Source organism: Narcine bancroftii, chromosome 2 (genome assembly GCF_036971445.1).
Source record: "Narcine bancroftii isolate sNarBan1 chromosome 2, sNarBan1.hap1, whole genome shotgun sequence".
Taxonomy (NCBI): Eukaryota; Metazoa; Chordata; class Chondrichthyes; order Torpediniformes; family Narcinidae; genus Narcine; species Narcine bancroftii.
The window spans coordinates 276890487-277034665 of NC_091470.1; the positions used below are offsets into that span (position 1 = coordinate 276890487).

General features: G+C 42.6%; 2 protein-coding genes and 1 long non-coding RNA gene across 8 annotated transcripts; 1 reads left to right on the forward strand and 2 right to left on the reverse strand.

Moving 5' to 3' along the window:
• Positions 1 to 5999: 5999 nt before the first annotated feature.
• LOC138755290 (uncharacterized) lies at positions 6000 to 14711 on the reverse strand. Its single transcript, XR_011352166.1, has 3 exons — positions 14506 to 14711; positions 11297 to 11880; positions 6000 to 7146 (listed from the first exon to the last, which is right to left on the reverse strand). It is a non-coding gene; the product is annotated as an uncharacterized lncRNA (long non-coding RNA).
• A 20-nt stretch (positions 14712 to 14731) lies between these two features.
• herpud2 (HERPUD family member 2) lies at positions 14732 to 93130 on the forward strand. Of its 6 annotated transcripts, none has more exons than XR_011352164.1 (10): positions 14732 to 15133; positions 55938 to 56015; positions 56344 to 56454; positions 58004 to 58179; positions 59230 to 59355; positions 62055 to 62378; positions 80268 to 80385; positions 80804 to 80992; positions 87350 to 87557; positions 92898 to 93130. XR_011352164.1 is itself a non-coding variant. In XM_069921007.1 (9 exons), exons 1-8 carry the CDS (start codon positions 14987 to 14989, stop codon positions 80990 to 80992), a joined length of 1269 nt encoding a protein of 422 aa, XP_069777108.1. In that variant the 5' UTR covers positions 14732 to 14986; the 3' UTR covers positions 92898 to 93130. The 6 variants fall into 6 exon arrangements, 4 of the variants coding, with proteins under 4 accessions (XP_069777108.1, XP_069777109.1, XP_069777107.1 ...); XR_011352165.1 differs by having other exon boundaries at positions 87353 to 87557; XM_069921007.1 differs by lacking the exon at positions 87350 to 87557.
• Positions 93131 to 104920: 11790 nt separating this feature from the next.
• Positions 104921 to 121286, reverse strand: tbx20 (T-box transcription factor 20). The gene is made up of 8 exons (XM_069915408.1): positions 120974 to 121286; positions 120371 to 120602; positions 118810 to 118974; positions 117607 to 117715; positions 116019 to 116177; positions 114515 to 114596; positions 109398 to 109574; positions 104921 to 105278 (listed from the first exon to the last, which is right to left on the reverse strand). Exons 1-8 carry the CDS (start codon positions 121095 to 121097, stop codon positions 104944 to 104946), a joined length of 1383 nt encoding a protein of 460 aa, XP_069771509.1. The 5' UTR covers positions 121098 to 121286; the 3' UTR covers positions 104921 to 104943.
• Between the last annotated feature and the right edge of the window lie 22893 nt (positions 121287 to 144179).

The window sequence follows — 144179 nt, forward strand, 5'->3', positions numbered from 1 at the left end:
GGTGCAGTAGTTGGAAATAGCTGCTATGACCTGGTCCTGTAGGGATGTGTTTCCCTCAGTAGCCTCAGACAGCATCCGCAGGGCACTGATGGTTGACTGGATTATCTATCCATGATGCCTGCTTCCCAATGGGATAGGCTCATGCTGGTACCACCCTCATCTCAGATCTGGATCAGCCACATGGCCAGGGTCTCGTCCAGCATTTGCTGGTATTGCGATTTCCCCCAAACAGTTTGGATCCTTGGCAGAGGGGTACCCCTCTGCTATAAGTGAAGATTCATGTGGATCCCAGAGATTAAGAACCAGACCGAGATCGAGGTACAAAGCACAAGTTTATTCTCAAGAGATGCAGAGGAAACAATGGAATCTAAACATTATATTAACTTAAACACACAGTTCACAAAGAGATGAATATGCACTGTGGGTAACAAGGGAAAACCAACAGAACTTTGGAATGACACAAACACACATACAGTAAACAATCAGATCAAGGTAATGCTATGTGGCCCCTTCCCTTGACCAGTATGGATACCACAGCTCTAACTAACTGGCCTTGGGACTCACCCCAACCTAATATAGAAGGTGATACTCATGGGCCACAAGGAGTCAAGAGAGAAGAGAGAGAGCAAAGGAAAGCATAGTCCTTTATAATTCTGCAGCAGGTATTGGGAGCCAATCACTCGGGGGCAGGCTGGGCTCCATTGACTACTGTAACCAATGGCTCAAAGCCAAGTGCAAGGGCTCAGCAGGGGTCAGCCCAGGTGATTCACCTCGGTCAATTAAGTAAAGGCTGCCCGGAGCCCAATACCTGGTAATTTGAATGGGCCAATCACAAGGTCATCTTGATGGCTTGGGGTGAGTCTGGCCTTGATTGACATGCGATGTGTCCTCCAAATAGGAGGCCAGCAGCGCCACCATGTGGTGGCCACGGTCTCTCCATTACACCTTCCTTGTGGAGTAAGATTTACAGACCCAGACACAGGAGGGTAAATTAGACGATAGGACAAAGGCCCTCTCGTCACGGGACAGCTCTCATGGCAGTTATTCCCTTGAGGACATCAGGGTCTTTAATTCTGATGGAGGTGGAACTGCTTTTAATTGGCTCAGCAGCTGGGAAGACAGAAACGGAGACCACCTCTTTGCTGGAAGGGCTGGAGTATGTGGAGAGGGGAGCACATGCTCAGGTCAGGAAGGTAGAAAAGAAGGCAGAGAATAGGGGATTCAATATGACCTGCAAGGACCTACAGTATTCCTAACACTGTTGCAGGCAGGGGTAGGGAGGACCTAATTAACAGAAGACCCACCTCCGCCCTGTGGGCAATCTGGAAGGAGCGCTGTACAGGGAAGGCAAGTGAGGGACAGGATTTTTCCCCTAAGGTCACGGGCTGGCCCAACCCTATGTCAGGGCCCTCTTCAGACCCCATTGCCACCCTGCAGGAAGCAGGGATCGACCAATGGATGGCAACCCTCCATTCCATTGCCGTGGGATTGGGGCCAGGTCTCCCAGTAAATTTAGCAGCCTTTTCCCATCTGGGAGATCTGAGGTCCTATATCCCTGTGTCTTTACACTGGGAAAAGGTGGACACTGATGCCCAGCACACCACCATTCCAGGTAGGCCTGATGTGGCGGGGACCCCGGGTTGTCATCAAGAGTTTGGGTGGGGAAAACTGACATGGGACTATGATCTGGGAGGACTTAGACTCTCAGATTTCACAGGCTAGATTGCTTGGAATCTTTTTTTTCACTGAAGACATCCCCCCGTCTTCAGTTCAAATGGGAAAGTACTCAATGGAGGAGGGGGAAGCAAAGGAGTTTACATATGATTAGAACATGGCAAGAAATTAATTAATGTGTAAGATAAAAAGTAGGGATATCAATAAAAGCATCATTGTGTAAAAATGTGTTATTGCCTATGAACATGGGCAATGGAATGTTAAATTCATGGTATGACAAAGTTATAAGATATATTAAGGACCATTGCACGGAAGGAACTCTTATGTCCTGAGAACAATTAAAACACAAATACAGAATGGCCTTTGGTACCTTCTGTTTTCTCCAGCTTAGATTGTTCTTTAGAGAAAGATGGGGACAAACTTTGACCCCACCTGAAATTAGTGAAACTGAACGCAGGGTCTGGATGGGGAATACACCCAAATTTATAACAAAAACGTACTATGCTCTCCAGAGCGAAAGTGCAAAACCAGGGTTGCAGAGGTCAAGGGAAAGATGGGAGTTGGACTTGGGTGTGGTGATTTCAGAAAGAAGCTGGTCAGATTGGTGTAAGGACAGCATGACATCAATTATAAATGCAAGATATGGATTTGTTCAGTATAATTTTTTACACCAATTATATCTTACCCCACAGAAGTTATGCAGATCAAAAGCCAAAATTTATGTGTTTCAGATGTGGGACTGAGACAGGAACTTTTCTACATGCCTCGTGGTCGGGCATGAAGGTGAGGCCATTTTGGCAAGAAATAGCAGAAAAATTAACCAGGATAACAGGAGTGGCCTTCACAGGCAACCCAGAGCTATATCTATTAGGTAATTTCATGGAAAATAGCAACAAATTGACCCAATATAAAATCTAATTTATAAAAATTGCACTGGTGGTAGCAAAAGTATATATCACGATCACTCCCCTCTACTCATAGCACGATGGGCTGCAGAAATGAACAGCTGTATATCTATGGGGAAAAAAATCACATATAACTTAAAGAATAAATATGATACTTATGTAAAGGTCTAGCAGCCATACCTGGGGGCCAGCTACAGTAATAAAAAGGAACAAAAAAGGGTATAAAAGTAACTATTATACAAAAATATAGTTTCCCCAACTGTACTCTATATACTTAAAATATATGCAAACTCTGACGGTGAATGGATCTATGTGGATGGTGGGGGGTGGGGGGGGTGAGGTATTGATTTGTTGGTTGTGTTTGTAAGAAAAAGTTTAATATATTGTATATTTAAAATGTTACTATGTATATTTTTGACAAAAATAAAAAATAATTTTCTTTTTAAAAGGATTTGGGTGGGGGGGGGGTGTCCACCATCTCCTCCTAGGAACTTGCTCTCTGAGTAGCCATTAGCACTGTGCAGCCGAGGCCCCTGTCTGTCCTGCTAGCAGTGCTGTGTGTTTGTGCCAACCAGGAGACAATGATCAGGGGCTACAATACCTGTCCTCCATGTATGGGATACTGTGGGAAGATCCAGTCCGACCAGGGCTCCGACTTCACAGGGACTGAGGACCAGAGCTGAGCTGCAGAGATCGGCATCTCATGACTGTTCCACATCCTACACTAATTACCTGCTGGTGGCAAAGTTGATCGAAAAGATGAATGGGATGTTGAAAGACCAGGTCCAATCACTGACACCTACCCGTACCTTACAGGGGTGGCTGAGTGTGCTGCAGCAGGCAGTGGACCACCTGTATTTCCAATTGACCACGAACCAGGGAACACACAGTGGGTTGCATATCACAGAACCAGGAATAACCTGCCATAATGCACAATGACTAACCTAGAGAAAATGAGTTTGCCTTCCTTCACAGGATGACATATCTGTGGGCATTTGCATTGATTTGTGGTGGGAAATCCTACAAATCTCAGAGCAGCTTACGAGTATGTCAGCAGAGCCAACACATCAGACTGCTGGATTTGTATGAGGACTCCTGCCCACGTATCGCTGAAGGACTGTCACTGACACCGATACCCTTTGATGCTCAAGAAAGAGAGAGTTGAGGATATTGTCCAGCTCTGTGAAGCTCTGATAGCTCCATAGCACAAAACACCTCACATCTAGTGACTCTCTGTGGGGTGGGAATTTCATCCGATTTGCCCAACCCCAATGAACTGACTCTCCGAATGATTCCCTAACCAGTGATCAAGGCCAAGGAATAGTTGTGCAGATGGGATAATCAGCACTGGGCCATCCATTTGGTGGGATAGAGTGTGTGAGTGTGACTCTGAGAAAAACAAATCTAATTTTTCCAGCCTTTCACAATAACTCAACTTCCCTAATTTTGGCAACAACTTTGTAAACTTCTTATATACCCTTTCCAACTTTAAAAAATCTATCTTAGCTCTCGTTGGCTAAAATTGCACACAATATTTCAAGTGTGGCCTCATTGACATCTTGTATGATATCAACATGTCATCCCAACACTTATATTTAATGTCCCAACTGATGAAGACAAATGTCCCAAACACTCTCTTCACTACTCCATCTGCCTGTGCTGCCATATTTAAAGAGTTATGTACTTGCACTCCTCAGTCCCTCTGCTTCATAACTTTCAGTAGGGCCTGATGTTAACAGAGTAATTGCAGAAGCACAAAGCTGGAGAAACTCAGCAGGTCAAACAGTGTACTTTATTGAGCAGAGATAAAGATACCTAACCAACGTTTCAGGCTTGAGCCCTTCATCAAGGTATGAAAAAATGGTGACAGACACCCAAACATAATGGGGGGGAGGGGCAGGGGAGGAGCACAGTCTCAAAGGCAGGAAGTAATAGGTGGATAAGGGAGGGAAGGCACATCAGCAAACATGAGGGAGAATGACTCTGTGAATGGAGAGGGAAGAGGTTGGAGAGTGATGGAGAAGGCAAGGAGAATGGGATGTAGGTTAGCAGAAACCAGAGAAGTTAATGTTAATGCCAACCATTGGAAAGTGCCCAGAGGGTGGCATGGTTAGTGTAGTGATTAGCGCAATGCTGTTACAGTGCCAGTGATTTGGACAGGGGTTTGAATCCCGTGCTGTCTGTAAGGAGTTTATATGTTCTCCCTGGGTCTGGTGGGTTTCCTCCAGGAGCTCTGGTTTCCACCCACCATTCGAAATGTACCGGGGGGTGTTGGTCAATTAGGTGTAATTGGCTTGTGGGCCAAATTAAGTGTTGATCCTCCAATTTACAGGTGGTCTTTGTAGGACAGTACATGAGGCCATGGATAGACATGTCAGCATGGAAATGGGGCACAGAATTGAAGTGGTTGACTATTCCTTACGCAGTTCCCCATCAGATCTAGATCATATTGTAAACACGGGTAATCATCTTCACTGTCCACCTTGCAGTTTAAATGTCTGTCATCCTTGCCTTGAATATTTTTAGTGACTTGGCTCTGTAACTTACTGGTGTGAAGCATTCTTATCATTCATGAGCCTTGAAGAAAGAAATTTCTCCACCGCTCTCTGAAATTACTGATTCCTTATTCTGAAACAGTGACCAGAGTTCTAAACACCCCCTCTGGGGGAAACATGCACTCTGTCGGGGCATGTCCTCACTGGGCAGGGCAGGCTGGCCCACCTCCTGTACCTATAGCTCCTCCCCATAAGATCCCCTAATAAAGGCTGAGAGCCCTAGTCTCCTCCCTCATACCTACCTTGGAAGTGAGCCAGCAGCATGTAGAGGCATGTCAGGGTCATCTGATCAATAAAGCCTTTGACTCTTGCTTCATGTCTGTGAGTGGTCATTGATCGCACCACAAACTCAGCATCCACCCTGTCAATAGCCCTCAGGATCTTTTATGTTCCAGAAAGATCACTTCTTGTTTTTCTCAACTCCTGCCTAACCTGCTCAATCTCCTTTCACATAGCAATCCCATTATCCCAGGAATCAACCTGGTGAATTGTCTGCACTCCAACTTGAACATATCCTTCCTTAAATCTGGAGACCAAACTGCACACGGTCTCTAGGTGTGATCTCACCAACACATTGGAGACAGTACTCCAGGTGTGGTTTCATCAACACTCTGGACAGAGTACTCCAGATATGGTCACACCTGTCCACAGTTTTCCAGATATGGCCTCACCAACATTCACTAATGTTGCATAAGAAATACTCTATATTCCTTAACTCTTGCAATAAAAGCTAAAATACCATAAGCCTCCCAAGTCTCTTCACTTGTTCAAGATTTCAAGATTTCTTTCTTGTCATGTAATAATACAGAACATGTAATTTTACAGTCTAAAAACCTGAACTGCTTGGGGATTGTGTTGGACTGGATTTTCGGATTTTCCAGATTCTTGGGCAATACTTTAAAAATTCATATTTAAGGAGTAATAAAGAAGAGATGACCAGGTAAATTTTTATAGCTTATTCATTAGTAAATACAGAATGCTTCATTTATCAAAACAAGGAGATTTAGAAAAATAAAGTCAACGAGCTTAGTTGTTGACTATGTGTGAAAGTAAGTTCCTTTTGATATGAGTTGGCAGAAATTTTCACAAAAATTTTAGGTGGATTTTCCATTGGAACCAGAACTGTATCTATTGAGCATCTTATGGTTATTGGCACAAAACTATGAAATACAGTTTATGAGGATTGCACTAGCGGTAGCCAGGAGATGTATAGGTGTTACATGGAAGTCTGTCTGACTCCCCCCTACTTATTGCTCACTGGAATATGGACATGCAAAGTTGTTTCCCCCCCCCCCAGAAGAGATAACATAATCTTAGAAGGAAATATGAAATTTTTGCTAAAATATTTGAATCATACTTGATTAACTTCCCCAAAAAAGTTTAAATAATATAGTTAGGTTAATAGCATTGAATTTGTGAAGATGTGGACTAATTAATGAAGGCATGTTCAAACACCCCTTCCTTTTTTTTATGTTAGCAGATGAGAGGGGGTGAGATTTGGGTAATCATATGAAACTTTGTAGTTTTTAAAATACTATTTCTATTATGTATATAATAATGAACTATATGAGTGTTTGAAAAATTAAAATAAAATATTCAACAAAAAAAAACAAGCTTAGTTGCTTGTTGCCACTGTGCAGCTGTGGCGCTTATATATGCACTCATGCACACAAACACCAGCTAGATTTAAGAAGTTTTGAGTTTTTGAAAAGTCCAGCTTCTCAGGTGGTCCAGATTTCGGCATCCGGATTTTTGGACTTCTACTGTACACGAAATTGCCTTCTGCCTGCTGTAAGGCAAAGAGTCGACATTGGTGTCCGTCAGTGACCCTTACAGTAAGAGAGAAAGCAAAAAAGGGTTCCTTCAGATTTCACCTCCAGCACTCCCACAATTTTTGTAACTGTACAGACTCCTGTTTGATTAATTCGCAACCTGAGCTCCAGATCCACACCTCCAACATGATGAGGAGACCTTCTTGCCCTCAGCACCCTCTCGAATCCAGGCTCCAATACCTGGATTGTAATGGAGATACAAACAAATATATTTAATTAATTTACAAATTGTACAAAAGAAAGGTCATAAAATAGGGGTACATAAATCAAGACAAAGATGGGAAAAGGATTTGAATAAACAAATAAATGAACATGGCTGGATGGAATTATGTAGAGAAAATATGAAAAGTACAATAAATGTGACCTATATGTTAGTACAATATAATTTTATTCATTAGCTATATCTGACTCCACAGAAGTTAAATAGATTGAATTATGCTTTTTTGGATTTATGTTTTAGATGTAGACAGGTGCATTCTACTTGGCGGTGTCCTAAGATTAAATCTTTTTGGTTGGAAATTGTTTTTACTGCGTGATATTAATGGGGTTAAACCTAAATTAAAATTGAACATGTTCCAAGTGAAATTTGTTAAAATTCCTTTAGCGATAGCTAGTAAAAGTATTGCAATATCTTGAAAATCAGATGATTTGGGACTGGGGAGATGGCATGCAGAAGTTTGAAGTTGTATATCACTTGAAAAAAAAACTTTAAAATTTAAGAGATAAATATCATATATTTTGTAAAATATGGACTCCAAATTTACAAAGCATTGGTATAAATATTTAAATGAAACTCTGACATTCCCGTTCTCCTAATAGGTATCAAATATTATAAGAAATTTTATAGTATGTTGAGCGTCTCTTGTTCTATCTCTCTCTCTCTCTCTCTCTCTCTCTCTCTCTCTCTCTCTCTCTCTCTATATATATATCCTTTTTCTTTTTTGTAGGTGAGGAGGGGGAATAATAGAGGTTTTTTTTATTTTCTTTCTCCTTTCTTTCTATATATATAGATACCACATATATTTGTAACAGGTTTTTAATATTACATATGTAATTTCTTTTGTGCTTTTAAAATTTATAAATTTTTTTTCTAAAAGAGTCTTAATCTGCAAGCAGCAACTGGATGTCTCTGGCATTAGCTCAAGAAAAAGTTGCTTAAAGAGCAGATGGGGCCTGTGTTCATCCATGAGCACCAGCATCTTGTTCATTAGTTCGGAAGGAGTGCGGTCACCCAAGCTGTCCATATGGAGAAGTCATGTTGCTTTGTTGCATTGGGAAAGGCCAAAAACACTTATGAGCAATCTTTGATGGCTTCATACCTGTTTTTGGCTGGAGGCTGGCATAAGAAATCGACATTATGCCCTACATTGTCTTGGTTCAGCATGCAATGGCATAGTAGTACTTCCTTCCATCAGCAGTAATCTGGCATAGATGGAACTGATCCTCGGCCTGCTCAAACCAGACCTGTGGCTGTGAGGTCCAAAATACTGGAGGTTTTAGCACAACGGCATTCTGCACATCCATAGTGAGGTCCAAAATGTTGTTTAGACCATCAGGGTCACCAATGTAGTGAGTGGTGCAGTAAATCAAGCACAACAGAAGTAGCCTGTGAGCTGAACCAAAAGAACTGTTTAATGGAATCCTTTCAGGAATTTAAATAATTAAAGTTGGCACACTATCACAATCACCCAACCTCTGAAGTTGCGCACCTCCTCGAGTTCCCCTGGCCACCAGGAACTCCTGATCCTCTGGGAGCCCGCAACTACAGATTCTAGTTTGAAAATGGAGTGGCGTGATATATGGAAAGGGTCACAAACAGGTCACATCACATTTACAGAGGCACCATTGCACTCAGAGAGAGAGTTCATTTTGGAGTCGCTGAGTCTGGAACAACAGAATCATAATGGAACTGAAGTGGGTCTTAACTGATGCCAGGACAATGAGTGAGTATACAGGATTATACTGGTAGCTGGTCAATTAAGTAAGTTCTTCCTTGAGTGACATGTTTCAGACTTTATGGAGTCATTAAGCTCTGGAAAATAAATGAGGTCAGATGTTTTTATGGATGTGAAGTGTTTTGGAGAAATGAAACTGAAACAGTGGTGATGTCATGTCACACAATTTCAAAGAAACACATAACTGAAGGCAGAGAGACATTATGAAACCAGACTGAAGAGAATGACTATCCTGTGAAAGGCATGGGGTAAAATAGTAGTCTATGGAGAGAGAGGGAGATGCTGTTCTGTATTGTACTATCCTTATCATAAGAGATATTAAAAATAAATTGCTTTAAAGTAAGTAAGACCACTTTGCTCTTAAGAAAGAAATCGTTGTTACATATAGAAAGGGTGGGGGGGGAGGAGAAAGGGAATGTTTTGTTTTTGTTTTTTGTTGTTGTTTGTAAGAAAAGTTTAATATATTGGCTTATTGGAGATTTTATTTTGTATACTTCTGAAAAAAATATTTAAAAAAAAGAAGTCATTGTGAAGATCCCAGTTCCATAACCATAACAAGATAGGGGAAAACTTGTGAAAATACTCATATGAAGAATATATCTCATTAATTTAAAGAGATCTGAAGACATGATGTTTAAAAATGCTTCATAATTACTTCTGAACTGTGATTTTTAAATCTTCAAGCAATCCAAGATGTTTGATGCTGAAGTTTAAAATGGACTTTTCAGACAGATCAAATTGTAATGGTTTGGATTTTGACGCACACACATATCTACATTTGCGCATAGTTGGAATTAAGTTAGAGTTAAGTTTAGAGATAAGTAAGAACTGCTGTGTTATTAATAGTTTAATAAAAATTATTATTTTGAATTTACCATTGTCTGGTGAATTTTCCCTTGGTGTTCCTTTGTTAGCTCATAACAACATTTGTTAGTTTGTCACAAAATTATGAGGAAAAAGCAGGTGGGCATCAGAATAAAAAGGCTGGGGAGGAGGGCAGAATAGCCAGGAGGAGAACAGGCCAACAGGCAGAAGGACATAATTGGACATGGATAGAAGGGCAGGAGAGGAAAAGTGAGAATTGATCAAGCTGGAGGAAAGGGCAGAGAGATAGGAAAGCGAGGGAGAGAGCTGGAGAAAAGGAGATATGGGGATAGAGGAACAACAGAGACTGGGGGTAGAGAGCTTGAGGAAAGGACACATAGGGGTATGGTAACAAAACTAAGGAAGAGACTTTGAACACTTTTCCATTTGTAAATAATTTATTGTGAATAAAAACATATTTTTGGTGAATTAATAAAAAACTGTTTGGAGCCCTAAATGTGTTGATGGAGGAGATGTTAGTTTGTGACAAACTAACAAATGTTGTTATGAGCTAACAAATGTAGCATTTCTTGTGATCACAGAGGTAGGTATCAAGGGGGTGATTGATGGGAAGGGAAGAGTGGACAAGGGAGTCAAGGAGGGAATAATCCCTGCAGAAAGCAGAGAGGTGAGAAAAGGGGAAGATGTGTCTGGTGGTAGGATCAGGTAATAGGTGGGAGAATCACAGCATCAGCAGACTTTGGTGTTTCATTCCAGTGTGTTTGGGATCTTCCTGCTCTGCACACCGATGGCAGTGAATTCCAGACCCACATTGTATTTATTCTGCCTAACCACTCAGTTTATACACTTGAAATAAGGTTCAATGTACAAGTTGAAACACCAAATGTATATATAACCAATATATATATCCTAATCTTCTCTCTTTGTGTGTTTATTCAGCTTCTCCTTCAATGCATTGACATTATGTACCTTAGCCTATTCCATATATCTCACCAGTTTCTGGACAAAGAGTTTCAACTCTGAGCATGGAGGTTAAAGTCATAGAATTAGATGGGAAACAGGTCCTTTGATCCAACTAAGTTGACCATCTGAGCCATTTACTTGAGTGAGGTCCATATCTCATTAACCCTTCCCTATCCATGTGACTGCTCAAATGTCTTTTAAGCATTGTAAATGTACTCTCCTTCACTATTTCCTCTGGCAACTTGTTCCACATACCCACTACCCTCTGTGTGGAAGACAGTGCCCTTCAGATCCTTTATAAATCATTCCCCTCTCATCTTGAACCTATCCCTTCCAATTTTAAATTCTATCATGGTGATAAGACTGTAACCTTTCACTTTTCTATCCCTCTCATGACTTTGTACATGTCTATAAAGTTAATAAGATTAATTCTCCTGCTTTTCTTTGAAATAGTACCTGAAAGGGCAAAGAACAGAATGTACAGATCACACATATCAGGTCCAAATTACAAGTGGACAAACACTACTGAATATAATACGAAGGACACTAGCATTAAATGCAGCTCCTGCATTCACTGTTCAGCTTACCATCCACATGTTACGCCTCCATTGCTGGTGTGCTAGAACAGCACGGTGTGTCCATGGGCATTTCTGCCCGCTCTGCCAGAAGCTCCAAGCTCATCATGCTGCTATGCACCTGCCTGCTGGGGTCCTCCTCTAGGGTGTCATCCATCTCAACCCCACCAGCCTGAGCACTTGTCTCAGAGGAGGCCAAGGTTTTTGTCTTCTCGTTCTCTGCCTCCCTCCACCTCAGCAGAATGAGGTTGTACATACAACCATTTTTCACAGTACGAGATAAAAGTTGACTTACACCTCCCCTTATGCAGAGCAGCTCTCTGACCTCAGCTTCCAACCATATGCGAGCCATTACTCAAATTAGCGGAATTTCTGATTGAGGGTGTTCTCTTTAAATATCACAACAGTTCTTGGCAGGAATCTGCTTGAATTTCCCTTTTCCTGTACAATTCCACGCAGGTCTCCAAATGGGTGAGGTGTGCAAGATGATCTGCAGTCACTACTTTGGTGGTATAGACTGCAGGTTTAGAGGCTGAAATATTGTCCTTCTCTCTAAATGAGCACACACACAGTGCGCACTTTATCAGACACAATTGCTACAGATGAAATGAAGTAAAAAATCAGCACAAAGCAATTCCTTAGAAACATATGTCCACCACGTTTTAAAGTCCCCATTAACTAACATGTACTGCAGACCTCCCCCTCTACATTCAAACTTCGCACCAAATGCAGTGACGCAAACACTAGAATAAGCCAGTTGGCCATTTTCCTTTACCATTCAGCCATGGACGAGACCTAGGTATGTTTTACTGGGTTTCCTGACTACCTCTGAGGAAGGTCAGGGTTGGACCTTTTCACACTGCTGTGTAACTGGGGTGCCAACCATGAAAATTGCCCAGTTAACTCCATTTTATATGGCAGCTTGAAAGAGCCTCCTGTTTCGTGTGGTGTAACCATGACAAGCCTTTATTATCATATCGTGACCCCTGAGGTCAACACTGGTATGCAGCATCTCATTATAGTGTATGTATGGCAAGCCTCTGGTGCAAAAAACCTAATCCCAAACATCCCCCTCTTCATTTTTTTTAAAAAACTGTAATTGATTTCCTAATTGGCTTGCATCTTTTCCAGTTATACATTGAGATATGAACATAAACCTGTATTATCATTATTTTTTCGTCTTTAAATCTCCAGTCCATAAAAAATAATTTCACTGTTTAGTTGCTATTATTATTCTTTTATGAGTTCAGCGTCTTACAGTGAATTTCCATTGAAAAATGTCAATTCTCAGTATTTTACAAGATCCTTGTATCGCGCTGGTGGTTTGATGGTTCCTGTGGTAATGTTGATGCTTGCTGGCCCCTTGCCACATCATGGTTGTTCTTGTTGAACATGTTGCTGTTGCTGATGTGGTCGCTGATCACATGTTGAGTTGTCATGACAATGTGCATATTGACTCTGTGTGGCAGCAGTTGTAGGCACTGTTACTGATGTTGTGTCTGATCTTGCTGGAGTTGCCGATGTTGCACCTGATGTTGTTGGAGTTGCCTGTGTATGCACATCTCCATCAACGTGGCTATCTGTTCTGTCTAGGTCCTTTGGGGCTGCTTCATATGCTGATCTGATGTGCTTTCGGTTTCAGCAATACAGTTCCCATTGACTTTTACCAAATACGACCGAGGCAACACATTTTTCATACACACCCCAAGTTGCCTCGTAGGATGTTCTTTATCATGAGCTTTGAAAACCAGCACTCTGACAGCTTCTCCCACTTACAGTTCTCATAGTTGCTTTGTTGCCCTCTAACTTGAACTTGGATGTTTGCAAGTCTGGATCTCCATTTTGCATCACCTCACACATGTCTGCAAAATTCATGACACTGCAAGTGGCTCCAGTGTCTATATGACACTTTATTGGTCGATAGTGAGATTCATCTCCTGTCACATCTGCTTGGACAATCCACTTCTGGTCTTATGTGCTTACACTGCTCACAAGCTCCACAGTGTATAAAAATTCATCATTGTCATCATTGGGTTGCTCTTCCGGCACCACGAACTTCACCGCTTGTGACTTCTTAGACAGACACTTTCTGGAAAAATTATTGATCTTTTTACATTTTGCATATTGTTTACCCCATGCTGGGCAGACCTCTTTCTTTTTCAGATGATGTCCACCACAGTATTTACATTCTGACACTGTCTTTTGACTCCTTTCTGCGACAAGCTGGCTTTGCTTTGCTGTTTCCCATAATACCTTGTTATATTCTTCTGTTTTCCATAATTATTCACTGCATGAACTATCTCTTTCTTGCTCACTGAGCCCTCTATGCTCTTAAATTGCTCTTTCGTGATTTCTGCACTCCTGCACACACCTATTGCTTTCTGCAATATAAGCTTATCCTCCCTCAACATGCTGGCTCTCACAGCTGGATCTTTTGTGCCTAGCACAATCCTGACTCTCAATAAATCTTTTAGCATTCCAAACTCAGTTGACTTGGCCAGTTTCTCAGCACTGTCACATATTGATCTCTTGTTTCATTTTCATGCTGATCATGGGTGTTGAATGTGTAACACTCATATATGACATTCGTAGCAGGTTCAAAATATTCCTTCAATTTCTTGAGTATTTCTGCACTTTTCCTTTGTACTTCACTTGTTATGTCTAGTGTAGTTTAAACTCTGTAGCATTCTTTCCCCATGAGACATAACAAAGTGGCTACTCTAATGTTATCTGGCTTCTTGACTAGCCCTGCTGCTATTTCATAGTTCCCATACTGGGACTAGAAACATTTCCAATTCCCTCTCTAAACCCCTTTCATTTCCATGGGCACTGGTACTGGAAAATGTGCAGATGCCGCGACTCCTTTCTCTATGGAAATCTGCAACTATTTGTTATCAAAATATGCAATTTCAAACGAACAAAACTTTGTCCTTTCATTGAACAATTGTTCCTCATGTCCTTGTCTCTACCACAGTCCTGATAACACTTTCAAAACATGGAAACAATCCACACTTTTGCTCATCTTTCACTTCTGACACCACGTTTCATGTGGTGTAACCATGACAAGCTTTTATTATCACATTGTGAGCCCTGAGATCATCACTGGTATGTATTCTGTATCTCATTACAGTGTATGTATGGCAAGTCACTGATGCAAAAGGCCTAATCCCAAACAGTACCAACTGATCTCTCTGTAACTGCCCGTCCGTACTCTGTCTTACTTGCTGCACAGGATGTCCAACTGGATTGCCACAAAACAAACTTTAACACTACAGCTGGACAAAAAAACTTGAATTTCATTCCCCTCGGCGCCAGCAGGAGGTTGGGCAGCGCGGGCAGGGAATCCCAGGCCTCTTGCCTGCCTTGTCAGTGACGTCACAGGGATCACCCTGCCGTCAGCTGACGCGAATGGTGTCATGACGCCCACCCTGCGGGTCAGCTGACTGCAATTTGTGACATCACGGGCGGGCCCCTGGCCTGGGTGGTGGCGCGCGCACACGTTGGTGTGGGCCAGAGGCAGCGAGGGGGAGCGTGCATGCGCGCTCGTCAGTTTGGAAGACGGGAGCGGCGAAGAAGCAGAAGCCGGGCGGCTGTGGGCCTGACAGTCATCGAGAGACCGCGGCCTCGTTGCCATGTGAGAGGAGCCAGCCAGGCCATGGAGCGGGCTTCGTGAGGCCTCGGTGCCCAGGCTGCCGCAGCGCCATGGACCCAAGTGTAGCCGACAGTCCGGTGACTCTGGTGATCAGAGCGCCGAACCAGAAGTACGACGACCAGACGGTGCGCTGCTTCCTCGACTGGACCGTGGGCCGCCTCAAGAACCACCTGGCGCGGGTGTATCCGAGCTGCCCGGTGAGTGGGGCTGGGGCCCGAGCCTCGTCTCCCTAACCCGCCTTCGGTCCTGGGCCCCGAGGAATCGTGTTCCCATCGTAAGCCTCGTAATGCAGCTTCGCCGGACCCCACTAACCCCTCGATGTTCCCCCGTCACCCTTCCCTCCCCCCCTCCCCCCCCTCCCCCCCCCTCCCCCCCCTCCCCCCCTCCCCCCCCTCCCCCCCCCCCCCTCCTCCCCCCTCCCCCCCCCCCTCCCCCCCCTCCCCCCCTCCCTGGTAGTTGATCTCCTCAACGTACCCCACCCAGGCATTCCTTGCCTTCCCCGCAGCCTCGTATTGAACTCTGGGGATTATGTTCCATGCAGTTCGGAGAGACTTGTCAGCATGTTAACTTTGACCAATGCGATCAACAAAAGTTACAGCTATATGCAGTGGTGCATTGATCCCTCCACTGGCCTTCTTAAACTGTGAGTTAAGATGATAGAAATGGTCTTTCCATGTTTTATTAAGGCAAAGGTAAATAGATACTTGATTATTCAGGCCCAGATGGGAATACTGTACTTGAGTGTACTCAAGTGTATGGACTCTGTAACTTGTGCTTATATAGCTGCTTGAATGTTGTGGACTGGCTGTAAAGAATAACACTTCTCACTACTAATCGGAAGCTGCATAAGTCTTTCTGTGCGATAAATTTTAAAAAAAATCTTTGTTCCAAACGTTATCCTGATAGATTCTTGAACTCGTGAGTATCCTTCAAAAAGATCTTTTTTTAAAAAAAGCCTTTTCACTATTCTTGACTCTTAGTATCCTGTCCACAGATCTTGTGTACTGGTTTACAGAATAGAAACAGGCAGCTCTCATTCCATGTCTTGATGTACTTTTAATGTGATGTTACCTCAGCTCTTGGTATTTTTTGGATACTCCAGCAAAGTATGAGCAAATGTGGTTATTGTGAAAGAATCCAGTACTTTCTTTGTGTTGGGGAAACTGTTCAAAACAAGTACATGTTATAGTTTTGAATGCTTAATCATCTGGAAATACCATAAAATGAGTCATATGAGAAATTGGGATGGTGTTTATAACTGTAGCTCTGAAGAAGTTTGCTCAAAATCTCAGTAAGTGCACCAAGATCAAATCCAGACCACACCTGATTTGCAAGCTGTGCAGTTGTGGATGGTCAATTTTCAGTTGTTGGTGCATTTGGAAAACTGGGTGTGAATTTGCACAGGAAGACAACACTTTCAGTTTTTATTGAAAATGTATTTTTGCTTTGATCACTATCTTTGAACCAGTACAGACATAATAGAGAATGAACATTGGTCTTTCTCTTGACATAGTTTTGTTTGCACAACTGAATATGGGGTTATTCCAAAATGTTCATGTGCCAAGTCCACCAGCTCTAAGATTTTAAAATGTTTCTGACTTAAACAAAATTTATGTGACTAGGCAATTGGAGAGGCTCACTGCTTTTTGCTTTGCCCATGTTCAGTTTTGAGTGGTTAAGGACATGTGGCAATAGTTTTGTGCAGAATCCAGTAAATGTTGACAGAATGTTTATTGTAAGTTTTGGTGTCACTTGTCTGAAATTTTTGGTATTATTATCTGAAGTGACTAGTCCAGGCTTTTCTATTTCATGTTTGTCCCTTGAAGAATGTTTCCTGGAAGTCTTAATAGCGAAGGTTCTGTCGATCACTTGCATCTGATTCAAAGGGCAATGTCCATGATGATAGATACAAATGATTAATCTGGAGAGAGAAATTATGTTTAAAATTATTCTTGTTACTCTTTGGTGCTCATTTGTTGGAAGTTGTCAACCAACCACAACATTCCTCAGTCTTGTCCTAAAGGGTTAAAAGCAGAAAATGTGATCATTCCATGCTTAAAATTGATTCCATGAAAACAATCAAATGATTTAAATACTTTAATGATTGTTGCAATAACTTGTTGCTTATTTTATAACCGAGAAGTTGAGTGATTTGTTTCACCAGCTCATATGCTCCCTCTCTCTTTCCTTATCCCTCTGTCCTTTCCTCCAGCTCCCACCAATTCAGAGCTATCCTCTCCCCTTTCACTTCTCATCATCTTTCTCTTCTACCCTCCCATATTCCCCCCCCCCCCCCATGACCTCTTGCCTATGGGTCTGTTCCTCCACCTTCTATTTCCCCTCCCCCACTTTTTTATTCCGTTTCCTACCTGCTTTCTATTCACACTTTGATGAAGCACTCAGGCCCAAAGCATTGGTTATGTATCTTGGCTGCTTGACCTGCTGAGTTTCTCCAGCTCTTTTGTGGATTACATTTTTTTTTGATTCTTCTGGTTTTAATGTTTAATTCAATCCCTATTTTGTATCTTGGCACTCTTGATTTTTATCAACCAGGGTTCCTTGATTTCTATGTTTCTTGCTCCATTTACAAAATACACTAGGCCATGAATGAAACCTCACCTTTCTGGAAATGTGCCCAAAATGCGAAGAATAAGCCAGTTCTTTACATTTGATCTCCTGAATTGCTATCCAAACATCTTTTCTATCAGTTTGTGAATTCTAGAGGTGTACACCAATATCTAATGTGGATATTCTTGGCCTAATTATTCTCAGCAGGTTCTCTTCAGTAAACAGATTCAGTTCCAGTGATCAAACATTTTTTAAATGTATTCTTAAAATTACAATGCTGGATTGTATTTTTGTATACAAAATAGGCTTTGGTGTGTTTTCACCTATTTTACCTTTTGGTCTGGCTAAAACTTAAACAGGATGATCTGGGAGAATTCACTGTTAACTCCAATTGAGTTAAATAATGAGCAAGTACCCAACCCTTTGTTAGAATTGACTTTTGTGGGTATGTAATGTAATGATAGAGTGCGAGTGATCCACCTGACCACTAGAGGGAGTTGGAGACTGGTGTGTAACAACTTGGGTTGGATTCAAGATGGATGCCTCCACACTGTGTGAGTTCTTTAGCTAAAATAGATGTTTTAAAAGAATCCACGTTTCTTTATTGAGTAAAAGAAACATCATGTGGTACCAGGAGTGTGGAGAATGTGTATCAGTCGTTATCAGCAGAGATATGGAGAGTGTAAATGCTCCTAATGCTGTAAATTGGACTGGAAAAGTTGACCACAAGTAGAGGTTGTTCAAACGAGAATTCATGCTGTACCTGTAAGCTATTGAATATGATGGCAAACCTGTTGAACAGAGGATTGCATTGCTACTTACCCCTGCGGGACCTCAAGCAATAGAGGTTTTAATACTGTACTGTAGTGGCTGCTATGACAATGCTATGGAGTAATGACACTTCCTCACAGTGTGAGGGTGAACCAAAGAGTGAGTTTATTGGTTTGAATCCACTGCGTCTCTGTGCTGGCGCACCCATTTCGAGTGATATACCCGCTGGTTCTGGAAGTATCGTCACTGCGTTGAGATGTCACTCTACGGCCAGCGGGGTGCGATGTGGAAGTGGAGGGTGGCTTGGCCCACACATGTTGCTAGGTGTGGGCTCCTGCAATGGCCGTGTGGTGCAGCGATTTGTGCCATTTACTTGCACGGTTGTTGGGCCTGCTACAGTACATTTGTTTTTGCTGAGGTTATCAAGATGTTTGTGAATACTGCTCACCAAAGAAAAATGAAATGTTTAAGAGATATATATTTATCTCGTGTACACAGCTACAGGGAGAGAGCTTCAATAGTTTTTTTAAATGGACTTGAAATTAAAAGCAAGAACATACAATTTTGGACGCTGCAAGATTCAATGGTCCATGATCAAATTGTGTTCGGGATTATTGATAAGAAAGTGAGAGAGAGAGGTTGCTGCCAGAGACTAAGCTTACTTTAGCTGCAACAGTGAAGATGTGCCACACCAGTGAATTAGCTCTGCAGCACACTAAACGTGAGAGTGCAAAAGTCAGTGAAAACAAAGGCATTCCTGTAGCCACAGTGTGTGTCCATACACTGTGACAGAGTATATAGATATGTTTTGGGAGATAAATTGGTAAAATTAGAGTAGGTCACATACAAACACTTTAAAACAGATCTTATTTGAAATACTGGAGCTCTACTAATGCTAGACATATTGACCCCCATAGCTTTTGCAAGAACTTTGGAGAGTGCCCAAGAGACTCCACAAATGGATTGTTTACAAAAAGGCAACAGATGAAAGGTCTTGTCGGAGCTGTTCTAAGAGGGTCATGTGGTTTTGCAAGCACAGAGAGAGTCAAACAGGCTTTCTCTCTGTGTGAGAGAGACACACGCACACATCATTTTTACAGTGTTACAACCAGCAACAGCAGCTGGGACTGGAACAGGACAAGCTGGCAAGATTGTGGAAAACCCCATTTGGAAGACAAGTTCTTATTTCAGCCTGGTCAAAACCAAGAGGTTCATCCAAGAGGAGAGGACTGGCTGTCTAATGTTTCACTTGGAATAAGAGAAACAAAAAGGAACTCTGTAATGACCTGAAAGAAAGAGGTTGTCACCTGGAGAACCCTGAGGGGGGGACAAGTTTTATCAGCAAGACACTGGAGTGGCTGATTAAAAAGGAATCAGTTGTGAATGTCCTGGAACAACAAATCTCTCTCTGAAACCCGACAAGAACCTTCCTGAGCCGTAACCATTTACCTTTCAAGCACCAAAGTCTGGAGAATTTTATTAATGTTTAATTCTGTGCACAGTATAAGAATTGCCTGCAACCAGTGAACTTGGAAGAATGAGAAGTGAGATTGGACTGTGAACCAAAGAACTTTCTTGAACTTACACACACATTACATAGAATGTAATGCACTTAGAATTAGAAGGGTAGTTAAGTCAATCGTGATTAATTAAAATGTGATTCTGTTTTCATGTTTAAAGATAATTAAAAGCAACTTTTGTTTAAGTAACCATTTGTCTTGGTGAATATCTATTGCTGCTGGGTTTATGGGTCCTCTGGGCTCTTAACAACACAAACAAAAAATGAGATCTGGGAAGCAACAAAAAGATGGAGATGCATTCAATTGTAAACGATGTGGCACTAAACATTGGACCAAAACCATGCCCATCTTATGGAAAAGTTTGTAATAAGTGCAAAGGGAAGAATCACTATGCAAAGCAATGTATTTCCAAAGGGAAACAAAATAGAAGAACCTGCTCTCAGTGACAGACTTTTCACTGGCACGGTGGTGCAGAAAGCCAACAGACATTGAACAGCCAAGCATGAACAGATTCAAACAGGACAAGTGGACTGTCATTACAAAAATTGAACTAATATTCCTTTCATGCTGGATACAGAGGCAAAGGTCAATTTGATTTGTGAGCGCAGCATCAGAGGAGTGAAGATAAAGCCATACATCCATGCAAATCCTGTACAGCTCAAAGCCTACAATGTATATGAAAGGTATGTGCAAACTCAAGGTGAACGATGAAGAGCTCTACCTCAGGTTTGCATCGGTCTGGGGAGGAGTCACGTGATGGAGTAGTGGCCGGTAGGGGAACTCCAGCCCTCTCCAGAAAAGTTTTTAAAAAAAAAAAGGTAGAGAAAAAACAAAGGCACTAACACAGAAACCATAACAAATTGAAAGTGAAAGTGTGGATAAAATGGCAGCAAAGAAAGAAAAACCAAAAACAACGGGAAGAAAAGAAGGAAGGACATCGGAGGAGGAAGGTGAAGGCCTTACCGGTACGAGGAGGCCCGCCGTGGAGAGAGAAGCCCGCTCCCTGAGGTCAGTGGAAACCCCGAACTCAGGACTACAAAAATGGCTCACGGAGCCAAACAAAAGTGCGCGTCCGCGCATGACAAAAATAACACCGACGGGAGGGGGGACCAGCTGAGGAGTAAATCTCCACAGCTGAAACAGACAAGTACAACACAACAGCAAGACTCTCAACAGGAAAACATAGAACATAACGAGAACAAGAAGGAAGAGAATAAAAATAGGAAATCAAAGAAACAACAGATGACCAACCCAGAGGAAGAAGACCAACACCAAGACACTTTTAATAAAAATAAGAAGAACAAGAATACCCAACAAAATAAAATAAACAACCCAACAAGAAAATCAGAAGAGACAGAGGTAAGGACACAGATCCTGGACTCAGAAGAAGAGGAGGGAGAACACAGAGAAATGGAAGATGAAGGGAAGGGCAAGTACATGGATTTTTTTTTAAAGAATATATGGAAACAGTAAAAGAATGGCAGACACAAGAATTCAGTGAAATAAAAGTACAGAAGAAAGAGTGAATAGATTAGAGATGATCATGACAGATATAGGAAAAAGAGTAGACAAGGTGGAAGAACGAGAAACAGCCATAGAAATGGAAGTAGATGACTTAAAAAAGAAATTAGAAGAATCTGATTTTAAAAAAGTTAAAGAAACACAGGAGCTGTTAGCTCAAAAGATAGACATAATGGAAAATTATAATAGAAGAAACAATATAAAGATAGTGGGCCTTAAGGAAGATGAAGAAGGCAAAAATATGAAAGAATTGATAAAAGAATGGATCCCCAGGGTCCTAGGAAGACCAGAATTACAGGAAGAAATGGAAATAGAAAGGGCACACAGAAGATTAGCCCCTAAACCACAACCACAACAAAAACCAAGATCCATTCTAGTAAAATTCCTAAGATATACAACAAGAGAAAAGATATTGGAGAAGACAGTGAAAAAAATAAGAGAAGACAAAAAACCGCTGGAATACAAGGGTCAAAATATTTTTTTCGATCCAGATATAAGTTTTGAACTCCTGAAGAAGAGGAAGGAGTTCAATGCAGCAAAAACAACCCTATGGAAAAAAGGTTATAAATTTATGTTAAAATACCCAGCGGTACTTAAAATAGTTATCCCGGGGCAGCAAAGCAAACTATTCTCGGATCCGGAAGAAGCACGAAAATTTGCAGAACAACAACAAAACAGACAGAGAGATGAAGAGATGTAACAAGAACAAAAATGACAACAAACTATACACACACACACACACACACACACACACACACACACACACACACACACACACACACACACACACACACACACACACACACACACACACACACACACACACACACACACACACACACACACACACACACACACAAGAAAGGAGGGAATTAAGAGAGTGACCTTTGTTATATATGAAGATTTCTGGGGGGGGCTGGGTGGGGAAGAATAACAGTCACTGCGAAATCAGTTGACGCTTGCGACCGGATTTGCAAATCGAAATGGAGAGGGGAGATGTGGTTGCCCGACAAGAGACAAAGGGCAACTCTGAAAGGGGAGGGACTATTGGGGTTAAAGGAATTTTAGATATGAGAATAGTGGAAATATTTTATGTTTTAGAAATGTTGTCTTATAATGTGTTCAAAAAAGGAAAGCAGAAATAGATAAGAAGGGAAGGTGATGAGGAAACGGAAAGGAAAGATAAACAAAGTATGAAATGACTATGTTGAACTTTATGACTTTAAATATTAATGGAATACATAATCAAATCAAAAGGAAGAAACTTCTAAATTTACTGAAAAAATAAAAAATTGATATAGCATTCGTACAAGAAACACATCTAACTGAAGTGGAACACAAGAAATTAAAGAGAGATTGGATAGGACATGTAACAGCAGCATCATATAATTCAAAAGCCAGAGGAGTAGCTATATTAATCAATAAAAATGTACCAATCAAAATAGAAGAGGAAATAATAGATCCAGCAGGGAGATATGTAATGATATAATGTCAGATATATTCAGAATTTTGGAATTTACTCAATGTATACTCACCTAATGAAGAAGATCAAAAATTTATGCAAGATATCTTTTTGAAGATAGCAGATACGCAAGGAACATACTAATAGGAGGGGATTTTAACCTTAATTTGGACTCAAACATGGATAAAACAGGAAAAAAAACTAACAGAAAGAACAAAGTAACCAAATTTATAATTAAATCGATGCAAGAAATGCAACTTTTGGATATATGGAGGAAACAACACCCAAAGGAAAAGGAATATTCATATTATTCGGGTAGACACAAAACATACTCAAGGATAGACCTATTCCTGTTATCAGCCCACATTCAAGGGAGAGTTAGGAAAACGGAATATAAAGCTAGACTATTATCGGACCACTCACCCTGTTATTGGCAATGGCTAGAGGACATCCCACCAAGAATGTATAGATGGAGATTAAACTCCATGCTACTTAAAAGACAGGATTTTAGAGAATTAATTGAACGACAAATTAAAATGTACTTTGAAATAAATACAGAATCAGTGAAAGTTAAGTTTATACTATGGGACGCAATGAAAGCGTTCATCAGGGGGCAAATAATAAGTTATGTAACTAAGATGAAGAAGGATTACAATCGGGAAACAGAACAGTAGGAAAGGGAAATAACAAATATAGAAAAAGAATTAGCAATAAAGGAAGATACAACTAAAAGAAGAGAATTGGCAGACAAAAAAATAAAATATGAAACACTACAAACATATAAGGTGGAGAAGAACATAATGAAGACAAAACAGAAATATTATGAGCTAGGAGAAAAAACCCACAAAATTCTAGCGTGGCAGCTTAAGACAGAACAAACTAAAAGAATGGTATTTGGCATTAAGGAAAAAAAAGACAAACAAATTACATATAATCCAACGGAGATCAATGAAAACTTCAGAAAATTCTACGAGCAACTATATCAAACTGAAAACAAAGGGAAAGAAGACAAAATAGATGAATTTCTAACTAAAATTGAACTACCGAAATTACAAACAGAGGAGCAAAATAAATTAATAAAACCATTTGAAATAGAAGAATTACAAGAGATATTTAAAAAAAACTACCGAACAATAAAATACCAGGAGAGGATGGATTCCCAATAGAATTCTATAAAACATTTAAAGATTTATTAATTCCTCCCCTTCTGGAAGTAATCAACCAGATTGATAAAACACAAAGCATACCAGATTCATGCAAACAGCAATAATTACAGTAATACCAAAGACAGGGAAAGATCCACTAGCACCAGCATCATATAGACCAATATCTCTACTTAACACAAATTATAAGATAATAGCTAAGCTATTAGCAAACAGATTGGCCAAAAATAGTAAATCTAGACCAAACTGGATTTATTAAAAAAAGACGGACAACGGACAATATCTGTAAATTTATTAACTTAATTCATGCAGTAGAAGGAAATTAAACTCCAACAGTAGTGGTTGCTTTAGACGCAGAGCAGGCCTTTGACAGAGTAGAATGGAATTATTTATTCAAAGTACTACAAAAATTCAGCCTACCAGAGAAATATATTAATTGGATTAAAGCATTATATAAGGGGCCATTGGCAAAAGTGACAGTAAATGGATATATATCAAAACAATTTAACTTAAGCAGATCAACAAGGCAAGGATGTCCACTATCTCCCTCACTGTTCGCGTTAGCTATAGAACCACTAGCAGAACTGATAACAGAAAATAAAATAAGAGGGATAAAAATAAAAGAGAAGGAATATAAAATCAGTCTATTTGCAGATGACGTTATAATATACTTAACAGAACCAGAAATATCAATAAAAGAATTATATAGGAAATTGAAGGAATATGGAGAAGTATCGGGGTACAAGATCAACGCAAATAAAAGTGAAGCAATGCCAATGAATAATGCGGATTTCACGAAGTTCAAGAAAGAATCACCATTTAGATGGCAAACACAAGCAATGCAATACCTAGGTATACAACTAAATAAATATCTCGGCCATCTATATAAACTAAATTATCATCCATTAATGAAAATGTTACAAGACGACTTAGAGCATTGGAAAGACTTACCACTAACACTGATAGGAAGGATAAACTGTATTAAAATGAACATTTTCCCAAGGATACAATACCTATTTAAGTCATTACCAATTCACCTAACAGAGAAATTCTTCAAGGAGTTAAAGAAAATAATAAGGAAATTCTTATGGAAAGGGGGGAAACCGAGGATAGCACTAGATAAATTAACAGCACTAGATAAATTAACAGAATGGTACAAACAAGGAGGCTTACAACTGCCAAACTTTAAAAATTATTATAGAGGCGCACAATTAAGATACCTATCAGATTTTTATCAAACAAGGGAAAAACCAGATTGGACCAGATTAGAACTAGATAAAATAGGGGAGAAGATACCTGAACATATACTATATGAATGGGATGAAAAATTGGTGCAACGTAGGAATTCACCGGTATTGCATCATCTGCTCAACATTTGGAAGAAGATTCATGTAGAAAGGAATAAGACAAATTACCAACTACCAAAACTAATATTGACGCAAAATCAACTAATCCCTTTCACAATAACATAACATAACATAACAATTACAGCACGGAAACAGGCCATTAGGCCCTTCTAGTCCGCACCGAACCAAACACCCCTTTCTAATCCCACCTCCCTGCACAATGCCCATAACCCTCCATCTTCTTCTCATCCATATACCTGTCCAACCTTTTCTTAAATAATACAATTGACTCCGCCGCCACTATTTCTCCCGGAAGATCATTCCACACAGCTACCACTCTCTGAGTAAAGAAGTTCCCCCTCATGTTACCTCTAAACCTCTGCCCCTTAATTCTTAACTCATGTCCTCTTGTTTTAAACTTTCCTCCGCTTAACGGAAATAGTCTATCCACATCCATTCTGTCTATCCCTTTCATAATCTTAAATACTTCTATCAAATCCCCTCTCAACCTTCTACGCTCCAAAGAATAAAGACCCAATCTGTCCAATCTCTCCCCATACTCCAGATGCTTAAACCCAGGCAACATTCTGGTAAACCTTCTCTGCACTCTCTCCACTCTGTTTATATCCTTCCTATAATTAGGCGACCAGAACTGCACACAGAACTCCAAATTAGGCCGCATCAACATCTTATACAATCTCAACATCACCTCCCAACTCCTATATTCCATGCAATGATTGATAAAGGCCAGGATACTAAAAGCCTTCTTCACCACCCTATTCACGTGAGTTTCTACCTTCAGGGAACGATGTACCGTCACTCCTAAATCTTTCTGCTCTTCTGTATTCCTCAATGCTCTCCCATTTACCACATATGTCCTATTCTGATTCTTCTTACCAAAATGAAGCACCTCACACTTATCAGCATTAAATTCCATCTGCCATTTTTCAGCCCACTTTTCTAAGCAGCCCAAATCCCTCTGCAATCCTTGAAAACCTTCTTCATTATCCACTATTCCACCTATCTTAGTATCGTCTGCATATTTACTAATCCAATTCACCACCCCATCATCTAGATCATTAATGTATATAACGAACAACAATGGGCCCAATACAGATCCTTGAGGCACACCACTGGTCACCGGCCTCCAACCTGACAGACAATTATCCACTACCACTCTCTGGCCTCTCCCTTTCAGCCAATGTTCAATCCATTTGACTATCTCAAAATTTATACCTAAAGACTGCACCTTCCTAACTAACCTTCCATGTGGTACCTTATCGAAGGCCTTACTGAAGTCCATATAGACAACATCCACTGCGCTACCCTCATCCACATTCCTAGTCACCTCTTCAAAAAATTCAATCAGATTGGTCAAACATGACCTTCCTCCCACAAATCCATGTTGAGTGTTCCTGATCAGACCCTGTCTATCCAGATGTTTATAAGTACTATCTCTAAGAATTTTCTCCATTAATTTACCTACCACAGACGTCAAACTTACAGGCCGATAGTTGCCAGGCTTCCTCCTTGAACCCTTTTTAAATAACGGAACCACATGCGCAATGCGCCAATCCTCCGGCACTATCCCCATATCTAATGACATTTGAAAAATTACCGCCAGAGCCTCTGCTATTTCCTCCTTCACTTCTCTCAATATCCTGGGGAAGATCCCGTCTGGTCCCGGAGACTTATCCACCTTTATATTCTTCAAAAGCCTTAAAACTACACCTTTTGTAATCTCTATATTCCCCATATTTACCCAATTTGCTTTTTTTATCCCACATCTCCCAATATCCTTCTCCTTAGTGAATACCGAAGAAAAGAAACTGTTCAATATCTCCCCCATTTCTCTAGGTTCCACACACAGTTTTCCACTCTGATTTTCTAAGGGACCAATTTTGTCTCTAGCTTTCCTCTTACCATTAACATATTTGTAGAACTCTTTTGGATTAGTTTTCACCCTGCTTGCCATAGTTTTCTCGTACCTTCTTTTAGCTTTCCTAATTCCTCTCTTAAGATTCCTCTTACATTCAATGTATCTTTCAAACATCTCCTTAACTCCATGCTTCTTATATCTAATGTACGCCTCCCTTTTTCTTCGAACCAAGTTTCCAATATTCCTTGAAAACCACGGCTCTCTCAAACCTTTTGCCCCTCCTTTTAACCTAACAGGAACATAACCTTTCCTTCAGAGAATGGGAGAGAAAAGGGATCAAAAGAATAGGAAATTGTTTTTCAGAAAATAAATTATTATCCTTTGAACAAATGAAGGATAAATATAATATAACTCACGATACAATGTTTGCATACCACCAACTGAAAACCTACTTGAAAGACAAATTGGGAAACAGTCTGAGGTTACCAGAAGGAAGCAATTTTGAATATGTGATTGCAGACACAATGATAATTTAAAAATTTGTAACAAACATGTACATCAAACTGCAAGAAAAGGAGAACGAGGAAAAAAACGGTAAACCTAAACAAAAATGGGAACAAGATCTAAACATAAAGATAAAGAATGAAACATGGGAAAAGCTATGCTCCGGAACTATGAGAAATACAATAAACACGAGGTTACGCATGATACAATATAACTGGATACACAGGCTATACATCACACCTCAAAAGTTTAATAAATTGGACCCAACAGTATCAGATAGATGCTTTCGCTGTAAAAAGGAAACGGGAACAACAATTCATGCAATTTAGACATGTGAGAAAGTGGAAAAGTTTTGGGAAGATCTAAACCAGATATTAAATAAAATCACAAAAAGCAATATACCAAAAAAACCCAGAGATCTTCCTCCTAAGTAATATAAGAAATAAAGAATTTGGACTCGATTTGGATGGAGCACAAAAAAGATTTGTTATGATAGCCCTAACTGTAGCAAAAAAAATGTATTATGTCAACCTGGAAATTAGAAGACAACTTGAGAATACAACAATGGTACATAGAAATGAATAAATGTATTCCATTAGAAAAAAATAACATATAATTTAAGAAATAACATCACAATATTTGAACAAATATGGGAGCCATACATGAAATACAATAGAGAAATCCTACCGTGGACTTCCACCACCTAAAATGACAGAAGGAGAAGACAACGAAATGAACTGACTCAGTAAAATTTCTTGTTTATCTTTATTAAGTGACAACATTGTTTAACGGGTTTAATATATCTTATAGATTGAACTTCAAATAAATGGGAAAGGGGGTGAGGGAGGGGGGAGAAAGGGGGAGAAAATGACACTATATATTCAAGAAAAAAAATGTCTGTATGTATCTTGGTCAATATGGTTTATAGTGTGAAAAATAAAAAAAATTTAAAAAAAAGGTTTGTGTCGGTCTCAGATGGATACGAATTACTGCTTGGTGATAAAGCATGTGAAAACTTAAGCCTAATAAAGAGGTGTACCACATTAACAGCTCCAATACATGGAACAGAGTAGAGGAAATACTGGATCAATTTCCAAACATCTTTAAGGGGTTTGGAGTTAACCATTCACCTATAAGATACAGTTAAAGGAGGATGCACGGCCAGTAGTGCATACCCCAAGGTGTGTTCCAGTTGCACTAAAAGAAAAACTGAAGCAGGAACTTGACTGAACATTATCACTAGGGATCATAAAGAAAGCGGAGGAGCCTCAAAATGGGTGAATTCAATTGTGTGTGTCAAAAAGAAGAAAGGTGACCTACATGTGTGCAGGGTCCCAAGATTCTTGAATGCCAATATAAAGAGGGAATATTATCAGATTCTGACTAAGGGTTTTTCACTAAATTGGATGCATCCCATTCCGGCAAATGAAACTGCATGAAGATGGCACAAAATACTGTACATTTAATACACCATTTGGCCAGAACTACTGTCAGAGGATGCTTTTTGGAATTTCCTCAGCTCCAGAAGTGTTCCACAGGTCAATGGAGCATATCATAAAGGGCATAATTGGGGTATGTGTGTACATGGATAACATGATGAGGAGCCACACAGGAACAACACCATGAGAGGGTCGTCAAAGTGCTACAATGCATCCAGAAGTCTGGAATAAAGTTAAACAGAAAATTGTCAGTTTGGTGTGAAGGAAATCACCTTTCATGAAGATAAACTATCAGAGGCAGGTGTAGAGCCAGATCAGAACAAGGTGAAAGCATTTTTAGGGAAGCCCAGACCCACTGACAAAAGGCGTATTGAGACTGCTGGGAATGATCAATTTCATTGGTAAATTATATCAAACCTGTCTTCCAAAACAATGTACCTAAGGAAGTTGTTGCAGGACAAATGTGAATTCCAGGGGACAGCCAACCATGAGGAAGAATGGGGATGACTGAAGACCATTCTAACTACAGAACTAGTACTTTTGTCCTTCTTTGACACATCCAGAAGGACGAAAATATCTACAGACACTTCAAAAGATGGAAGAGGTGCCGTACTACTTCAGGCTGTGGGAGAAGATTGGAGGCCAGTAGCATACAAATCAAGGATAATGACAACATCTGAATGTTGATATGCACAGATTGAGAAAGAGTGTCTAGGTTTGGTCTATGAATTTGAAATTCCACAGCCATGTATATGGTCTACCAACATTTGTGGCAGAGACGGACCACAAGCCATCAATAGCAATAATCAAGAAAAATCAGTGAAATGTCACCGAGAATCCAAAGACTGACGATGAAGCTACTATGTTATGACTTTGAATTGGTGTACACGCCAGGGAAACTCAGTGTGTTAACTGGGCAATGACGCAGAGTGAAGCACACAATGCGAGTTCCACAGAGACAGATGTGAATCTCTACATGAATCTGATCACTGAATCTCTTCCTGAACCTGACATGAAATCTAAGCAGATCACAGTTGAAACAAAAAAGGGCACAGTTCTAAAGAAGGTCATCAGAATCTAAATGAAGGATGGCCAAGAGGTGAATGTCAGCCATACTGTTACATCAGAGCTGAGTGTTGTCAATGGGCTTCTACTTGGACAGCAGAATTGTCATTCCTCAATCACTGCGACAAGAGATGCTGAAAAAAGTGCATGAGGGGCACCTTAAAATGGGGAAAAATGCAAGAGGAGGTCCAGAACTGCTGTTTAGCCAGGGATATATGCTGACATTGACAAAATGGTTTCAAAGGTAAAGGTTCCATTATTGTCATGTCATACTACATTTAGAATGTAACCGACATGAAATTCTTTAACTTTTGTCTACTGTAAGGCAGACAGTCGCCACTTTGTCCAGCACCCCTCAGAAACCTACAGCACCTGAACATTTACACCCTGAGCTTCTGATGGGATGTAAACTACACAGCTCTTCCCTACTCTGCAGACCCAAACAAGAACCGATATATGGACACAAAAGTGTCTGCACTGGAGACAAAAAACAAACTATGGCAAGTCAGCAAGAAGTTTAGGGCCACTGTGACACAGTGAGACTCTGATATTTTTCCCACACTTAGGACAAAAAGGCCACTGTTCTGGAGGAAGTAAATCCAAGATCCTCCACTGTGTCAGAACAGAGGATGGTCAAATACTGAGGAGGAATTGAAAGAGCTTGCTGAAAATGCAAGAAACACTGCGGGAACAGACAAACGCAGAAGATCTAGCCTGCACAGCAACAGGGGAAACACCACCAGTGCTAGACAGTAGTGGACCAGTAGAGCTGACACAAGTACCTATGTTAAGAATATTCACAGACTTTATCAAGGCACCTGACAGGCTGAACCTCTAAAAGAAAAAGAAATGCACACTTTAAAAGTTTGTTTACATCTGTGTTGTACTTAAATTGAAATGAATACTGTATTAGTGTGTCGTGGTGGATCAAGTAAAGGGGATGTAATAGTGCAGTGATCCTCCTGACCATTAAAGGGAGTGTGTGGCAGCTTGGGTTGGATTCAAGATGGGTGCCTCCAGATGGTGTGAGTTCTTTAGCTAATAAAATATAGTTGTTTTTAAAAGAACCTAAGTTTCTTTACTGCTTAAAATAAACATTTATATGTAATTCAATCCCAGAAATTGTCTTGCTGTCTTCTCTCCCTACATTTGAGGGCCCAATGGATTTTTCTGGCATTAATAAATAAACCTTTGTGTTGAGACCATCAATATATCCTGGAAATATGAGTCAACTTTACAAGGTGCAGTTGCTATAAATGAATCTGGGTTTAAAGAAGAGCTGTTTGGCAAGGTTATGGGTTTTTTTTTGCATTTGTGTGTCATACTTTGAGAGTTTTCTGGATCTGAGCCATTTATTGTGCTCTTTAATGATTTTAGGCTCAGGAGGTTAAATATTGTCACAAATGCATTAAAGGAGTACTCATTTTAATTTGAGCAACAATTATATATACATAATTTTTTTCCATCATTTGACTAGGATTCAAAACCAGTCAGTTTGTCAGGTAATATGACAGTTTTTTAAAAATATATATAAATTGCTGCCCTATCACCTTTTAAAACTTTTAATGTCTTCTAAAATTTTAAGAGAACGTTCAACCCACTGTTTGGCTAAATTTCTCGTTGTTGCTGATACCATCCAAACTTAAATCGTACAGAATCTGGCAGAGCTGTACTGCTAACAGAATTACCAGCCATCTTTTGGCCCTTACTCAGATAGTGTTGTTTGCTGTGCTAAGACTTGCAAAGTTTGTTTTGGGGCAGCTTTTGAAAAGGTATATTGTTCCATGTAAACATTGAAGGAAAAATGAAGCCATTGTCCTTGACAAAGTGTATCGAATTTGTTTTCCTGTCACAATCTCTTATCTTTAACAAGAATTACTCAGAATTTGACCCTGTGATCTCTGTCACACAGCGCCTAATTCTAGTTTCATATCTGCTTCTGCTTCAGACTATCTGCAGCTAAACCCTTCCTTTATTTTCCCGAATGTCAATGGCATACAATTCCTCCTAGCCCTTTAACAACTGTCATTTCAGATGTGTTCTTGGTATCATCCAACAGCAGGAGATTGAGGTTTTTTGGATGGGGTCCAGTATTTATTTGCTGAAAGATAAAAGAATGTTCCCGTCGTTTAAATTAAGACCAGGAAGTTAAGGGAGGAATTGTTAAAAATGCAAGGATGGAGTGGAGTACGTAGACACAGATTAGTAATTGAGAGATTAGGAGCAAGGTTTCAGATTAACAAGTAAGCATAGAAGGATGAAGAGTTATGAGGCTCTGGAATTCAGTTCGAGGGTTGTGTTTGAAAGATAAATAATAAGATTGCATAGTTGGGTAGAAGTGACTAGTGGCTCATGCTGCTAAATCTTCTTGTAAATACACAAGTGCAAAATGGTAATCTTTTGTTTTGTAATGTGACAGATGTAACAACACTGCATCATGAGGCCATTTCAGGTGAACGCTCCACCTTGAGGCCAGCGACAGGAGCGGATTGAAAACTACGAACTCACCTTTCAGGCAACAGCCCTAAAAGGCTGCTCCAGCATCCCATTCATACCCAGAGGTGTCTCGTAGCGCCCTCTGGATCTGATGGACGTGGGAAGACTGGTGCTGCAGTGCCACCCGTTTATAAATATGTGGCATTGCAATGGCAGTCTTCCCTACTCATAATCCCCCAAGAAGGTGAAACTGCTCTATTTCCCAAAACAGTTCCCACTGCGTGAGGAATTATGGGTAGGAAAGACTGCCATTGCTCTGCTGCATTTTGAGTTGCACAGAGTGGCCCCAAAGACCGAAGCAGGTATCACAGTCCATGCCGATGCCCCCACTGACCTCTCCTCCCCAGCAGGGTGGAGGGCTGTCAGGTAGCAGGGAATTGGATCACAGGTTGATGGAGTCATTAGCCCACCCCTAAACAGCTGCTTTGTGCAGCTGTACATTCAGATGTTGGTGGAGCACAGTATTCCGCCGATTATCCCTCCCCAAGGAGGGTTGGCATCGGTGCCTCAGAGGAGCTCTTGGCACATTCAGATAGGCAAGTATTTAGCTGCAAGGGGGTATAATCTTTACCTTCACACAAGGGTGTTTGGTCCACCTGAAAGGGCCTATTGCAACAGTTTAATGGGACTCTCTCTCTCCCCTATCACCCCCAACTCTCCCTCTGCCTGCCAGACAGGGGTTTTGGGACAGCTAGTTTCAAAAATTATGCAAGTGTTAAGATGTATGTTATAGTTTATAGGGGAAATGTAACTTGCAAGCTGTGGAATCTATGTTGGACCTGAATACTAAAAAGTTGAAGTTGGCTTTATTTAGCCTGTGAAACAGTAGAGTAATTGGCTACATTGCACAGGCCATGTAATACACAACTGGTAGCAGACTCCTAAAACTCCCACTCTATTTCAGTCTCTCACCAGCAATGCAAGTTCAAAGGTGTGCTCAGAGCTGCTGAGATAAGATGCAACATTCCCACTGACTGTTAGGAATCCCTGGCCAACAACTGCTCCAAATGGGGAAGGAGCCCTTTATTCTGAGCACACAGTAGCCCTATGAAAAATAACAACACACCATCCCACAAACAATCCACCTACTTGCTCCAAAAGGCAGCTCCTGCCACATTTGAGGAAGAGTGTACATTTTCCACACATCCACAAAATCAGTAAAGCAAGTCATCCCAGATCAGAAGGACGCACCTGATTTTCATATCTTGTCAATTTAGCATGAAGACTAAATGTTAATTCTTTAAGTGCAAATCCATAAAACGGTAAACCCATCTGAGGAGGTTCTTTGTTTACTGTCAGGTTCCTGGTGCTTGTTGGGCTGATCAGAGCAATATCTTAATTACTCAGCAAAATGAGAATTAACTGGCACACTAATTGAACCTGAGGGTAAGGGCTGTAATGGGAATTTTCTCGCTCTGCTTTAGTTAAACCCACAAGACGTAATGGGTAGTGATAGGAGTAGAATAAGATTGGGAAGATTGCCAGTGTTTGATACTGGTAAACAGGATTAAACATGGATGCCTCCCTCGACCTGTGCTTTGGGTAAATACTAAACAGATGACTGGAAACAGGTGTCAAGGTAGTCATCTGTTCAGAAAAAGTTAAAATCTAAAATTACTCTTTATATTTCAGAATAGCAGTTTTAACAATTCTCAAATGACTATTGCTTCAGCTAAGTTCTTGACTTTAGCCATATTAGCCTCTGTTTTGCTATATGGGGGAATGTGTTGACCAACTGCTTAGAACTTTGTTACTAATAATGGAAATTATTAACTGAGTTGAACAAGAAAGTCAAAAAAATGCTGATGAAGCTCAACAGGTCAAAGTCTACTTTATGTAGCAAAGATAAAGATTCAATTTATGTCATGACACTGCAATATTACATGTAATTTGTTTTCGTCTGCAGTAAGGCAGACAGATTCTCCATCATCAGAAATTGCCTTTTACAGTGAGAGAAAGAGAAGCAAAAGAGTTCCCCCAGAGTCACTGAGTGCCTCCAGCACTGCCACAGCCTCCGCAGCCGCACTGACTTCAATCCAACCCATCGGCAACCCGAGCTCCCGATCCGAACTTCTGACACAATGAGGAAGATTTCAATGACCTTGGCACCCTCTCACATCCCATTTTTAAAACCAAGTACTCATTCAGCCAGTCATCTGCAGTCCACAGCCTGGTGCGAATCTCTCGACTGCAGTTGCCAGCAGCCTGTGGCCTGCATTGGTTCCTTGTCTTGAGTCACCAGCAGCCTGCCTGCCTGAGTTTCTTCAAGCTCCGAGCCACTTGCTTCTCCACCGCCATGGTCACCGTCCCGTAGGGTTGTCTCCTCTGCTTCTTCTCAAATGGGAGTGGTGGCGGTCTACCAGTCCTCTGCTTTCCCGGAGTCTGCAAAGCCTTACAGCTGCTGTCGATCATAAGCTACGCTATATTTGGCGCAGAGCCTGTAGTCACAGAATTTTAAAATGAAACTACCATCGGCTCCATTTTACAGGCTGTTTAAAACCTGTGCTGAGCTGATTGGAGTTGGACTGAACAATAGGACCCTGCGAGGGAGGGCTGTGTCTCCGCTCCCTGCTATCCATGTGTCCACACAACAGACCGTGCTGCCGTTATAGTAGCTCCAGTAGTGCCAGCATTTCTCACATAACCAACATTTTGGGCTTGAACCATCAAGGTATGATCTGCAGATGCTGGGGCCAAGTCAAATACACAAATCTGCTGGAGAAACTTAACAAGTCACGCAGCATCCAAAGGAAGGGTAAGCAGCATTTTGGTTCTGGAAGGCCTCAGGCACAAAATGTTGGTTACACTTTCCTTTGTAGGTGTGTGAGAATCAGAATTTTTCATAAAAATGTCAGAAAATTTGCTGGGTTTATTTTTACCACAGATGCAAATATTTTTATAAATTACATTTTAAAAAAATCAATTAGTGCAAAGAAGAGAAAGTGAGTGGGTGTCTGGTTCATTGTCAATTCAGAAATCTGATGGCAGAGGGAAGAAGTTTTTATATTGTTGGGTGTTTGTCTTCAGGCTCTGTGAACTGTGGAAATGCTGTCACTCGCATATCAGTAAAGCAAAGAAAAAAAAAATCATAGTTAAGTAAGCAATGAATGATGAACTCTTCATTAACTTGGGTCCTTCCTTTGGCTTGGCTTCGCGGACGAAGATTTATGGAGGGGTATGTCCACGTCAGCTGCAGGCTCGTTTGTGGTTGACAAGTCCGATGCGGGACAGGCAGACACGGTTGCAGCGGTTGCAAGGGAAAATTGGTGGGTTGGGGTTGGGTGTTGGGATTTTCCTCCTTTGTCTTTTGTCAGTGAGGTGGGCTCTGCGGTCTTCTTCAAAGGAGGTTGCTGCCCGCCGAACTGTGAGGCGCCAAGATGCACGGTTTGAGGCGAGATCAGCCCACTGGCGGTGGTCAATGTGGCAGGCACCAAGAGATTTCTTTAGGCAGTCCTTGTACCTCTTCTTTGGTGCACCTCTGTCTCAGTGGCCAGTGGAGAGCTTGCCATATAACACGATCTTGGGAAGGCGATGGTCCTCCATTCTGGAGTACCCAGCGCAGTTGGATCTTCAGCAGCGTGGATTCGATGCTGTTGGCCTCTGCCATCTCGAGTACTTCGATGTTGGTGATGAAGTCGCTCCAATGAATGTTGAGGATGGAGCAGAGACAACGCTGGTGGAAGCGTTCTAGGAGCCGTAGGTGATGCCGGTAGAGGACCCATGATTTGGAGCCGAACAGGAGTGTGGGTATGACAACGTCTCTGTATACGCTAATCTTTGTGAGGTTTTTCAGTTGGTTGTTTTTCCAGACTCTTGTGTAGTCTTCCAAAGGCGCTATTTGCCTTGGCGAGTCTGTTGTCTATCTCGTTGTCGATCCTTGCATCCGATGAAATGGTTCAGCAGAGATAGGTAAACTGGTTGACCGTTTTGAGTTTTGTGTGCCTGACGGAGATGTGGGGGGGCTGGTAGTCATGGAGGGGAGTTGGCCGATGGAGGACCTCAGTTTTCTTCAGGCTGACGTCCAGGCCAAACATTTTGGCAGTTTCCACAAAACAGGACGTCAAGCGCTGAAGAGCTGGCTCAGAATGGGCAACTAAACCGGCATCGTCTGCAAAGAGTAGTTCACAGACGAGTTGCTCTTGTGTCTTGGGAAGTGGTGGTCTTGCCAGAGCTTGTGAAAAAATATGAGAAGATGAGTATGTAAATTTTAGGCTATTGCAAAAGAGATTCTTCCTCTTCTCTTACAATGTTAACTAGAACAAAACCATTTCCATATATCAAATAACAAACCGGAAACCTGATGACACTTGGCAATCATTGCAATGTTGATGGGGAAACAGCAGCTGAAGTTGAGTTTTTGATTTCTCATTGTTTTTGTGCATCTTGGGAAAGAGGTGAGGTTGGGAGAAGAGAAAATAAAAGGAAGAGAGGACCAGAAAATGCTGGAAACATTCAGCCAATCAGGCACCATTAGTGATAAGAAAAGTGGTCAACATTCTGATTGAGCTCTAATTATTAAAACGTTAACTGTTTCTCTCTCCATGGATTCTGTCTGATGGCATGCTCATTTGCTGCGTCTTCAGTTGATACTATCCTCCCAACATCTGGAGCTATCTAACAGAAATGGTGCTGGAAAGTAAATAAAAAGTACAGTAATGGGACAAATAAAATGATAAAGAATATGTAAATGGGAATAGCAGAAACATAAATCCACTGCTAATCCCTAACTTGAAGATGATACTCTAGTAGAATTTAACGTTCAAACTGTTGGGCATTTAATATATCCTATTCTGAATTTATTATTCTGATAAAATTGAATGTCTGTCATGGTAAATCTGGAATTGAAATTGGTCAAGAAATTTCAATAGTTTCCTATTGGGAGCTGCCCTTTTTGCACTTACCAAGGTTAGTAAACTGATAACTAATCCTATTCATAAGCACACATTACAGATATGATTTCAGTTCCAGAGGTTTTTGGATTTAAAAATATTTTTACTTTATTTGGTTTTATCTAACTTTTTTTTCAGCCATCTGTGAATGACCAAGATGCTTCTTTTTGGAAGGTTAAGGTTATCATATATTTTCGGGATTTGTTCATGGAAGGTTATCTTATGTCCTTTCAACAACTTTCAAACAAGTATGGTTTGCCTAATTCACATTTGTTTAGATATTTTCAAATTAGACCTTTTTTGAATGCTGTATTATTTGGGTTCGTGTGGGTCCCACAGGTTAAGAACCAGACCGAGGTGGAGATACAAAATACACTGTTATTTTGGGTATAAAAGAGGAAACAGTGGAGTTGATTTGTCAAGTAAACCTCTATTTATTTATTTATCTATCTATCTATTTATTTATATATTACACACACACTGAACTGGTACATACAATGATCAGGGTAAAATCACTACGACGTCCCACCACCCCTCGACTCGGTGCAGGCATGGTTCTATGCTACAAGGGACACTAATTAAATGCTCCCAACACTTTTAACAGTTTCTCCAGCACCCTTCCACATTTCTTGGCATGGAGTGAAGCAAGGTGCTCCCAAGCTGGCAAAGAGAGCTGGCAGGAGGGTTAATCTAATTACAACAGCCAATGGCCCAAGGCCAAGTACAGGCAGGCTGGAGAGTTCAGTCCAAGTAATTTACATACGGCCAACAGCAAGGTGTGCACTAATGGGTGGGGCAGAACCAAACCTTGATTGAAAGCTGGCGTGTCCGACGAGGTGGGGGCAGTGCTGTCACATGACAGCCACAACCTTTCCCAATACGTGTATTACCTAATTTTGTCTGCTGTATCAGTTGAATATAAGTTGGTTGAAGTTTTTTGGTTGAATCCCTCAGAAGGGTTTAATAGCAATCATATATGATATGTTATTAAAATTGCAACCAGTCTCAATTGATAAAGGCATGGGACTAGGAGCTTGGTCTTTTTCCTGCAGAGATGTGGGAAAATATTCTTAAACTAGTTAATTCCTCATTAATGGAACCTGTGGGCTGCTGGAGATTGCTGTTGGGAGACTCGTTCTGGGCTGCGGACTGCTGGAGACTGGCTCGAACTGGCTGAAGGGGTTCCAGGATTTAGAACTAGGATGGGAGGAGGTGCTGAGAGCGCTGAAAGGTTCCTAACCGTGCCAAAGGTTTGGATCTGGAGCTCAGGTTGCCAATGGTTTGGAATGGACTCTGACTGTGGGGGCTGTGGAAGCACTGAAGGCGAATCTACAGACACTCAGTGACTGGGTGTGGGGGGACTCTCTTTTGCTTCTCTCTCTGACTGACTGCAAGATGCACTTACACAATTCCTGCTGATGGTGAATCTGTGCATTTCAGCAGGCAAAAAGGAATTTCATGTAATATGACACTGTTTTATTTACAATGACATTAAATTGAATCTTGAATGGGTGTTTGGCACTTCCTTAAGTTAAGGTAGTACATTGGGTGTATTTGTCTAAGGAAAAGCTTTCCCTTATTTTTCTTAATTTTAATCCAATCTGTGATGGGTGTAATTTGTAAGTGGCTTCATTGACCCATATGTTTTGGTCCTGTCTGGTTTTGGAAAGATATATTTGGTACTCTCAGTAATTCTTGCAATTGATTTATAACCAAATCCCTTAACTGCTCTTTTTGGACTTTTAGGAGCAGATTTAGGTCATTATCCAGCTTCTGCTCATAAGATAATAGTTTTCTACCACCCTGATGGCTAGGAGAGCAATTCTTCTTAAATGGAAGGACGCCACTCTGCCTTCTAAAGTTCAGTTGTTTTCTCAAACCATGGCCTGTTTGAATTTATGGAAAATTAGAAGTGTTACAGTTGATTCCTCTAAATTTGAAGAATCTTGGCACCCATTCATACAATATTTTTCTATGATATAATTTTTAATGTTTTTTCTGATTTATTACCCTTTCATGAAACAATTCATTTTCTTTAGGTGTAGACCAGGCTTCTCATGTTTGATAAATGCTGATCTAAGTCTTTCCAGTTTTTGGGTTTTTTTAGATTAGTATAGCCCAACCAACCAATTTTCCCCTGCAACCGTGTCTGCCTGTCCCGCATCGGACTTGTCAGCCACCAACGAGCCTGCAGCTGACGTGGACATTTACCCCCTCCATAAATCTTCGACCGTGAAGCCAAGCCAAAGAGAAAGATAGGGGGTTTTACTATAAAGTGATTTTTTTTTTCTCTTTGACTATGAGGAGATGAACATACTATTATTACTTACTGATTGTATATTGTAATCTTTCAATCATGTATCCTTATTCTCTATGTGCATTGTCTATTGTATGTTTTATATTAAAATTAATAAAAAGATTAAAAAAGAAACAATTCTGTTTCTAGACTTAATATTTTTATTGAGTTTAACATAAGCATACATAATAAATGATAATTACATAATGAATCAATTATATAAAAGCAAATACATGCCAAGGGGAGAGGGAAAAAAAAGTAGATAATAAAATATGCATATCTACATTAATAGTTACTTGCAATAACTTCATCTAGTAATAAAATTAATGAATGCAATCATGTCAGACCCATTAATGGACTGTTGTATTAAAATAAAATGGATAAAAAAGGGGGAAAAAAATCCCTAAAAGACTAAACTAAACTAATCCCCTCCCTTTAATTAAGGTGGCTTTTTTTAAAGAGAAAAAAAAATCAATAATGATGTGGAATCACTGATGGCCCCCGCAGAACAAGCATAGAATTACTGGAACATATAATACTTATCGACTCTTCCAATTATTTAAAAAAAATTTAAGAATGGGCCCAATAGCTTCATAAATTGAAACTTTATATCTTTAACATTGTATCTGATTTTCTTGAAACTTAAATAGGACTTTACATCATATAACCTCTGCATATGAGAAAGGGATGCATCTCCTTTACATTTTAATAAAATAGCTTGTCTGGCTATCAGTGTCGTAAAACCTAAGACTTTCTTGAGATGCCAATAGAGGTTCATCTGAGTCACGAGAAAAACCAGAGCAATAAGTTCATCTAAAATTGTTGATAGTTTGAAAAATCTCTTTCCAGAATCTCTCTAATTTTAGGCATTCCCAAAACATATGAATCAGAGAAGCTTCAAAAAATTTTTATCACAAAAAGGATCAATGTGTGAATAAAAATGGGATAATTTAAGTTTAGACATAAGAATTCTGTGTACCACCTTAAATTGTAAAGAGCAATGACTTGCACAAAATGAGGAATCATTAATCAAGCTAGGTGTGGAGTACCATCTTCTTCTGAAAAACTTATATTCAAGTCTATTTCCCAATCTCCCAAAATTTACTGAAAGAATTTATGGGTATTGTTTAATAGGATTATCTATTACAAGATGTAACACATTAATTTGATTAAAATGAATATTTTGCCTAAATTCTTGTATCTTTTTCAAGCATTGCCAATTTTTATTCCCAAATCCTTTTTTAGCTTGTTGGATTCAGGTATTTCTGCATATATTTGACAAGGGTAAAAACAGCATATAAATAAAGCCCATCTTCAAAAAAACTAAATTAAATGAAGGATTATCACTTCCAGATTTTAGATTATACTATTGGACGATTAATATACGTAATTTACTTTTATTATTACATTTGGATAAATCAGTGAATTGCCCTTCCTGGGTAGAAATTGAATTGTAGTTTACTTGAAAAAAACCTCTGTTGGCAATTGTAGGATTCTTCTTACCATTTTCCTTTCCAAATTAATAAATACTCCATTGATGAAAAATAGGTTGAATTTGGGCTCAGTTAGGAAATTCTTTGGAATTAAAGGTTTTTCACTGACTAGTCAAATTATAGATAACTATCTATTTCAACCATCTTTGTTAGATGCAGGTTTCAAGGAATGACATATAAAAGGTATTCAAAGTTTCAAGGATCTTTTTATTCAAAATAATTATGCTTCTTTTGAACAATTATCAGCCAAATGTAATCTTTCCAATAGGCCTTTTTTTTTTTTTGAAAGTTATTTACAAATTAGGCATTTTGTTCAGTCTAAGCTTTCAGATTTTCTGCAAATTTCTAATACTAAGACATTGATCTGCTTCTTAACGTACTGTAATAATGTGCTACACACAACGCTAAAGCAATAAAGACATACATTTGGAGTTGTACAAATGCTTTAATTGTGTCTCCACCCCCAAGCTTGTATGTTTTTCTGTTTCCGCTGCTCTCGGCAGAAATGACATCATCAGTACATACAAAGGACTCTTCCCACATGCAGGCTTTCTCCCCTCGCTTGCATAGCGAGTGGGCTGCCACATCACCCCACCACTCCCAGAACCGGAGATACACCTCCTGAGACCCAAAGTCTGGATCATTCTCTGTTTGGGTGGTCTACCCCTGCGCTGCGGTGCCTGGACCTTTACCAGTTGAGCCAAGTCCACGTGGGTTGGTTTAAGTCCAGATCTTGGATGCCGTGTGGATTCCTAGTAGGATCTTGGGAAGTTAACTACCCAATTGAGCCCCTTCTGGTGAGCCATGAGCGCCAACTTTAAGTATCTGTTTTACTGCAGGTGGTATGCAGTCATGCGGAGTAGCTGCGTCCCCCTCGGGCAAACCAGGGCCGACCACCAGCTGGAGGTAAATTGAGCGCCTCTGTTGGAGATTGTGTGGGCCAGTAGTCTAAAATGTGCCACCCAGGTCATCATCAATGCTCAGGTGCAGGAGTCGGCGGTTGTCAGTGAGTGGGACTGCCTCTGGCCATCTCGTGAAGCAATCCGTCATGTTAAGGAGATCCTATGCTCCTCATGACATCAAAAAAGGCAATAAGATATCTACATGGATGTAGTCGAACCTTCAGCGGGTAGGTTCGAACTGCTTTGGTGTGCTGCTTCACCTTGGCTGTTTGGCACAGTGTGCACATTTTTGCCCATCCACTGACTTGTTTTCAGAGGCCATGCCACACCAACCTGATGGTGTAAATCTGAACGGTTGTCCTGATAGACAGGTGAGCCAGCCAGTGTATTGAGTTGAAAACCCAACGTTTCCAGGCTGCCGGGACAATGGGACAAGGTTGACCGGTAACCACATCATACAGGAGGGTCTTTTTGCCTGAATCTATGGGTTATGTCTTGCATTTGAAAACCTAAGACTGCGGTCCTGTAGCTGGGCATTTCATCCACCTGCTGTGCCTCCATCAGTGCTGCAAAGTCTATTACTTGGGGCAAGGCCTGGATGGTTGGCCTGTAAAGTGCACCTGCCACAATGTTGTCCTTTCCCCGAGTTATGCTTGATGGTTGTTGTGTATTCAGAGATGTAGGACAGATATCACTGCTGGTGAGCCATCCAGGAATCGGACCTCTATGAACACTTGTGGTCTGAAAGCGGTAAAAAGTCTACCTGCTAAGAAGTACCTGAAATGCTGGATGGCCATATACAGTGCCAACAGCTCTCAGTCAAAAGCACTGTACTTAAGCTCAAGTGGCCTTGGGTGCTTACTGAAAAATGCCAAGGTTTCCCAGTGTTCTTCCATCACCCCACCGACTGCCATGTTGATGCGTCCACTGTGAGGGTGGTTGGGATGTCTGTCCTTGGGTGAGTTAACAGCATGGCGTTTGCCAGGGTTTCCTTCACCTGCACAAAGAAGGCCTTGGAAACTTCATCCCAAGTATGACCTTGACCTTACCCGACATCAGGGCGAACAAGGGGAGCATGATGTGGGCTGTTGAGGGGATGAAGGGGTGATAGAAGTTCATCATGCCAATGAACTCCTGCAGGCGCTTGACTCTATTGGGTCTAGTGAACTGTCGGACTGCATCTACCTTGGCAGGTAGCAATGTTGCACCGTCTTTAGTAATCCTGTGGCCTGGGAAATCAATGGTGTTGAATCCAAACTGGCATTAGGCCAGGTTGATCGTGCGGCTGAAATTGGTCAGGCAGATGTAGACCTTGCAGAGGTGGGACAGATGTTCCTGATGACTGCTGCTGGCTATCAGGATGTCGTCCAGATGAATGAATGCAAAGTCCAGGTTGTGTCCATTAGCTGCTGGAACATCTGTGCAGCATTCTTCAGGTTGAATGTCATTCAGAGGAACTCCAGCAAACCGAACAGGGTGATAATGGCTGTTTTGGGGATGTTTTAGGGATGTACTGGGATCTGATGGTATCCCCGGATGAGGTCTACCTTGGAAAAAATGCATGCCCCTTAGCAGGTTTGCTGCAGAAGTCCTGTATGTGTGGCATAGAATAGTGGTCTGGAGTTGTAGCCTCATTCAGCCGGCAGTAGTAGCCACGTGGTCTCCAGCACCCAGCTGCCTTGAACACCATGTGCAGGGGGAAGGCCCATGGGCTGTCAAATTGCTGTATGATTCCCAATTCCTCAATCCTCTAGAACTCCTCCTTTGCTAGGTGGAGCTTGTCTAGGGGAAGTCTCCATGCTCTGGCATTGAGTGATGGTCCCTGGGTCAGTATGTGGTGTTCCACTCCATGCTTAAGTGTTGCTGGCCCCACAGTTCAAGTCCACATTGATGGGAAGTCCTGATGGACTCGTTCTCTGAGAGTATGGAGTCCAGGTGTGAGGCCAGTGACTTGGCTTCACCCAAGGAGAATGACTGGAACGTCTTGGCGTGGACAAGCTGTTCTTCTTGTAGGTCGACTGTGCACACGCAGAAAGTCTTCCCCGAGGAGCAGTTGGGCCACAGCGGCCAGTGTGAATTTCCATGTGAACCTGCTGGTGCCAAACTACAGCTGGACTATGCAGGTGCTTTAGGTCCATATCATGTTGCTGTTTGCTGTTGTTTAAACCATTGGACAACACCAGATGCTAGAATCTTGAATGGAGAAAGAGGGTGGAGAGACAATGGATGAGGCAGAGGACATATTGGTGCTTGGTGAATTGTCGCCAAATTGCGCTCTGTCACGAGGTACAAGCTGGAACACCTAGTTGCCAGTCATTTAATTCTTCTCACCATTCCCACACAGACATCTGTCCTTGGCCCCATCCATTGCCAAGGTGAGGCCAAATGCAAACTTGAGGAGCAACATGTCTTATTCCTCCTGGGCACTCTAAAAACCAAGAGCTTGAATAATGATTTTTCATAACCCCACCTCTGTCTGGTTCCACTGTTTTCATTTCTTCTTTACCCACTTCCATGCTCTTTTTCTCTCTAATCTGTTCTCCCCTTCACCCTCTTTGAGCTCTCTACCTGCTCACCATCTTCTGTTCAAAAATCACTTGCAGAGGATAATTAAAATAGTGACCAATATTACTTGGCTCCTACCCCCCTTTCCTCCACCCCCTGAAATGCTTCCTACTTTAGTCTCTATTAAAGGGTCCCACCCAATCTGAATGCTCAAGATTCCACAATTCTTGTGTTTCATGGATTTTGATCTTTCCCCAATTCAGGACATCTGCAACACTTCACAGTCAATGAGTTAATGCTGTGGTTAACTGAATAGTTTCTTGAATCAAATTATTGTTGCGTCTATTGTGATTGCAGTAAGAAATGTTGTTTTGCATGCTATCCAGGCAAGCAGACTATGAAAAATACATTGTTTTGTGGCGACAGTTTTGGTGGTACATATCTAGCATTTTGAGGATCCTTCTGTAAGTTACAAGAATAAATTGGGCAGCATAGACTCGAGTCGAAATGGCCTGTTACTGTGCTGTCTACCTAAATTAAATCATATTGAACTAGTCATTGCTACCTGGTTGACCCTGCAAATGTCAGATTTGTTCTTCACTCTTTTTCTTAGTGCAGACAGAATTGCCTTGAATGCTTTAGCCCATCTGAGTGATGATGGCCACATAACAGTGTGGACTTCGTTATAAACCATCCACAGTTTAGAATTCATAAGACAATGGGAATTATTTTCTGACAGGTGAAGTAACAAGAGGGAGTACTTTGTACCTGTCTGAAGTGGATGACTAGCAGGGACAGTAAGAGACCTTTTCCTTAAAGGGCATCAAGGTTAGCATAGTACAACACTGTTACAGCTCCAACGACCAAGGTTTGATTTCTGCACTGTCTGTAAGGAGTTTGTACGTTCTCCTCTTGTCTGCATGGGTTTTCTCCAGTTTCCTCTCACCATTCAAAATGGACCAGGATTACAAGTTCATTGGGTGGCATGGATTCGTGAGCCGAAAGGGCCTGTTATCATGCCATATGTTTAAATTTAGAATTTAACCTTGTCCCAAATGCAGTCCCATGCAGATTGAGTTAATGTATTTGTACATTTTACTCCATTCCAGAGTCTCAATAAAGTGGACTGAATTTTCCTCTAAGTAGTAATGACGATGTCAGTGATAGTGTTCTGGAAATGGTCAGTGACTTACCACAGTGCTGAAATTGTAAGGTTTTGTGTCTCTTCTTACATAAATTATAATCGTTTAAGAACTGGTTCCAATGCTTTGACTGTATCTCCAAGTGTTGCTGACAATTAGTGTAAAAGTTGAATCTGTGGCGGCGTACATACTTGTGGTCAACCGGCCCCGCTTGTTCTGCCGTGTGGCGGGGCAGCCATGAGAAGAGAGCGCTGTCGGGGGTCCTCCTTGCCTCGTGGCTTTAACCCAGCGCGCGCCTCGGGCAGACGTTACGACGTCACTGCCCACATGGGGGAGGAGCTAACACTGCCCTTAGAGGCGCGTGCGGGATTTGAAATAAAGTTGTTGAGAACCCCCAACTTGGTGGCTGAGTCTCTTGCTTAGTAGCTGCTGCTACAAATCATTCATTTTAGTCAAAGGCAAAAGAAAGTATATTGTGATTGTTTCAATATGACGCCTACAGTGGCAGTGTGCAATGAAAGTGGCATTGAATAGTCAATTGCCTGTCAAGCCATTTATTTGTAATCCACTCATGGACAGTGTTGCTCAGAAGAAACTTTCACTCAGTCTAACCTATCTGTGGTTGAGATTCAGTCCACACTCACTAATGCTACTCAATCTCATTTTCTTCATTTATAAAGCTAATAGCAGAGTATTTTGCTTAACTGCATTCTTTCTGGGTTCATCCTGTCTGATAGATTTACATGAGGAAACTCAAATGATAGCTGAACTAAATTGGCCAAATGCCTCTCCATGCTTTGCATTATGTGTAATCTAGACTGATAAATAATACTGGAAAGTTATTCCAACTCTTAATGTATTGTGATCTACTCAGAATTAGTCTTGCTTACTAATTTGATGATACAGATACCAATTAGCATCAGATTATCATTTGTATAAAATAATTGAGACTTGACTCCCCTGATTCAACTGATTGATGTAATAGATCAATTAGTTTTGTGTGGTGAATATATTCATAATATACATGTGTATTAATCATTGCAGAAATTCAGCAGCATTTGCTGTTCTAATTATCTCACAACTATAGAGTTTAAATTGCAATTTTAAACCATTGAAGAGTTGGAGGAACCAGTGGATCAAGCAGCATCATGGGTAAAAATAATGGATGAGAAATAAACTTGAACTTGAAATGGCCAGTCAATGTTTCAGGTTGAGACTAAAGTTTTTTTTAAAATAAAGTTGTATATTTTTACAATATACAATATGTATATTGTTCACTTAAGATTCCAGCATCTGCGGTTTTTGTTTTTTTCTTTAAAACATTTCGGTTCTGTTTTTAGAATCTTCTGAGATACTAAAATCCATAATAATGCCGTAAATTAGATTAGGACATTGTCAAATTGTGTGAGAATGAATTTGATGTCTTTGGGTTCCATCTATTGGCCTGTGCAATGTGACATAAATAGTTTGAACTTTGATATTCCTTATTTTCTTTCTTTTACAACTATTGTTCTTGAAGCGGTGAGTGCCTCTCACTTGTGTAATTTTAGCTGTCTTGCATTTCATACCAAGTTTCAAAATTGCTTTCCAGAGGTATGGACTGCATCTAGCAAATAACTACTCCACAATCCAGACACTTTAATACCATTAGAGTTCTGTTTGTCTGGCGTAACGAGCTACTGCTTGTGTTTAATGCTGGCATCACTATAAATCTTGCGTGAGAAGTTATTAAATTTGACTTGTTTATTTAAAATATGTGTGGAGAATGATGTATAATGCATCAACGTAAATCTTGGATGAAAAGTTATTAAATTCCACTTATTTACCTTCAGTAAATGTGGATGACAATGATAAAATGCATCTGTTCCCAGAACTTGGGCGTGAATTAATAAGGGAGAGAATGTGACTGTAGCAGTTGCCTTGTCCAAACCTCCAAACTGCCATCTGCCTGCTGTCATTGAATGAAGGAATCCCATACCTTGTTCTACTAGTAATTGATGACCAGCTGCTGGAAACCCAAAAGAGAAGAGAATGCCAGAAACGCTACCAGGTCAAACAGCAGCTGCAGAAAGACAGCAAAGAAAAGTTGATGTTAAAGGTTTATCCTTTTTGACCAAGACTAGCTTATTCTGAGAGAGAGAGAGAGAGAATGACACACACAAAATGTTTTAAATTTCCATGTCAGCTACTGCAAACTATGATGTCTGGTTGATAGCTGAAATTGTGATTGTTGGCAGGGATCAGGATGGAAATGGGATGAGGATTAAAGTGGGAGCCCAGTTTAAACATTAGGATCACAATCTCACTACTCAATCGTCTGGACCTTGCAGACCTTGGGTCCTAGCCCTGAAGAGCAATGTTGCCATTGTGAACTGGAAGGAGGTTACCATCTGCCATTTGGTTCCTCCAATGTAGAGGAAATCGCAACATGAACACCGCATACTCCTTCCAGGTGAAGCAATGATTTGATTGTATTTCTTTCCTATTCATGTGAGGCATTGCATCTGGTGCCCTTCATGGTTTCCTCCCCTTTGAATGGGGCAAGTGCAGACTAGTGACCACTGTGGGCGGGGCAAATGCGCACTGGTGACCACTTTTAAAGACCATGTGCAGTCATGACATTCAGGCTGGTATTGATCTCTGCCCTGATGTAAACCTGTTTTCTCTCCAGTCTTCCCTTTCTGTGCAAATTAAAGCCAGCTAATTTTTCCTCGTTCTGAGGAAAGGTCACTTTTCCTCCAAAGTTGCTGATTGACTTATTTTCCTGTTTTTATTATGGTAATGACTAAGCTGACTGAACAACAGAGTTGATTGCTACTAGTTCTGCGCCATAATAATGGGGCGGTACAGTTGGCATAGCAGTTAGTGCAGTGCCTTTACAGCATCAACGATTCCAATTGCACCTGGGTTCGAATTCTGTGCTGTCTGTGAGGAGTTTGTGTGTCTCCCCCATTTGCGTGGGTTTTCCCCAGGGCCTTGGATTCCTCCCATCCTTCAAAAGCATATCAAGATGGAGGAGTCATGTGATGGAGTAGTGGCCGGGAGGGGAATACCAGCCCTCTCGAGAAAAGAAGAAAAAAAGTGAAGAAAAGACAAAGTTCAATAAATACAAGAAATAAAAGATAAAGTTGTAGAATGGGAACACCAACGGGAGGGGAGCTCAGTCGAGGAGCGAGCAACCACAACATGACCAGCTGAGGGATGCCTAACACCAGGACTCTCAGCTGGAAGAGGAAAGCAGCAGGAGAGGGAGTGAAAGGAAAGAAGAGCAGCAGCAGGAGGCTCAGAAGAGGACCAACAGCAAGAGGCCAAGCAAGAAGAGGCCTGACAAAGTGAGACAAGCAACTCATCAGAAAAGTCAGAAGAGACACATATACAAAGAAGAGAAAAAGAAGGCACAAATACAGGTACAGACACAGAAGAAGAAGAGCAAGAACTTCACAGAGAAATAGAAGGTAAAACAGATGGACAGAATATAGATAAAAAAAATTTTCAAGAACAAATGAGAGTATTAAAAGAATGGTTGTCATTAGAATTTAGTGCAATTAAAAGAAAAATGAAAAGAACAGAAGATAAAGTGCCAAGATTAGAGCTAGTCATGACAGAAATAGGGAAAAGAATAGAAAATGTGGAAGAACGAGAAACGGCTGTAGAAATGGAAGTAAATGACTTAAGAAGAAAATTGGAAGAAAGTGATTTAAAAAAATTAGAGTCACAAGAGTTGTTAGCTCAGAAAATTGATAAGTTGGAAAATTATAGTAGGCGAAACAACATAAAATTAGTGGGCCTAAAGGAAGATGAAGAAGACACAGATATGAAGGAATTTATAAAGGAATGGATCCTGAAAGTCCTGGGAATGACAGAAATGCAGGAAGGAATGGAAATAGAAAGGGCACACAGAACACGAGCTCCAAAACCACAGACACATCAAAAACCAAGTTCCATTTTAGTAAAATTTTTGAGATATACGACAGGAGAAAATATACTGGAGCGGGCAAGGAATAAAATTAGAGAAGACAATAAACCATTGGAATACAAGGGTCAAAAAATATTTTTTTACCCATACATAAGTTTTGAACTCTTAAAGAAGAGGAAGGAGTTTAATACAGCAAAATCGATCCTATGGAAAAAAAGTTATAAATTTATGTTAAGACATCCAGCTGTGCTTAAAATATTTATCCCTGTGGAGCAAAACAGACTGTTCTCTAATCCGGAGGAAGCACAAGAATTTGCAGAATGCTTACAGGACAGAAGGAGAGATGAAGAGATGTAACAAGAATGAAGAACGGCGATAAAATATATGTAAAAAATAGATGTAAAAACAATGTATAAGTAAAGAACTAAAGAAGGGAAAGAGAAAGGAAATAGGAGGGAAGGGAGAACTTTGTTATATGTGTTTATAAAAAAAAAAGTTCTTGGGGGAGAGAATAACCGTCAGTGCAAAATCATTTGACGCTTGTGAGCAGGTTCGCAATCCAAATGGAAAGGGGAGTCGTGGTTGCCCAGCAAGAGATAAAGGGAAACTCAGAGAGGGGAGGGATATTTGGGGTTAAGGGAATATTGGATATGGGAGTATTTTATGTTTTAAATGTGTTGACATACATTGAGTTTAAAAAGGGAAAACTGAAAGATGAAAATGGGGAAAGGGGGATGGTGGTGGTGAGGTGTAAACAGGATATGAGATGGCCATTTTCAAGGGAGAGTTAGAAAAACTGAATATTAAGCTAGATTACTATCTGATCATTCACCCCTGTTATTAGCAATAGAACTGGAGGACATCCCACCAAGAACATATAGATGGAGGTTAAACTCCATGCTACTTAAAAGGCAGGATTTTAGAGAGTTTATTGAATGCCAAGTTAAAACATATTTTGAAATAAGTACGGAATCAGTGAAAGACAAATTTATATTATTGGACGCAATGAAAGCCTTCATTAGAGGGCAGATAATAAGTTATGTAACTAAGATGAAAAAAGACTACAATCGAGAAATAGAGCAGTTGGAAACGGAGATAGTAAGTACAGAAAAGAAACTAGTAAAAAGGGATGATATAACAAAAAGGAGAGAATTGGCAGACAAAAAAATAAAATATGAAACATTACAAACGTATAAGGTGGAGAAGAACATAATGAAAATAAAGCAAAAGTATTACAAACTAGGAGAAAAAACACACAAAAAAAATTAGCCTGGCAACTTAAAACAGAACAAGCTAAAAGAACTGTATTGGCATCAAGGAAAAAGGACAAACAAATTACATATAACCCAATAGAAATTAATGAAAACTTTAAGGATTTTTATGAACAATTATACCAAACTGAGAAAAAGGGATAGATGATAAAATAGAAGAGTTTTTAACTAAAATTGATCTGCCGAAATTGCAAAAAGCGGAACAAAACAAACTGATAAAACCATTTGAAATAGAGGAAGTACAGGATATATTAAAAAAGCTGCTGAACAATAAAATGCCTGGAGAGGATGGATTCCCAATAGAATTCTATAAAACATTTAAAGAGTTATTAATTCCTCCTCTCCTGGACGTAATGAACCAGTTAGAAGAAACACAAAACTTGCCAGATTCATGTAAGACAGCAATAATTATAGTAATACCAAAGACTGGGAAGGATCCACTAACACCAGCATCATATAGACCAATATCTCTACTTAATACAGATTATAAGATAATAGTGAAATTATTAGCAAACAGATTGGCCGATTGTGTACCAAAAATAGTAAAACATGATCAAACTGGATTTATTCAGAAAAGACAAACAGCGGATAATGTCTGTAAATTTATTAATCTAATTCATGCAGTTCAAGGAAAGAAGAAGTCAACAGTGGTTGTTGCTTCAGATGCAGAAAAAGCCTTTGACTGAGTAGAATGGAATTATTTATTCAAAGTATCACAGAGGTTCAATCTACCAAAAAAATATATTAATTGGATTAATCCATTATATAATGGACCATTACGTAAATGGATATGTGTTGAACCAATTTAAATTAAGTAGGTCAACTAGACAGGGATGTCCATTATCCCCCCTCACTGTTTGCTTTAGCAGTAGAACCATTGGCAGAACTGATAGAACAGAAAATAAAATAAAAGGGATAAAAATAAAGGAGAAGGAATATAACCATATAACCATTTACGGAGCAGAAACAGGCCATGTTGGCCTTTCGAGTCCGCACCGGTTTACTGATTTTGTGCGCCCTCTTCAGGCTTGGTCCCGGTAAATCTTCATTCAATTATTTCTTTCCATCTCTTAACTTGCCTTTAGTTCATGAATTTCATGACATGTTAAAATACTTGACCAAGTAGTCACAACAATTCCCATAGCATTAATGGTGACAATAATGTATGGTTAAGGCAGTCTCCAACTGGGAGACCATAGTGCAGTAAATTATCCTTACCCCACTACATGGGGTAAAGTATTTCAAATATAAAATCAGTTTATTTGCAGATGACATCATAGTATGCTTAACAGAACCAGAAATATCAATAAAAGATTTACATAAGAAATTGAAGGAGTATGGCAAAATATCAGGGTACAAGATCAACGCAAATAAAAGTGAAGTGATGCCAATGAGTAATGCGGATTATACAGAATTTTAAAAAGAATCACCATTTAAATGGCAAGCACAAGCAATCTGATACCTAGGTATTAGGTTAGATAATAACTTTAGCCACCTGTACAAATTAAATTATCAGCCACTAATAAAGAAATTGCAGGAAGACTTAGAACATTGGAAAGAATTACCGCTAACGTTGATGGGGAAGGTAAATTGCATTAAAATGAATGTCTTCCCAAGGATACAATACTTATTTCAATCGTTACCAATTCTCTTAACAGAGAAATTCTTTAATAAACTAAAGAGAATATTAAGGAAATTCTTGTGGAAAGGGGGGAAAACCAATGATAGTGTTAGATAAATTAACAGAGAGGTACAACCAAGGTGGTTTGCTGTTACCAAACTTTAAAAATTATTATAGAGCAGCACAATTAAGGTATTTATCAGATTTTTACCAGACAAGGGAAAAACCAGACTGGACTAAGATAGAACTAGATAAAATAGGGGAGAAGGTACCAGAACATATACTTTATAAGTGGGATGAAAAGCTGATAAAATATAAAAGCTCACCAGTACTGCATCATTTACTCAATATATGGAAGAAGATTCACTGAGAAAGGAAAAAAATGAATTACCAAATACCAAAATTACTATTGACGCAAAATCCGCTAATCCCTTTTACAATAAATAACCTTTCCTTTAGAGAATGGGAGAGAAAAGGAATTAAAAGAATAGAAAATTGTTTTTTGGGAAATAATTTATTAACATTTGAACAGTTGAAGTACAAATATGGGATAACTTATGGTACAATGTTTGCATATCATCAACTGAAAGCTTATTTAAAGGATAAATTGGGAAACAGACTGAGATTACCAGAAGGAAGCAGCTTTGAATATGTGAGTACAGACATAATGGTAATTAAAAGATTTATAACGAACATGTACATTAAGCTGCAAGATGAGGAAAAGGATGAAATAAGCTATAAACCCAAACAAAAGTGGGAAAAGGATTTAAACATAAAGATAAAAAATGAAACATGGGAAATGTTATTTTCTGGAACTATGAAGAATATAATAAACACAAGGTTACGCATGATACAGTATAATTGGTTACACAGGTTATTTATCACGCCCCAAAAGTTACAAAAAAATGGGATCCAACATTATCAGATAGATGTTTTCGCTGTACGAAGGAAATGGGAACAACAGTACATGCAATTTGGGCATGTGAAAATGTTTTTAGAAGATCTAAATCAAGTATTAAATAAAATCACAAAATATAATATACCAAAAATTCCAGAGATCTTTCTTCTAAGTAATATAAGAAGTAAGAAATTAGGCCTCAAATTGGATAAAGTGCAAAAATGATTTATTATGATAGCCTTAGCAGTAGCAAAAAAATGTATAATGTCAACTTGGAAAATGGAAGAGAGCATGAGAATACAGCAATAGTACATGGAAATGAATAAATTATTCCATTGGAAAAAATAACATATAATTTTAAAAAATAGTCACATTATTTGAACAAATTTGGGAACCATACATGGAACATAACAGAGAGGGCTTGCCTTGGACCTCCGCCCCCTAAAATGATAAGAAGACAAACTACTTGATCCAGTGTGTAAAAGTAGATGACACATTTTTCTTGTTTATTTTTCATTGTGTGATGACATTGTTTAATAGTTTTATTGTATTGCATATGTTGAATATTTATTGGTTTTGGAGGGGGTGGGAAGGAGGGAGGGGGAAAAGAGGGAGAAAGTGCCACTGTGTATATTTAATGAGAAACGTTTGTATATATTTTGGTTGATATGGTTCACGATATGAAAAATAAAAAATTATTTTAAAAAAAAGCATATCAAGATGTAGGTTAATGGGGTATAATTTGGGTGGCACAGACTCGTAGGGCTGAATTGGCCTGTTACAGTGCTGTATGTCCAATTTAAATTTAAAATGAGTGAATTAGACAGGATAGCAAATAAAGCAATAATGGGGTTGTGAAAGTCAGGGAATGAACTATTGGAGGTTTTGACAATTGTTTCACTTCACTCTTATCATCTGTTCACATAGTACCACTGATGAAAAGTTTTTAAAAAAGATACAGGATAATCTATTGGTGAGTGTCCTGTGGCACATTATTGATTTGGAAACCTGGATTTATTGAGCATTGTGTCTTAGTGGCATTTGAGGAAAAGTGGCAGGTAGCTCCCGACTGACACTACTAGAAAGCCAAGGGTAATACTGACTGACTGTTCTTGGAATTTGAGCATAGTGTTTGGTCCTGTAGTGCCATTTCTTTTTATGATAGATGTCAAGACCATGAATAAAGACTGCAGATAACTCCAAAATTGGCTATGGGATTGCAGGCAGTTAGGTGAACAGCAAGTAAGAAACAAAATTTGGTTTGAGAACTGCATTTGTGCACTTTGACAATCCAAACAAACAAGGTAATTTCACATAGAATGTTGGAAGAGTGCCTGTCTTCAAATCCCTGAAGGGGTGAGGGGGCTGGTGAAGCATTTGGAATACAAATGACATTTGAGCAAAAAGGTTGTGCCTGAATTACATTATACACTAATTGGGCCATAGCTGGAATACAGAATACTGTACAGCTCTGAACACCACACGACAGGAAGGGCAATAACATGAGAATAGGTGCAGAGAACTTTTAGAAGGATTTTGATGGGACTGGAAAATTCATAGTTTTAAGGATATCCTGTGGTTGTGTTTAAGGGAGGCTGTGGAGGATTGGTGGAGTTGTGTAAATCATAATTGGTCTATCAAGAAGACACTTAGTGCAGAGGTCACAAATTAGGTGGATGGAAATGGGGCAACATGTAGGGTTAGAGAGCAATAGAGCTTTGTTGTAAATCACAAGCTGGAAGGGCCAAAAAGGCAGAAACATTCATGATGTGACACAAGTTTCAAATCTATGGCTACGAGCTGGAAAGTGGATTATCACTCGTTAACATTGGTCTGCTGTTTATTTCTGATTGCTGTGTAAAGATTTTGCACTATGGTTTCCCAGAGAATAATCTATCACCACAAGGAAAAGGTGATTAGGACCATTTCATATCTTCCTTGTAAATATGACACCAGAAAGTAGTGTTCCTTTTTGAGAAAATGAAGATGGGTGATAAAAGTTGATGTTATTTGGAATTGTATATTCAAGTCATCCCAGGGATTTGAGCAGATTGTTAATTGAGCCAATGTGACCTTGTTGAGGTTGCAGATTTTAATGGGAGAAGTGATGGATCTTGTGCTCAGAGGAGACATTCTCAGTATTTTCGAACCATGTATCTCCACCGTGACCCAAATTGGGTGCCAATTTTGCTTGAATTGCTGAAGTGACTATACTTTAAGTAATTTATTGTTTGAGAACAAGAACAGGGAAAATTTTGCAGAAAAGCATGTCTTTCTCAGGATTTGTGGTTGATAGTCATCAGTAATGAATTCATCTTTCTGTTCTCTCTACAGTCCACCAAAGATCAGAGACTTATATATTCTGGCAAACTTCTCCCTGATCACTTGCAGCTGAAGGATGTTTTCAGAAAGGTAACTTTAAACCTCTCCCTGTGATGGCCTTGAGGCTGGTTTATATTCTATAAATGTGATTAATAGTCACCAGATGGAAATAAAACAGAAGTCAAAGTTGGTTTGTCTGCAGTCATTCTTGTGCTGGCACTTTACGATAACTCGTATGTTTCATGCATAGTATTTCCAAGTATATGCAAGGCACTGGAAACAAGGGGCAGGATTCAATTGGCTCCATTCTGCCCAGTGGCTTAGTTATCAGATCTAACAACCAAATGTCTTGTAACATTGTTTATGTTTCTTTTGTCTTTCCACCACCCTCCCCTTTCCACCCATGCATGTAATACAGCAAGATGAGTACCACATGGTTCATCTAGTCTGCTCTTCAAGGACTCCTTCACGATCACCCAAATCCTCCAAAAGAAGCAATGCAACGACTGCAGCCAGCACTAGCGCAATGGTAATGTAACTTCAGTCATCAGTACAGCTTCACCTTTGGCTCAGTTCCTGGTGCTAAATTTGTTATCTGTTTCATGCTTTGGTAGTGCAATCCTCTGGTTCCAAAAAGTAAATACATGTGATTTTAATCAAGATGGAATTTAATTTATCTGAAATAGTAAGTCACAGCAGTAATGCAAATATTTAATCTTCATAAGTGTGAGGTGATTTTGGATGAGGCTAAAATAATTAGTATGGCCTTGGGAGTATTGAGGAATAGGAGCAATGTACAAATCCAAAAGTCCCTGGTTACTGCACCATATAAGGTGGTGGAAAAAGCATATAGATACTTGTCTTCATTAGGTAGAATGAAAGAGCAGGGAGATTATGGTGTAACTTCATGATGTCTTTGTTGGCTACAGCTGGACTATTGTGTACAATGCTGGCACCATGCTATAGGAAGAATAATTGCCCTGGAGGAATTGCAGAGTAGATTCACCAGGGTATTGCCTGGGATTGAGGGCCTCTCAGTTGTTGGAAGAGATTACAAATGCTGAATTCCTAGAAGCAGAGAAGGCTGAGAGGTGACCTGATCTACTTGTACAAAATTGAGGGGCATAGATGGGAGGAGCTTTTGAAATAAACGATGTAGGTTTAGGGAAAAGGATAGGGGATTTAGGGAAGAAGTTGTCACCTAGAGGATAGTTGGAATCTGGAACACCCTGCCTCAGGGTAATAGAGGCAGAGACTCAAATATTTAAGTAACATCTAGACTGACATATCACTTTCGGTCACGCTGGAGAGTGGGTTAATATTGATGAGTATTTGATTGGCAGGGGAGGCTAAAAAGCTAATTTGTGTGTTTCATAACTGATATGAGAAAACAGAATACTGCAGAAACTGGTGACAATTGTCAGATCAGACAACCTCTGGGAAGTTGATGCTTCAGGATAGATGTTGTCATTAAAAACAAGTTGTTTGAAAATTATCTTTTAGCTTGCAAAAAAGTGCCAGGGTGAGAGGACCATCAATGGGTGAACATCAAGATAAGCTGACTGATGCAGATGGTGAGAGGATCTAGTCATGATAGTCAGCAGGGGATTAGAACCTGCAGGCTAGAGTTTTTATTGTAAGTTATCCATTGGGATAAATGAAGAGGCAGTGGTCAATCCCCTGCCATCCAATCTGAAGAAACAGCAAGGGTAAAACTCCTTGAATGTTACTAGTAATATTGACTGACTCGTCTTAATTGTTGAAGATGTCTCGTCTCCAGCATTTTGCCAAATACAGGGTCTTCCTCTTTGGGCCCACCAAATGTTGCTGCTGGGAGTCTGGCATTTTTTAGTTAGTCATCTCAGTTTATGAGGAGATGTACATATTGAGCTATACATTTTCTCATCATACATATTCTGAAATAATAAGGAAATTTGGATTCTGGCAGCATATGAGTGAAGAGAAATTTTTATTCTTTCTGTCCTTTAACCATTAATGGGCAGTGTGCATGTGACTAGACGGGATAATTACTCTTGGTTTTTTTTGGCTTTCTCCTCACTCAATAGACGTATTTACAGGTTTTCTCTCTTCAGAGTTCTGACAATTCAAGTACGACAACTCCCTCACCTTCTTCAAGTCAAGAATCCATGACTGGATTCCCAGCTTCCAACTCAACTGGTCTCCGACATCGTAGCTTTTCTCAGGTTCCTTTAAACCATCCTCAGAGCCAAAGAGTCCAACACGTGATCCAAGGGTAGGTTTCTTGTCAAAACAAGCTGATTTAGAAGAGTGCATTGGAGGTGATGCAGTGTTTTGTTGAACGGGTGAAGTAGATGTAGTGATGGGATTCTATGGTGATCTGAGGGAATGCCAAACTGATGATCAGCTAGTCTGTGTCCAAGTAATGATAATTGAGACATAAATCTTCTTGCTGTAACAAACTGTTCATCATCTCTATTCCAGTTTGATCTCATGTTAAGGTTTACATCTTCTATATCTTAAAAACATTGATTATACCCAGCCAAAGAACCAAAGAACCACAGAAAAGTGTGTACTTTCTCATCCCTGCTAATTTTGAGTAGTTCAGTGTATTTTCTGGCTAATACCACAGCTTAAACATCAAAGTAAAATGCCATGGTTCACACCTATATATGTATTTGGCATTGCCATAGCTTGATCAGATGGGCCTTGCATTCACTAATGCTTTAAAATTCTTATGCCCCCCCTCATTCCCATGTCCTGACCTTTTTTGTTGGATTATTTCCTACCTCTTTTAATTGATATCTGTCCGTCTAGCTCTTGGGATATTTTATGTTTCAGGCCCACTTTGAGACATTGCAGATGTTGGTGACCTTAACCTTGGTAAAGTGATGTGTGCATTCCATGTAATATCTTTGGGCCAAGGCTATGGAAAGATTGGGAATTGGGGTTTGGCTTGGCAAAAGATTAACTGAGATTTGACTGGCTGGTCTGAGAGGAGGAGAAAATTGAACAATGCTGAGGGCAAATCACAGGGTGCTCTATGGTTGCTGTACATCATCAGATTGGGATTGGAATATTGAAAGTTATCGACAAAATGTTCTAAAATTCCATGACTAGTGATGGTTCTGTTATTTTTGAATAGATTTCAAGATTAAGCACGGAAAGCTAAGTGGGTTTATCCATTCCAAAGTTACAAAATACAGCTAATATCAGAATGCTATGTTGTCATTCCTCTCTAAATGAAGGACTTGCTCATATTTGATGTTTGTTTGTTTCTATATTGTCTCTTCCTCTGCTAAATGGTGGTGTTGATTCCTTTTAGGCATGGAGTTGGCCAGGTTCCAATGCAACCAGTGATTCAAGTGGGCTTTCCAGTGTATACCATGTACAGTCCACAGCACGTTCTCTGGTGGCAGCAGATGTATGCCCGACAGTACTATTTGCAGTAGTAAGTATTCTGTTACTGTGACCTGAAAGAGAAAATAAAAGTTCTGCAGAGAATTATTTTGTCGTATTGTCAGGAAAATGAAATTACTCAACAGATCGATAATGATACTTGAGTCCTACCATTTCTCATTAGTGTTCCTGAGTGAAACCAACACTCAGGGTAGGGGGAACATTTCAGCCATTGACAGGACTAATGCACAAACCACTCCTCTCCATTGAAGTTTATACCTTTCCTCAACAGCCACTGCTAAGTAATGGGGCAAAGATGGTTTTTATTTGTATTTTTTGCAATTAGCATGTGTGATTATATCTGGTTATTTTTATTTGACTTGGTAAAATTGCCTTCTAATCTTTGGGGATGGGGGGGTGAGGTTGTGTGAGAGAACTGAAGTTCCTACAGGAAGTTTTGTGCCTGAGCCCTAATTATAATTTGAAATCAATTTTAATATGCTTTGCACTGTTTACCCATTCTAAATGTTTTGGAAATTTAACATAGCAAGCCTTTTTTTTTCTTTTTTTTAAACCTATTGAAAGATTTATCCATCTTTCTGCACGTCTGGCTCCATAGAGGCACAGGCTGGAAAAAGCCTGCAATTACACAGACAATTCATACAGTCATAGAATTGGATCATTTGTGTCCGTCAGTCAAGATCTATCTAACCAACCTGACCCGCACTTAATCTATACTCCAGCTCTTCAGCTAAACATCTGTGTATTGCTCAACAATGAGAGTTTCTGCCTTCCACACTTTCAGACAGTGAGCTCCAAATTCCACTGCCTTCTGAATGGGGGGGACTTTTTCTTTGTTTTCTCATCTCCATTCTAATCTTCCAACCAATTACTTTAAATTTGTCCTTATACCAACAAAAATGTGCTAAGATAATAGGTCCTTCCACCTTGACCTTGTCAATACAACCCTAGTTTCTCCAGTCTTTCCTCATTGATACAATTTTCCAGACCTGGCAACATCCTTTTAAAAATCCAGTGCAATCAAATATATCCTAGATCTATACACAATATCAAGCAGTTCAACCATAATCTCCCTACTCTTGGACTTGATGCATTAGCAAATAAAGGAAAATACTCCCATATGCCTCTTGAACCAATTTTAAGGACCCATCCTGCAATATACAGTGACAAAGATACTTTTTTTCCTTTATTTACACCTATGCTTCACATTTTTTAAATTTGTAATCAAATAATTCCCTTATAATTAAAGTGCACATTCTAGATATTACGCAAGATTATTTATGTACATTTTGGTTTGGCCATGTAGCATTTACAGCACTTTTTATACATAGTCCCCTCATTTCAGGGCACCATAATGGTTGGGACACCTAGTTTCACAGGTGTCTGTGAGTACTCTGGTATGTTCAGTTGCTTTATTGGTGTCAGCATAAGAGAGCTTCTAAGCTTTTGATCAGCTTTGGAGTCTGTAGGACCATAAAAGTGGCAGAAAGGATCACTGGGGTCTCCTTTCCCCCCCATATCAATGGAATTTACTGGGATTGTTGTGTTAAGAGAACTCCCAAAATCTATAAGGACCCCTACCATCCTGCAGACAACATCTTCCAGCTGTTCCTGTCAGGAAAGAGTTGCAGAAGTATTAAAGCCAGGTCTACTGGGCTGAGGAACAGCTTCTTCCCACAGACAGTGAGATTGCTGAACTGCTAAAACAACTCCCTGTGACTCTACTATTTATTAATAATATTTATTTTTAATATGTGTATATAAGACATGTACTTAGGTTCTATCTGTATAGTTTGTATGTACTGTGAACCAGAGAATGCTGTTACGTCTGGCTGTACTGGTACATTCGGAGCAAAGCACACTCTGTAGGGTTGAGCAACATCAGTGGAAGAGAAAGAATGGTCAATATTTTTGGTCAAAGCCCTTTGTCAAGAGTTTTCATATGTCAACAGTTCTTCATCCACTGATGATGATGACCCTCTGAGTTCTTCCAGCAGATTTTTTTGCCAGCTCTTCTACAACTATTGACCAATCCTGTTGCAAGATTTCTGTCCAAATGTCAACCCTCCCTCTGCCTCCACTTATGCTGCCTCAACATCTTCCAGTGGATTTTTTGCTCAATATACCAACATCTGTTTTCTCCTGTGCGCCATCTGTGCAGCTTCCTGTCTTTCCCTATTAGCTACTCTCTGCAGGATCCCCTCAACTTGCATTTTATCCTGTCACACTCTCCCTGACCCAAACCTCGGTTTTATTCTGAAGTATGAGTGTTCTCTGGATAATCCTGTCAAAAGAATCCCCCATTATTTATGTGGGAATGTCTCCAACTTGCACTTCTGTTCAGTGACAGTCTGAGATGGAGTATCCACAAACTCCCATGTACTGGAGTCCTTTGTATCTTCACTGGGGTTAAACCTTCATTCAAAGATTATTTATAGTTATTTTAAATAATTTAATTCCTTATCTGACACTTTGCTCCAGTTTAGAGGTACAAGATACTTACCATAACAATCTACCCGTTCAGCTAAAATATGATCATTCAGTCTTATTCCCCACCCACGTCGCTAGATCCGCCTTCCAAATTCCTGTGTTTTTTGCTGTGTGGAATTGATAGTTAATGAACTTGGGTTCTGGGCCAAAAGGTGGAGAAGGGTTGGGTCCGATTGTCTGGTGCAAGGTTACCACACAACATTTATTTCACCTCTGCTATTTTTCCCCATTCCTCCCTAGCCAAGCAGCAGCCAGGCTTTCTGGTCCAGCCAGTCCTCAGCCCTCTGGCTCAGCAGTCTCTGAGCCTGTGAACCCAGAACCTCATCAGCCAGACGATGTCCCAGCTGCTCCTATCCCGGCCGCCCCAGAGAACAGGCCATTGAACCAGAACATTCAGATGAATGCCCAGGGAGGTCCTGTGCTGAATGAAGAGGACTTGAACCACGACTGGCTGGACTGGTTGTACACAGTCTCCCGAGCAGGCATCCTGCTGAGTATCGTCTTGTTCTACTCCTCCTTCAGTAGTTTTGTGATGGTGATGGGTGCCATTCTGCTAGTTTATTTGTAAGTATTAATGATCATAATGAGTTTATACATTGTACATGTGCATCAAAATTTTTTCAGCCAGAGGAAGGTGTATCTATGGAGGTCAATCCATTGGGTAGTTTTAAAGATTAGGTTGATGGATTATGGGTTAGTAAGGGTGTTAAAGGTTATGGGGAGAAGGCAGGAGAATGAAGTTAAAAGGAAGAATGCATCAGCCATGATTTGATCGCAGAGAAGACTCGATGGGTTGAATGGCCAAACTTCTATCTCTTCTCGTCTTGTTTATCTTCATTAATAGGATGGTGAGGGTTCATACCTTGAAGTCCATATATCAGATGGAGCAAACCTGTTGAGGCAACTGAAGAAGGCAGACAATGCCTCTCCTTTGTGAGGGAATTTGTTATCTCATCAATACTCTGTCAAACTTCTGCAGGTGTATTATGGGAAGTATACTGACTGGTTTGGAAACTCAAGTGCCCGTCAATGCAGAAGGCTGCAGAAATAGTCACAGGCACTGAGCTCCCAACCATTGCAAACATCCATGTGAGGCATGGCCTTCAAGAAGGCCACCAACGTCGTAAAGGATCCCCATCAATCTGTGGTTAGCGTAGTGATTAGCGCAACACCATTAACCACTGTGGGACTACAAATAGACCTGTACACATTATTGAAATGTCACTTTTATTTTGCACCCACTAGAGTTGAGTATTTATCGATCTTTTCTACATTATCTCTTACCATTGGTGAGAATTTAATGTATTGTGGCCGTCAAGACACTGCAACCAAAAGAAACACGCTGAGTCAAGCGAGCTTGTTTAACTGATATACTAATTCAAAACCACACGCTTAAGAGGCCCGTGCTTTTCCCAGTGACCCTTGCCCTGCGCAGCGGAAGTGATGTTGGCTTCCAGGCCGAGGCTTTGCCCTGCACTGAGAGTCCCTGTGAATGCCGCTGGCTGTGAACTCACCCACAACTGCTGGAGCTGGTTTGCTTGCCACATGGGTGAGCCACCAGAACCAGTGAAAGGAGGCGCAGAAACCGTAACCTGTACACTGTCCATTTTATATGGCTGGCCTTGTCTCCTAGTGTGGGTGGCGCCACACTGGTTGTTCAATATCCAGGTGTGTTGGTTTGAGATGGTCAATGGTAAAAGTGTCCTTCTGGCCACCAACATCCAGAACAAAGGTTGTCCCATTATGGTGCTCCACCTTGAAGGGTCCTTCATACGGCCACTGCAGGGGTGGTCTTTGCGCTCCTTGGTAAACGAAAACTTAATCTGCTGCAGGTCATTGTGCTCCGTGGTGGGATGTCAGAACTGGGGCCAGTTTCCCAAGTTTCTCTCCGAAAGTGTGTCCTCTTGGCCATGGGGTTCAGGCACAAATTTGCTGGGCACTGTGACCAAGGAGCAATAAACTAGCTCAGCCAATGACGCTCCCAAGGTCTTCCATGGGTGCTGTGCGGATGCCCCAGTAGCACCCAGGGAAGTTCATCTACCATCTGGTCCCTGGAGGTGTGGCATCAGGACTGATTTCAGGTGCCTGTGGAAACATTTCATCAGGCCATTTGATTTTGGATTATGCAGTCATCTGGCGGAGCTGAGTTCTGAAGAGCTTTGCCAGTGCAGACCATAGGGTTGAGGTGAACTGCACCCCTGTCTGAAATGATGTGGGCAGGGAGTCCAAATCGTGCCACCTAGGTTGAGATCAGAATCCTGGCGTGTCTCCACAGTCATGTTGGCGATTGGGACTGCTTCCGGCCACCTCATGAACCTGTCCACCATTGTAAATAGGTACCTTGCTCCATTCGAGACATGCAATGGGCCAACGATGTCCACATGTACATGCTCGAATCTCTTGTGTGTTGGCTGGAAAGGTTGCAGTGGTGCCCTTGCATGCCTCTGCCAGACCTCCAAAATGGCAGTGTGTGCATGTCCTGGTCCAGAGCACAACTTGTTTGCATAGGCCGTGCCACACAAACCATTCTGTGATCAGCTGGATGGTTGCCCAGATGGAAGGGTGGGCTGAGGTTGCCCAGTGTTGGAAAGGTGCTTGCTACCTCTGGGTCCAGTGTGTATGTCCTCATGGTAGAGTCAGTGACTGCAGTTCGGTATGCTGGTATTTCGCTGTCCACCTGTTGCGCCTCTGCTAGCGCTGCATAATCCAGGCAGAGCTTGTATCGACTGGATGGATGTCCATGACAGCACGTCGAACACAATGTTGTTCTTCCCAGAAATGTGCTTGATCGTGGTGGTGAATTCGAAAGAGTATGACAGGTGGCGCCGCTGGTGGGCTGGCCACGGGTTGGACACTTTGACAAGCATAAAGGTGAGGGACTTGTGATCTGTGAAGATCGTGACCCCCTTCCTTCCAGGAAATACCTGAAGTGCTGGATGGCAATGTACAAGGCCAGCAACTCTCTGTCAAACGCAGTATACTTGATCTCTGGGGGTCGCAGGTGCCAGCTAAAGAAAGCAAGTGGTTTCCACTGGCCTTTGATTCGCTGTTCAAGCATGCCACCAACTGCCACTTCAGAGACAACCTAAAGTGAGGCCCCTGGGGACATCTACTCAGTCAGGGTGGACCAGGAGCGTGGCGTCGGCTTGAGCATCCTTGGCCTGGTTGAAAGTAGTCTTCTCAGTCCAGGCAACTTCTTTGGCATTGCTGGACATTAAGCCAAAAAGGGAGCACATGATCTGGGCAACTGAGGGAATGAACCAGCGATAAAAGTTAACCATCCTGACAAATTCCTGCAGGCCTTTGACTGTTGGGCCTGGTAAATTGATGAATGGCTTCCATTTTTACCGGCAGAGGAGCAGCTTCGTCCCAAGAAATCAGTGATGGGTAGGCCAAACTGCCACTTGACAAGGTTGATCACCAGGCATAGTCACTGAAGACGGTGGTAGAGCAGGTCCAGATGTGCCAGATGTTCCTGGCAGCAGTAGCTGGCTACCAAAATGTCATCTAAGTAAATGAACAGAAAGACCAGATCCCACTCTATTGCATCCATGAGGTGCTGGAAGGTCTGTGCTGCATTTTTAAGGCTGAACGGCATCCTAAGAATTTGAACAGGCTGAACAGGGTAATGACGACCATCTTTTGAATATCATCCGGATGGACAGGAACTTGATGGTACCCTTGAACCAGGTCAGTTTTTGAAAAGATGTGTGCACTGTGCAGGTGGCCGTGAAGTCCTGGATGTGCAGGACTGGATATCTATCATAGGTGGCTTCTGTAATCACCATACAGCCTCCATCCTCTCATAGATTTGGGCACCACATGGAGTGAGGAGGTCCATGGGCTGTCAGAATGCTGTACAATTCCCATCTCCTCCATTTTGTTAAACTCCTCCCTCCCGAGTCGGAGCTTATTTGGTGGTAGCCTGTGGGCCCGGGTGTGCAGGGGGGTGTCCCTGTGTGGGAATGTGGTGCATCACCCCATGTTTGGGGCTGATGTGGAAAACTGCAGCATGATGATGGATGGAAACTCTGACAACACCCTGGCAAACTCGTTGTCTGAATACGTGACAGAGTCCAGGTGCAGAGCCGGCAATTTGGCCTCACTGAGGGAGAAATTCTGGAATGTCTTTGCATTGACCAGCTATTGTCCCTTCAGATCTACAAGCAAGCAGTGCGCACGGAGGAAGTCTGCACCCAGCAATGGTTGTGATACCATGGCCATGTGAAGCAGCTGGAACCAAATTGCATGGGGATAGTCGGCCTGCTGTAGGTGCTGATGATGCTGCTGTTGGCTGCCATGAGCTCTGGTTCGGCCTTTCTGGTTTGAATATTGTGGCTCGGGGAGGTGGGAGGGAAAGGACGAAGATTTATGCTCCCGTGTCTGTCAGGAATCTGCACTCAAGAGTATCTGTCCCAGACTTATAGGAAGCTTTCACAGTGGCTAGCTGCCGTAGCCATTAATGACGGCTCACCCTTTTGTTTCCCTGGAACAAGCATGGCAGTTGGCATCAGCAGGCCCCAGATCCCCACCTTTTCTTAAAAGTTTTATTTAATTATTTGTATCATTACAGGAAAAAGAAACAATGAATAAAACATTAATCAAATAATACTTCTGTATTTTTTCTCCCCAACCTCCCTCCCACCAAAAGTAAGAAAAAGAAAAGAAGAAAATGTCTACCATTTAACATACAATAATGCTAGCATATACAATTGTTAATTGTTATTAAAATTTCTGATTTAGAGGAGTGGATAAGGTAGAAGAGGTGGACTGAAAATTATTCATAAATTCCATGTATTTCCAAATACTATAAAAATGTTCAACTCTATTCTTTAAACTATACATAATTTTTTACAAAGGTATACAATTTTATATCTCACTATACCATCTACTTAATAACATTCCTTATCTTTCTATGATATCACTATACATTTCTTTGCAGTTGCTATTGCAATACTTAAAAAAAATTCTTGATATTTATCCAATATCAATTTTGTATCCTTTTTCATAAATATCCCCAAGTAAAATTATTCTTGGATCCTTTAGTATCGTTATCTTCATAACTTGTCCTAATAATAAATTCAGTTCATTCCAAAACCTTTCCACTTTTTCATAAGACCATACGGAAGGCAAAAAAAATCTCTATTTCTTTCATACATCAAAAACACTTATTTGAGTTAATTAGAATTAAGTCAATTTAACTTATATGGAGTGTAATATAATTGATAAAGAAAACTATATTGAACCATTTGATATCTAACATTTACTGTATTCATAACACTTTCTTGACATAATTTTGAACTAATCTCCTCCTGAATTTGTATATTTAAATCTTTCACCCATTGCATTTTTGATTTATATTATTTTTTTTTCTTTGTAGTTTCTTTTAATTTTATATATATGATTTAGCAATAAATTTCTTAACAATAGATGTATCCGTTATTATATCTTCAAATTGTCTTTGTTTAGGGAGTCTCAAATCTGCTCCCAGTCTCTTTTTAAATACATTTTTAATTGATAATATGCAAAAATTGTATTATGTATATTATATTTAACTTTTAATTGATCTTTTTTTTTATCCTAAAAAAACAATCTTTTATTCGCTGTATTACTCTATTACTCTTCCAATTGTCAAATAAAGTATTATTCAAAGTAAAAGGAAGTTTTTTAAACAACATGTTTAGTAATTGATAATTTTTAATTCCCCTCTCAATATGAATTCTGTTCCATATTTTTAAATATATGCTTTAATGCTGATAAATTTTTAGTTCCTTTAAACAACTCAGTATTCCATTTATACAAAATTTGCTCTGGAACAGTTTCACCAATTTTATTCATTTCTATTGACCCCAAGCTAGTTTTTCACCCCTTCGATAACAGGAGGACAAAAATTTCAGTTGAGCTGCTTTAAAATAATTCTCAAAATTTGGTCGTCTTACTCCACCTTGATCAAATTTCCCCATTAATTTTTCTAAGCCAATTCTCGGAATCTTGCCAAAGAAGCTCGCATACTATTTTATTCAAACTTCTAAAAAATGATTCTGGTACATGAATGGGCAATGATTGAAACAAATATTGTAGTCTTTGAAAAATATTCATTTTAATACAATTCACTCATCCCATTAACGTTATTGGTAAGTCCATCTTTTCAAATCCTCTTTCAACTTTTTTTAACAATGGCAAATAATTTAACTTAAAACAAATTATTTATATTTCTATTAATTTTAATTCATAAATATTTGATTGCTTCATTTTGCCATTTAAATGTTGTCAATCTTTTACATTGAGAGTAATCCATATCCACCATGGGCATCACTTCATTTTTATCAACATTAACTTTATTACCTGATACTAACCCATATTCTTTTAATCTCTCATGCAACTTATTGAAAGATATTTCTGGTCTCGTTAAATATACTATAACATCATCACCAAATAAACTAATTTTATGTTTATTATTACCTAATTCAAATCCTTTAATTTCATTGTCAGTTCTAATTACTTCTGCCAATGGCTCAATTGCTAATGCAAATCTCTTCTCTCTTTGGCTTGGCTTCGCAGATGAAGATTTAAGGAGGGGTAAATGTCCACGTTAGCTGCAGGCTCGTTTGTGGCTGACAAGTCCGATGCGGGACAGGCAGACATGGTTGCAGTGGTTGCAGGGGAAAATTGGTTGGTTGGGGTTGGGTGTTGGGTTTTTCCTCCTTTGTCTTTTGTCAGTGAGGTGGGCTCTGCGGTCTTCTTCAAAGGAGGTTGCTGCCCACCGAACTGTGAGGCGCCAAGATGCACAGTTTGAGGCGATATCAGCCCACTGGCGGTGGTCAATGTGGCAGGCACCAAGAGATTTCTTTAGGCAGTCCTTGTACCTCTTCTTTGGTGCACCTCTGTCACAGTGGCCAGTGGAGAGCTCGCCATATAACACGATCTTGGGAAGGTGATGGTCCTCCATTCTGGAGACGTGACATACCCAGCGCAGTTGGATCTTCAGCAGCGTGGATTCGATGCTGTCGGCCTCTGCCATCTCGAGTACTTCGATGTTAGGGATGAAGTCGCTCCAATGAATGTTGAGGATGGAGCGGAGACAACGCTGGTGGAAGCGTTCTAGGAGCAGTAGGTGATGCCGGTAGAGGACCCATGATTCGGAGCCGAACAGGAGTGTGGGTATGACAACGTCTCTGTATACGCTAATCTTTGTGAGGTTTTTCAGTTGGTTGTTTTTCCAGACTCTATTGTGTAGTCTTCCAAAGGCGCTATTTGCCTTGGCGAGTCTGTTGTCTATCTCGTTGTCGATCCTTGCATCCGATGAAATGGTGCAGCCGAGATAGGTAAACTGGTTGACTGTTTTGAGTTTTGTATGCCCGATGGAGATGTGGGGGGGCTGGTAGTCATGGTGGGGAGCTGGCTGATGGCGGACCTCAGTTTTCTTCAGGCTGACTTCCAGACCAAATATTTTGGCAGTTTCCGCAAAACAGGACGTCAAGCGCTGAAGAGTTGGCTCTGAATGGGCAACTAAAGCGGCATCGTCTGCAAAGAGTAGTTCACGGACAAGTTACTCTTGTGTCTTGGTGTGAGCTTGTAGGCGCCTCAGATTGAAGAGACTGCCATCCGTGCAGTACCGGATGTAAACTGCGTCTTCATTGTTGAGGCCTTTCATGGCTTGGTTCAGCATCATGCTGAAGAAGATTGAAAAGAGGGTTGGTGCGAAAACGCAGCCTTGCTTCACGCCATTGTTAATTGAGAAGGGTTCAGAGAGCTCATTGCTGTATCTGACCCGACCTTGTTGGTTTTCGTGCAGTTGGATAACCATGTTGACGAACTTTGGGGGGCATTCGAGGCGCTCTAGTATTTGCCAAAGCCCTTTCCTGCTCACGGTGTCGAAGGCTTTGGAGAGGTCAACAAAGGTGATGTAGAGTCCTTTGTTTTGTTCTCTGCACTTCTCTTGGATCTGTCTGAGGGCAAAGACCATGTCAGTAGTTCCTCTGTTTGCGCGAAAGCCGCACTGTGATTCTGGGAGAACATTCTCGGCGACACTAGGTATTATTCTATTTAGGAGAATCCTAGCGAAGATTTTTATAAAACCTGTTTGATCAATATGAATCAACTTTGGTAAAAATTTAGCCAATCTATTTGCTAATATTTTAGCTATTATTTTATAATCTACATTTATCAATGAAATTGGTCTATATGAAGATACTTTCAAAGGATCTCTATCTTTTTAGGAATTATTGTAATTAAAGCACTAGAACAAAACTCGGGTAATTCATAATGTTCTCCAACTTGACGTAATACATCCCCAAACACTGTAGATAAATCATAATAAAAATTTTTATAAAATTCAACCGAAAATTCAACATCACCAGGCGATTTACTGTTCAGCATTTCCAGCATAACCATTTTAATTTCCAAATCAGTAAATGGTTCTTCTAACTCCTGTATATCTCCATCCTCTAATATCAGTAAATTCAACTGTGATTTTTAAAAAATCAATCGATCCAGTTTCCTATTTTCCTTCAGATGTATATAACTTTTTATAAAACTCGTCATTAATATCACGAGGTTTATAAGTAATAAGAGAATTCCGTCTAACAGCATTAATAGTCCTCTATCTGTTCTTTCTTTAATTGCCACGCCAATACCTTATGTGCTTTCTCTCCCCATTCGTAATACCATTGTTTAGTCCTATTAATCACACATTCAAATTGATAAAATTGCAAAGTATTATATTTGAATTTCAGCCTAGATAATTCTATTTTCTGATCTTCTGTAGCATCTTTCTGAAATTCCTTTTCTAACTCATCGATCTGTTTCTCTAATTCAAGACTCTGATTTAATCGATTCTTTTTTATTTTAGAAGTATAACTAATTATTTGTCCTCTCAAATAGACTTTTATAGCATCCCATAATGCAAACGTACTTTGAACAGAATTAGAATTGTCTTTAAAAAAAATATTAATTTGTTTTTTCAAAATATCAATAAATATATTTTTTAACAACATTGTATTAAATCTCCAACGATAAGCTATTTGAATTTTCTCAGAAGTATATGTAAAATATAACAGAGAATGATCTGAAATCACCCTACTTTTATATTCTGCTTATTGTATTTTCCTTTGTAAATGTGCTGATACTAAAAAGAAGTCAATCCTTGAAAACGATTCATGTCTAGATGAATAAAAGGAAATATCTTTCTCTGTCGGATTAAGACGACTCCAAATATCTACTAAATTAAGATCTTTCATCAACGCTTGGACCTGAATTGCCATCTTGGATTTTTAAACTTTCTTCAGAGATTTATCTAATAAAGGTTCCAAAACACAATTAAAATCACCACCAACTAAAATATTATCATTAGCCTGACCCAAACATAAAAATGCATTCGAAATAAATACTTCATCATCTGCATTTGGAGCATAAATATTAAGTAAAGTCCAAAATTCACTAAAAATCTTACAATTCAATTTAAGAATACATCCTGCCTTTTCCTCCATTGATTGTAGTTCAAAAGATAAATTTTTATGTATCAAAATTGCTACACCTTTAGCTCTAGAATTAAATGAAGAAGAATATACATGCCCAATCCAGTCCCTTTTTAATTTCACGCTTTCCTTCACATTCAAATGTGTTTCTTGTAAAAAGGCAATATAAATTTTTATTTTCTTAATGTACGCCAAGACTCACTTATGTTTAATCAGACTATTTAATCCTCGAACATTAAAAGTAGCAAACTTCAACTTTGACATATCTACTATTATTACTAAATACCAATAATATCTTTATATAAAAACTCAAATCAAAGTATATAGGCCCTCCAATAAAAAAAATCACAAATTAAAAATTTTAAAAAAAGAAAATCCCCCCCTCCCCCAAAAACTTCCAGAAGGTAGTAATCCCCTAAACAAAAATTGGGTGTGGGTCACCCACCAGTGGCTGATGACTAGTAAAGAACTTAGTGTAGATCTCTCCCTCCCCAGATAAACAGTCAATAACATCAAAATATCATAATAACAAAAGAAAAAATAGAAGAAGAGAATTCTTCTTTTCATCCAGAAGATTCCAATCTCGAAGATCCCATTTCGGAAGGAGGTAGACTCTTTCCATTCCTGTTTTTCCCATTTCTTCCGTTTCCAGAGCAACCAGATTTTTCTTTAGGAGATAAATCTCTGTCCTCTTGTATCTGGCAATGATTTGGCAAAAATCATTGCTTCACGATCAGTCTCAAAAAACAGAAATTGATCGTCTCCATAAAACACCTTCAACACTACAGGGTAACGAAAAGTAGACTTATAACCTTTACGCCACAAAACTTCTTTAACTAGATTGAATCGACGTCAACATTGAATGACCTCTTGACTCAGATCAGGATAAAAAAAGACTCTGCTATTCTGAATCAATAATGGGGTTTGTCGTTGTCTCGCATTTTGTACTGCAAGTCGAAGTATTGCTTCTCTATCCAAATAACTCAAACATCGAATTATTACAGGTCTCGGTGGTTGACCAGCTGAGGTTGTTCTTCTTAAAGCTCTATGGGCTCTTTCCAGTGCCAATCCCCCAGAGAAAAATTCTTGCCCTAATATTTGCGGAATCCAGTCTTTAAAGAAGCGAAGAAGATCTTGTCCTTCTATACCTTCTGGCAAACCAACAATTTTCACATTATTCCTTCTGCTTTGATTCTCCAAATAATCTATTTTTTCTTTCTAGTTCATTCTCACGTTCTCCTAATTCTATGACTGATTTTTCCACCTTCAACACTTTTTCTGTGTTAGAAGTCGCTTGTTGTTTACAGTCCAAAAAAGCAGTCTGAAATTTTTAAAATTCTTCATAAGATGCATCCACACGTATCTTAACCATATTTAGTTCTGAACTTATACCAGTATTCATATGAACCATTTCATTCATTTGAGATGTCAACAAAGGTTTTGTAACAGCTTGAATAATTGCATTCAATTGCATACACTATAAGTCAGTAAAGCTCAGCTCTGCTCTCTCTGACATAGTGGCAGAACAAGGTAACTGCAGCTCCTGCTGCAACTCAACAGAAGGCATTTTAAAAGTTTTACTGGGGGTCTGGACTCCCAGCGATGGCACCCTGACTTCTTCAGGGGATCGCCGCTGGTCTCCCCCCGTATCTCGTTTTTTCATCAATTCACGAAGAAAAACGATTTATTCAGATTGTAATGCTACCTGATACATTTCCAACAATGGAGTCATCTTCCTGCATGCTTCCTCCATTGAAATCGAAAGGCTTTCTACTTCTTGGGAACACGCACCTTCTTCCAGAGAACAGGTAATTCCAGCGCCATCCTTCATTTCAGCCCCCCACAGGCCATCTTTGAGGTTTAGACAATGAAGAAATTGAGTCTGGGGCTATATCAAGTCATCTAGGCCCCAAATCTTCAGCACTTCGAAAATGTAACTTCTTATGAACTTGAGGTCTTTTTACCATTAGTGGCCATAATAATTCCTTAATACTTTAAACTAAAATTTAAAAAGTTTAAACTTGAAAACAAAGGGTTAAAAAATGGATATTTAAAAGTCTGGCCAGAGAGGTTGAGATTGCACGTCGAGACTCTACGCCATCTTGCCACGCCCCTCATCTCTTATTATCTTTCATAGATTCTGAATGATAGTTTAGCATAAAATTCTTTAAAATTATCATTTATTTCCTACATTTTGTTATCCTGATGATTTCTTAGTTGTAATTATTGTTCTAAACATTTGTTCCATTTTTAATTGCCATGCTAAAACTTTGAACCCTTTCACCCAACTCATAATATTTTTGTAATCTCATTATGTCTCTCTCCACTCTAAAAGTCTGTACAGCATTGTCTTAATTTTTTCAACTCTAACTATTTTCTCTTCTCATCTTTATGTACTTGAATTTCCTTCTCCAATTTATTATCTCTTTACCTAATTGAATTACTTCTTTCATATTCTTTCTTTATTTTTGAAGTATAACTTATTATTTGACCTCTCAAATATGCCTTAATAGAATCCCATAATATAAACTTGCTCGCAACCTAATCTTTATTAATATCTTTAAAAAATTCTGTTGCTTCATATAATCACAAAATTCCCTTCAACAAAGTTGTATTTAACCTCCATCTATAATCTACCTTTTGTTCTTCTTCCAATGTTGTAGACCACACATGTCAAACTCTGGCCCGCGGGCCAGATTTGGCCCGCGATATAATTATATTTGGCCCGCAAGATCATATTAAATATATATTAGAGTTGGCCCGCTGGCCGCCACGCCAGTATAGCGCATGCACACTGAAGGTGAAAATGAAGACGCCGGAGGTGTGGAGGGATCTCAGAGTCCCGAATCCCAGGGATCGGAGCGCCGCACTCAGCCCGCCCGGCTCCCGGACACACAGACGCGGCTGGAGTTGGGGACCCTCCTCGCTGGGTCTGCGCTTCAGCGGCGACGCCGGACCGAACGTCTCGTTGGCGATGCCTTCCCCCTCGCTCCGTGCGCGGCGGACCCTGCCTCCCGCTCCTTTTGTTGGAGACGAGCCCGGCGCCGTGAGATCGCAGTTTCATCCCTCTCCAACCATGGGAGGGGGGTAGGAGCAACGCGCACTTCTCAGCCAATTCCTCCACTGCCCCGGACGCCGGCGTTTCAACGGGGGGTTTGGGTGCCTTCGTCAGGCGACCGACCTGTTGGTCCAAGACAAGGGGAGAGCATACAAACTCCACACAGACAGCACCTGAACTCGGGTGAACGTGGAGCTGCGACCCCACATTCCACATCAGGACTGTGTGTAAGATTGGGAGCAGTGAGACGGAAGCTTATTTTGTTCCTGTGATTTAAGCCTTTCTTGGGGTGGGGGGGGTCCTTCTCTGACCATTTGCCTAACAATTAACCTAATCAGATGTGGAGTTACCACAATACAACAGTTCTCAACCTTTTTCTTTCCACTCACGTCCCTGTGCCATTGGTGCTCTGTGATTAGTAAGGGATTGCTTAAGGTGGTCTGTGGGTGGAAAGAAAAAGTTTGAAGACCACTGCTTTAATCATCCCTCATTGACTCGTCATGTGCATGGTTTCAGAACGCTAAAGGAAGTGGGCCAATGACAATGAAAGAGTTTATCCAAAACTATTATTAAACATTTATTTTAATAAGAAAAAGTTTAACATTACATATGTTGAAAGAAGAGAAAACCTGCAGATGTTGTTGAAAATTTTCAATAAATATTTAGTTCGGCCCTCGACTTAGTCCAAGTTTTTAATTTTGGCCCTCCGTGAATTTGAGTTTGACACCCCTGTTGTAGACAAAATTAAAGGTGAATGATCTATTAAAACCCACGCTTGATATTCCACTCTTCATACTCTGTATTGAAATTGTGCAGAAATTAAAAACCTATCAGTGAATATGTTTTAAATCAAAAAGAATAAAAGGGATAATCTTTCATTTAGATGGATTTTTCTCCAAATATCCACTAAATCCATATCTTTCATCAAATCTGTTACCATTTTTGCTACCTTATTTTTCACCATTCTATCTCCCAATCTATCTAATTTAGGGTCCAAAGCAAAATTAAAATCCCCTCCTAATATAACTTTCCCCTTGGCATTTGATAAATTCATGAAAACATCTTGCATAAATTTGGTGCATAGACATTCATTAAGGTCCATTATTCCGAGTAAATCTGGCAATTTACCATAACATATCTTCCCGCTACATCTATACTAATATCCAATATTTTAATTGGTAAATTTTTATTAATTAATATTACTGTATCTCTAGCCTTAGAATTTGTGATGTTCCTTTTCCGTCAAATGTGTTTCCTGGTTTTTTTTTTTAAAAAGCTGTCTTTTAATTTTTTCATTTAAACTAATACTTTTTCCACTTTGATCCTGAATCCCATTAATACTAATAAAATTCATCAGCCATCTAATCTTTCATAAAATCCAGTAAGCATCCAACTTTCCATCTCTACTCCTCCTACATCCAAAATACTAACTAAATATTTCATAATACCATTGTTAAATTCAGGTGTATTAAAGAGAAAAGAAAAGAAACAAAGAAAAATGTAGAAACCCTACTCCCTCCCCCAAAGGCATACATTGTTAACAATATGTCTTTACACCCCTGATCTGTAGCAGTTGTGATCAAAAACCACACCCGCTCACTAGATTCCATGGAGTCAAGGCTCTTACTCCCACCTAATTCCCCTGAAATATTATACTGCCTCAAATCTACTCAATCTTACAATTATCAATTCATTTTTTTGCACAGATCTATCGGGTAAAAACTATCCTCCCTAATATCTCTCTCCTCCTAAACTTGTGTCATTTCATTATACATCCCCAACTGCAATCTTTCTGCTTCCTCTCTCTCTTCAAATATCTCCCAGTTCTCGTCTCATTTTTTCAGGCAGCGAATCTGCACTTTCGCTTTATTGGATTCCGTAAAAAAAAAAAAATCTGTTTTTGCCCTCAGGAACAAAAACCTTTAAGACTGCTGGGTACCTTAAAACAAAGGTGTAACCTTTTATCCAGAGCACATTTTTAACAGCATTAAATTCTTTTCTTTTTCAACAAATCAAAACTTGTATCAGGATGAAAGAAAATCTTATTATCATTATAAATCAATGGTGATTGTCCCTCCTTCGCTTGCTTCGCAACCAGCTCCAAGATCTCCCTCACTTCATAACGAAGCAACTTGACCAGAATCAAATGCGGTTTTTGATCTGGCTGCAGTTTAGATCATAATGCTCAATGAGCTCTTTCAATCTCAATATCTCCTTGAAATTCAGTTACCCCACCAAAGTTTGAGGAATCCATCTGTGTAAAAATCTCTTCATATCTTGTCCTTCATCACCTTCTTTAAGTTCAACAATTTTTATATTATTTCTTCTACTGAAATTTTCTAACATATCAATATTTTGAGTTAATTGATCTTTTGTTGCGGCCACTTCAGCTTGAACTTTCAGTTGCTCTTTAACATGCTGAATTTCAAATTCATTACCTTTAATTTTTGCATCCATCACTTCAAATTTTTGTTCCATTTGCTACAGCATTTTCCCCAACTTCTTTGTAGAACTCTTATTTTCAATTATACCCTCATTACATTTTTTAACTTCCTTTGTTAACTGTAGCAAAGTTGGCCGGAAAGAATCCATATACTTCATTTCATTTGTGGATTTATAAGACTTTGTTTTCTCCTGTCTTTTGGCCAAAACTCTCTGTTCAACACACATTTCTTCTTCTTCCTGCTCCTCTTCTTGATTGTTGGAGCTGGAGGCTTCTTGAGCTTTTTTAAAAATTGCCTCCTTTTTTTTCTGTGCTCTGTGAATGCGCGACTCCTCATGCAGAGTCACTTCTTCACCCGTGGTAGATGACCATTGTCAGGGGAGACCTTGTACAGCAATGTCCAAGGTCTTCCCAGCTCCAGGCTTATCCCCACGGGTACCTACCCTCCGGAGACCTCCAGGATCCTTCTTTAAGGTTGGCCTCTCTTCTTTATCAGCTTCTTTTTCTTGTTCAAGTTCTTGAAAAGTAACAGTCAACTTATCTTTCTTAGGTGGCATTGTATATTGTTCTATAGGCCTTCCAATAGCTTTCTTTTCTATTTTCTTTCATTCGGTGCAGGCTTTTTGACTTTTTAAAACTTTTTCGGAGAGGGTAGAGAATTCAAGTCTAGCCCCATGTCATCACGTGGCACACACCCAGATCCCCACCTTTGATGGTAAAAACACCAAGACTCAGAAATGGTGTTGTCTCTTGGTGTGGGCATTGCAGGTTTTGTCACTTGGAAGTAGTGTGGCCGAGATGCAGCACTCATCCTGTTTTGTGCACCGTAGAACATCCGCACAAGTGGCCACCTTTTGCAGGTCGGAGAAGACCTCATTTGCTAGTAGGAGGTGGATGTCCTCCAAAAAGATCTGTTCGAAGAGTAGACATGGCTTATGGCCATCTACTGGTGGTCCATATGTACCAACCGTGTGGCCCGTGGTCCATTTGCGGTGTGAGAGGCCGAATGTGCTGTCCAACAGGACCCTGAGTGCTTCATACCTGCCAGCCTTCGGGGACTGCTGCAAAAGATCAATTACTTGGCCCACCATTTCCTGGTCGAGAGCAGCCACCACGTAGTAATATCTGTTCTCTTCGGAGACAATTGTTCCTGACCTGGAACTGTGCCTCTGCTTGTTGAAACCAGATGAGGGCTGAGTGGTCCAGAAAGCTGACAGTTTAAGTGAAACTGCATTCTGAAGAGCTGAGCCATTCACGTTGTCCATATCGATTGTGTTAGGTCCAAATGTCATTGCACCTTTGGGAACACTGCAAATGAAAGGAACACACTGAGTTGTGCGGAGTTTCAGTTCATCTGATTTACTCATTCAAAATCTCGCACTTGAAGCTCATGCTTGTCCCAACCACCCTTGAACCCTGTGGGATGTAAGCGACGTCGGCATCCAGGCCAAGGCTTTGCCCCTCACTGATAGTCCCTGTGAATGCTGCTGGCTGCAGACTCGCCCACGACTACTGGTTCACGCCGCATGGGTAAGCCGCAGCAGTATTCTATTATAGTTTTTACAAAATATACCTGTTTGGCTGCAGTGAGTTACAATTTTGATACATATGTACATTGTACTTGTGAATATGACAAACTTGTATTATCATATAACTATTTGTGTACAAGACAAAATAACGTTTATCTGGACCACGACACACACATTATACACAGCATATAATAATCGCATATTTATCTTGTATTATATTTTTATGTATATATGTCTAAATACTTGTTATAAGAAGCTCAAGGTTACAAATACCGTTAATCAATCTCTCAGCCTGCGGGAAGAAGCTAGATCCCAGCATGGCAGTGCTGATTTGATGCTCTTGTACCTCAATGTCCTTTGTGATGGATGGTAGGGATTCTCAATAATTTAAACCCTATTTAAATAATGTCCCCAGTGAATGCTGTCAGTGGAGAAAAGGGAGACCCCAGTGATCTTCTCGGCTGTTTTCATGATCCTCTGTATTGACTTTCAGTCCAATGTTTTGCATCTACTGTACCACACAACATTGCTTCCCATCAGGATACTCTCATGTGCTTCCATAAAATGTTGTTGTGATTGGGGGCCAGTACCCTTGCCCTTCTCCACCTCCTCAGGAAGTACAGGCTCTGCCGTACCTTCCTGACTAATGAGGAGGTGTTGTTGGTCCAGGATAGGATTATCACTCCAGTCTGGAGATCATACTGCAAGTTTATTGGGGTTTGGTGGTACCACACCTGTGAATGCATACAGTTTTGACCTTTTACCCAAAGGATATACCCAGTTCCATGGACAGTGGGTTTGCCATATATGGAGATGTATATAGATTTGATCTGTATTTTAGAGTTCAGAAGAGAAAACCTCAAAAAAAAACATGTACAAGATATTGATAAGGCCACATTAAGTTATATAGGAAGAATGTCATTAAAATAGAAATGGTTCCAAAAGGATTCACAAGAATGTTGCTGTGACTGGAGGGCTTGAGTTAAGGTGAGACTGCTCCCTGGAATGCAGGAGGTTGGGGTGGGGGGGTGGGGGGGAACCTTGTAGAAGTTTATAAAATCATGAATAGTGTGTCTTTACCCCAGATTAGAGAGCAAAGGTTTAAAGTGAGAGGGGAAAGGATTGAAGGAGACCTGAGATGCAACTTTTTCACAGAGAGTGATGGGTATATGGACCAAGCTGTCTGAGAAAGTTGTAGATATGGTTAGAGTTACAACATGTAAAAGACAGTTGAGAAAGTTTGCAGATAGGAAAGGGTTAGAGGGATGTGGACCAAACACAGACAAATGAGACTCGCTCAAATGGGCAACTTGGTCAACATGGATGAGTTGAACTGGAGGCAATGTCTGTTCCATGCTGTATAATTTTGATTCTATGACTAGCTTCATGAAGTGCTGACAGGACTTGTTCTGGATACAGAGAGATTGTGGACTCGGCAGAGGGAAACTGAGATCAATCTCACAATAAGGACTGGGCTGTTTGGCAGAGATGAGAGAAATAAGAGTGGAGTAGAAAATTCCAAAGGTTCACCACAGAGGGCAATTAGGTAATGGATATGAAAGGAATTGGGATGAGGGATAGTGTCAGGAAACAGTGAATGGAGCAGGATAGCTGACAGCTTGTCTGGTACCTCTTGCCCAGCTCCCTTGGTGTTAGTGCTCTGGAAGAATGGGCAAGGATTATTGATATCCATGTACCTTGCCTGATCTGCTATATCTCTCCACCAACCCCTGATTTTACTTCAGATTTCCAGCACAAATGGTGCATTTAATACAACTAACAGATTTGCACATTGCCTTCAACTTGATTGTTGGTTGTGTTCAACTAATGTAAATAAACTCTTTAATAATTGGATTGACAAACTCTGTGATATGGTGTTGAATATTGATTTGAAATGTCACCTGTGGCCTTTGGGTATAAGTAACTATGATCATTGTAAAACTCTAGGCGCCAGGCCGGATGGTTCCCCTTCAGGCAGGATATGCCAAATAGGCACCCGGCAAATCAAGCAGCAGACCTCAATCAGGAAGCACAGGAGGATAATGCCCTCGAAGTCCATGAAATGGTGAGTTTGAACCATGTGTATTGATGTGGCAGGCTGATGAGCCCATCATTCCCACATGAATTCCTAGCACATATGACTTGCCATTTCACAGATAATGGGGAAGAGGAAGAAGACACAGAAGGAGGGGTTGTTTACAAGGCCATTGCAGGGAGGCATTTAATAATCACAGAATGGGTGGTGAAAATGGTGAAGGGAATCTCCCAGTGGGCTTGGGTGTTTCTGCTAAACAATCTGTAAAGATTTAGTAGATCAACAGATGGATGTGGCATCAATGTTATATCTTCACAGGCTAGTACTGCTGACAAATTTTGGGGTTTGCTGAGTGCATAAGCCCACGGTTGGTTTACATAATGTGTCACATCCTCGTGGTTCAGGCCGCACTGCACCAAGGTGTAATTGGCCATGGTTTGTTTTTCAGGAGCGGCTGATGGACGAAGGTCTGGATGATGATAGTGGCGAGAGTGGTGAAAGCGGTGACAGTGGAGATGACACCACAGAGAGCACAGGAGGGGCAGAGCCCCCTGGCTTCATGGCCTCTGCTTGGTCATTTGTCACCACCTTCTTCACTTCCCTCATCCCAGAAGGCCCTGCACAAGTCGGAAATTAGGTCAGGCAGTGGACTTTTTAATACCTTCTCACTACAGTTATATATTTAAGTAACTGAAAGGAAACCCCAAATCCCTCGGGTGTGGGAGTGTGCCTCACCCTTCGCTGCATTGCCATTGCTGATATTGTTTCCCATGGGTTTGGTGTCTTGAGTCTTTCTCCTGATCATGCCATTGCATTGAGCTCAACCTCCTTTGATTTCACCCAACTTCTGGGAAACACCAAATGGAAAACCCCACTTCCTTCCTGTACTTTGCTATACATGAGCAAAAAACAAAATTGAAAAGGAATTGCCCATTTGCCTGATTTTGTTATAACAACCCCAGGCTGTGGTTGTGGAGGATGTGCTGGAAGTTTTGAAGCATTGCACAAATTGAAGTGACCTTGCTGGCCTACACTGGGGAAGGAACAACCATCTTGGTTCACATCATTTTGTTTTTTTAGCTAACCTGTAATGTCACCTTGCAACCTGAATTTGCAAAATTCACTTACGCAGCATGTTACTTTTTTCATTGGTTGCCCAGTGGTCTGGAACAAACACTGCTTCATGGCACTGCATTACTGGTGCTTGTTTAGTATGGATAATGAACCAAGCTGGTAGTTTGGGGTTATCTTCAGTTGACCTGTATTTTGAGCTAGATGTATGAGATGAGATAATTAAACCTTTTGAATATTGAAACTGAACTGGGCTAACCAAGTGGAGGTGAGCAGTCAGCTTCACATCTCCAATCACAAACATTCTGGTACAGCTTTCAGGAAACCTGAGCTACAGTTTGGGATTTGAAAGGGTGAGAACTCTAATATAATTTGTACTTGTTATATACTTTTTCAATTTACTTTTACATTTTAAAAACATTTTAGAATTGTATATTTTACTGCCTTGACATAAATTTGAGGATCATAGCTGGTAGTTTTAATTTAGAGGTGGTGATATGACTCATGCATGTTACCAATATGGAGGAAATGTGAGAGCCTAGTGGTGTAAATAACATGATATGTTGGTGAGCATATCGAGTCTGAACAGCAATAAGTGCTATGTTTTGAATTGACAGCAATGATAGATAATTCACAAAAAGCCAAATAAAGTCTGTCTTCAGCATGCTAATATACTTTTAACAATAATGTTACACTATTACTGATTGTTAGAAAAAAAATAAAACAAATGATTTATTTGAATGAACATTGACAATACATATAAATAGCAGGAAGAAGACTCTACACCACCTCTAATTTTCTGAAACTAATACCAGCAACCTTTCTGAAAAGACAAATCTCCTTCGCAAACTCTGCATTGAACTTTCACCATTTGGCTTGTGAGGTGTGCTCATTGTACTGAGTGGTACACAGGATGTTTAAGAGTACAGAGCACTGTTTGTATGTTTCTTGATTAGTAACTACATGTCTGGACTATTCACCAAGCAGTGTGTTTGGACCACACTGCAGGCGCAGAAAGTTTAAATACAAAGTAAGGCTGCTCTGTGACTATAACCATGAATTTGCTGAATTGTTTGAAAACTCATTTGGTTCATTAGTAATCTGGGGAAAGAAAATCTGCCATCCTTGCACTGGTTCCAAGTGAGTTGAAACACTCTGGATCTCCCTTGACTGCTCTGAGTTCATCTGAGGTGACAAACAGTGCTGCTATATACTTCACATCCTGATCAATAAGAATTAATATTTTTAGCCCACCAGATATCTCTGCTGGAGGCTGAGTGAATTTCTGTTGCTTCTGTGACTATCTTAATTGTAAATAAATTTTTCTTTGTTCACTGTAGTTTTTGTCAGTGTAATGGCCCTTTGAGTTTTTTAATCAGTGTTAAATTTTGCAGCCCTCTATTCTATTGGTGACAAGTTTCTGTCCCACATCTATGGTGGCATAGATCCATTACCCACCGTGACCTTTAACATCACTCTTCCTGACATCAGCTTGCTGAGAATACATTAATTTCTTGCTTTGTACAGAGATAAAATGAATATGTATGCATAACTATGTCCCTTTTGTAGTAACACTAGTAGCTGTGCAATATTTTGTGACGGCTAGAGATTTGTACTTCACCTGAACATTACCAATGTATTCTGCTGGAACCCTGTTATGCTGCTATTTTTTTCCCCTGTATTATCCATGTACAGTAAGCTCCAAAATCAGGGATGAGTATTGGTGTGATAGGATCTTTCACCATGACCTGAGACTTCACACAGAGTCAATGTCATGTGTTTAATCAGTTCCCTGCCACAGAAGCACTCTTTCAGAACACCATACCAATCACATTGATTACAGTCTCAATCTGTCACAGAAAGATCATCAAATATTTTTTGACAATAAAACCAAAGGAGCTTTTGGATGTGTTTTTAAATAAAAAAAATACTTGGAAAGTCTAGGAAAAGAAGCTACAGAATTGGGAAGGAGAAATTGGTATTGAGCAGTGAGTGTCTACTGTAGCAAAGCTGGTCAATCTATTGCTCCATGCCAGAAACCTCCATTGCTGTATGTGTGGAATTTACTCTGTGACTGTACAGATGGTCCTCCCAGATCCCGAAGACATGTGGCTTGTGGATTAATTGGCTGTGTAAATTGCTCCCAGTGTGTGTGAGGAGTACAATGTGTGGGATCAATGTAAACTTAGTTTTTCCACTTACGATGGTTAATGATCAGTATGGGCTAAGTGGCATTGGAGAGATTTACTTTCCCAGGAAATTAATTGTGAACATGAGTGCCAATAAGCATATGTGAAGCCAGACATTCATAAATAGGAGCAGGAGTTAAGCTATTCAACCCTTTGTGCCTATTCTGCCACTTGATAATGTCAAAGACCATCTCAGCTTTGAATACAGATGCTCCTCTACTTACGATGGTTTGACTTGCAGTTTTTCAAAGTTACAATGGAACGAGAGTGATACGCATTCTAATGAAAATACCTGTACATAGTCACTTAGTACTGTAGTTTAACAATTCGCCGCATGGTGACTGTCGTTACTGGTTATCTCGCAAATGCTTTGGCTGGCGCTATATTTTATGATTTAAAAATTGTTGTTTTTTTCAGTGTGGAATAAAAGGTATTCACCATTTAATTATAAAATAGACTTTGTTTTAGATTTATTTGCCCTGTCTATGGTAAGTGGTCTGAGCACATTTAAGGTAGGCTAGCCTAGCTTAAGCTGAACAAAAAAAAAATTCAGTATTCAATAAATTACATGAGATATTCAACACTTTATTATAAAATAGGCTTTGTGTTAGACGATTTTCCCCAACTGTAAGCTACGGTAAGTGTTCTGAGTACGTTTAAGGTAAGGTAGGCTAAGCTATGATGTTCAGTAGGTGTGGCATTCCTTTTCAACTTAGTTTTTCCACTTACGATGTGTTTATTGGAGTGCAATCCCATCATAAGTCGAGGAGCATCTGCGTATTGAAGGAATGTTGCCAGAGCTTTCTGGGGCAATAAGTTGCAAATAAATGGCCTTTCCAAGTAGCCCCACCCACCTTATTCTGCCCTTGCAGTGAGACCACAGCCTCTGTTGCTGTATTTCCCCAGGAGAAGAAATGTTCTGTAGCAACCTTATTTTGTTCTCCACTCCATTCATCCAACTTGGTCAACCTTCCATCAGGATATGAGTGCAGCAGAAAAGGAGGGGGTGGTTATAATTTTGATAAGAGAAGGTGTTACAAGAGTGCTTGGAAGGGATGTACTTGTCCAGTAAAGTTAAATGGGTAGAACTTGGAAACAAGAGGGGAATGATCATTGAGGCTATTTAATAAACCCCCAAATAGTCAGTGGGAAAAGCAGGTGTGTTGATGTATTGAGGATGCTACTTGTGAGGGTACAACACTGCACCTTCTCTATGAAAACAAGATCAAGCAATTTTTAAAAAATAGGCATAGAGCACAGCCTACAAATACCCCAATTAACCTACAACCTCCATATGTTTTGAAGGGTGGGAGGAAACTGGAGCACCCAGAGAACACCCATGCAGACAAAGGGAGAACAAAAAAGACATTATAGATAGCGCAGGATTTGAATACGGGTTGCTGGGACTGTAATAGCATTGTGCTAGCCGTGCACAAGAAGAGATTGTGACCTGGTTGATAAGGTGAAAGATGGGTCTGGTCTACAAATTGGTCATTAATTGGGGAAAGGCTGGTTTCAGAACAATTAGACAGGGATGTGCAGAAGTTTTCAAATGAGGGAAGGATGGAAAGTTGAATGTTTTAAAGATGAGCTTACAGGAGTTCCTGTTTAAAATGGTCAAGGCTGGTAGATTTAACAAATCCTGGCTAATGAGGGATATTGAGGCTCTGTTCAGAGAAAAGGGGACTTCCATCAGATTAAGAGATCTGGTTAAACTATTCCCTTGATGAGCTCAGGAAGTGCCAGTATGTTTGAGGGAAATCAAGTGGGCATAAAGAGGACATGAGATAGAGCTGCCAGGCAAGATGAAGGAAAATTTCTGTAGAATATCTACAGGTATATGAAGAGTAAAAGGGTGGCTCAGGAGAAAATTGATTCTATTAAAGATAAACTTCACTGTCCTTGTGGAGCTACAGGTGGTGGATGAGATTTTGAATGAATACTTCGATATCAGTCTTTACTGTGGAGGAGATGATGGAAGCCAAAGAATGGAAAGAAACAAGTGGTGGGTGTTGAACCATATTAGAACCACCAGCAAGAGGTTCTTGGCAACTGTGGAGCACATTAATGTGGACAAATCCCCAGGGCTTGGTGCATCCTTGCAACTTGTGGGAAGCTAAGGAAGAAATAGTATAGGCCCTTGCAAAGTTATTTTCATCATTGTTGACCTCTTGTGAAATGCTGGAAGACTGGAGGGTGGCTAATGTGCTGTTATTTTAAAAGAGCAGCAAGGACAAACCAGGGAACTACAGACCAGTGAGCTTAATGTCAATGGTTGGAAAATTGTTGGAAGGAATTCTGAGAGACACCATCATCTGACCTTTGGATAGTAGGGGGCTGATTGTAGGTTGTCAGAAAGGAATGTGACAGAAAGGGTATGAGAGCAAGGAAGTGAATGTTGTATACATGAACAAATGGGTCATATCCTCAGAGGCATCAGTGATGTAGGTGCAGCATTCCTGCCCTACCACTGCACATGTAGTACCTTTTCCTGCCAACAGCAGATCAAGGGCCATCCAATTCTGCAGAGCCATGGTTCGTATAGCCACTACCTCCACAGTGAGTTCACGAATCTGGTCTGCATATTTTCTTTGATACTTAAAATGTAATAACCCCATAGGATCCCAAAACCCAGCAGCAATAGATATTCACCAAGACAAATGGTTACTTAAACAAAAGTAACTATTGTTAAGTCACTATTGACTTAACTAACCTTCTAATTCTAAGTGCATGTGTATGTAATGTGTGTGTAAGTTCAAAAATGTTCTTTGGTTCACAGTCCAATCTTACTTCTCATTTCTTCAAGTTCACTGGTTGCAGGCAATTTAACATTTATAAAGTTCACAGGCTTTGGTGCTTGAAAGGTAAATGGTTACCGCTCAGGAAGGTTCTTGTCAGTTTTCAAAGAGATTTGTTGTATGCTGGACAACCAGCCACTTCAGTGTCTTGCCGAAGAAACTTGCCCCATCAGAGTTCTCCAGATGATAATCTTTTTCTTTTGGATCACCATTGTTTTACCTGTGTGTCTGGAAGTGCATATGAACATTCACTTGTTTAACTATGGTTTTCTCCTGCTTCTTCCTCTCTTGCTTCTCTTTACCATTGACCCATTCACATTCAGCCTTAATGGTTTCCTGTCAGCCATACATACCACTATCCCTTTCTTACATGCATTATCATTCCAACTTTTTTTGGCCTCTTGGTCCCACAAATTTATTAATTTCTTCCGTTTTGATCCCACATTTTTTTTCCACACAATTTGCACATTATTCAACATCCCATGTTTCCCCTATTGACCAACATTCTTCACCCAAACCTTTGGTTAATGCATAACATAAATTTTCTAGATATTTCTCATCTCATGGGTACATATTATACAATGCTTGAATTACTAACTAATTTACACTTTTGTTAAGACCTTGTCTCATTTCTCTATTCCTTACTTCAATTTTTTTTCCACTGTTTTCACAGTTGCTGAATCTTTCCCTGCACTTGTACTTACTTAAATTTTCTCATCTGCCTTGTAGGCAGTTGTCAAATAATTCCTAAACTCTACATAAATGTTTTCCTCAGTCATCTGACTGTAGCCAAATTGTTCAAAGACTAATCCAAATTCAAATTCTCTTACTTCTTTACAACAATCACCGATTCAGTTTCCCAAAATACAATAAACAGTATAGAGCTTTCACTGACACTGTTCTTTTATTTCCTGCATTGTTCTTGTACGGTCTCAGCAGGGCAACAGGTCTACCTCGGATGAAGATCCGTGTCAATCAGGAGACCAGCCAAGAAAGGATTCAAGAGATTCTCAGGCACCTTGATTTTTTTTTTCTCCCTGTTCTATCTTTTTGGCCGTCGACCGCTACTCCGATCCCAGTGAGACTCTGTTTATGACGCCAAATGTTAACTTGATCAAATATAAAGAAGTATATGACAAATAATGTGAGTACAACACAATTTTATCAGCTAACCTTGCCTGTAATGCTGACAGGAACATACAAACTTTGTATTCTCAAAAATTCACCTTTGAAGGTCTTCCACTTATCTCGCACATCCTTACCCAAAAACAACTTATCCTAATCCACACATTCTAGTTCCTTTCTTGTTTCCTCAAAATTGGTGTTTCTCCAATTTAGAATCTCAGTCTGAGGCCCAGACCTATCCTTCTCTGTAATTAACTTGAAACTAATGGCATTATGCATTATGATCACTGGACCCAAAATGTTCCACTGCACATACTTCTGTCACCTGTCCTGTCTCATTCCCTAATAGGAGATCCAGTACTGCACTCTCTCTAGTTGGTACCTCTATATATTGATTTAGAAAACTTTCCTGAACACATTTGACAAACTCCAAGCCATCCAGCCCTTTTGCAGTATGGGAGTCCCAGTCAATATGTGGAAAGGTAAAATCTTTTACTATCACAACCTTGTTTCCTGCAGCTGTTTACTGTCTCTCTACAGATTTGCTTCTCCAATTTTCATTGACTATTGAGTGGTCTATAATACAACCCCATGAGTGTGGTCATACCTTTCCCATTCCTCAGCTCCACCTGTATAGCCTAAGTTAGCAAGCCCTCTGATGTGTCCTGCCTGAGCATAGCTGCAATATGTTCCCTGATGAACAATACCACTCCTCCCCTTTCATCTCCTTTCCCCACTCCCCCGTTCTAGCATGTCTGAAACAACGGAAGCCCAGAACAATGAGCTGCATTCCTGCCCCTCCTTCAACCATGTTTCACTAATGGCCACAATCATAATTCCATGTGCCAAATGTAATGGGCCCAGAGGACCCCAAAACCCAGCAGCAATAGATATTCACCAAGACAGATGGTTACTTAAACAAAATTTGCTTTTAATTATCTTTAAACATGAAAACAGAATCAGACTTTAACTTAATCACTATTGACTTAACTAACCTAATTCTAAGTGCATGTGTATATAATATGTTGTAAGTTCAAGAAAGTTCTTTGGTTCACAGTCCAATCTCACTTCTCATTCCTCCAAGTTCACTGGTTGCAGGCAATTTAACATTTATAAAGTTCACCAGGCTTTGGTGCTTGAAAGATAAATGGTTACCACTCAGGAAGGTTCTTGTCGGTTTTCAGAGAGAGATTTGTACGCTGGACACCCAGCCACTTCAGGGTCTTGCTGAAGAAACTTGCCCCATCAGGGTTCTCTAGATGATAACATTTTTCTTTTGGATCACCACAGAGTTCCATTTCTGTTTCCCTTATCTCAGGTGAAACATTATACACCCAGCCATCTCCTCTTGTATGAACCACAAGGGCTTTGAACAGGCTGAACTAAGAACTCACAGCCTGTCTTCAAAATGGATTTTTTTCCACAAGTTTCCCAATCTTGAGTCCGTTCAACTGTTGCTTTCCTAAACAATAATCCATTACTCCACAGCATGTCCAATTAACACTTACTTATGAAGGCATTCTTCAAAGTGTTTGCAAAGGCACTTGGAGCCTGAACTGTCTGGCTTGAGCAGAGCTCTGGCATTTTAAATGAGATCGATGTTGTGTTTGTGGCCTACACTTGAAAAAAACCTGCCACAATTTATCTCCTTTAAAACATATCTATATACATATAAAAATATAACAATCTGTCACTCACTCCACACTCTAAGCTCATCTGCCCATTGTATAATACTCCTTGGAAATAGATGCACCTCTAAGTTTACAACTGGATCTACATAACTGGGAAGGTGGGCAGAGGAGTGGCGAGTGAAATTTAACTGACAGATGTGAGGTCTTGCATTTTGATAAGTCAAATGAGGGCAGAACATGCGCTGCGAAAGGTGGAACCCTGGACAGGGAAACTTCGGAGTACAGGTGCATAGTTCCTGAATGTGGCAACTTGGGTGGATAAGTGGAGAGGCTTTTGGCATGCCCACCTTCATTGAGTGGGGTATAGCTGTACAAAGTATTTGTGAGACCACACTGTACAGTTCTGGTCACCCAGCTTGAGGAAGAACATCAATAAATTAGGTGTGGAGAGGAGATTTGCCAAAATGTTGCTGAGATGGGAAGGATGGAGTTATAGGCAGGGGTTGAACAGGCTGGGTCTTTATTCTCTAGAATGAAGGAGGCTGATGGGTGATCTTGCAGTGGTTTATTAAATCATGAGATGAATGAATAAGATGATTGCTTGCAGTCTTTTCCCAGGGTTATGGTTCTAGAATGAGAGGGGAAAGAGTTTGGAGTAGCTGGTGGAATGAGGTGCGAGATGTAGGCACAGTAACAACGTCAAGACCTCAGGACAGATTTTTAACTGGAGGGGCTTAGAGGGAGGAGGATTAAGTAGAGACAAATGGGATTAGCCCAGAACACCTTTTTGTTGGCATGAACTAGTCAAGATGAAAGCACCATGGAAGTGTATTCAGGAGGACTGTCGTGGTTCCAGGCTCAGCAGCACCTCACTGCGGGGACGCCCAAGTCCCACACAACCTGACTGGATCTGGCTACTTCAGTTTGCGCGGAAAACTGCATCATGTGAATCCATGAAAGTTTATCATCAGTTCATCAGTTTCCGCTGCATGGGGCTAAAGGGAGCAGCGTTTGTTTGCGTAGTGCTTTGTCCTGATCGTTCAATGTTGTGCTTGCAAATAGTGGCTGGGGCATTGGCTACGTGGCAGCGGATGGAGTTGAGGCCATGTTCTCCTGCCTGCAGTCACCACCTTTCCCACTGGATGGCAGCATAGGTCCAGTGCACATTGACCGTGATCGGACTGCTCATAACATCAGGCAAGACATTTCAACCTGCATTAACAAGATAATGACCTCAGTTTGGCCGCTGAGGACTGCCTCAGAATGGCAATAGTTGGGAATTTTTTCCAGTTGGTGCAGCTGAACGTTTGCTGCCAATCAGATTTTTTGCCAAAAATAAATCTTATTTACAATAACTTATTTACAGGAAACCGTTCAGAGTCTTCACACCTTTAATGTCATATCCATACATTCCCATCACTGTACATTGTTATATTTGTACTCTATTTAGTATCATTGGTATCATTGAGACCCCTCTGTTTGAGAGTCTTTCCATCTCAGCCCTCAATGCCCGTTGAAGGACTCTAGACTAGGCTCCTTTCCCCACAGTGCCCAGTGCGACCCTCCTGCAGCCTGGAATGTGGCAGTCAGCAGCATTCCCTCAAGGTAATTTTGTGCTTGTGCTAAAAGACCAACAAGTTTCTGGCAAACCATAGGGTGTCCACCTGGTTGATGGTCTTCCAGCAGTTTTCTGTCTGTCTCTGCATACCGGGAACAAACTGTAAATCAGAGTCCTCTATCACGCTGCTGCTGGGGATGAAACGTGGCAAGGACCCTTGCATCCTTCTCCACGCATTCTTAGCAAATCTGTATTCTGCAAAAAGATGGGTGACTGTCTCCTCCCTACCACAGTTACTGGGTCATTGTGCATAGTGGATGATGTTCCTGTTGTACAGGAAGGATTTGTCCAGGAAGCTTCTCTCACTGCCAGTTAGGCCAAGTACTGGTAATTATTAGTGAGCACTGGTGATGAGGCATTCTTCCAGATGACTTGGTGGTCTGCTCAGGGAACCACCCTAAAGAGTCCATCAAGTACTTGTCATTCAATGTCTGCAGGATGTTCCCAATCAGATGTATTTCCTTCAGATGTTGTCATTGGGTTATCAGTGACAAGGCCCTGGTTGCCTTCTGCAAGCCTGTGGTTAGGTGTATCTTTAGGTGAAAGTGCTCCCATAGTGCTGCTGGGGGGGGGGGGGGGGGGGGGGGGGGGGGAGAGATCCAGGACTTTGACCCAATGATGGTGATAGAGCTCCATCTGAATGTTATTCTGCTTGCAGGGAACCCATCAGAGGTGGTGTTTCCCTTCACCTGCAGCCCTTGTCCTTGGTAATGGGTTAGGGTTCAGGAGATGCTGTTGCAGTACCCTAGACAAGTGACTGTGACCACAGTGGTGGAGGAATTAACTGATGGTGGAATTTACCATGTGTCTAAACTCTGGGTTAATGTTCATCAGGACTGAGAGTCTAGTGGCAAGAAGGTGTTACACCGTGAAAGGAAGGGGTGAATCAGGGGTTAGTAGAAGAGAGGTGGATCCAGGTGAGGAGGGCTGGCAAATGAGAGGTGGAGGGTGGATCCAGGTGAGGAGGCTGGCAGGTGAGAGGCGAAGGGTGGATTCAGGTGAGGAGGCTGGCAGGTGAAAGGTGGAGGGTGGATCCAGATGAAGAGGGTTGATAGCTGAGAGATGCATCCAGGAAAGAAGGGCTGGCAGCTGAGAGGTGCCTCCAGGTGAGGAGGGCTGGCAGCTGAGAGGTGCATCCAGGTGAGAAGGGCTGGCAGCTGAGAGGTGCATCCAGGTGAGGAGGCTGGCAGGTGAGAGGCGGAGGGTGGATCCAGGTGAGGAGGCTGGCAGGTGAAAGGTGGAGGGTGGATCCAGATGAAGAGGGTTGATAGCTGAGAGATGCATCCAGGAAAGAAGGGCTGGCAGCTGAGAGGTGCATCCAGGTGAGGAGGGCTGGCAGCTGAGAGGTGCATCCAGGTGAGAAGGGCTGGCAGCTGAGAGGCGCATCCAGGTGAGGAGGCTGGCAGGTGAGAGGCGGAGGGTGGATCCAGGTGAGGAGGCTGGCAGGTGAGAGGCAGAGGGTGGATCCAGTGAGGAGGCTGGCAGGTGAGAGGCGGAAGATTGGTCCAGATGAGGAAGGCTAAGGCTATCAGTGGGTATTTAGGATGGTCAGTGAAATATAGTTAAGAAGTTTCTTTGTCCTGGACTGTCTCACATTTGATGAGTCACAAGGTTATATTCAACCAGTGAAGTGAAAACAATTTCAACATGCTGCTACGTACCTTGCAAATAGTGTAGAGGATTCGGTCTTTCAGGGAATAATCCACTCAATAATACACATAATCCCTTATGTGTATCAAAATACGTATATAGATTGAGCAGTAGAATTTCTGGTTGACCTTGGTCCCAGAAGTTGATCATGGGGGACTTGGCAAATGAATGTCAAGAGTGCGTGGAATTGGTCAAAGTCTGGCTTGTTGGTGATGCGAATCTTATTGAGCGTTTATCAGCCTGTGCCTGGACATTGCCTTAGTATAGTTCCTCTGTTGAGTTATGAATAACATTGCTGAACACCCACACTTCTGGTTATCAATGAACCCAGCTGTATGAATTCAAATATCTAATTCTGCACAGTTTATAATGAAATATGTTTGTTCAGCAGGAGTTTTATTACTTAACCTTTAAGCGTGGCTTTCAGATTTCAAAGCTACACTTGTTATTAATCACCCAGATGTTGAACTGTAATCCGAAGCAGACCAACAACTGGCAGACTTGGGAGATCAACTGTTGAAGTTTGAATGGCAGCCACTGATGATGAAATTCAATGAAGACTATTTACTGATCGGGGAAGGGGAAACCAGCAACGTGACTGAATAGTTAGTTACCGTTCAGATGCTGTAAAAATGTTGTGCCTTAACCCTGTTATCTGCTTTATTGAATATATTGGTGAAACACTGGAGAAAATGGACTTAAAAGACAATGTAATGAAGAGGTAAAGAAGTTGCAGGCAGTGACACAATCCCAGATTCCAATCTATCAATGATTATTATCAGAAAGCTGGATGCGAAGTCTGGGGTTAGAGTTTGTAGCCACCCAGAGTCGATAATTCACATGGAGGTCCAGGTCTAGATGTTGTGCTTCACTGCTCCAAGTGGATTCTGGGTGAAACTCCCAGTATACAACTTACCTGGAATGGGACACCTTGGGAAGCAACAGGAAGACTGCTGGTTTGTGCAATCTGAGAGATAAAGGAGAACATGAACTGAGAGAAGAGGATTCTTCTAAAGGGGAAAAAAAGAACAGGGAGAAGGGTGGGCAGAGGGAAAGGAGAGAATGAAGAATGGAGCACCAAAAAAAAAACATTGTGATGTCTAAGTAGGGGTGGTGAGAGATAAAAGAGAATGGTTGATGTCAGCTGGGGTAAAGTTTTCGAAAGTTAAGGGCAGAGGGTTCTTGGTGAAGGGGAAATAAGATGATTGTATGGTCCCTCGTCCTCTCCTTTCAGAAACCAGCAGTAGCCTTGGAGCGCTGGAAGCCACCCAGCCAGCTGCTCCTTCTCCATCCTGTGTTCTGGCTTACCGTTTCCATTTATTCGGCCACAACGCGGTGTCGTTAGATTATACTGGATCTGAACTTGGCTACGTAGTCATGACTCATAGGGAGTAGAGCAGGGTGGACGCATGCAGTCTTGTTGATGGTCAGCAAGGAGGCGGTGATATTGCCGATCCACACTGATTTGGTGTAGATCGTTTTTACCACCACGCTCTAACTTTACAGCAGTTTGGGTTGCATTTTGGACCAGTCCTCCATTTAGTAACGTCTTCCTGTTTAATTAAGAATGAACTAAGGTGATGAATAGCAAGGGAGCCACACGCAAACACTGGATGTGGAACAGATGGGAAGTTGTATCCTTAGGGCTTATTCTGACAACCTATAAGGTCATGCTGCACATGGCTTGTTCTCAAAGCGCAGAGCTAGAAATTAACCAGAAAAGCTGCAGGGAATTGGGGATCTAAAACTGGTGACCACTTTTGACATTTCTGTCAAAATGGAGCAGAGGGAGAAGATTAAAACAGCGATGAAAGGGAAGTGAAAAGTGGGTTAGGAGAGCCATCTCCGCCTTGTGCATTGGATACCATGTGGCTAAACTCTGGAAGGTGCCGGAAGATTGGCAAACAGCCAATGTAACTCCGTTGGACAAAACTCACCCAGAAGGAGCGCATCAACAGAGAGAGAGAACCCTCGGGCAGTAAGATGTCAGGAACCAGTTGGCTTGCCTCCGTCTGATCATCAAACCCACTCTCCGCCCAAGGGCGAGGGGAAGGGAACGGGGAGATGATAACCCAAATTCAATGCCGGAGTTCTAACCTCGCTGCGAATCGGCTAATGTTAATCCCTCAGTCCAGTCGGGATCTAGGGTCTGTCCGTACCGCGGCAGCGCCTGGGTTCCCAGGGAAATGGCGAATCCTGCCTTGATATCGGTGCGCGGGTCTGCGCAGTCCTCTCCATCCTCAGACGAGCTGAGCGGTCGGGTCAGAGGACTGCCACGTTAGCAGATGCTTTGCATTGAACGGGAAGGCCTGATGTGATTCACGGGGCTCTTGGCATGACTATTGAGCTTGGAAGACTGCGGTAGGTGAAGGTTTGAGATTTTTGTGGCTTTACCTGCATTTGAATTCCTCTCTCAGGTTCACGCCTTGGCCTTCCCACTGATCCACAAACTCACTGATTCATTGACGCTTACTAACTGACTCACTGACCACAGAACCATTTACCCACTGACAATTCACCCAATGATCCCCTAACACACCTACTGATGCACAGACTCACTAACTCACGTACTCACACTCACCCAATAATCCATGGACACACTGACACTCCTCTCCGCCCCGGTGCAAGAGTGCAAGCGGAGTGGATGACGCATCCCTTCTCTGACTGTCTGAACCTCCCCACTTGAATCTAGTGCACATTTTTCATCACAAAAGTTATCTGTTGTTGAGCAGTTATTTCTGCTTGCCTCAGCTTCCGTCTGGATATGGGAGAAGATGATTAAAGGCCCTCACGGATGATGCATCATGTCGCTTTGACCAGTTCTCTGCGCCCTGCCTGGCGCAGCCGTCACAGGGGATTAGAATGTTTCTGTACTCTCCAGGATGAATCAGGAAACACAAGAGACAGAGAGCAGGTTAAAAGGCCCCTAATGAACTCAGAATCCAGAGATGCTCTAATCTAATGAGGATAGATCCTTCGCGTTGCATGCGCAAGTAATTATTCATGGCAGTAACATCAATCGGTTTTCATTTTGTTTTTAGCCCAGTAAGTAACTAAGAAAATTTGATTAACGCTTAAGTGTTGTCAAAAGTATTTAATTTGTTAAGACATCTCAGAAAATTGTGCCGAAAAACAATTCGGCAAAGGATAACCCTTACTTTTCCTTACTTACCCGACCAACCCTCGGCAGTGTGCTGAGTTTCAAAGATGGGTTGCAGCTAAGGGAGGTGATGGGTGTCGCAAACCATTTCGTACAGAGCAAGCTCCCATCGCAGTATGGCGTCATCGCAAAAGCTCTGCTGATTTTGTTGGTTCAGGAAGTTTGAGCGCAGACTGCTGCGGAGAGGCCCTGCTCTCCCCGGACCTGGGATTTTTCCGTTTAATGTCTTGTCTGGAGACGGATAGGCCGTGTCTGGAGATATGCAAATGTAGCGCCTAGAATGTGCGCTACTACCGATCAAACCTTTATCCCTTTAGTGTACTGGTTTGGAACACAGAGCATTACAGCACAGTACAGGCCTTTCAGCCCACAATGTGCCGACCGACGTCCCTGCCTCACACCATAATCCATTATCCATGTGCCTGTTGAAGAGACCTTTAAACGTCCCATATTATACCAGTCTCCACCACCACCCCCGGCAATGCATTCCAGGCACCACCACTCTCTATGTAAAAAAATACTTCCTCTGAAATCCCCCCCAAACGTTCCAACAGAAGTTGGCCATCAAACAGATGTCCTCTGGTATTTGCTATTGTCACCCCAGGAAAATAGTCTTGGCTGTCCACCCGATCTAAGCTAAGTTTATTTTTTAAATTTAACTTTAGACATACATACGAATCCGTGCCGCCCAATTAACCTACACCCGCCCCCCCCCCCCCCCCCCCCGGTACGTTGCGAACAGTGGGAAAAAACCAGAGACCCCGGGGAAAGCCCACGCAGACATGGGAAGAATGTATAAACTCTTTACAGACAGTGCAACATTCCAACCCCGGTCCGGTTCGATTCCCGGCGCTGTGAAGGCTTTGTGCTAACCGCTACGCCAACCGTGCCGCCCTCTTCTTTTTTTTACTTGTATTAAAATCGCGCTTGGTGATATTAAAGATCACAGGGAGATACACCCGGGGCCATCTCTCCTCTCATGGGCTTCGCGGGGGCGGAAGGGATGCACGGCCACTGAAGCAGGAGGAGGATCAGGGCTCAGTTCATGGAGATACCGATGAACGGGGACGCACCTCCTCGCAGTGAAGGAGGCAAAGAGCCCGGCTCCTCTTTCACCGATTGTGAACCTATCCTCAAGCTCCTAGTCTAGTGGAAAGTCTCGCCTCCCCTCCATTTGACACAGGAATCGTCGCTGCTGGCCCTCGACATCCTGGTCGAGTCCGGGATTCTCCCACATCTCAGCGACCCCAGCAGGACAGGATATGGCTTTCCATCCGTCTGATATGTCACCAGCTGTCAAACGCGAATTATCAACATTTCACCGACAATGCAAAGCCTAACCTCAGGGGAGATTTGAGGACCTGCTTCTCATTGTCTCTGGATAAATTCATCAGCCATCTCCTTGTTTTATATTACTGATTCCTCTTTGTTAACTTTTTAAATTTATAAAAACTCCATCTGTTTTTATATGTCCAGGGAGCTTTACCTTATTCTCTAAGTTTTGCTTATTAATATTTTAGCCATTCATTGCTTTTTTTTTTAACCCTGACCTGCCAATTTCTGTTCTTTCAATGCTCTTTCTTTACCATCTACAATTTTTTTTGTTAAGAAGTTGGGTCTTGGGATTTTCCTTTCTCGTTAGGATATGCCGGTTGTGAAAGTAGCCACACACACACTCCATTTGCTCAAAGTAAATTCCCACCATCATTCCCACCAACCATTATTCTAGTACTATGTACGTAGACATAACTCTAGGTCAGGACGCTGGGGAGAATGCTTTTGCTCTTTACGTACCTTAGGATAGCAGACACTCATCTGGGAGAGTATGGGGATTCTCATCGCAGGCACAACATTTCGACAATGTGGCCCTCAGCGCCACCTGGATTCAGCAGTCGAGAGAGTCTCTGATAAAGCACATCACAGCCTTTCCTCTGAGATCTGTGGTACCAACATGAGAGCAATTTTCAAGGACAAATTTCTCATTGTTGTCAGAAATGAACAGTGATGAGGAAATTCCAAGTATGAATAATTACAGTCGTCTAAACCAAACTGAGAAACAAATAAACAATCATATTTTGGACTACAAAGGAAGCAGGATTGTGGAGAAAGGCAGGATTGGATCAACTATGAACATAAGAGCAGAGAAGGATCCAAAGACTTCTTTGTTCCTGTTGACCCCCACACTGATCTGTTCCTGTTGACCCCCACACTGATCTGTTCCTGTTGACCCCCACACTGATTTGTCCTTTTAACCCCCACACTGATCTGTTCCTATTGACCTCCACACTGATTTGTCCTTTTAACCCCCACACTGATCTGTTCCTGTTGACCCCCACACTGAGCTGTCCTGTTGACCCCCACACTGATCTGTTCCTATTCACCCCCACACTGATTTGTCTTTTTAACCCCCACACTGAGCTGTCCTGTTGACCCCCACACTGAGCTGTCCTGTTGACCCCCACACTGATCTGTTCCTGTTGACCCCCACACTGATCTGTTCCTGTTGACCCCCACACTGATCTGTTCCTGTTGGCCCCCACACTGATTTGTCCTTTTGACCCCCACACTGATCTGTTCGTGTTGACACCCACACTGATTTGTCCTTATAACCCCCACACTGATTTGTCCTTTTAACCCCCACACTGAGCTGTCCTGTTGGCCCCCACACTGAGCTGTCCTGTTGATCCCCACACTGATCTGTTCTGTTTACCTCCACACTGATCTGTTCCTATTAACCCCCACATTGATATGCCCTGATGACCCCTTCACACTGATCTGTTCCTGTTGACCCCCATACTGATTTTTCCTTTTAACCCCCACACTGATTTGTCCTGTTGACTCCCACACTGATTTGTCCTTTTAACCCCCACACTGATTTGTCCTGTTGACCCCCACACTGATCTGTTCCTGTTGACCCTCCACAGTGATCTGTTCTGTTTACCTCCACACTGATCTGTTCCTATTAACCCCCACATTGATATGCCCTGATGACCCCTTCACACTGATCTGTTCCTGTTGACCCCCCACACTGATCTGTCCTTTTAACCCCCACACTGATTTGTCCTTTTAACCCCCACACTGAGCTGTCCTGTTGACCCCCACACTGATCTGTTCCTGTTGACCCCCACACTGATTTGTCCTTTTAACCCCCACACTGAGCTGTCCTGTTGTCCCCCACACTAAGCTGTCCTGTTGACCCCCACACTGAGCTGTCATGTTGATCCCCATACTGATCTGTTCCTGTTGACCCCCACACTGATTTGTTCTGTTGACCCCCACACTGATCTGTTCCTGTTGACCCCCACACTAATTTGTCCTTTTAACCCCCACACTGAGCTGTCTTGTTGACCCCCACACTGATCTGTTCCTGTTGACCCCCACACTGATTTGTCATTTTAACCCCCACACTGAGCTGTCCTGTTGACCCCCACACTGATCTGTTCCTGTTGACCCCCACACTGATTTGTCCTTTTAACCCTCACACTGATCTGTTCCTGTTGACCCTCACACTGATCTATTCCTGTTGACCCCCAGACTGATCTGTTCCTGTTGACCCCCAGACGGATCTGTTCCTGTTGACCCCCACGCTGATCTGTCCTGTTGACCCCCACGCTGATCTGTCCTGTTGACCCCCACATAGAGATGTTCATGTTGACCCCTCACTGAGCTGTTCCTGTTGACCCCCACTCTTATCTGATCCTGTTGTCCCCCAAGCTGATCTATTCCTGTTGACCCCCAGACAGATCTATTCCTGTTGACCCCCATGCTAATCTGTTCCTGTTGACTCCCACATTGAGCTGTTCCTGTTGACCCCCTGACACATCTGTTCCTGTTGACCCCCGCACTGAGCTGTTCCTGTTGACCCCCACACTGATCTGATCCTGTTTACCCTCCACACTGATCTGTTCTGTTTACCTCCACACTGATCTGTTCCTGTTGACCTCCATGCTGATCTGTTCCTATTAATCCCCACATTGATATGCCCTGATGACCCCTTCACACTGATCTGTTCCTGTTGCCCCCCCCACACTGATCTGTCCTGTTGACCCCCACATTGAGCTGTTCATGTTGACCCCCACACTGAGCTGTTCCTGTTGACCCCCAGACAGATCTGTTCCTGTTGACCCCCACACTTATCTGATTCTGTTGACCCCACACTGATCTGTCCTGTTGACCCCCACACTGAGCTGTTCCTGTTGACCCCCAGACAGATCTGTTCCTGTTGACCCCCACACTTATCTGATTCTGTTGACCCCACACTGATCTGTCCTGTTGACCCCCACACTGAGCTGTTCCTGTTGACCCCCAGACAGATCTGTTCCTGTTGACCCCCACACTTATCTGATTCTGTTGACCCCACACTGATCTGTCCTGTTGACCCCCACACTGAGCTGTTCCTGTTGACCCCCAGACAGATCTGTTCCTGTTGACCCCCACACTTATCTGATTCTGTTGACCCCACACTGATCTGTCCTGTTGACCCCACACTGATCTGTCCTGTTGACCCCCACACTGAGCTGTTCCTGTTGACCCCCAGACAGATCTGTTCCTGTTGACCCCCACACTTATCTGATCCTATTGACCCTCACATTGATCTATTCTGTTGACCCCCACACTGAGCTGTTCCTGTTAATCCCCACATTGATCTGTCCTGATGACCCCCCACACCGATCTGATCCTGTTGACCCTCCACACTGATCTGTCCTGTTGACTCCCCAAACTGATATGTCCTGTTGATCCCCACACTGAGCTGTTCCTGTTGACCCCCACACTGAGCTAGCTATTCCTGTGAACCCCCACACTGAGCTGTTCCTGTTAATCCCCACATTGATCTGTCCTGATGACCCCCCACACCGATCTGATCCTGTTGACCCTCCACACAGATCTGTCCTGTTGACCCCCCAAACTGATATGTCCTGTTGATCCCCACACTGAGCTGTTCCTGTTGACCCCCACACTGAGCTAGCTATTCCTGTGAACCCTCACACTGAGTTGTTCCTGTTGACCCCCACACTGATTTGTTCCTTTTAACACCACGCTAAGATGTTTTTTTGTAAAAATCCCACACTGACTGCAACAATAAGGCATCATGTAAGTATTGAGTGCTACCCTCTCAACGAGCAAGAGGTCTGATAACTGCACTGTGGTGGCTCCTCAGGACCAATGCACACAGGAACAGCAGTAGTGCTGAATGAGGTCACAGATAAGGTGCTGTGCAGGCTCACAGTAAACTGTAAACACCATTAACACAAACACTGGTGCAATAGGTTCATTTAATGACCATATAGGTCTTGCCTTTTACAAATACTCAATTTTAATCTTAGGTTTCAAATATTACATCGAACTCAGTTTCTGCAGAAATAAATATATTGCACTTTTAGAAAACAATTCTTAATAGGTGTAACTCCACAATTTGTTTTGAATATAATCTAGTACAGGGGAAAAACACAGTCTGGGATTTGTATTACTAATTGTTTTAAAATGGAGTGAACATGCTCACAAAAAGGTACGACATTGAATGGATAATTGTAGAGATACAGTGTGTTCTTTTGCCTGCAGCTGGGACACGCTCAGTCTTTTTTTACACACCACATGCACACAGCCATAGTCCCTTTATAAAAGCACACACATAAACACAAATTCTCTTTTTCTCACATTCTCTCAATCTCACACATACTCAGTCACACATACACACCCATCACCCATGTGCTCACCAACATGCACGCACGCACACACACACACATACACACACACACACACACACACACACACACACACACAGATAGTCCCTCTCACAACAACACACACTCTTTTACAACACAAATATAAATATACAAACATGCCATGAAGCGCTGGGAACGATCAGCAGATGTGTTCACCACCACTGTCAGACCCTAACCCTAATACAGCACATCCCTCACACAGCACCACAGTCAGACTCAGGATCAACTCCATTTCATACTGGGAAAAGCAGCAGTGATTGAGGTCCCAGCCCAGTGAAGTTTCAGCAGGACTACATGTTACTAAAGAAGTAAAATGGACAGAGCTCACATTCAGTGAATCAAAACATGCAGTCCTGTCACATCTGGTTGTCAACGAGGGTGGATGATTAAACAACTCACAGGAGGAGGGAGTCTCCAAGGACTTGCTTAACCTCAGAAATATGGGCCTCATTGAGTGCTGGAGACAAGACTGTAACCCAATCAGCTGGAAATGTCAAGAAGGTGAATGGTCTCAGCTCTCTCCATCAGCAGAAAACTCAGTCTCCACACAACCATACAGACCCTTTATACAAGCACACATACACACAAATTCTCTTTCAGGTTGATAGGATAGTTAAGAAGGCCTATGAGATTTTGGGCTTCATTAACAGGGGATTGAGTTCAAGAAGCCAGAAATCATGTTGCAACTCTACAAATCTCTGGTGAGACCACACTTAAAATATTACATTCCGTTCTGGTCACATCATTATAAAAAGGATGTGGAAGCTATGGAGAGGGTGCAGAAGAGGTTTACCAGGATGTTGTCTGGGTTGGAAAATAAGCTTTATGAGGCAAGGTTAGCAGAGTAGCCCTTTTCTTTTTGGAGTGAAGAAGAATGAGAGGAGACAATAGAAATCTACAAGTTTCTGAGAGGCATAGGTAAAGTGGGTAGTCAGAACCTTTTTTCCAAAGGTAAAAGTACCAAACACCAGAGGACATCTGTACAAAGTGAAGGGAGGAAAGTTTAGGGAAGACATCAGTAATATGTTTTTTTTACAGAGTTGTGAGTGCAGGGAATGACTTACCTGGGATGGTGGTGGAGGCTGGAACATTAGATGCATTTAAGAGACTCCTAGACAGGCCACATGGGTGAAAGAAAAATAGAGGGTTATGAGGTAGGGAGGGTTTTGGTTTTTTTGGGTAGGAATATATAGGTTAGCACAACACTGAGGGTTGTAGGGCCAGTAGTGTGCTATAGTGCTCTGTGTTCTATGTTCACATAATTCCATTCTCTCCATAGCAGAGAGCATCAGATACAGAAAAGGTCATGGCACCGGTGGTACTGATGTCTATGATCCAGAATTAGCTCACCTGGAGACAAACTGTTCCAGTACGGTTACACCAATGGGTGCAACCTAACAATTAGGAAAATCACAAATGCAGTCTGGTTCAATGTCACCTAATCAATAAAGTGATGGGAGGTGTCATCAATAATGTTGTCAGGTAGTGCCTGTACACCAGTATCCCATTCACTGGTGCTCATGTGAGATCACCCAGCTTCAGACCCCATCAAAGTCTTGGTCCAAACAAGATGTAGAGCTGATCTTCAGAGTTGAAGTGGTGGGGATGGTGGGGGGGGGGGGGGGGTGGTGAAGAGTAGCTGCTCTCGACATCATGACACCATTTATTACCTTGAGGTCAAGGTGCCCAGTAAAACCCAAGCCAATGATAGTCAAAGGGAAAGTATTCAGATTTATTTCTTTCACAAAGGAAAATGCATGTGATGGTCAGAGGTCAATCATCTTGCTCCCAGGACATCTCTGCCAGAACTCCTTAGAGCAGTGTCCTGGTCCCAACTATTTTCAACTGCTTCCACAAAAAGACACTGGGGATGCACAATGTTCAATTTCATTCACAACTCCTCAGCAAAGGGCACAGTTAGTGTAGTGGTTAGTGTAGTGGTTACAGTGCCATCAACCAGGTTCGAATCTGGCAACGTTTGAAAGGAGTTTGTATGTTCTCCCCGTGACTGTGGGTTTTCCCTGGGTGCTGTGGTTTCCTCATACCCTCCAAAATGCATGGGGGTTGTAGGTCAATTGTGGTATTTGGGTGGCACAGGCTCATGGGCCCGAAGGGCCTGTTACATTCTGTATGTCTTATTTAAAATTTTTAAGGAAGCAGCTCACATCTGCATGCAGCAAAGATTGACAATATTTAGGAATATTGAATATTAGAATATTTTGGCCATAAAATTCAGGCAGTGACCATATCAAACAAATTAAATCTCTTTGACATTCAATGGTTTTACCATCACCTCAATCTCATGAACAACATCCTGCTGTTCACCAATAGTCAGCAGCTCAGCTGGATCAGATACATAAATGCTGCCACTACAGAACAGGTCAGAGGCTGGGGAACCTGCAGTGTGTCCATCACCTAAAGGGACCAGTCAGGAGAGTGACAGAACATCTCCATTTGCCTAGTTGAACACAGCTCCAACAACACTCATGAAGCTCAAACAAATCCTACCTGATTGGTATCTCATCCACCGCCCTAAACACTACCCCCTTCCCCCCCCCATCCCCAAGTCCACTGTGGCCACAGTGTGCATCATCTACAAAATGCATGGCATGTACTGGCCCAAGCTATGAGAGCACCTCCACCAACAAGCAGAACACGGGCAGCAGATTCTTTAGCCTTCCCTTCAAGATCCATCCAGACTTGGAAATTTATCATCAGTCCCTCATTGTCCCTCACTCCCCAACAACAACATGGAGCACCTTCACCAGAATGACTACAGTGGTTCAGGAGGTGGCTCATTCTCGTCTTCTCGAGGACAGTTAGGGACAGGCATGGATTGGCAGCAACACTCAGGTCCTGGAAAGGAATAAAACCAGAACTTCTCCAGTGTGTCTCACACAGTCTGTGTCATGTGTACACACACATTCACAGGCACACACACATACAAACACATGTTCATGCTCTCACACATCACACTCACACACATCATATTCATGCTCCACGTACATACGATTCACACACACTGATAGACATATATTTTATCTTTCATGTACACACACATTCACTGATACACACATATGCATTCGCGAAGGGACACACACTTCTAACACAAATTGTCACACTCTCAAACGTACACACACAGCACACTGTCACACTCACAGGCGGTTGGTATCCGAGATGTGACTGCATGCGCAGGCATTCAGTATGCCGGCTGCAGTGCACCCTCTGACAGCAGTGTGGCTGGTGCAGGAACTTCCTTCAGGTGCTCGCTGAGTGGGCAGTGTGTGTGCCATACAGTTCAGTGACTCAGTCTGATTGACTGCAGTGTTGACAGCTCGCTACTATGCCAATGCTGCTGGGAGTGAGAGCGCCCCATCCTCCCTCGACTCGGCTGCTGCAACCTGCCCGTCAACGGTGCATTCTGGGAGTTGTGGTCCTTTTGCGGCAATGCATTGTAGTCCAGATCCTGTGATGCATTCTGGGGGCTGTAGTTTCTGCCGGTGTCCCTGCAGGAGCTGCTGCTTGGAGCGCCGTTGAGCTGTTGGTCTGGAGCATTGACTCCGATGCTCTGAGCGTCTTTCACAAGCGCCATGGTCCCTGGGTGAATGCAGCCCCGCTGTCAATCACACAAAGTGGGTCATCACAGCAGAGGAGTGTCGCAGACCTTGGATGGCAGCATAGGGACCTTGCTGGAAGTAGTGGTGGTAGCGGGGCATGTGAAAGCTGGGGAAGGTGGGCCCGCTGCCTTGCATGGAGCTGGCGATGGCCGGGGTCAGGGGCATCCCGATGCGACTGTACTGCGGCAATGAGCCCTGCATGGGGTGAGGGACGGAGGCTGCGAGCGAAGCGGTGGTGGTGGAGATTGCCAGCGACTGGGGATGCTGGAACCCCGGAAAGCTGCAGGAAGAAGCCACCCAGGTGCTGAGGGATAGGTTGTCCGAACTCGTAAATGCGGAACCTGGAAAACAACATAAAGCAGGAAGATCAGATGCGCTGCAGGGAGCACATGCAACCAAAACTCAGCCGGTTGGGACCTTCCCTCGGAACCGCTGAACATCAGAACATCGCAAAGCTCCAGCAGATGATCAATCCCAGCGCGTGCTTTGTTCAAGTTCTGGGCCTTATCGGACAAGATGCGGACGGGCGTTCAGTGGGTGGGCAATGGTCGAGGGTTGCTTCCGGTAGAACGGCAGGAGATCGAGACCTGGTCCCGGGCACCGTTGCAGCCGTGAGTTCAGATGGTTGTTCTTAACCCAGGCCTCGTTGCTGAACTTGAGGGTAATCCAATTCAGCGAATCTGAAATCGCCGTCGACAGGGGTCAGAATCATTGGTGCCAAGTGGACCGCACTGCAGAAATGTCGGACCACTCCGCCTCTCAAGCCTGTTCCACCATTCAGTGAGACCATGGTCATCTATAACCCACGAGCATTTCCCTTAAAGCCACAGGTTAACAATGTCTTTCAGATTTAACACGAATAAATGCCCGCCATCGCTAAATGGCCACCATCCTGGGTATCGATGCGATTCCAAACCTCCCACCCTCCCAAATCGTTTCCCTCCTGCCTTTTCATTCCTTAGGGGATAACCCCGTGGAAGGAAGGGGTTTCCGGATGACATGTATGAGCATAACCGAAGATAAGAGTTGCCTTTGTAAAGAGCAACAAAAAGTGTATCTAACTCAGACAACAATTAGATTCTAACAGAGTCGCACGGAAACAGGCTCTTCGGCCCTATTTACGCATGCTGACCAAGCCAGTTTCATGTGCGTGCGTTTGCCCCGTAACTCCCCCCCCCCCCCCCCATGGATAGGCTAGACGGTCGGTAGTGCCTGAAACCCAGGAGAATGAGCAGACTCGACTCGGGGGTAGTGCGAGATGAGCGGGCCCGTCAGACCTGTCCAACGCAAGACTGGCAAATTTTTACGGAAGGGGTCGGTCGATGAGTTTGAAGTTGTTACATCGGAGTTCAACACATGGTGAAGCGCAAGGCCCGAAACGTTGGTTACCCTTTACTTCCTACGGATGCTGCGTGACCTGCTGAGGTTCTCCAGCATGTTTGTGTTTTGCATGTCTTTACATCGAGCACGTTCAATAAACAATGGAAGTGCTGTCACAATAATTTGTACATTTTACATTATTGTCAACTAAATTAAATTGCTATCATTCCGCAGAAGACTGTAATTTATTTGAGAGCAGATTTTGCTTTGGTAAATCCTATAAATGGCGACACTGAGGTTTACAGTGCCATCCACGAACAGTATTGAAAGCCAGCTGATAAATGCCTCAGCCTTGGCTAGTGTCGGACTCTTCAGCGACGTCCCCGTTTGGAGGGTTTCATCTGGACCCTATGGAAGTTTTTTTCTTTTCAATGTAATAGCAGTGAGCTGAGACTTGGCTTCAGTCTTCCCGACTGAACATACAGTCTGAAAAAGCCCCAGTTATCATCCGCCGTCATGACCCGGCCAGACGCCTATCCAACGGGTACCTTCAGGAAGAGCCACATCACCGCTGGGTTCCCGGAGCTCCAGACTTACTAAAGTATACCATTCCACGCGCGTACACACCCACACACATGCATACTCGTTCTCTCACGCGCGCGCGCACACACTCTCTCACATACACACCCACTATCTCACACCCTTTCTCTCTCTCTCTCACACACACACACACACACACACACACTGATGGCCAATTGCAACTTTTTCAGATAAGCTCAGGATGGGGAAAGAACGTTGACTTCGGTCGCCAGCGCCAAACATTTGTATTGTAATGGACTTGAATCGCCATGATTACGGACGCAGTGTTGGTAATTGGGTCAGTACAGGTGGACATTTGATGCTTGGATGGACACGCTGGGCCGAACGGCCGGCCTCTTGTGATCTGAGCTGAGTGCAATGCAGATGCATCCGGCGCAAAAAGCGAATTTCTCCTAGTTAATGCTTGAAGAAGAGCTCAGGCCCGAAACGTTGGCAATATATCTTTGCTTTTTATGGACGCTGAATAGATCGGCTGATTTTCCAGCATTTCGGTGTGTTTTTACTACAATCACAGCGCCTGCAGACTTTCATGTTTCCTCATTAAAGCACGAGCTAGCACAAGCCAACTTTAATCGCCAGCATTCCCGGGCTGACGCTTGACCTGGGTGTCTAAGCTTCTAAAAGTGTGGACATGAGTGTGCAACACGTGCTTTCAGCTCTGACAGCGAGGCGTGCAAAATCAACCCCAGGCTCTCAGTCCAATTCACTGTATAAACTCCCTTTCAATGGGAGGTCAGCTATAAGTACAATCACTCTTTGCCTCAAACACTGTAATCGGCGTGGTCCCTGTGAGAAGCGACCATTGAGCCAGTGGTTCTCAACCTTTTTCTTTCCACTCACATACTACTTTGAGTATTCCCTATGCCATAGGTGCTCTGCGATTAGTAAGGGATTGCTGAAGATGGTATGTGGGTGGAAAGAAAATGCTTGACAACATTCTTTTAATCGTACCTAATTGACTCATTATGTGCAAGGTTTCATAACTCCAAAGGAAATGGACCAATAACAATTTTTCTCAAGCAAAATATTTCATTAACAATTGGATCTAGAACAGTGATTCTCAACCTTCCCACCCACATACACTTTAAGCAATCCCTTACTAATCATAGAGAACTTATGGCATAAGGAATTCTTAAAGTGGCATGTTGAGTGGAAAGAAAACGGTTGAGAACCACTGGTTTAAGCAGTTCAAGTGTCTAACCTGCTAAAGTAAGTTTCAAGAATACGAAATAAAAATCACCAATCTTCTGTTTCATGGCAACGTTCATTCAATGAATTCACACTCTCCAGTACTAAGCTCTGAGACATAAAGAAACGTGTTTCTACATGTTTCCCATACCATCATTCTAATTAATCACCTTCGACGGCAAATGGATCCCTCTCCCTGATGGTTTTCAGGCAATCTCTGCCACATTACACCATTTGACGATGTGCCAGCATAGATGTCAGTGCAGCTCTTTTCCCGTCCAGCTCACCTCCAGTGCAGTCCTCCTCCCTCCGCCAGTGGATCTCTCCTCCAGTGCAGCTCTTCTACAGTGGAGCTCTCTTCTGGTGCACCTCTTCCCCAGTGCAGCTCTCCCTCAGCGCAACTCTCTTTCAGGGTACCTTCTCTAGTACTCCTCCCGATGCAGCTCTCCTCCACTGCAATTCTTCCCAATGCAACTCTCCCCAGTGCAATTCCTCCAGTGCATCTCTCTTCCAGTGCAGCTGATCCCAGACCAGTTCTCCCACAGTGAACCTGTTCCCCAAAGTAGCTGTAGCTCAAGGTATTCCTTCCCCAACTCTGAGCACTGAGCCCAGGTCAAGCCAACTCAGTCCCATGTTGGTCTGAGACGTAAGGAGATTGCTGCTAATCGCTTCATCGGCCCTCCGAAGCAGTTGGAGAGGAATGGCAATGTGACAGGAATTAATGAATCAATTTTTAGAATTATGAAAGAAATCTGTCAGTTCGTTTGATTTTTTTATCAGAAGCTTAATTTCAGACTACGTTTAAACTATTCTTACACTTTTACATATAAATATTATTTTCTTGGCCTTTCTCTGGAACTATCTGGCTCCAAGGCTGGTGAAATTCATTGCAGTATTATAGGTTCTGTAACACCACTCAGTAAGGCGTGTACTCAATGCAGGACTGTGTGAGGAGTACGGCGGTTTCCACGGAAAGTCTGCAGGCGCTGGGGTCCATTGCAATACAACAAATGTGTTGGGGAAACTCAGTAGGTCACCCAGTATCCACAGAAAACACTTTATCAGGTATACCGCTGTGTGACGTGGGGAGTTTGTTTTGTTGCGCATGCGTTGTATATCCGTTTTATTGGAGAAGATTGCATTGGGACGGTGGATCACGCTGTTATCGTGCCGGAGTCCACATGTATACGCATGCAAAACCGCTGCCAAAGCAGACGCTGCAATTCCGGCACTGTCACACCACTGCTGGTGGGTTTATGCTGTGCACAGATTAGCTGTTGCATTTCCCACATTATAACATTAACTGAGGTAGCAGGGTGTCCTGGGCGTGGGCCGGCACGGAATGTTCTTACCTCGGTTCTGTGCTGCTTGACTTTCCTCTCCCAGGGCGTCGTCTTCGCCCCCATAGGTCCGGATCGGTGATCGTGCATAGGTGTGCTTCTGGATGAGGTTCTCCACACTTTCCCTGCAACGCAGGCGAAGCAGTGTGAACAACAGACAAATAAAAGCACGTTGAGGCCATTCCGCCTCTTGTGTCTGCTGTATTGGTCAATAAATCATAACCAATTTTTACACATCCTCATATCCATACTACTATAAAATTTTGGGGAAGAATCAGGTCATTTGGCCCATCGAATCTGCTCTGTCATTCATATGTCTTTGCACTCTTTAAGAAGGGACAGAGGTAAAGGGCAGGAAAATTATAGGCCAGTTATCCTAATTTCAGTGGTTGGCAGGATTCTAGAGTCCATAATGAAGGATAAGGTTTTGGGCAACTTGAGAGCACATCGGCGGAAGTCAACATGATCTAGGGGAAATCTTGCATGACAAATCTGTTGGAATTCTTTGAGGAGGTAACAAGCAATCAATGATGTTGTTTACTTGGATTTGACAAGGTGTCACACATGAGGCTACTAAACAAAATAGGATCCCATGGTATTGAAGAAGATAGAAAATTGGCTGCCTGGCTAATGGTTGGATTTGGGTCCGCTACTTTTCACGCTGTATTTAAATTATTTAGATTATGAAATTGATGGCTTTGTGCCCAGATTGCGGATGTTACAGAGATAGATGAAAGGGCGGAGAGTGTTGAGAAACCAGGGAGTTTGCAGATTTAGAAAATGGAAAAAAAAAGTGGCAGCTGAAATGAAGGGTGGAGAAGTGTATAACCATGCACTTTGGTAGAAGAAATAAAGAAGTGGACTATTTTCTAAAAGGGGAGAAAATTCAGAAAGCAGAGATCCCAAGGGACTTAGGACTCCTGGTGTAGGTTATCTTGCAGGTTGAGTCCGTAATAAGGAAAGCAGATGCAATGTTAGCATTCACTTTGAGAGGATTAGAAAATTAAAGCAAAGATGTAATGCTTACGCATTGGTCAGACCACATTTGGAATATTACTCAAGCCATTTTGGGCCTCATATCTAAGGAAGGATGTGGTGACATTATAGATAGTTCAGAGATGTTTATGAGAATGATCCTAGGGATGATAGGGTGAACAAATGAGGAGGGTTTGATGGCTGTGGGGCTACATTTTGCTGGATCTTAGAAAAATGAAGGGCTATGGTGGAGGTGGGGGGGTCCCTCATTGAAACCTATGAATATTGAAAACGCTAGATAGAGGGGACATGGAGAAGATGTTTTCAGTAGGGGGAGGATGTAAGACCAGGGGGCGTGGCCTCAAAATAAAAGGGTGTCCCTTCAGAACAGAGATGAGAAGTTTCTTCAGCCACCAGGTAGAGAATCTGGCATCCTTTGCCACAAACTGCAGTGGAGGCCAGGTCAATGGGTAGATATAGAGGTTTAAAGTTTTTTTTAAATTTGTAAGAGCATTGAAGATTGTGGGAAGAAGACAAGAGAATGGGGTTGAAAGGAAAAATACAATTGAAAATTGCAACTTTCCAGTCCTCTGGAACCATTCTCAACTCTAGTGATCCCTGGAAGATCTTAATGCAATGGCAAACTCTCCAGCCACCTCTTTCTGAACTCTCGGATGTGGTCCATCTGGCCCAGGTGACTGATCCACCTTCAGCCCCCCCCCCCACCCCCCCCCACCCCCCCCCCCCACTTTCTAAAGCCCCATCTGCTCGTTTTTTAAAAAGCTGGCTTCCCGCCAATTTTTGCAATACTGTGATGTTATGCTCTCTTGATTTTATGATATTTGAGAGTTGCCTCTCAGTCCCTTTGGGATGCGTCTTTTTCTTTGGGATGAAACGGTCATACGTTTTTTAAATTATTCCCATAAACTCCTGCCCTTGCTCCTCTACCGTCTTCTCCGCTGGGGTCCCCTTACAATCAACTTTGGTCAGCTCCTCCCTCGTACCAACACTCGAATGTAATACCGACAGTTTTAGCTGGCTCCCTCTGAAATTGTACATTATGATCACTACCACCGAATGGTTCTTTTACAAAGATCCCGAATCAAATCCAATTCATTGCACAGCACCAAATTTAGAACTGCCTTTTGCCTTTCGTGGGCTCGACCACAAACTTCTCGAGAAAGCCATCTCGCGGGCATTCCAGAAAATCCTTCACTTGGGATCTAGCGCCAGCCTGAATCCGACCCCTTTAATGATGTGAATCGCCTCAGGTGATTGGTAGATTCCTGTGCTGTGCTGATTGAGCAGAGAATTTCACTTCCTGCCAGTTCAAACTGAGTCCAGCTTTTCAGACCAATATCCTGATGTCGATATCTGCCACTATTATTCAGTTCTCTATTTCTCACTCTCTGCAATCCATTCCATTTCTATGAATCTCCCAGCAACATTTCCCATCGCCAACCTTACAATTCAGCAAATGGGTTATGATAAAAATTAAAGATTTAAGATGAACGGCCATTTTCAAAGTCAGAACCAACAGTTTAAAGAATCACTTTACATTTTTATTCTTGGAATACAATCACGGAAATGATACAGCACAATACATTGAGTTCGTCTCTTTATGCTTCCTTATAAATCCAATTCCGTTTTGAAAGTTCAATGTCCGTTCTCGCCGCGTTTCAGATCCCATTGATTTCCGGATCCCATTGATTCACATGAATCTCTTTTTTGTCTCCTGGATCTTAGTGACTCTCGGGTCCCACTGACTCCCGATCCCACTGATTCCTGGACCCCCGTGCCTATAGGATCTCAGTGACTTCCAGATTCCACTGACTCCAGATCCTACCGATTTTCGGTTGCAAGTGACTCCCGGATCTCATTGTCTCCAGGATCCTCCAAAATCTCCATCAGTACTGGAGCACCACAGGGCTGTGTTCTTAGCTCCCTCCTATACTCACTTTACACCTACGACTGTGTGGTTCATTACCACAATAACACCATCTACAAATTTGCTACAGTAGTCGGTGGTATAAAAGAAGGGGATGAGTCAGCACACAGGATGGAGATTGAAAACTTGGCTGAATGGTGCACCTACAACAACTTTGCATTCAATGTCATTCAAACCAAGGAATTGATTGTTGACTTCAGGAAAGGAAAGCTAGAGGTATACAATCCAGTGGTCATTGGGAGATCAGAGATGGAGAGGGTGAGCAAATTTAAGTTCTTGGGAGTCATTATCTCAGACTATTTTTCCTGGTCCCAACACACTAATGGCATCGTGAAGATAGCACATCAGCACCTCTACTTCCTCAGGAATTTGTGGAAGTTTGATATGACACCAGAAACTTGAGTAAATTTCTTCAGAGATGTGGTGGAAAGTGCGCTGATGAGATCACCAATACCCTTGAACAAAAAGCCCTCCAAAAGGTAGTGGACACAGCCCAGGACATCACAGGCAAAACCCTCCACACTATTGAGTACATCTACAGGGAACACTGCCTTAGGAGAGCAGCAACAATCATCAAAGACCCTTACCAACCAGCACACTTTGAACTTGCTGCTGCCATTAGGAAAGGAGTTTAGGTGCCACAAAACTAGCATCACCAGGTTCAGGAACAGCTGCTACCCCTCCACCATCAGACTCCTCAACAACAAATTCTATCAAAGACTTGTTTAAGGACTCTTACTTGTATATTTTATTGATTTTCTTCTGTCCTCTCTGTATTGCGCATTGTTTACATTCGTTATCTGTTTGCAGATCTTTTATTTGTTTATATCTTTAAGATGTGTACAGTTATTTCTTATTTCTAGTGGTAATTCTGCTGCGCTGACAATAGATCTGAAATCTGATCCCAGTAATCCCAGACCCCACTGGTTCCAGATCCAGTGACTCCCGGGCCCACTGTTGCTCGGATCCCATTGTCTCCCGAATCCCAATGACTCAGGATCCCGAAGTCCATATGGGGCGGCACGGTTGGCTTCGCGGTTAGTGCAACACCTTTACAGCGTCAACGATCGGGACCTGCCTGTAAGGAGTTTGAACGTTCTCCCCGTATCTGCGTGGATTTTATCCGGGGTCTTCAGTTTCCCCTCTATTTTCAAAAACGTATCGGGGTGTCGTTGAGCTGCACGGACTCGTGGGCTGAAATGGCCCGATACCGTGCTGTACGTCTAATTTTAAAAAAAATTGTATCCAAAATCCCATCGTTTCCCACATTTCAGTGACTCCCGGATCCCAGTGACTTCTGGATCCTATTGCCTCGTTGTGACTCCCTCTATCCAATTCTCTGTTTGCCGCGCCGTTCTTTTGCTCTTCCATTGCATTTTCTATTGGTGATTTTATTGTTTCCCATCCCGAGTGTCTGACGCCGGTCTAGCTCAGCTCACAAATTCCATGAAAACACAAAACTCTCAGGCATGCACGCAATCATCCTGTTCGTTTCCCGCACAACAGCGACAGCCGCTCTGTATTTATCCCCAAAAGTTCCACGTGGACAAGAAGGCAGAGGAGGCTGGGAGGGAAATTGGAGGGGGTGGAGCGAGAACGATAATCTTGAGAGAAATCTGCTCAGTTGCCACCCATCTCGTTAAACCTTGGGCGGTATCGGCCCCGAACTCGGGCATGGGGGTGGTGTTGTTAAATGGGGTAACTGGAAGTCGGTGGGTCAGCAAAGTGACCCAGTTCTGCATAGCAGTGACCAGCGGGGACAACGGTACTCCGCAAAGCGCCTTCCTGCTGTTCCTGCGGGTGTGGATAGAGGAGGGCCACGAGGTGGCCGATGAGCGGTGTCAGGGTTTTCGTCGGAGCGCGGGGTTATCGAGGCGTAGAGGCAGCGGGGAAGTTGATTGGTTTCAGCGGTAGTGTAACTGCGAGCTGCGATCACACACAATAATTTCCTACTCAGTGACGAGCGGAACTGGGGGCGTCTACCCACCCACATCTTCCCAACAACCAGCTATTGATTGATGAAATGATGCCCGCGGCGACGGCTCAACCAAGTTTCAAAACGGAAGCAGATAACTTTTCAAGCTCTAAGTATTAACTTTACTATTAACATATTTGTTTCTGTCATATGGCTTTTGTTTAACATTTTATGAACCGCGGCATTTACAATATAAAATAATTAAGAAGAAAGGGCCTTACTCGGGGAGACCGTACCTCTCCATATCCGTGAGTCGGGAGGAGTCTCGGAAACCTTTGGCGAAAGGGTTACTGTCGATTTTTAGTTTAGTAATCTGCAGGACAGAAACACAACGGGAAACCTCGCTGTCAAGCGCTTGGCGCACATCAACCCTATACATTCAGAATAAAGCAAAACAAATTGCAGATGCAGGAAACCTGAATCAATGACAGAACCTGCTGGAAACGGTCAGCAAGTCAGGCAGTGGCTGTGGATAGAAAGAGAGGGACGGTCATTTTTAAAAAATGTAGACATCCAGCTCGGTAACAGGCCCTATCAGGGCTACGAGCCCGTGCTGCCCAAATATCCCAATTAACCTAAAACCCCGTATCATTTGAAGGGTGGGAGGAGGAAACCCACGCAGACACGGGGAGGACGACCCCGCAGGGTCGGGCGAGTTAACCGCTACCCTAACCGTGGCACTCAGAACTCTCGAAACTCCCATTCCTTTTTCGGTTACCGTCCCGGGAGTGTGACAGGGTCGAGTGGTATTCTTTAGCGGATCATTTCACATTTACGTAATGGACAGTCGGCCCATCGATTCTATGCCGAATCATCATCCCCCACTAATTCCCCTGTAAACCTTTGTCTCCTCATTCTCACCCACATTCTCCATGAGCCTATGGAATTTAATGAGGCAAATCAACTCATCGACCCTGATGTCTTTGGGAGGCGAGAGGAGACCAGAAAAACCTCACGTGAATGAACAGTCTCCACGCAGACACCCCGGGAGATCGGGGTCGAATACGGTTGTCTGAAGTCACAGCAAGGACTGTCGAGGCGCCACCGTCGGCCCTCAACACACCTTTCTCATTTGTTGGTCTCACTTCCCCAATCTTCACTGTCCTCAATAACAGCCGCGTCCAAGCGGCAGATCCTGTCTCTGGGGAGGTGGCTGATGTCGCGATACAGCACCAGTGCGCCCAGGAGTTCAACCGCTTGTGGCCAGGTTGTACACAAGTCATTGAGCTTACCAGGACCCACTTCTGGGAAAGAGTCGTTTACCTGAAACATGACTGTGTCCCCCTCCACAAATGCTGTCTAATCTGCTGAATGTTTCCAGCACTTTCTGTTTTGACTTCAGATTTACAAAGACTGCATTTTACCCACGACTTTACCCGGGGTGACAAACCTGCGGTTAATATGCGCTCCCTTTTCCTCTGGTGGGGCGTCAGTTGGCCCTCGTGAAATAAATCACACTCTCTGATCCCACGAGTACTCCAAGAAGGCCTTATAATCACTGACCTCTTTCCGGGTGACTTCTGCCCGGTGACCTGTCCTGGTGGATGACCTCTGGCCGGTGACCCCTTGTCGCCGTTGTCTTTGTCCCGGTTACCTTTGTCACAATTACCTCTTGTTTCAAAGAATTAATTCATTACATTTATAAAGATCCTGGGCTCTTTGCGGGTTGACGCCCGACGAGATCGGCGTCAGTCCAGCAGCGAGTCTGGATCTGAGCTGGTATCCGACGACTCACCAGTTGGTTTTGATACGCAGTAACTGCAGTGAAAACGGTCTCTGGGAAGATGAAGGTGCGGAACTCCTCCGATTTGAGGTTGACCAGGGATGCAGTGTGGTCTTTCTTTCTGATGATGTGGACCCGTGGCTGGTACTTGTGCATGGAGTTCAGAATTATCTGTGGATTGAATTCATCACCGTTAGAGGCTTCCCCAAGCCGCGCCCCAACCCAACCCCAACCCCAAGATATGAGCCTAGGGTGGGGGATGGGACTGGACGGACGTTCGGGGTTGCAATGAAGCCGAAGGCAGTTACCAACGATGCTGATGATCTCCGGCTGACCTTCTGGCCCAGATTCCCTGAACCTAATCTCACCCAATCTCGCCAGGGAAACGGCGAGGAACCCAGTTAAGAAAACAGTCCTTAAGCAGCGGACTACTCCAACTGCGTATCTCCGCCGTCGTTAATCTTCACAATTGGCTGCTTAAGTGGCAATTCAATTAAAAGTTACAACTGGAAGAAATTCACAAATTTCCGAATTATATCCAACATGTTAATCCCACACATACACACACACACACACACACACACATCTGTATACACAGGCGCACCTTTGGTTTTGCACACCTGTATGGTCATGTTGCAGCTTTATGTCTCTTGTGAGACCACATTTGGAATATTGTGTCCAGTTCTGGTCGCTTCATTATAGGAAGGATGTGGAGGCTATTGGAAAAGGTGCAGAGGAGATTTACCAGGATATTGCCCTGGATTGGAGGGCAAGGTTGGCAAAGCTGGGACTTTTCTCTTCGGAACAAAGAAAGATGAAAGGGGACTTAATCGAGGTCTACAAAATTATGAGAGGCAGAGATAGGTTGAACAGCCTGTTTCCTAAGGTGGGAAAAACAACCACCAGAGGACACATGTCTAAGATTAAGGGAGGGAAGTATAGGGGACATCAGGGATCAGGGTATTTTACACAGAGATGTTGAGGCCGGGACTGCATTGCCAGGAGTGGTGGTAGAGGCTGAAACATTAGGGGCCTTGAAAAGATTATTAGATAGGCACATGGACGAAAGGAAAGGAGAGGGTTGTAGAGTAGCACTTTTATACGGTTCGGCACAACATGGAGCCAAAGGGCCTGTACATTAATGTTTTAATGTTTAATACCCACCCGCACACAATTAGTGAGGTGAAGAAGTCAGGTGAAAGGGGCAGTGTGGGGGATATTCCAAACATGAATAGTATTACTGTCAACCTCCCCACAATGGCACCCCTAGTGTGGGTTCAGTGAGGAGTAATTTAGATTTACCAGTGTAACCGGGTAAATAAATTGCGTGGAGTCTGCTCATGGTGGCGAGCTCCTGGTGTGTGGAATTAGAATGATGATTGGAACAGTGTTCGAGCGGCTAACTGAGAGCCTGGCAGCAGGTTGCAGGTTTCTGCTTCTACACTGACCGGAGCTCGGGTTGTCAAAGAGCCCGGTGATCCTCGGAGCGTGCCCACAGATAACGCCTGGCCGGATACCAGGGACGACCGGGAAATAATTTGTTCAATGTTGTCCGGCTCCGGCGCCTGGGATTTCCCGAAACAAACGTAGAGCAACTCACGTGACCATGTTGATCCAACTCGTTGTTGGTGAGTTTCACCTTCTCAAAGGAGACCATTTGTTTCGAAAGTTGCTCCCCCGTGAACGGACAGTCTGGGTGCACATACAACCTGAAATCAGGAGACGAGGGTCAGGGAACAGGGTGAAGGAGGAACAGGGGCGGCCGGGAATGGTAGGATCGAGGGTACGGAGAGTGATGGCAGAAGGGCCGAGCAAGGCGTCAGGATAGTTCAGCGAATTCTGGAATCGGGATCAGTGCAAGATGCGATTTGAACCACGGGCCGCTCTCTCTCTCTCTGTCGACCGCTGTAGCTTTGATTGTATTAACTTTTACAAGTGGAAATGCAAGACCTTTGCCTTATTGTACTGCAGTTCGGGAACTCAGTCAATTCTCAGAGCCAATTTGGGAGTTCTGCTTTGATATAGTTCCCCAAGAATCGCACTGATCCATAGTTAGGGTCAGGTGAGAGGGTTGGTGAAAGTAGGATTTGCAGTGATTGAGAAATGGGGTTATGGTGAGGGCGCGTTAGGATGATTTGAAGACCAGGTTGAGGGGGAATACAGTCAGGGTAGGTTAAATGGATTGAGTTTTCTTTAAAGATTTTGGGATTGGGGATAGGACGATCATTAGGCCAGTGTGATTGGGGATGCTGATTGTGGTTAGAGCCAGAGTGAGTGATATTAAGGCGATGTGGTTAGACTGATTTGGTTTAAGGTGGTTGCAAGTATATCTTAAATTCTAGATGAGAGTGACTGGGATAAAGGGTATGCCCTCAATTTTTTTTAGCCCGCTGTTGCTCCTCGCTCAGTATATTTTATGACTAGCACGGGGTGTCTTTAATTCAGAGTTTTGGTTGCTGGGAGTTATGTTCTCAGCAAACCAACACATGGAAATTTTCTCACGGTTTTCCCTAAGGAAACCTATCCTGGCTGCTCATTTGGGACTCACCGAACTGATTCCTGGAGCAACCAGACCTGAAATAAAAAGAGAAAATGCTGGAAACACTCAGGACAAGTAGGGTCTGTGGAGAAAGAACCAGTCCAGTGGAAGAGCCTTCTGTTTCCGCATATTCTGTTTTTATTGCACATCTCCAGTTTCGGCAGAGTTCTGATTTACATTTTCCGGGTTGGGAGAGATTACGGGAGGGTGATTCTGGCCATTGGGCCGCTCCAACAATAGCGAAGAGCACTCGAGGGGCCGCACCTTGCAGGAAGCGGCGGATCGGCTTTGCCCGCTACCAGCCAGGAAGAGCGATGATAGGCGTAGCGATAACGCTTGTTGTCTACCGCCACGATGTCCATCAACACGATGTACTTAGCCTCGGAATCCACTCCAGAGAGGGAGACGCGGATAGTTGGGAACATTCTCCTGAAACAGGCCACAGGAAGGGAACAACTCTTTAAAACTATCCGTCCCACAGATCAACGCATCTACGAGTCCAACCGATAACCTTGGCAGCTGGAGACGGCGGGGAAAACAGCAAGTATTCAATTCGAATGTCATTCTCAGTAGGGTCATGAGCAAGTCCGGATGAAATAACAAAACGTGTCCGCGTTCCTGTCCAGACGACCGGTTCTCCACCCCAACCCCATCCCTCACCCGCTCACCATTCTCCCCACCCCCCACGTCCACTCTCCCAAGACCTGATCTCCGCACCACCACCACCCCCCCCCCCACAGATCCACTCACCACCACAGACCCGCCCACCAAACCTCCCAGATCCGTTCATCCCCCCAACACAGACCCGCTCATCCACCCCCCAACACAGACCCGCTCACCCCCCCCCCCAACACAGACCCGTTCACCCCCAAACCTCTCAGACCCGCTCACTTGCCTCCGTCACCCCCCACCCCTCCTCCGTCCGTCCCCTTTCGGGGACTGGAGAGCAACATTCTGCCGCCTCAAGCGGCGTTTGCATCCGCACTGTTTGCAGGGTTGGTTTCCAGCCGATAGGATGCAGAGCCACGAACGATCTCGCTCCGCTTTCACCACAATCACGAAAAGTCTCCTCTCTCCATGCTCCAACCTTCCCGTGTTGTGTACCCCCTTGAAGTGACTCCTGCCTCTAACACCTGCGCTTCCGGGTGTCGTTGCCGATCCGAGCCCTGGAAACATTCTTCCATAGAGAGTAGGCGAGATGCAGCGGATCGGACATTATGGCAACCAAATGTGTGATTGTTAATAATGATCCCATAAACAGAATTGGCTGGCCTTAATCGGAAATATTGTCATTTTCAAAGTTATTACATGTAATTATTACAGCACTACTTTTGTTAGTTCATTTAACAAAATAATTTTCAAAGATTAGTTGCGATAGTCGCCGTGAAAATAATTACCATACAATTCCTGATTTAAACTTTCTGTTCCTTCTCCCGATGACTGCGCGAGTCGAACTGCTTTCGTTGTGGAGGGGATCACGAGGAGATTGAGCGCCTCGTCCCGTCCGCCCCCCACTCACCTATCTTTGCAAAACCAAACCCGTCCCTCGCTTATCGCTGTCCTATGCTCGGAGAAATTTCGTTTGGGGGTTTCCCGGTGCTCAGCGGAATTAAACGAAATATAAAGGTTTACCATTCATTTAAAAATGTTTCCTGAAGTCAAACCTCTATTTAAATAAATCAGTTGTCCAGTCCCGCGATTTGACCTTGTTTGAACGAAACGTTCCCTCAAACTTGAATCCAGTAACAGTGTTTGGATTAAAACTTCAAGAGAGAGCCAGTTTAAAGGGCCGGAGATCCGATTGCGGGAGAACCCCAAGGCCTACCTGCCGGATTTGGTGATGATCATTTCCGTGCCCAGCTCATGGAACTTGTCCCACAGTTCTTTGGTTTCCAAGTTGCAACTGATCTTGGCCATTTCGGCGCTGGGGACACTGGGGGCAGTGGGGATGAGGGGTTCGGTGCACGCCGGAGAGCCGCCGCTACTGTAATCTCCCAGTTCCAGGCCGCCCAGATCACCCAGGGCTTGAGAACAAGAAGACTTCTCCACAAATTGTTCTGTGCAGTGGGAGAAAAGGCGTGTGAAAGCAATTGTCAAGGTGAATGCATCGGATCAGGCGCTGAGTACGGGTCTCCCCGCTCCATAGACCCACCGTTCACTAATTGGCTAGACCCAAGGGCGACCCTCCAACGTGACGCGCGCGACCATGTCTCTTCACCCGCTTTGAGTAAAACGCCTCACAGGAATATTTCATGGAAACCACAGGTCAACGCAATCCTTTCAATTAAAGTTAAGTTTGCCAGGTATTGCATGGCGACTGCCCAGTTCTGGAGCACCCCTTCCCCCGGCCCCATCTCACCACCACGCAACGACTCAACTCTTTCACCATTCTGGCTAGTGAGCTCAGGCAGAACAGGGCTTGACTTACCGAGGGGTTTGATTGTGTTCTCCTGCAGCTCCTTGTCCTTGGAGTTTCCCGTTGATATAAGTGCTGCAATGGAGAAGGCATTAGCCCGGGATGAGAGCTGCGGCTTCGTATTGCTGTATTCCATGTTGGGACCTGGTGCCGCTGCTGCCGGCTACGTCCAAGGCGAGGGGGTTGCACTCCGAGGTTCTGGGATCCAAGGGCTCGGGACTTGGATGTCCTAGGGTCTGCCGCTCTGTGGGCTGGGGGTCTGGGATGACCCAGGAGGGGCTGTACTAACCTCGGGCCAGTTGTCTGCTGCCTTTTCCCTGCGCCTCCCGACTGGCTGCAAATCTCCTCCCGCTCTGTCAATTAATTTGTTGCCTCCCGCACCTCGTACCCCAGACTCAATGGGAGCCAATCAGCGATCTTTGACGTCACACCCTCTTGCTTCCCACCAGATAAGGTGGATTAGACGTTCTGCGCCTGTACAACGCCGGCCGACCTCAGTGTGGTGTACTCTACGGACAAGGGAGTGCCGGTGATGAGCACGCGCGGTTGGGGCCAGTTACGCAGACAAGGCTGCTGCTCCCAGGGATTAACCCTCTATGGGTAACAACAGTGTCGGCGATCAGCTTCCTGCAGACAAATTGCGCAAATCTCGGCCATGTCCAAATCCAAAAACAGCGTGGGCATTACACGCCACAAAGTGTAGGTGTTCTGGAGTTAATGCTTGGGAGGTTGTCGGGAATGAGCATCTGTTTCGCTGTGCCGAGAATCTCTCCGAGGTCTCCAGCACCCTGCGTGTTTCACATTCCTGCTGCCTTGTTTACAGACATTTCCCTCAGACAGATCCCGTTAAAATTACAATTCGTTTCGACTCTAGGAAAGACGGGAATTATTTCCCTGAAACCCCTTCACAATCGCATCCTAAATTTGGAAGTTTACTGAACGTTTCCAAACGCTGGCCCGAACTGCGCTCAACTGAACTGAGCTTAAATTGACGCAGTTGAAACATTTCTTCCTTTTTTTCTTTCTCACCACAATCGCTGTTCCTTAGATAAGGGAATGAGCGTTGTCTAGACCGACGTGAGTCTACAAGCAGTCTTGGAAAATTAATTAGTAACAAGTCCCATTTCTCATGTACTTCTTTCGCAGATTCACACAAAATAATTAACCAAATGATCTGTTGAACGGGTTCACTCCCGATTCTGCATTTGGTGCGAGTTTCAGCAGTATCTCCATTTCATGGAAAGCGGAGGTCTTGTCGTTGCTTGTCCGTGGGCCTCCTGATCCAACAGTTTCGTTTTAATTTTGTTTCAAGGACAACCTTCAACCGCGGCCCGAACACAACAGGAAGGCCGAACATCGGCTTCATGGGACGCTGTTGTCAGTGATAATAGCTCAGACTCGACCTATTCCACTTTTACCTGATGTGGAACATTACAACGAACTAATTAATTAAAAAGAACAAACAATTCTTCCAGATGTAACTGGGAGAATGTGGCAACTCCTTCGATAATCACTGCATTTCACCGGAGTTTTGCCTTGAGAGCGCGGCATTTCCCAGAGTCTGCCGCTTATTCCACTCGCTGGCATCACCCGGGGTTACTTTTGAAGATTCTCGTTCAAATTTTGTTCGAATTTTGTGGTCTTATTTTTGCCTGAGTTTTTTTCCCGGTTATATTTGTATTAGCCGGCCTTTGTATTTGAGTGATCACATGGGAATATAAACAAGCTCCTTTCTCCATCTATACACTGGATTTTATTTCTACTTTGACCTGGCCCCATAACATCTTCACAGTTGAGTAACATTTCTCTCGTCACACTTGCCCTCAAAGCGTGAAATATCTCGGTGACTGTAAACATTCACGTGACTCCATAGTCGGATCAGATTGTGAAGAATTTTTATGTCCCTTTGATGAAGGGTGATTCGTCGGCTCAATGGTTCAAGTTGGATGTTTTGACTGGACTCGATGAACGTTCGGGCCATTATATATTTTTTTTAAAAACCGATACGGCTTTGCCTTAAAATGAAAACATTTTTATGTTGACGACAACGAGACCAGGCTCAATAATAGAGTGTGCGCTTTAATAGGGGGAAAACAATCGGAGTTCATTTCGACTGCGGTGGAAACGTGTAACTAAAAGAAGTAGATCGGAAATTAAAAAGTTTACAAGCATGGGCAATTTTAGATGCAATATGAATCTGAACATGACTGTTGACAGATGTGCCCGCCGCATATTATATATTTCCAAGGAGATATGTGAAGCAGAGCATCGCCGGGCGTTAGGAACAATCTAATTTAAACTTGAGAAAGAAAAAAAACATTAATGACACAGATTAATGTGGATATGAGGTGGAAAATATAGCGATAGGAACGACAGATCGGGTCGACATCAACGGAGAGAAAGAGAGCCGGTACTATACACAAGACTCCGTCCATCATAAATCGGGGAATATCTATTTTATTTTAAAGAATATTGTCAAATTATTGGATTATTGCTTGGGCCTTTTTTGTCAACACTGAACACACCGAACAAAAGATTTCTTCCCGAATGCAAGAGGTATTTACATAAGCTACAGGGTCGACGGTGGGAGAGAGGGGCGGCGCGGCGGGTCTAAGGCGGCGACAGCTTTTGGGTTTTAATTTTGGCGCGGGCCTTTCGTTTATTTTTGTTTATCGGAACACCTTCTGATACAGAGGATGCAGCGGGAAGGAGCAGAGAATGCTCAATGTCATCTGAAGTGAAAGCCCACGTAGCTTGCACTGAATGGAGCTGGAATCAGCGTTTTTTTTAATTCCATTAGACGCCCCGCACCTTGGAAATGTAAATACAGTGGAGGAGGTTTAATCAGCTCACTTGACAATTAGATTATCTTCCAATTGCCAGCGGATAATGTGCTAAAAGCTTTGGCAGTGAGTGTAACTCCGGGCTGAGAGTTATTCGCACATCGAGGCCTTCCCGTCCCCTGACAGAGCGACCGTCAGCCTAACACAGACACCGCAATCGATCCGTTTTCTCATAAACTTATTTGATAAAGTAGAGAAATGCTAATAACTGTTCTGCGTTCGTTTAACCTTACCCGCGGCCCACTGAACCTTAACTCGCCGCTTCGGCGCGGAAGGAAACGGAATTTAACGAAAACTACCAAAATCAGTCATTTTAACTTACATTGAATACATTACGCTAATAAATAAAACAGAAAAAGGTGGAAACACTCCGCAAATCCTAGGGTTTTTCTATGACACCAGAAATGTCGGCTTTTTGTATCTACTGGACCCCCACACTTGCAGATTTCTTGTTCACCAACGCTGGTCTCTTTCCGTCTCTACACCTGTGAGAGCGAGTTGGAAACCAGGAAACATTTCCCGGTGGCTGAAATTCCCGGTTTCTGATCAAAGAGACAAAGGAGACCCACATGAGCATTGGTACAAAAAGAAAATGCCTGTTGACAGTGAAAGGGGAGAGGGGGCGTGGGGGTGGGGGGTGGTGGACAACGCTGGTAAGCGCCGTGTTAATAAATAGCATTATCGAAATGTGTCCGAGTTTACATTTCCCCATTCACCCTATAGGCCACTGCAGTGCTCGTGTATTGACCCTTTCTGTGCTCCATTATTTAGAATGGGTGTAGTGTGTTGAAGCTCGATGGGAGGGAAGATCTTGTTAGATGATTGTTGATTAAGGATAGTGTTAATTGGATAGTGGGGGCAGTGAGTTGGGTTGGGTGAAATGTGGTTGGGCTGGGAGCAGAATAGGCTGTGTGTAGAGTAGGGCTGAGTGTAAAGTAGGGCAGGGTGTAGAGTAGGACCAGGTGTAGAGTAGGGGCTGGGTGGAGAGTAGACCAGGGTGTAGAGTAGGGCTAGGTGTAGATGTTTCCGTGTAGAGAAGGGCATGGTGTAGAGTAGGGTTGCATGTAGAGTAGGGCTAGGTGAAGAGGGTCTGTATGTAGAGTAGGACTGGGTGTAGAATAGGGCAGGATGTCGATTAGGGCATGGTATAGAGTAGCTGGGTTTAGAATAGGGCAGGGTGTAGAGTAGGGTTGAGTATGGAGTAGGGCAGGGTGTAGAGTCACGCTGGGTGTATAGTAAGGTAGGGCAAAGAGTAGTAGTGAGTGTAGAGTCGGACAAGGTGTGGAGTCGCACTTGGTGTAGAGTAGTGCAGGGAGTAGAGTAAGACAGGATGTAGAGTAGGGCAGAGTGTAGCTTAGGGCAGGTTGTACAGCTCGGAGTGTAGAAAGGACAGGGTGTAGAGCGGGTCTGAATTTAGAGTAGCTCTGGATGTAGAGTAGGGCAGGATGTAGGGTAGGGCTTGGTGTGGAGTTGTACAGGGTTTGGAGTAGGGAAGGGTGTGGAGTTGGACTGAGTATTGTGTTGAGCTGAGAATGGTCTTCGTTAGTTGTTGTTGGAATGGGCTTGTCTAGGCAGAATGTAGGCTGGGTGTAATGTTGGGCTAGGTGTGTATTGGGCCAGACATACTTTTCGGCAGTGTGTAATATTTGGGCTGGGTGTAGTGTTGGGGCAGGTGTACTGTGGGGCTGTGTGTAATGTTGGGCTGAGTGTACTTTTAGGCTGTGGGTAATGTTGGGCTGGGTTTGTTGGGGTCCGAATGTATTTTTGCGCTGGATGTAATGTGAGGCTGGGTGTAATGTTGGGCTCGGTGTAGTGTCGGCCTGGGTGAACTATTATGGGGCTATTTGTTGAGTGGTGGTTGTTAAAAGACAAACATTGAAGGAGTATTAATGCTAGAAACATTTAGCTGGTCAGTCAGCATATGCGAAGAGACTGAAATGATTAATTTGCCCTAGAACCACCTCAACATTACATTTCCCCGTCGCTACTCTCAGGTGCAGCTTCCCGACCTGGGAAATCCGTGGGCAGATCAGAAGCAATGGCTTGCTGGGGATGGCTATGGAGAGTTTCACCCACTTGGCCGGTGAGTCCGTCACTATGTTAAACTACAGAATTTGGACAAACACAAGAAACTGCAGATGCTGGACCGAAATGCTGAGTGCCTATTTCTCTCCATGGATGCTGTCTGGCCTGCCGAATCCAGCTCTTTCTTGATTAAGGCGTTGCCCTCTCAACTGCCGTCACCGGATTTCCCCCGGACACTAACTGGGTACCAGACTTTGTAACACGGCGAGATTTATTGGATGGTACCGGTGACGACCAAGAGGGCTTCAGCCCTTGGAATCAAACGGAGAGCTGTGAATTGGAGTTCGAGAGTGGGCGCCGCCAGTTCCTCTTTGTCTCCGCTTTGATATCTATTTTAAACCAATTCCGTCATCTTAATCCACAATTCGGCCTCTGCTGGCGGTTCTGCGCTAATCATTCCAAGCCGTGTATTTCAACCCCTGTATTAACTTGTCCTTAGATTATTTGGCGGCTGGGGAGGTTAATTTAGATGTAAATTAATAATGTAGAACTTTCAACGCGTCTCTCTACTTTGCATGTGTGCACGGTGACTACTCCTAATGACTGTAATTGGAACAACGCGGGCGCGGTTGGTGCAATCTCTCCAAACTACTGAGTGGTAGTCAGTGAAAACGTATTTAAGGGAGATGAGTGATACCCTGAGTGCAGTTGGTGCGCTAATGCCTTTCCCCGTGTCTCAATAAATCAGCGGACAAGACCTTGATTTAATTCGGGTCCTGCTAATGAAATGGCTGCATTATCATCGCGACGCCCGCTCACCTTTCAAAGCCAGACTTTATCGAATTATGGCGAATCGAAAACTCAGATTATCTTATTGGGTTAGCTGCGTCCATTTTTTCTCTTTAAAGACCCCGCATTGTCTGCTCCAAGCTCGGTTAGCCTTGCTTTTTTGTGAGCTGGGGGGCCTGACCCCCAGTTAAATGCAGTGTTGATGGAAAATCGGGGAACTTCAAACCCCATTTGGCCCACTTTTTATTGCCCACCCCTCATACAGCACGTTCCAGGCCTTTCGGCTCAACTCATCCAGCTCTACTCTACATTCTAAACTGGCTGCGGCCTCGGTCCGCCGCTGCCGTCCTTCTGGTAAACGATCGGCGATCATTTTCCAAATCAGGAGGATTTGCCACTTGGGAAGGGTTGGGGTATTACCGCGGATGGTGATCCAGAGCCTCCGCACGCCATATGGTCTCTGCACAGTTAGGTGGGGGGCTGAGTGACCTTGGTGAGCACACTATCCACTCCCACACAACCCCATGAGCCCACCAGAATCTGCCCAACTTCTCCACTGCCTCCGTCATGTTTGTCTGATGCGGCAGAATGATCCCATGCGTTAATACGTTAACTGCAAGGAGAGTGTGCAAAACATGTACCGGTATTTATTAGGTTTGTTTTTAGTTCACAGCATTGAATAGTTATAAGGTTGAATTTTTCGAAATTATAACAGCACCGAAAATGAGACTGGTGAGCAATACATGTGCTTCACACATGTCCCTAACTCTCCGCGTCAGACCAGCAATGTCACTGGCCTGGGCAAAGCACCCAACTTGCCGGAGAAACTCAGAGGTAAAGAATAACCTTGGGCCCTTTCTTCGGGAATGTGGGAAAAAACGGATGGACACCTGAATAAAACGTTGGGGAGGGAGAAGTGGAGAGGAAAGGAGGGAGGAAGGGGAAAGGGAGACGCACAGGCGAGAGTAAAAGAGAATTACTAAGGAAGGGCTCAGCCCGAAACTTTGATTACCCTTCACTTCTTACGGATGTTGCGGGACCTACTGAGTTTCTCAAGCACATTTGGGTATTGCACTCGACCCCGACAGCTGCAGATTTTCTTGTTTCTCTTCAAATGGTGGCTTGTTGGAAGCTCAAACAAGGACAGGCAAGTTTAAAGGTGAGCTCAACAATCCACTCCCTCCCCAAAAGACCGTGAACACTTGGGATGGGGACAGTTGAAATTTGAGTCAGGTTCAAATCCCTCTCCTGGTATGTGAGCTAAAAAAGCCAGGCTGACTGGAACGTAGAACCGGGGGAGTGCTGCACTGTTGGCCGGCCCAACACTGTGGGCCGAAGGGCCTGTACTGTGCTGTAGATGTTTATGTTCTCTGTTGTGGCCTCTCCTTTGGGTGGGATATTAAACAAAGACTTTGGCCACTCCAAAACAATTCTCCCCAATATCCTGAGCTCACACGTCATTAAAACCGACGGTCCAGTTAATATCAAGATAACAATTACATGTGATCAAATAAAGACGAGAGGGAATACAGGAAGGAAAAAGAATGTCGAGGTCGTCGAGTTCAGCAGAGGGGGCCGATTCCATACCCATTCCCACATTAATAGCTTTGAAGTCGAAAGAGTAGATAGCTTCGTTCTTAAGAATAATTATCGCCAATGACCTGAACTAGGACAAACACATTGACGCAGCTATCATGAAAGCGCTCCAACGCCTCTACTTTTTTTGAAGACTGAGGAAGGTCGACATGTCGCCCCTTGCCCCTCTACAGATTCTTCAGTGCGCCATTTAAAACATACTTACCGGATGCATCGCAGTGTGGTATGGGAGTTGCTCTGATCAAGATCGGAAGAATGCACTCAGAACACAATGCAAACTCCCATCCGCTCCATGTACATCTCCCGCTGCCGAGGAAAGGCAGCCAACATACTGAAGACCCATCATACCAGAGAGACGCTCTCTTGTTCACCCCTCCTATCGAGGAGAAGGCTTCAGAGTATGAAAGCACGGAGCAACAGACAAAGACTGTTTCTCCCCCCCGCAGCTATCAGGCTCCTGAATGAACCCGCAATAGTGCTACCTTTGCTAAGTGTAAATGTGTAAATTGGTCTTTCTTTTCATGGTGACTTAATTACGCTGTAAAGTATGCTCTTACACGCTGTATGAATGTGAGAGATAACTTATCAGCCTGTCTGCAGGAGAACCCTTCTCGGTATTTTGTCAGGAAAAAAAAACTTGAACTCGAACTATTTGCTCGTGTGAGCTTACTGTGCATTAACTGGCAAAAATCCCTGTACCTTTAAAGGATTTCATTGGCTGTGAACCACGTTGGGACAAGCTAAGGGTATGAAGAATGCGGCATGTCACTTTTTCTGCAGTAAAGATTGGTAAACAGAGTTTTGCTCTAATGGACCAGAGACGACAAACTAGGCTCGTAGGACTTGAAAGATTGTTGGAGTGGTTTCCAGAAAATAATCCGACTGGTTTTTAATACTTTACAATTGTTTCCCTCTCTCATAGAGTTCGTCTAATAATCGGTACAAAGAACAGCACCATTTTGTGCTTTGTTTTAAAGTCTCGATGTCTGCCGCAGGTCCAACAGCCCCAATCCTCGCACTGTTGTAAGGTTATGACAGGCCGATTATTGGCGATCAGAACACTGCACTGACTTACTTCAATGAGCAAGGACAGTCAGGAACCTCAGGAAAACATCGCGGACAGGTACTTGACCAGGTACTTAACAGAGAAATGAGACTAATCAAAGAGCTGGTTCAAAGGACGTTTAGCACCGCGCCATTAGAGCGCGAGCGACGTGAGTTCGAATCCAGCGCTATCTGTAAGGTCGTCCCCCCCACCCGCGTGACTTGCATGGATTTCCCCTGAGTGCTCCGGTTTCCTCTCACCCTCCAAAACGGACAGGGTTGTAGATCATGGGTCGTCGATTAAATGGATGGAATTGGACAGCACGGTTTTCAATGGCAGGAACCAGATTCCTCCATGTGGTAAAAAAAAATTCAGGCCCAGACACGGTGAACTGAATGGCCTCTCTGTTTGTGTTGTTAGGTTGCCAGTTTAAACCAATCCCATCGACCTGAACATGGTCATATCCTTCATTCCCTGTCTGTTCATGTTCCTACCGAATGATTTTTCAATGCCACGATAATTGCCTCCTTCCACCCCACCCCCGGCAGTATCTCTTTCATTTGGTTCCATTTTCTGTCCCTGAGTGGAAGGCCGAGTTACACTATCCACTTTTTAATGAGGGTTCCCATTGTCGGGAATTTAAAGTTGCCTCTGAACCCATAACCGAAGTTACCATCAGTGTCCTACCCAGAGGAGGCCAACCTGTCTCCTGCTTTTCGGTCACTGTCTGGCGTTTTGTGGGATCTTACTGTGCATTACTCGTGTGTTTCCCATGTATCCAATGGTTGCGAAGTCCCGTGGGTGCAGTCATGCAAAGCGTTCTATCCAGCGTGAGACTGGACAAGTGAAGCACAATGCAGCGAAGCCCATCTCCCTGACCAGAGCGCCAAGCAATCTGGTGTCATCCCGAATCCCCTCCACCTCTCCTTGAGGCAGGGAGCAGGCCCCAATCTGGGTCCTGCCAGGGCTCAGTGTTCGCTGACCTCCGGGGATGTTCAGGGCCTAGGCTCTGAGCTCCCCGGCCAAACCTTCGTCAAACTCTTACCTTCCCCTGCACATTCCGGGAGAGGGGAGACAGACCAGGGATTAATGGGGCCATATCCTTCACATCCGGAGAGGAAGGGTGGCGACCAAAATCAGAGTAGAAAACGGAAAGAGCACGAGAGGGGAGAAATCGAGGAAAGTCTCTTTCAAGCTCATCGGAAGGCAGGAGTGGATTGAGTTAATAAAAAAAAAAGACATCATCCATAATTTGAATGGCGGGTCATTCAGACTCTATGGGCCTAATGACTGGACGGGCTGACTGCGGCCATCAATCTGGACTGGGACGAGAGGTTTCTTCCCTCTGAGGAATAATTCTCCACCCAGGGACACAAGGAGCCCCGGTCGCTATATATTCGAACGAAAATTGTATCGAGTTTGGGATATTGAGCGAGTTGGGGGTTAGAGCAGGAATACGATGGCAACGTTGTTGCCAGCTACCATGTTGTTTAGAGGCAGAGCAGACCGATGGCCGAATTTCTTGTGACAAAGGAAAAAAGCAGGGAAGAGTTTAAAATCTCCAGGTTTCGGGAAGGATTTGCTGACTGTGGCAGAGCTCAGTAGGATGTCTCAGATTCTGATTCAGTAACCCCAATCTTCTGAACCTTGCCTGAATCCACAGATGTGAGGTCCAGAGGCGAGGACAAATTAGCCGCCGCTCAAGGCTCGGAGCCCGTGCTTCAGCTGGCCGTGAACTTGGCAACAAGTCCCGTCCACGTGGAAAGCCGGCTCTCCGGGCGTTGGGTCCCGGGTGCGGGGCGAAGGAGCGCACTGTGGCCGGTCTGATTTCAGCCCCCCAGTCCCTTGAGTCGCTGGTCAGGGGAACGGGGAGGACGGGATTGAATCCCCCTCAGCTCAGCGTCAGAGAGGGCCAGAATCTGCTGGGAACTTCTAGTGATGTCTAGAGCCGAGAATTTGTTCACCGAACGCTGATGTACCGACAGCTCCTGCCGACATTTCCGGGAACTCTCAGCTGATAGGACTAATTAGTCCGGCCCCATGCTGGGCTCTGTTTTTGATGTCAGGCCGCTCGCTAATTGCCTAAGAGCTTGAGCCGCGCACAAGGTCCATGGGAAATGAACGGGCTTTGCGGGTTGTTGGCGCGCGGTCGGCTCTAATGTGCTTTGTCAGGCAGCGGACGGGCGCTGGGTTAATTTCACTGATGAGGATTGTAACATTTCGCCAGAACGTTGGATGCAGGTTAATCCTCTTAACCCTGTCGAGCGCACGAGGCAGAGGCCCCGGAAGGAATTATCCACAAATGTGGTGGCGAACAAGAGGACAGAAGTGGCAGCAGGAGGCCATTCGGCCCCTCGAGCCCGTCCACTGATCAATTACATCATGACTGATCCTTCCCCCACCCCCATCGTTGCCTCGCCCGCCGAACGTTTCCAGCAGCTGCAGGATTCATTTTACTTTTCGACAATCGTTATGTAGCGCCGTTCACGTCCTCGGGCAGCGATGTCCCCTTGGTAGGTGAGGGCAACGAGATCACAGAGTGGCGGAAAGGATTGTGAGGGAGAGGGTTAACGTGCGCCCGGGGTGTGGACGCTGGATGGATCAGGGATGCTCCGCGCGGTGCCTGCCTGACCAAGTTGGTGGATCTTTTCAGGGAAGTGACTTCGTGTGTTTTGGCGCCAGTGTTGGGTTATGTGGTCCACACGGGTTCAGTCGGGCCTTTGACAAGGTGAGAGGCAGTGGGATCCAGGACCAAGTCGCAAACGTGATTCTAGATCGGCCAGGTCATGGTGGGCGTTGTGTTTATATTCATTGGGGTGGCACAGAGATGCATATTCCGACCCCCACTGTATTCTACACTAATGACCGGGAGATGGAGGTAGGTGTCATCAGTAAACTGGCAGTTGTCACCCTTGTTCACAGTGAGAAGAACAGCCTTGGGTTTTTAAAAAGGACCAGTTTCTAAACCTCCCGTAAAGCGTCGCCCCCTCATCACCACACCCAGGCAAACTGACACCATGACTGAAAGACCGGGAAATGTTCAAACTAAGCTGTGGGAAACAGCCACTCCTCCACTCTATGCAAAAAGACATAGAAGCACAAAAAATAGGATCAAAGGTAATTCAGCCCTTCCAGCCTGCAGCACCTTTCAGTATGATCATGGCTGATCATATGACCTCATTCTTGCTTTCTATCCATGCCCTTTGACCTCTCAACTACAATGGATACATCTGACTCCTTGAATAGATCAAACGAACTGGCTTCAATAAAGTTCAAGTTTATTATCTTCCGATTGTACGTATACAACCCGACAAAACAGCATCTCTTCAAACCATGGTGCAAGCACTAAAACACACAACGCACGGTACATTTTGATCACATAAATAATAAAAAAAATCTTTGAGATGATTTACACTGTTCATCAGTCTCACAGCCTGCAGGAAGAAATGATTCCCCAGCCTGGCAGTCCTGATTCCATACATAACCAACAGTTTGGACTTAAACCCTTTATCAAGATATGAGCGAAATGTAGGCAGGCACCAGAACAAAATGGTGGAGTGGAGGGGCAGGAAGAGGAGCACAGGCCCACAGCCTGTCTCTGTGACTCCCTTGTTACCTCATTCCTTCTCACCAATCACCCCCTTGGTACCTTCCCCTGTGATAACAGGACATGCCACACTTGCACCCACACCACCATTCAGGGCCCCAAACAGCTCTTCCAAGTGAAGCAACACTTCAGGTTAATCTGGGGAGTGATCTACTGCTTCTGGTGCTCCCTTTGTGGCCTTATCTACATCAGAGAGGCTGATGCTGACTGGGAGATCGCTTCGCTGAACACCTTCACTCTGTCTGCATCAATGACAGAGACCTCTCAGTGGCCAGCTGTTTTAATTCTTTGTCCCACTCGTGTACTAACATATCTGTCCATGGACTCATGTACTGTCAAACCAAGGCCACCCATAAATTGGAGGAGCAACATGTAATATTCCATCTGGGCACACTCCAATCAGATAGCATTAACATCAACTTCTCTGGTTTCTGCTACCCGCTTTCCTTTCTCCTCCATCTCTCTACCCCTTCCCTCCCCATTCACCTAACCATCCCCCTCCCTCTGTTTGCTATAGTCACCTCCCTCCCTTATTCACATTTTACCCCCTGCCCCTCCACAATTTTGTTGGGGTGCTTGCCTACATTGTGCTTATATCTTGATGAAGGACTCAAGCCCGAAACATTGGTTATGTATCTTTATCTTTGCTGTATAAAGTACACCATCTCATCTGCTGAGTTTCTCCAGCGTTGTGTTTTTACTTCAGTCGTGCTGTCTGCAGACTTTTGTCTTTCACTCCTTAGGAAGTATAGGCACTGCTATGCCTTTCTGACTAATGAGAAGGTGTTGTGAGTCCAGGTTAGGTCATTCCTTTCTATGCACACCAGGGAACTTTCTGCACTCCACTCTCTCCATTGATATGTAGTGGATATTATGTTGATGGTGCTGGCCTTCTCCCTCCTGAAGTCTTCAATGATCTCCTTTGTCTTGTCCACTTTGAGACTCAGGTTGTTGTTCTTGCACCATTTTACAAGCCTTTTATGCTCCTCTATATAATGCAACTCTCGCTGATGAGGTGAACTACTGTTGTGTCAATGCAGATCTGATGATTCTGTTGGACTGAATCTAGCAGTGCTGTTATGAGTGAGTCAGCAGCATGAACAGGTTTGTGCCAAGCACACAGCCCTGAGGTGCACCTGTGCTCAGCATGATGAGGCTTGAGATTTTGCTGTCAACCTAAACAGAGTGTGGCCTTCCCATGAAGAGGTCCAGAATCAAGTTTCAGAGAGAGGTGTTAAGTCCCAGCGAGGACAGTTTATCCACCAGCCTCTAAGGTATGATTGTGTTAAATGCGGAGCTAAAGCATCATTCACTAGGTAGGTCATGATGGAGTGGAGGGTTAAGCCTATTGCATCATCTGTGGACTGGTTTGGATGGTAGGCAAACTGGAATGGGTCCAATGCCACTGGAAGGTGCTTTGACATATTCCATCACCAGCTGCTCAAATATTTCATGATCATAGATGTCAGTACCACTGGGCCGTAGTCATTTAGCCCAGTTACTGTCATTTTCTTGGGCCCCAGGATGATGGTGGCTGCCTTGAAACCTAAGCTACAACCTACATCAGTTACAGTGAGATGTTGTAGATGTCCATTATGACCTCCGTTAGCTGGGCCACAGACCTTCAGCACCCGACCAGGAATGTTATGAGGACCTGTTGTTTTGCATGGATTCACTTTACGTCTGGAAGTTCCACAAGTTCACAACTTTCTGAATGAAGATGTTTCTCCTCAGCTCAGTCCTAAATGGACTACCCCTTATTGTTAGAACTCCTTGTTCTGGGCTTCCCCAACATTAGTCATATTTTTCCAGCATTTAACTTGTCTCATTCTGTCAGTATTTTATATGTGTCAATGAGATCTCCTCATTCATCTAAAAGAATAACTGTAGAATGGGCACATAACTAACAACTAATTTCAGATGGAGACGGAAGATGATGAATGGTGGCACAAAGATTAAGGAGACTTGGATGATGCTTCAAAGAGAAAGAGGCAGATTTCATGGAGAGAAGTGGCCAGGCAATGTTTCAGGTCGTGACCCTCTATTAAGAATGATGTTGAGAATGAGTTCCAACAGCTTCTCATCTGTGCGACAGCTTTTGGACCGTACTATCCTAACCTTGACTGTAAACTACTCGGGGACCACCAAGAGATGTCTGCACTATTGAAATGGCACTTTTTTTTCTTGTATTATGTGCAATTGAGTGGGACTGTCACTTTAAGAGAACAAATCAAGCTGCAAGTTTGGGAGTTTGACTGGGAGCAGGCAGGCTGTTCTAAATTGGATATATCTGAAGAGAGTGGTCACCATGTGACCAACAGATCAAAGACACTACTGAGTTTGCTCAGGGGGCATTTTAAGGAAGCAGTACTGTGGAACAGAACTCTTGGAAGTAATACAGTACTGAAGTGGCCTCATATGTGGTTATAAACAATCTGTTTGATTTCTCCATGTTATAGGAAAATGAGTAGTGGCTATTTTAAGGAGACAGCACTTGGAGAAGCATCCTTTGAAGGGATATTGTGCTGATTGTGGCCTTGTGTGGTGATAAACAATTTGACTGCTTTCTCCCTGTTATGAGGGAATGAGAATAGCACTCTATGACCAAAAAAAAGTAAAGGTCACTGTGAACGGCTGACCCATGGAAAGGGTTTGTGGATGCTTGTGAAAATCACTTGCTTTGTGTCCCCTATGCCAAGTAAAAGGGGAATTTTGGTTGTCACTCATCTGAAAAGGACATTTCTCCGGAAGCATCTCAACAAGAATTTTGTGAGTTAATAAACAGTCTATCACTTTGGTCTCTCCCACCTACATTGTGAACTTCTTTGCACCCATTTGTTGCATCCCTCTGAAGCCTGCGTGTCACATCAATTTAAAATCTAAATGTCAACACTGGATTTTCTGAGGTGAACTTTGAACTGCCTTTCTAGAATTAGGCGTGTGCTGTAGTGGCAAGGCTCTCTCTCTCTCTCTCTCTTTCTCAATAAGTGTGGGTAAGTTTAGATGAATTAGATAAGGTGTTATATTATTGTTCATTAATGATTAAAATTATTATTTTAAATATAACACTGGGCTAATTTCTATTGCTGCTGTTTGGTATGTAACTGCAATTGAACATTATTTATCTATCCTTTATATTTATTATCATTTTCTGTCTTGACATAGTGTGATAATTTAATGTATATTCTTGTAATTGCTGTATTTTATGTATCTGTGTGACTGTAGCAGGTAAGAATTTCATTACATCTGTATATTGTACTTATGTACTATATATGGCAATAAACTCTCATCTCATCTGCAGTTATAAGACCATAAGAAATAGGACCAGAGATTGAGCACATTAAATGGGGCAAATGGCCTACCATTTAAATCAAGAGCAGCACAGTTGGCAAAGTGGTTAATGCAATGCCTTTACAACATCAGCGATCAGGACCAGACCTGGGTTTGAATCCTGCACTGCCTGTAAGGGGTTCGTACATTCTCCCCCGGTGTCTGTGTGAATTTTCCAGTTTCCTCCCACTGTTCAAAAACATACTGGGGGTGTAGATTAATGGGGTGTAAATTGGGCAACAAGGACTTGCAGGGCTGAAGTGGCCTGTTGCAGAGCTGTCTGACTAAATTTTTAAAATTAAATTAATTTAAAAAAAATCATGACTGTTGTTTACTTCCTTTCAAACCTATTTTCCTACTTTCTCAGCTATAACCTTTGATGCCCTGACTAATCAAGAAACGATCAACTTCTGCTTTAAATTCACCCAAGCTGTGGAAGCTGTTGTCTGTGACAATGAATTCCACAGATTCACCATCATCTGCTGAAGAAAATTCTCCTCATCTCTGTTCTTAAGGCATGTTCTTGTATGCTGTGGCTGTGCCCTCTGGTCCTTGATGCTTCTACTACTGGAAATACCTTCTCCTCATCAACTCCAGGCACCTCTTTCAATGTTTGATTTTTTTTTCCATAAGATTTCCTTCCCCACACCCGCCACCCCCCCCCCCCTCCCCCCCATCCTCTAAATTCCAGCAAGTATAGAGCCCCAGAGCCATCAAGCGTTAAACCTCTCATTCTTGGAATCATTCTTGTAAGCCTCCTCTGGGTTGTCTTCTTTTGTTTCTGTACTGTACTAAAGGTGTGAAGTCTGCTTAGAGACCAGAACTCTCCCACAGTAGCCTGTTCTCTGGTTAATAGAGCAGGGTTTGTATAGTTTAAGTGTTTCAGCTTCACACTGATGTCAAATGTATGGCCTGATCCATGTGGGGGGAGGGTGAGGGTTGTGATACTGGTCATAGTTGTCAGGCTGCTTTCAAGTGGTTGTCTGACACTTTTTTTTAGATTTTCAAGGACTAAAACTTCGCACCCAGGACAACTGCAAAGTTATCTTAAGAAAACAAACACTTTCCTGCAAGTTCAATGCGAACACTCAATGAAAGCAAGTTGAAAATGTTCATCAACAGCAGGAAAGTTTCCACTTTCATCCAATTTCAAGTGTTTATTGATCTGAAAAGTTCATTGGCCACTGTTTATTGTCTATTATGTGTAGGTGAGGAGTAGAATTTTGTGGTGGGTAGGGTGGGACTTGGTGGAAACATGGGGAGAGTGATTCAGGTAGGGTTGGCAAAATGGGTGGTTGATGGTCAACACAGATTTTAGCAGGTCAAAGGTCCTGCTTCTCTGCTCTATATCTGTAGCAGGGCCCATGAAGAACAACCAGGATATTCTGTGCATGGAGCAGGAAAGTATAGGTGAGGTCCTAAATGAATGTTTTTCATCAGATTTTACAAAGGAAACAGACTTTCCAATTTGAGAAACAATGAAAGGGTTGGTAAATGTCCAATGCAGGTCTCCTGAAATATAGAAGAGATACTCAGCAGGCTTAAAGATGGATAAATCACTAGAACTGGGTGGTATGTATCGCTGGCTTCCATGGGAGGCAAGGGAAGTGATTGCTGATGACAAGGAAAATACCAGATGAATGGAGAACAAGGTCCCTGTTTTTCAAGAAAGACAGTTAAGAAAAGCCTGGTAATTATAGACCTGTGAGTCTAACATTAGTGGTAGAGAAGATACTGGAAAAAGTTCTGAGGGAAGAGGATTAATATTCTCTTTGAAAGAGATGGACTAATCAGAGTCAGCCAGAATGGCTCTGTCAAGGGCAGATCCTGTCCATCCAATTAGATTGAATTTTTTCAAGAGATAACAGAGTGTATCAACAAGGACAAGGTAGAAGATGTGATTTACATGGAGATTTTTGTGACTAATTTGAAAAGTTATGGCCCATTAGATCCAAGGTAAATTGACAAACAGGATCAAAAATCAACTCAGCAGTAGGGGAGAGAGAGTGATGGTGAAGGGTTGTTTTCACCATTGGATGCCCATGAGACCCACAAGAATCAGTGCTAGAACCCTTGCTCTTTGTATGACTTGATTGTTGATGTGGGAGGCAAGGCCAGATGACATGAAAATTGTCAGAGTTCTTTATAATGTGGAGGGTGCAGTGAGGTATCACTGTGTTGGTGACATGGGCTTGTATAAGGCAGGCAGAGTTTAATTCTGATAAATGAGGTAATGCATTTTGTGAACACTAATAAGGATAGGACATACACCAGGAATAAACAGGTTTTAGGGAGTATTGAGAGACTGAAGGAAGGACTCAGACGCCATAGAATGTTGAATATGTCAATGTAGTTAGAATCAGAATTTATTGTTATGAACATGTCATGAAATTAGTTGTTTTGTGGCAGCATCACAGGGCAAGTATGCTATAAATTACATTTCAAAAATGAACAAATAGTGCAAGAAAATAGAAGAAAGTGAGGTTGTGTCTGTGGTTCATTGTCCATTCAGAAATCTGATGGCAATCAGTTGATTCCTTTTTCTATGCATAATCCTTATTTGAAGGAATGGGATTCAAAGGGTCTGGTATTAATTGAAGATTATCTTGAGGCAGGTTTATTTCTTTTATCTGATAGGCTTAGAGAGAAGTTTGGGATATCACAAAATACATTGTTTGCCTATTATTTTTTTAATGAATAGTTTCGGTCGAGAAATGATATTACCAACACAATTGAAGTTTGAAATATTGCTAATGGATAAGGGAAAGAAAGGGTTTGTTTCTGAAATCTATTCGTTGTTACAGACAAAAATGAAGAAGGTGGGCTTATTGCGAATAAGAGATAAATGGGAACAGGAGTTATCTACTTCTATTTCTGAGGAAGATTTATCTTCCTCATAAATCTGGTCAGATTTATGTTTGCACAGTGTTACAAAATGAGTTAACATGTGTTACAGTCTAGTTAATTATAATTTTCTGCATGTTATATTTAACTCCTGAAAAGTTAGAGGTATGGTTTTAGAGACTCTGATTTGTGTTTTCTGTGTGGAAATCAGATAGGTATTTTTGTTCATTCTGTGTGGAATTGTACAAAGGTTAAACCTTTCTGGGAAAAGATTATAAAATTTTTGCGAGATTTATTTCAAATAGATTTGTATGTGGATCCATGGTTGTGTTTATTAGGATATATGAATCCATTAGTAGCGCGTTTGGATAAATCTTGGATTGCATTTATTCAGTTGAGTTTGGCAGTAGCTAGGAAGTGTATAGCGGTAACTTGGAAAAATGATGTGGAGTTGAGTATACAGAGGTGGCATAATGAAATTCAATCATGTTTATATTTAGAAAAAATTACATATAATTTGTGAAATAATTATTCTTTTTTTGAAAAAATGTGGATTTCATACTTGAAATGTATGAATTTAGATGTTAAGTTAATTTTTTAAATTATTCTTGTTTGAATTGTTGAAATGATGTATTGGAACCAAATCCACTCTATTTCTTTGTTTTAATACTTTGTATGTTAAGCACCAGGGGGGAGGGGGGATAGTAAGGGGTGGGGGGTATAGGGGGTAATTTACAGGGGTGTTTTTTTTTATATTTTTGTATTTTATGTTTGTATTTTGCAAAAATTTAAATAAACTTTTCCAAAAAAATCTGATGGCAAAGGGGAAGAAGCAGTCCTTGTGCCACTCAATGTTGCTCTTCAGGCTCCTGTACCTCTTTCCTAATGGTAGCAGTTTGAAGAGGGCATGGTCTGAGTGGTGGGTGTCTTTGAGGATAGAGGCTGCTTTCTTAAGACACTGCCTCTTGAATATGTCCTTGATGGAGTGAAGACTGGTGCTCGTGATTTGGTGACCAAGTTAACAACTGTAGTTTTTTCCTGTCCTGTGCATTGGCACCTCCATACTAGACAGTGATGCAACCAGACAGAATGCTCTTCAGAGTACATCTGTAGAAATTTTTAAGTGTCTTTGATGACATACAAAATGTCCTCAATCTCTTCATATAGTACAAATGCTGGCAATCTTTCATGATTGCATTGACATGGACGTTGAAACCCAGGAATTTACAGTTCTTGACCCTTTCCACTCCTGACCCTTTGAGTACTAGTTCATATTCTCCTGATTTCTTCTTGAAGTCCACAATCAACTCAGTTTTACTAATATTGAATGCAAGGTTGTTGTGACACCAATCAACTAGTTGATCTATCTCCCTCCAGTATGCTTCCTCATTGCCATCTGTAATTCTGCCAAAGTCTGTGACATCATCAGCAAATTTGTAGATGATATTGGAATTGTGCCTAGTCACACTGACATGGATGTAGAATGAGTAGAGCAGTGGGCTAAGCATGCATCCTTGAGGTGTGCCTATGTTGATCGTCAGTGAGGAGGAGATGTTTCCAATTTGTGCCGACTGTGATCTTCTGATGAGGAGGTCAACGATCCAGTTGCAGAGAAGGGTGTAGAAGTTTTAGAGCTTGTTGACCAGCACTGAGGGAATGGTGGCGTTGGAGGCTGACCTGAAGAGTAGCCAAATGTATGTATTGCTTTTGTTTAGGTGATCCAGAGTTGAGGGGAGAGCCAGTTAGGAAAGAAAATGGGATACTAGCAGCCTTCATTAATCAGGGCATTGCATACAGAAGAAGGGAGTTTATGCTACAACTTTATAAAACCTTGATTAGATCTCAGGTGGAGTACTGCCTGTCACCAAGGTATACGAAGAAGGTGACCGTGCTGGAGAGGACGCAGAGGAGATTTAGTTTAGTTGTGAAGAGTAGCTGGATCAGTTCTCAATTAATGGAGAGGTAAATAGAATTAGGAGGAAATTTAGAGGTGATATGAGGACCTTCATCATCCAAAGTATGAAGCAATGTAATGCCTGAGATTGAAGCTGGATCACTGATGGCATTGAACAAACATTCAGATGGCCACTTGAATCACCTTGGTGTAGAAAGAAAGGAGCCAAGTGTTAGGTAATGGACTTAATACAGAGGGGCAACCACTGGCCAGTGTGGTCATGTTGGGCCGAATGGCTTGTTTCTGCGCTGCATGATCCAATGTTTCTATGAGGATAGTTGATCAAAGAGAGATGAAAGCTCAAATCTGTGAGCAGGCTGCTTGGGTCAGGCTCCCATATAGGGATGGATGGAGTTCTGTGGAAAGCCGGGAAAATGGACCCAGAGGGCTGTGTCTGAAGAAACAGAGTTCTATCACACATCTTCTAATTTCATAATGTCAGTTACCAACCCCTTCAAGCCAATCAAGTGCCAGAGGTTTGTATCCATTCCTGTTCCTTTAAAAATGATTACAAGGCCAAATGCGATGCTCAGTGTCGAGGCTCCAGACAACTGCCAGATAATCTAGACTAGGTAATCTCCACAGCCTGCCTTGCTTTTATCTGCTTCTCTTCTTATGAAGTCTCTCTCCTGAGACTTTGTGTTTTTCTATCTCTTTAGTTTGACATTGTGAAAATTCATGAATGCATTCATAACAACTAAAATCTCAATAAATATTTCATTGCAGAGTTTCTGAAGTTCAAATTCTGATTGAAAGCTTCAATTTTTAAAGAACTCTCCCTTAAGTGAACACCTAGGTAACCAAAATAAACTGTCCAAAACATTCCCAGAGAATAAAGGTATCAGAGTAGGCTGGCTCTCTGTGGCTGCAGAGCAGTCTGATAGAAGGCTTCATTTTGTTTCAGATCGCTTAGTGGCTGTAATTTTGAGGCCACAGGTCTTGCTCTCATTTTGTTCACCTTTTGCTTGGGGTATGGTGCAAGTATCCAAGTGGACATGTTATGCCAAGTGGCCTGTTAACCATGTTGCATGACTTTGTTTCTGTGAGGATAGTTGGTGTCAGAGAGCTGAAAGCTGGAATGTGCAAGAAGGCAGTTTAGCAGCTAATTTTGAAGGAGCTATCAGCCTTTAAGGAAAAGCACCACAGAATGTTCATTCGTTCTTGATGGATATAATCTTACAATTTTGGTAACATCCTTGTAGAGCTTCCTCACATAATCTACCAACCAAAACTGTACACAGACTACTCCAATCAAGTTTCACAATTATTCTCTTCTTCAATTGTTCATAGAAATAAGCCTTTGAAATTTGTTTTTCTTGTTAACCCTTTCCATCAGGGACCTGTGCATCTGTACTCACTAATCCCTCTTCCCCATCACCCCAGCTAGGGGCGACTTTCCTGATTTTTATATATATTCTCATCAAAATATGCTACCACATACTATATGTGGTGACATTCATTTGCTAATTATATTCTCTGTTCTGCATTCCCTCTCTAGTCCTCAGATATTCATCGTTGTTTCTGTAAAGGATCAATCTCACAGCAATTTCTTGTCACAGTCCATTTCTTCTTCCATTTTTCAGCACTTTCCAAGTAAATTAGGGTCTCTGTGTCATCGGCAAGAAAATAGACTTCCCCATTCACTCCATTGAAATTCCTTTTCAGACTGAATTTCCTCTGGAATTGAGAACATTCCAGTCGCTAATATTTTCCTTGTGGCTACATTCTGATGATGGTGCCTTTATTCCATGGATTTCACGCCCTCTCTGTAATCGGGTGCTCAAAATTACACAGACTGTCTTTTACTGAGCAATGACATCCACATGCCTGTGAGATCAGAATGCGGAAGGACATCCTAACTCTCGCTGACCAGAATATATCCAGGCAGAACATTACAATTTATTGCATTGATATTTAAAGTAAGATCTCTTGGAAGCACCCAAAACGATCAGATTTCTATCCATCTGCTGAGTGAATTCTGGATGCCTTTGCACTTCTGGCCTTATAAGGTTATTCCTATAGCTAGCGATTTTTTTTTTTAACTTGAATGGAGAGGAAGTGGCTGTTCCATTAAGGCCTCCTGCTAGATCCTTGTGGCAGCTCACTGCCTGATGAACCCCCACACTCCTCATGCCTTTGTTACGTCTAGCACTTACTTTACTGTGGTGAAAGGCATTTGTCTAGATGTATGGACTGGCCAGTCCAAACCTACCTGACCTTCCCTAACCCCTCCCTTGGCTCCTCCCCAGATTTCCCAATAAAGGCTGGCATGCCTGAACTTGCCCCCTCTTGCTTCTAAACCTGGAACCTGGCCATGTTTTTGATAATTAAATCCATTTAATCACTCCATCATGTCGACGTGATTATTGTGTGCACCTCCCTGTCCACCGCCCTTCTTCAAAACACATTAAAACCCTCTCTACTTGTTCATCTTTGATCTTCATATCTATAATGTAGTTTGTTGCCGTTTTTTTTTAAACTGATGCTTCTGTGAAGTGCTTTAATTGATCTATAAGCTTTCCAGCAGCTGCAATGGATCATTGAGATTCTGTAATTTCATTGGCTGGCCAAAGGTCTTCCAAGAGTTGAGTGAATGTGAAAAGCCATTTGGTCGCCAATAATGTAGAGAAGCAAAGAAAGACTATGGTTGTCATGGTAAGAAGATTCTGGTCTTAGTAAGTGGAGAATTAACATAATTACAATCCCAGGACAAGAAGTACAGAATCTCCTGCCCTCAGGTCAATCTGTCCTCTGTGTCATTGACCCAGGAGCTCCTGCACACAATCACTGGAGTGTGAGACTTCCCCTCTGTGATGACATTACATTCCTCCTCTCCTGAGATGAATCTACTACAAAATAAACTTCACAGTAAAAGTGGGAACACCATCATCACCACATTCCCTTCCTGTCCACCTGTGCACCATAGTTTGATCTGCTGCTGAGGCTCCCTCCATCAAGTTTCATAGCCTGGTTCCAGTTGTCACCAAAGATCAATGCCCTGACAAGACAAAACATTGTGATGATCTGCAGAGAAAACAGTGGCTCCTGGGTGACAATGATTTCTGAAAGTGAGTTAATAGTAAATCCTGCGACAACTGGGGAAATACAGACTCTGACAGCACAGCTTGTTAACAAAACCATATGTTTAGAGGCAGGTTACCAGCTTTCTATCGCAATACACGGGC

Excerpts from the sequence above, each read along its gene's own strand:
- herpud2 (XM_069921007.1), top strand. The coding sequence starts at position 14,987 with ATGGACCCAAGTGTAGCCGACAGTCCGGTGACTCTGGTGATCAGAGCG. Across the intron at positions 58,180-59,229 it reads GTCCAACACGTGATCCAAGG|GCATGGAGTTGGCCAGGTTC; the intron begins GTAGGTTTCTTG and ends GATTCCTTTTAG. Across the intron at positions 62,379-80,267 it reads GCCATTCTGCTAGTTTATTT|GCGCCAGGCCGGATGGTTCC; the intron begins GTAAGTATTAAT and ends GTAAAACTCTAG.
- tbx20 (XM_069915408.1), bottom strand. The coding sequence starts at position 121,097 with ATGGAATACAGCAATACGAAGCCGCAGCTCTCATCCCGGGCTAATGCC. Across the intron at positions 116,178-117,606 it reads AGTTGGATCAACATGGTCAC|ATAATTCTGAACTCCATGCA; the intron begins GTGAGTTGCTCT and ends TTCAATCCACAG. Across the intron at positions 105,279-109,397 it reads TCAAGCAGCACAGAACCGAG|GTTCCGCATTTACGAGTTCG; the intron begins GTAAGAACATTC and ends GTTGTTTTCCAG.